Source organism: Dryobates pubescens, chromosome 5 (genome assembly GCF_014839835.1).
Source record: "Dryobates pubescens isolate bDryPub1 chromosome 5, bDryPub1.pri, whole genome shotgun sequence".
NCBI classification, from domain to species: Eukaryota; Metazoa; Chordata; class Aves; order Piciformes; family Picidae; genus Dryobates; species Dryobates pubescens.
The window spans coordinates 3,074,599-3,203,317 of NC_071616.1; the positions used below are offsets into that span (position 1 = coordinate 3,074,599).

Here is a 128,719-nt window from a genome sequence, read left to right on the forward strand (position 1 = left end):
AGAGTGGTTACATGGGGCCTGGGATACCACAGCTGTCTGTAAAAAGTCTCAAGTTAAGCAGTCTGTCTGTCACCACCTTTGCAGGTCTTGGGTGAGCCCTCATTCACCAACCCCCTACCCCACACCAATAGGCTCATCACAGCAGCCAAGGCTGTACCTTCCTATGTCACTTAGCCCTGTGCTTCTAACTGCATGGTGGAGAGATTCTTGGGCCCCTCAGTTTAGGAAAGGTGTTGAGTTGCTGGAAGGTATCCAGAGAAGGGCAACAAAGCTGGGGAGAGGTCTGGAGCACAGCCTCTGAGAAGAGGCTGAGGGAGCTGGGGTTGCTTAGCCTGAAGAAGAGGAGGCTCAGGGGAGACCTTGCTCTCTCCAACTCCCTGAAGGGAGCTTGTAGCCAGGTGGGGGTTGGTCTCTTCTCCCAGGCAAGCAGCACCAGAAGAAGAGGACACAGTCTCAAGCTGTGCCAGGAGAGGTTTAGGCTGGAGGTGAGGAGAAAGTTCTTCCCAGAAAGAAAGATTGGCCATTGGAATGTGCTTCCCAGGGAGGTGGTGGAGTCACCATCCCTGGAGGTGTTTAGGAAGAGCCTGGATGAGACACTTGGTGCCATGATTTAATTGGTTAGATGGTGTTGGGTGATAGGTTGGACTCGAAGATCTCAAAGGTCTTTTAAAACCTGGTTAATTCTATTCTATTCTATTCTATTCTATTCTATTCTATTCTATTCTATTCTATTCTATTCTATTCTATTCTATTCTATTCTATTCTATTCTATTCTATTCTACAGCTCCCCCACCACCCCTGCAACATCATCCAGGCTTCAGCTATACAACAGCTCAAGTGCACATGAAGGGCAGCCAGCAGGTAACACCTGCCTGTGCTCCCAGATTTGGTGGTCATGTTTTTCAGGAGAACTGTGTCACTGAGATGCTGGAAGGACACAAAGGAAGGAAAAGCTGAAACAGAGCTCCCATGAAATGTTCTGCAGAGCAGGAATGTCACTGGCACCACTTTGAGAGGGACTGTGGCTGCTCTGAGTCTACAAAGGGCAGAAGGTGGGACCAGAGTCTGTGAAGTGGTGCTTTATGATGCACTCTCACAAGCTGGGATGGGTCATGCCACCACAAGTATCCAGGAAGCCTGGAAATGGATGATCAGTGATGATGGAGGAACACTTTCTTTTCACACCTAATCCCCGACTGGTGTAAACGGTAGCAGGGGGGCAGTATCTGATCATTCAACTGCTTCGGGCTGGCTCTGAGACGCACAGAAACATTCCCTCTCTGGACTTTGCCAAGTGGCTTCAGGATGCATCTGCAGACCTCCCATGCCCCTTGCTGGAGAAACAATGCAACAACAGAGCTCTGAACAAACCCGGTGCAAAGAGCAAAGCAGAGAAACACAGATGAAAAGGAAAGCCAAATAAACCAGGGCTCTGTATCCCACCATGGGTAAAGGGGCCGCCCCAAAGATATTTCTAGTAGTAGAACCTAACGAAGACACTCACAGCAAATAAAATGTACATCAGGTCTGCTACATTTGGGTGTTCTGTAGTCTGCTGACATGGATGTGTTGTACTGTGAAGGCACTGGAAGTCCAGTGGAGGCTACAAAGGTGCTGAGGGGCCTGGAGCATCTCTGTGAGGAGGAAAGGCTGAGAGCCCTGGGGCTGTCAAGCCTGGCGAAGAGCAGCCCTAGAGGGGATCTGAGCAATGCTCAGCAAGAGCTAAAGGATGAGAGGCAAGAGGATGGGGCCAGATTCTTGTCAGTGGTGCCCAGTGACAGCACGAGGGGTAACAGGCACGTATTGGAACCCAGGAGGTCCCATCCAAACAGGAGACACTTCTTTGTAGTGAGGGTGCTGGAGCCCTGGAGCAGGCTGCCCAGAGGGGTTGTGGAGTCTCCTTCTCTGGAGAGAGTCCAAACCCACCTGGACACTGTGGTCCTGGGTGACTTGCTGTGGATGACTCTGCTTTAGATGATCTCCCCTTACCAATGCTGGGATTCTGTGAAATTAGCTCACAAACAACTATATGGTGAGACTGCTGTCTGGATGGCAGCTGCAGCTTGATGTTAGTTGAGGGATTGGCAGTGTGGAGTTTGAGAGGAGCTTCAGATGGTCCAGCATTGCCATGTGGTGTGACACTTGTATTTCCACACCCCACCCTCTCCTGTCAGTGGTTTTTGTCCACTCTCACAGGAGGAGCTCTTACAGGAGCTCTTGAAGGCACAGGAACTGGCAGTTCCCATGTGCCGAAAGATGAGCCGGCGGGGAAGGCGACCGGCCTGGATGGGCAAGCAGCTCCTGCAGGATTTAAGGGGAAAAAAGAGGCTGTATCACCTCTGGAAGGAGGGGAAGGCTTCTCCAGGTATGTTTAAGGAAATTGTTAGATTATGTAGGAATAAAATTAGAGAGGCAAAGGCCCAGCTGGAACTGAAGCTGAACACCTCTGTGAAAGATAATAAAAAGCATTGTTACAAATACATTAACACTAAAAAGAAGGGCAAGAAGAACCTGCTCTCCTTATTGGACCTGAAGGGGAACACTGTGACTGAAGACAAGGAAAAAGCTGAGGTCCTGAACACCTTCTTTGCCTCAATTTTTAACAGCAAGGCAGGAGTTCAGGACGAGTGGCCTTCAGAGCTGGGCGATGGGGTCAGGGAGCAGTGTGATGCCCCAGAAATCCATGAGGAATTAGTTGGGGACCTGCTGAGCCACTTGGACACTCACAAGTCCATGGGACCGGATGGGATCCATCCTAGGGTGCTGAGAGAGCTGGCAGATGAGCTGCCAAGCCGCTCTCCATCATTTTCCTCCAGTCCTGGCTCACTGGAGAGGTCCCAGGTGACTGAAACTGGCCAATGTGGTCCCCATCCACAAGCAGGGTCAGATGGAGGAACCCAGAAACTCCAGGCCTGGCAGCCTGAGCTCAGTGCCAGGGAAAGTGATGGAGCAGATTATCCTGGCAGCAATAACTGCACCTGAAGCATGGCCAAGGGCTCAGGTCCAGCCAACATGGATTTAGGAAGGGCAGATCCTGCCTCTCCAACCTGATCTTCTATGATCAGGTGACCCGCCTGGTGGATGTGGAGAGGCCTGTGGATGTGGTCTACCTGGACTTCAGCAAAGCCTTTGACACTGTCCCCCACAGCAAACTGCTGGCTAAGCTGTCAGCTTGTGGCTTGGACCGCAACACTCTTGTGGTGGTGAGAGAAGACCCAGCTCTCCCTCCCCTACAAAGAAAGAAACCACGGCTGACTCAGTCAGAGAAGCGAAGAGTAGAGCTGTATTCACAAGCAATATGGAATGCAGGTTGTATATACACAATATATAACAGTATTTACAATATATACAGAAATATACAGCAAAGAAAGTAATACAGAACAAAACCCTCCTCTGTGCAGAGAAGGGTTCTGCCCCTGTACCCCCATCTCTCGCCCTACCTCCCTTTTTTCCCAAAAAGGATTAGAAAAAAGATAATTATTAAGGAATAAATTCTGTTAGGCTCCAAGTGCATGCAAAGATTAGTTCTTATCTGGTATTCAAGGTCAACTCCAGCTAGTTGCTCATAAGCAGACAGGTGTCCAGTGGCATCCTGCAGGGATCAGTGCTGGTCTCCATCCTCTTTAATATCTTCATTGATGATCTGGATGAGGGGATTGAGTCAGTCATCAGCAAATTTGCAGATGACACCAAGTTGGGAGCAGATGTTGGTCAGTTAGAGAGATAGAAGGGCTCTGCAGAGGGACCTCAACCGACTGGACAGATGGGCGGAGTCCAATGGGATGGCATTCAACAAGTCCAAGTGCCAGGTGCTGCACTTCGGCCACAACAACCCCATGCAGAGCTACAGGCTGGGGTCAGAGTGGCTGAGAGCAGCCAGGTAGAGAGGTACTGTGACTGAGAGATGGAGACAAAGCTTGATGCAAGCAAAGTGTCTACTTTATTGCACAAAGTCATTTCTTTATATAGGCTAACACAATCAAAAGCAACTCATGATTGGTAATTAGATGTGTCCGTGCAACAGTTACAGATTCATGGTTGGCTGCTGTGAAAATGCCAGGGAACACACATCCCTGAGCAAGGCCCAGACAGGTGTTAGACAAAAGGCAAATGATCACGGTCTCTTATCTAAGTTCTGAGAGAAGACAAAAGACTCTCTAGCAATGTTTACCAGCTCTTATTCTCAGGTCGTTGTGTGGCTTCCTGAGTCACAATGGCCGTTGGTAACCAGATAAATGCTTGTTTTCTCTCTACATAGTTGCAGTTTTTTCCCAAGGTTTGTGGCCCATAAGAGCTAAAACATTTCCTTCTATCAGCTGAGCATTGCTTGAGATTCTACTCCCTAAATTCAGTGCGTCATTTCCCCCTTTCTGTTGCACGACAAGAACCTTCTTAAGAGAACGATCAAGAAAGCGTTGTAAGCATTGCAATATACAAGGTAATAGAAGTAATAAAAAGAGTAAAGCAACAAAAGCATAAATGATTGTTTTAAGAAAGCTACATTATCACATAAGAAAGAGATGATGGGACTGGCCACTTATCCAAAGGCTATCCCATAAGGCAAGTAGAAAAAGGATTATCAGGAGAGGCAGTAGCCAGACATAAAGCAAAACACAACAAACCTAATCTTCACTGTCTTTTACAACCTGCTGTAAAGGTATGTTACACCTTTACTTTTCTAAGATGGTCAAAAATCATAAATTGTTTGGTAGCAAGGTTTCTTTAATCTGCAAAGGTAGATCTGGCCAGGCTCTGGCTTCACAGAGAGAAAACTTGCAGGCAAACCGCAAGAGCAAAAGGGCTTCATTGCTTTGCCCAATATAAAATTACACATAAGAGTTTTTTTTGGGTTTTTTGTTGTTGTTGGGTTTTTTGTTTGTTTGTTTGTTGTGTTGTTTTGTGTTTTTTTCTCATCCTAGTAATACTAATTTCTTATTGGTACCATTAAAACTTCTTTTTTGCTATGGGGTATTCTGCCTTCTCCCCTTTTTGTTGTTTTCAACCTAAATGAAAATACATGTGTTATAATGAATTTTGATTTTTTCCTCTAGGTGTATAGAATAATAGCAAACTGTTGGGATAACATAGAAGTCCATAAAAGCATTTTCTCTAATCATACAATCATTACACAATTATGATATACAGCCCTAAGTTTTAAACAATCCTTTAAACTAACCCTTATTATCAATCTGCAATCTCCATGCCAGTTCTTGAATATGCTTATGCATTGAGACTAAATGACCTAACAGATTCATACAACACAATTAAAACCATCATATAGAACATAAACCCTTTTGCTAGTTATGGCCTTGATTTCAACATGTGTCACAGCATCGTGGCTGAACCATAGAGGGTTATGGCGCATGTGCAGGGTTGGAATCGTGCATTCTCACACCCGAATCACGAGGTGCCACCACTCGAGCTGGAAGAGATGGCCACCGCCAGAGAGGATGAGACCACCCTGGATCCATTTCCAGAGCTTTCTGAGATGCCAGCCAGTCCACCAATGGTAATGTTTCTCTACAGTATTTTAATAAAACCCCAGAAAATATTTCCTGACTTGGCTGTAACACTGCAATGTTTTTCTCACCATTAGGCTGTTAGGCCACTGTCGCCCTCCAGGGAGGAGAGGCCCAGACGAGCAGTTGTTTGCCCTCCACAACAGCCAAAGAGGTTAGTTCTGTTAAGGCTCTGGTTGATTCAAAAGAAATCAAGGATATTCCCTTTTTTATGATTGATATCTTCTTTTCTCAGGAGGAGAGCTGGCACCACCTATCGCACCACGCTGCATCCAGATGTTGAGGTGGTTGGGCGAAGGCGGCTTAGGGTGTTAGTTTATTCACTGTTCGGTGTCTCAATCTGTGCTGTTACCCTTATTTTTGTTACTGCCATTCTTTGTTATCTCAGTAAGTGTTGTAAGTAAGTTGTTTCCACAGTTCCTGTTAACTACTAGTTATTGTTAATTGTTGACGCACGTTATAATAAAGTTTATCTTTTTCTACAAAGTTTAACTCTATAACAAATAAAATCAAAAGGCAACAAAACTATATCATTCTAACCTAACATCCTTTGCACACATAAAAACAAGCAAGGTAAAATTAACAATATAGCAAAAGCAATCAATAAAATCAACAACCCAATATTGATAAGAGACTGCATCCACCCTGGTAACAACACATCCTGTCAAAGTCTTTAATTTACTTTGACTTTCCCTTTAACTATTTGACATTATTACTTAACTATGACAGACTGTTAACATATAAATCCATGTGACCATTTTCTCAAAACACAGAGTAAACAAGCAATCATAATACTCAGTCTTAACTCAGATGTTTTCTTGTACGTTCCTCTCCTTGCTGCCCCTGGTCTCAGATTATCACAACAGTCATTGTGATCAGTATTAGGTAGTTCTGGTGATTTCCAGCTTCATGGGAAATGCTGTTTTTTCATCTTCTTGATTCTTGTGCTGTTGTTGAGATGGTTGCAGTACTGCATTGCTGGTATCACTAAAACCCTAGTTATAAAATATGCCTCTTTTTTTCTTCTTTTTTTTTGGATATATATAATCCTTAAAGCTATTAGAAATACAAAGTAAGACCCAAAAACCCCCATTCTATAATATACATATAACAAATCCTTAACTTATGCTAATACCAAAAACCCTTAAAAACTTAAAGAACTATGTTAAAATTAATCCATCAAATCAATGTCTAAAAAGAAATAAGGAAGTTGTTACATTAACTAAAGAACACTTTCTAAAATTAAAACCTGTTTACTACAATCCTTAACTAACTATATTCCATGGAGCTCCTTTGAAATGCCTAGGCACACACAAAAAACAAAGACAAAGAAGGTTCAAACCAAAAGAAAGACTTAAAATTTGAACTCATTACTAAATACCTATACCTTACCAGAATTGCTAAATACTTATAATTACTAAATACTTACTATTCATTATGCTTACTGGTAAAACTTAACATCAAAATAACAAATCTATAAAACACATTACAATCAGTAATAATGAAATTAGTACTGTTGCTTTAAATCAGAACACAACTTTCATAAACGAGAGTCTTATCAGAAAGAGCGGGGTGGGGGGAAGGGGTGGCTGTCTTAGCAAAGCCACTGTAGGTACAGAGACAGGGGTAGAAGGGGGGGTTGCAGCCGAATTCACAGCCAAAGGTAGCTTTTCCATGAAGGCAGGGCTATATCAATAGGTAGTAACAGCAGTGATTTAAGCTTAATTGTTGTTTTGTCTCCTGCTGTCCTTTTTGTTCTTTCTGTGGCTGTTTAGGCAGAGCAAAAGTCACTGCCTTGTCACCTTGTCCGATCTCAATTTCCTTCCTTAACATAGTCTCAAAACTGAGTTGTGATCTTTTAACTTAGAATGTCCCTTCTGTCCACAATCAAAACATGTTGGAGAACTTTCAGGAGAACTTTCAAGACTCAGCGGTTGGGGGGTCCAGTGGTGGTGGGGTAGAGGGCTGCTGTTGTTGTTAGGCCTAGCGTCTGCAGCTCCAAGGTTGCAGGAGGGCTTAGCAAAGTGCTGTTAATTAATGCTAAGTTGCCTTAGGATCTTCTGCTAGTTGTTCTAAAGAATCTTTACCTAATTTCCACACTGTAAAGGAAGACGTAGCAATTTCACTTACTTTCGTTGCCATCCCGAGCTCTGTACTGACTCCAAATTTTGCTTTCTCTTCTTGCGCTTTAAGCGTCTCTGATGTGATCCACCAAAAGGAAAGCAAGCGCTGAGCTTCAGTGTTCCCTGTCGTAGCAGCATCCCATAACTTCACCCCCACCTGATTCCAAATTTTACAGGTAAACATATTACATGGTGTAACTGTCGGGATTTTCGCTTGTACCCACTTCAGCAGCACCTTAAGATCATGGCCATGAATAACTTTGCCATGCTTTTTAAGGTGTTCCTGCGTTAGTTCATAAACATCTCTCTCTGAGGAAGATGCTTGATTCCCCATATTTCGTTTCCCACGGCTCACCTCTCGTCCAGCGGGAGGGATTGCTCTGGCCGGCCGGCTTTTCCTGCTTCCTTTCAGCAGCTCATTCAAAGTTCCGTGGGACGTCGCGGCAGGTCGCAGCTTAGCGATTCATCGCCTCCATCACGTCGGGGTCACCATTTTACCGCGATTGAGAGATGGAGACAAAGCTTGATGCAAGCAAAGTGTCTACTTTATTGTAGAAAGTCATTTCTTTATATAGGCTAACATAATCAAAAGCAACTCGTGATTGGTAATTAGATGTGTCCGTGCAACAGTTACAGATTCGTGATTGGCTGCCATGAAAATGCCAGGGAACGCACATCACCGGGCAAGGCCCAGACAGGTGTTAGACAAAAGGCAAACGATCACATGTTTCTTATCTAAGTCCTGAGAGAAGACAAAAGACTCTCTTGCAATGTTTACCAGCTCTTATTCTCAGGTCGTTGCGTGGCTTCCTGCGTCACAATGGCTGTTGGTAATCAGCTAAATGCTTGTTTTCTCTCTACATAGTTGCAGTTTTTTCCCAAGGTTTGTGGCCCATAAGAGCTAAAACATTTCCTTCTATCAGCTGAGCATTGCTTGAGATTCTACTCCCTAAATTCAGTGTGTCACTGAGGGACCTGGGGGTACTGATTGACAGCCACCTAAACATGAGCCAGCAGTGTGCCCAGGTGGCTAAGAGGGCCAATGGCATCCTGGCCTGTATTAGGAATAGTGTGGCCAGCAGGAGCAGGGAGGTCATTGTGCCCCTGGACTCTGCATTGGTTAGGCCACACCTTGAGTCCTGTGTCCAGTTCTGGGCCCCTCAGTTTAAGAAGGACATCGAGACACTTGGACGTGTCCAGAGAAGGGCAATGAGGCTGGGGAGGGGTCTGGAGTACAGCCCTGTGAGGAGAGGCTGAGGGAGCTGGGGTTGCTTAGCCTGGAGAAGAGGAGGCTCAGGGGTGACCTCATTGCTCTCTACAACTACCTGAAAGGTGGTTGTAGCCAGGAAGGGGTTGGTCTCTTCTCTCTGGCAACCAGCACCAGAACAAGGGGACACAGTCTCAAGCTGTGCCAGGGGAGATTTAGGCTCGAGATGAGGAGAAAGTTCTTCACAGAGAGAGTGATTCGTCATTGGAATGTGCTGCCCAGGGAGGTGGTGGAGTCCCCATCCCTGGAGGTGTTCAAGAGGGGATTGGATGTGGCACTTGGTGCCATGGTATAGTCGTGAGGTCTGTGGTGACAGGTTGGACTCGATGATCTTTGAGGTCTCTTCCAACCTTGGTGATACTGTGATACTCTCCTCCACTCTACATTGTTGTCTCTCTGGTACAGGCTGTTACAGTCCCAGAATATCTTCCCCACCATTCCATCTTGCTCGGGCTTCATTTCCATCCCTGGGGAAGTATCTTCCTCAGAAATGAGCTGGAATGGGGAAAACAGGGAAACACCCATATTTAGAGACATAACTTTGTCCACAATTCCTTTTACACCTGCTGGTTCACCACAGGGAGGAGAGACAACACTGTCCCTGGCAAGAGGGTCTCCCCTCAGCCACCTTTTCTCCAGGCTGAGCAACCCCAGGTCCCTCAGCTGCTCCTCTCCAGCCCTGTTGTCTGGACCCTTCACCAGCTTCATTGCCCTACTCTGAGCTTCTGGAGTAGGTCCAATGTCCTTCTTGGAGTGAGGGACACAAAACTGAACCCAGTATTTGAGGTGTGGCTTCACCAGTGCCCAGCACAGGGGGATGACCACTGCCCTGGTCCCACTGTCCACACTCTCAAGCACTGTCTTGTCTTTTGTTGAATCAAGATCAGGTCTTGTGGTTGCTAGGTCTGGGTACTGGTTTCCATTTTTTTTAGCAGAAGTAGAAGGTTTAGTTAGTCAGGGGGCGTTAGGTATTAGGTAATAGGTTGGACTTGATGATCTTTGAGGTCTTTTCCAACCTTGTGGATTCTATGATTCTAAGAGGAACACTCTCCTTCACCTGCTGTGCTCCAGATGAAGGAGAAGCAAGGAAAGCCTTGCAAGATCCTGCTCTACAGCCGCTGCTCTCCCTGCATCGTCTCGAGAAAGCTTGAAGAAAGCCCAGCTTCATTTAAAATATCTTCCCTTTGTAAATAATTTGGCAAACATGATGCTGTTTGTCATTTAATGTGTTTGTAATGGAGCATGAAGCGAGGGGACTCATCCTTCAGTGTTTCATCTCCTCCTGCATGCTCTATCCATTGGTAGCGACAGCAGCTGAGTGGCCCGGAGGGAACTGGTAATGAAATTTCTCTAGCAGCCCAAAACAAAATCGTTTCAAATTTAGGTCCTGCATAAACCAGTGGTGAATTTCCTGACATCCTTGGGTTGAGCTCTTCATTTCCCAAAGTTGAAAGCAGCAGCAGTCACCAGGCATTTCTGACAACTGTGAGAGAGAAAGATTTTCACTCTGAACAGAAACTTCTGCATTCTGAGAGAAACAAAAATGTGTCTAAGGGACAATGGTTTCAAAATAGAGAAGAGCAGATTTAGGTTGGATGTTAGGAACAAGTTCTGTACCAGAAGGCTGCTGGAACATTGGAACAGCTTGCCCAGGGAGGTGGTTGAGGCCCCATCCCTGGAGATATTCAAGGTGAGGCTCAACAAAGCTCTGGGCAACTCTGATCTGCAGCAGTGATTGAACTAGATGGGAAGTCCCTTCCAGCCCAAACCATTATTATTATTATTATTATTATTATTATTATTATTATTATTATTATTATTATTATTATCATCATCATCATCATCATCATCATCATCATCATCATTATTAACCCCCACCTGGCTACAACCTCCCTTCAGGGAGTTGGAGAGAGCAAGAAGCTCTCCCCTGAGCCTCTTCTTCTCCAGGTTAAGCAACCCCAGCTCCCTCAGCCTCTCCTCCCAGGGCTGTGCTCCAGACCCCTCCCCAGCTTTGTTGCCCTTCTCTGGACACCTTCCAGCAACTCAGCATCTTTCCTAAACTGAGGGGCCCAGAACTGGGCACAGGACTCAAGGTGTGGCCTAACCATAATCAACTGGACCATGGCACTAAGGTACCTCATTCAGTCCTTTCTTAAACCTCCAGGGATGGTGATGCCACCTCTTCCCTGGACAGCACATTCCAATGGCCAATCTCTGTTTCTGGGAAGAACATCTTTCTAGGATGACCAGGTGCTACACAAAGGCAGGCCATAAAACGTGTTTCTTGACCCAAACACACTGTCATTGGGGCGAGAAGCCACAATTACCTTTACAATCACAACCTTTAAAGTGGTAACAAAAAAGGCAGCTGCTCTTTAATTACTTTTTGCTCAGGCATCTTTAGCCATTTTTGCAAGCTCACACTGCCTGCTATCGTCCAGCTTCTGTGTCTCTAGAGTCCCAGAGGAATCAAGAGCACAGGATGCAGAGCAAGGGGGCAGAGTGTGATCTGTCAGGTGTAGCCTTGTGTTCCTCTGTCACACCCATGGTGGTGCCGGGTGCCGTGCCCTCTGGCAGGCTGCCCTGTCTTGCTGGGCACTATTGTGGTAGTTTTAGGCTGTGCCTAGGAAATTTTCCACAGATCTTGAACAGAAAGCAGTAGAATGTAAATAAATCACTATTGGATGTGGAAAGGAAAATAATGATAAGGTCTAAATAATCCCATTGGACAGATAACAGACATAAAAGGTCTCTTCTCCCAGGCAACCAGCATCAGAACAAGAGGACACAGTCTCAAACTGCACCAGGGGAGGTTTAAGCTGGATGTTTGGAAGAAAATCTTTCCAGCAAGAGAGATTTGCCATTGGAATGTGCTACCCAGGGAGGCAGTGGAGTCACCACCACTTGGAGGTGTTTGGGAAGAGCCTGGATGAGGCACTTGGTGCCATGGTTTAGTTGATGGTGTTGGATGATAGGTTGGACTTGATGATCTTCTCCAAGGTCTTTTCCAACTTGGTTAATTCTGTATTCAATTCTGCATTCTGTAACAATGTGAAACATTTCAGACTGAAAAAAACAAACCACAAAACAGGTGAGGAATTTTTTGCTGCAAACAAAATCTTTTTCGTCTCAGGGACTGCAAACCACTCAGAAGTATTTATTTGATGAGGGTGGTGAGACACTGGCACAGGTTGCCCAGGAAGGTGGTGGCAGCCTCACCCCTAGAGGTTTTTAAGGCCAGGCTGGATGTGGCTGTAAGCAATCTGCTGTAGTGTGAGGTGTCCCTGCCCACGGCAGGGGGTTGGAACTGGATGATCCTTGAGGTCCCTTCCAAGCCTAAAAATTCTATGATTCTATGTGGGTGAATTTGGTTACTCCAAATAAAAATCAGAGCTAAATTTGCTGTAGGTTTCTCTAATTTGGAGGGGAGAATCCTGAGGTTTGTAGCTCATGCTCTCATGTAGTCACAGCACACCGGTGCAGCAGTCAATGGCAGAGGCTCCAGCTGTGAAAATCTGCTATGGTCATGCAGTTGAGTTATCTTATTTTGATGAAATATCCTGTTAGGGATAACAAGAGCTAGTAGAAAACTGCAACACAAGCTGCCTGTAACATACCATGTTAGTAATGTCTCTGAAAGATCAACACTCCTGGCTCCCTGCTTCCCCCGCCCCCAGTAAAATGAAACATTATTAGATGATATGTGCAGGAGGCATTCCATCTGGCTGTCTCAAAGCCAAGCTCTCAGAGCTGCCTGACAAGGGCCATCCTCTCACAATGAAGCAAGCAGCAAAAGAGGTACCCCCCCCAGTCCTCCCAAAGCAGCAACGAGTTGCTGCAACAACCTGGGAAGAAGAATGTGTAGAGGGATCAGCAAAGGTTGGTGCAGAGCAAAGGTACAAGACGGGCTGGAGCAAGGGCCACCTCTCTCAAGTCATCCCTGGAGGGGTTTAAAAGCCATGTACATGTCGTGCTGAGGGACATGGTTTAGTGGTGACCTGGCAGTGCTGGGTTAATGGTTGGACTCAATGCTCTTAAAGGTCTTTTCCAGCTACAGTGATTCTATCCTTCCATGAAATGGTGTTCCCTGCTCAGAAGCTCAACTCCCCTGCCCATGGCAGGGAGGTTGGAACTAGATGATCCTTGAGGTCCCTTCCAACCCTGACAATTCTATGATTCTACAAAGGTAACTACAAGGAGAAACAACTAGTAATAAACTGAGATCTATTTGTTAATTCACTGCCCTGCTTGGAGCTAGAACAGAACTAATTCTGTTCAGTGATTCTACTTTTCAGCTTAGTCTAGAAACAAATACTTTGAGTTGACCAGACTACAGCATAGATAACATCTCCCCAAGATGAAATATCAAGAATGTATCAAAGTATAAAAAGAAGCAGTGGCTACAAGGTGGATGCAGCCAAATTCCTACAGAGAATCCATAATGAGGAGGGTGAGGATGATGGGAAGGCTAAGCTCTTGATTTCTTCAAGCCAGAATTCAGTGTCTTTCTTAATTCAAAGACAGTTTTATAGTGAAACACAAGTTATTTGGATCAGGATGTGGTAGCTGCTTGTGATATACAGAAGTGCACATTCCTGGGGGCTGCCAAAACACGTGAGGGAAGCCGAGGAACAAACCACTGAGTTCTGAAGTGCCTGTGAGCAGAGACATTCCTCGCTTTGCAGTCTTTGGGCCAGCTACAGAGAGACCATTTCATATGGAAAAGCAGTTCTGATTATCCATTAAAACCACAGCAGTGCAAATTCCCAACCCCCAGTCTCTGGGAAAGGCACTACCTGTAGAGCCAAAGGCTCTTAGGGCTAGTCCTGGGCAGGTGAGCTTAAGCCCCGGGTTTCTGGCTCTGGTTTGAGTGCTCATTCCCACAGCCACAGGCACTAATCAGGGTAAAAGGCAATCCTCTGCATGCACCAACACTACAATAACTAAACAGCTTTCTTCTATTTTTTTTTTTCTGGTGGATTATTTTTAACCCAGTTCAGCTCTCTGACCCAGTTCATGGCCTGCAAAGAGCCTTGTCAGCATGGCTGGGGCTGGGCAGCCACTGCAGCAGCCATCTGCCCCAGAGCAGGGAATCCTAAAGCCAGCACTGCCTTGGAGATGCCCAAGGCTGATTCAGTGGCTCATTGTGGCCATGGAGAGACCTGGCTTTCCTCCTCTCACCTGACAGCATGGTCCTGACAGCGTGGTCCCACCACCTCTTTTTGATGCTGTTGGCAGCTCCCAGGCTAATTGTCTGCTGGGTTAGCCAGCCAGCTCAGAGCAGGCAGCAGTACCAGCCAAAGGACTCTGCCTGCAGCTCTACCTACTTCCTGCATCACAACATCTTTAGCATCAAACCATACCCTCAAATTTCCACACAGCTCTACAGCATTCCCAGGGAGGGCTCTCTGCCTCTGTACACTGATCTAAACCCCAGGCATCCCACCTTCCTCACCTCCTAATAGCCTGGGTACCTCCTCTCTTGTTAGCACCAGAGCAGCCATGGCCAGGGTTAGCTCTCAAGGGTGTCAAGTGACAGGACAAGGGAGAATGGTTTTAATCTGAGGGAGAGTTTAGATGGGATCTTAGGAAGAGGCTCTTCAGTACAAGGATGGTGAGACTCTGGAATAGGTTGTCCAGGGAGGTTGTGGATGCCTCCCACCCCCTGAGGTGTTCAAGGCCAGACAGGATGAGACCCTGAGTTACCAAATCTAGTTAAGAGGCATCCCTGCCCATGGCAGTGAGGTTGGAGTAGATGGTCTCTGAGGTCCCTTCCAACCTAAGACATTCTGTGATTGATTCTATGATTCAAGATGAGTCAACAGAGCTGCCAGGGCTTAGACAAGAGAAAAACAAAAAGGGAGAAGGCTGCACCTAGATGTTTCTTGCTTTCCAGCTGAACTCAGCAATGTTTACCTAGTGATTCATCAGGCTTAATCCAGTGACATCCACAAAGTTCATGAAGAGCAACACACTGCTAAAGCATTCGTGTTCTTCCACTGGCAATGGTGAAAGACTCGGACAGCAGGACGAGGCCAAACACACAGTGCTGCTGGATGAAGATCATTGCCACTTCCAGTGTACAGCAGAAATAACACAAACTGCAGCTCTGCACAGCTCTGTGCTCTTCAAAGAGCTCTTCCCCTGTGCCTCTTTCAGGGCCCATCCCACCCTCCTACAGTCATTTGTAACTACGGGGTTCTGGCCCAGTTTACTTCTCAGTCATGCAATTTCCTTTTTCTTTCTTCTGTGGGACACTTCCAAATTCTTCAAAGGGAAGAATCCGGATTCAGATTCTCCATACAAGAACCCATCACTGTGGAAATGTCCCTAATTTTGGCTTGGCTTCTCAGCAGTGTTCTTAACACTCAAAGCACATTAACAGACTTCACACTGAGAGCATCAGCATGATGGTCTTGCAGACCGGAGTCTTTTCTGGGTGCAGGAAAGGTGTTGTTTGGGCAATGGCTGTAGGATTTTCCTTTCTGCTTGCAGCTGAGTGACCTTTCCTGGAGGAAGAGGCAGTTGGGCCTCAAGCCACTCATTCCTTGAAGCCTGGGAAGCAGACACCAGCCTCTTGGTATTGAAGTGGTTATGTCAGACATTGACCATCTTAAACAAGAGTCTGCTCAGTAATTTGAGGGCTGCTGTGCATGCCGGCAAGCAGAAGGACCCAAACACTTCCTGTCCCTCCTTGAGCACCCTGTGAATACATAGAATAGAATACATAGAATAAACCAGGTTGGAAGAGACCTTCAAGATCATCGCGTCCAACCCATCAACCAATCCAGCACCACCCAATCAACTAACCCATGGCACCAAGCACCCCATCAAGTCTTCTCCTGAAAACCTCCAGTGATGGGGACTCCACCACCTCCCCAGGCAGCCCATTCCAATGGGCAATCACTCTTTCTGTATAGAACTTTTTCCTAACATCCAGCCTGAACCTCCCCTGGTGCAGCCTGAGACTGTGTCCTCTAAAGACAGACAGGCATACCCAGGGGAAGGCAGAACCCCCCACCTCCAGCGTCCCCCCCTCTCTTTGCAGCGTTGTGGCAGAAGCACCTGATAGTTTTAGGGAACGTCACTTCTACTGCTGGGGTCAGACATTGCAGCTGAGAGAGGTTCCAGTCAGCTCCCAGCATCCTGAGCTCTGAAGACTGTTTAAGTGTGGTTGCTGACAAGCCAGATTCTGTTTTATCCATTTTTCCTTGCATTATTTTTGGTAACATTGGCTCAGCATCAGTAGAAGAACTCTCTCTGGGCGACTATCCAGGATTTCATGGAAGAAGTGATTTGACAGTGGAAAGTCAACACTTAATTACATCATTCCTAACTGGTAATAAATTAGCTTAATTTAATCAAATCAGAGTAGATACTGAGAAATAAAAACTAAATCTTAAAATACCTTCCCCCCAGCCTTCCCTTCTTCAGGGGCTCGACCTCGCTCCTGATTCTCTTTATCCTCCCTCCAAAGCAGGGCAGGGGGGTGGAAAATGGGGGCTGTGGTCCTCAGTTTGTCACAGATTGTCTCAGCCACTCCCTCCTCAGTGGGAGGACTCTTCACAGTTATCCCCTGCTGCAGCGTGAGGTCCCTCCCAAGGAGATAACCATGCATGAACTTCCCCAATGTGAGTCCCTCCCATGGGCTGCAACTCTTCATGAACGGCTCTTGATGAACTGTGGGTCCTTCACAACAGCTTCCCCAAAGTAAGCGTCCCACAGGGTCATAGTCTCCTTTGGGAGACCTTGTGCTCTAGGCTGCAGGTGGAGATCTGCTCCATCATGGACCTCCATGGGCTTCAGGGGGACAGCCCCCTTCACCAGGGGCTTCACCAGGGGCTTCACCAGGGGCTGCACGGGAATCTCTGCTCTGCTGCCTATTCTTCACTGGCCTGTTTCTCTCACATGTTCTCACTCTTCTCTCCCACTGCAGTTGCTGTTGCTCAGGTTTTTTCCCCTTCTGAAATCTGCTATCCCAGAGGCAATACCACTGGGCTCAGCTTTGGTCAGTGGTGGAGCCAGGTGGCATTGGCTCTATCAGACATGGTGGAAGCTTCTAGCAGGTCTTCACAGAAGCCACCTCTGTAGCCCCCCTGCTACCAAGACCTTGGCAGGCAAACCCAATGCATTGGACTGAAGCAGTAGAATTTAAGATCCTCAGGGCAACTAAAAGGAGGCATTTGACACTTATGACCCTGGACTTTAGGTATGAAGACTTTGATCACTTCAGGGATCTGCTGGCCAAAGTATTGTGGGACAAAGCCCTACAGGGAAGAGTGGCCCAGGACAGCTGCTCAGTGTTCAAGGATCACCTTCTCCATTCCCAGGAGCAAAGTATACCCACAAGGAGGGAAGGAGGAAAGAATGCTAGGAGACCTGCCTGGATGAGCAAGGAGCTCCTGGACACACTGGCACACAAAAAGAAACTCTACAAGGAGTGGAAGAAAGGACAGCTGGAATGGGGGCATATAAGGAAGCTGCCCAAGCAGCAAGAGACCTGGTTAGAAAAGCTAAAGCTCAGTTAGAATCAAATCTAGCCAGGGAGAGCAAGGGGAACAGTAAACATTTCTATAGGTATATTAATGGAAAAAAGAAGCCTGGGGAAGGTGTGGCCCCCCTCAAAAGGAGGTGAGCTGGTGATGAGTGACATGGAGAAGGCTGAGGCTCTCAATGACTTCTTTACCTCAATCTTCACTGGCAAGGGCTCCAGCCACACTCCCAGAATAATGAAGATAATGGCAGGGACTGGAAGAAGGAATTGTCCATGGTGAGTGAAGATCAGGTTCATGACCATCTGGAGAACCTGAAAGTGTTCAAGTCCATGGGACCTGATGGGATAAACCCAGAGGTGCTGAGGGAACTGGGTAGGAGGTTGCTAGGCTGCTCTCCATCATGTTCCAGAAGTCATGGCAGTCCAGGGAGGTCCCCACTGACTGGAAAAGGGGAAACATAACTCCCATTTTCAAGAAGGGAAAGAGGGATGACCCAGGGAACTATAGACCAGTCTCACCTCTGTGCCTCGTAGGACCATGGAGCAGATACTCCTGGAGGCACTGCCGAGGCAGAAGAATAACAAAGAGGTGATTTGCCCTTCACCAAGGGCAAATCCTGCCTGACAAACCTGGTGGCCTTCTGTGACAAGGTCACAACATCAATTGATGAAGGCTGAGCAATTGACATAATTTACCTGGACCTGAGCAAAGCCTTTGACACTGTCCTGCACCACATCCTGTTCTCCAGGCTGGTGCAGGATGGGCTCCATGGATGGACTGTTCAGTGGATACAGAACTGGCTTGATGGCGGCTGCACCCAAAGGGTGGCTGTCAATGGTCCATGTCCAAGTGGAGGCCAGTGACAAGTGGAGTCTGTCAGGGATCAGCACTGGGACCAGGCTTGTTTAACATCTTTGTTGATGCCATGGACAGTGGCACTGAGTGCACCCTCAGCAGGTTTGCTGACAACACCAAGCTGTGTGGTGCAGCTGACAGGCAGGAGGGCAGGAATCCATCCAGAGGGACTTGTACAGGCTGCAGAGCTGGGCTCATGACAACCTCATGAGATTCAACAAGACCAACTGCAAGGTCCTGCAGCTGGGCTGGGGCAATCCCAAGCAATTAGGCTGAGCAGAGACTGGCTGGAGAGCAGCCCTGAAGAAAAGGCCTTGGGGGTGCTGGAGCCAACAGGAGCCAGCAGCCAAGAAAGCCAATCACATCCTGGGCTGCATCAAGAGAAGCATAGCCAGCAGGTCAAGGGAGGTGATTCTCCCCCTCTGCTCTGGTGAGACCCCACCTGGAGTACTGCATCCAGTTCTGTAGCCCCAATTACAGGAAGTATCTGGACATGATAGAACATGTCCAGAGAAGGGCCACAAGGATGATCATCTCTCCTGTGAGGACAGACTGAGGGAGCTAGGGCTATTCAGACTGAAGAAAATGTTCCGAGGAGACCTAATTGTGGCCTTGAAGTATCTGAAGAGGGCTACAGGAAAGCTGGGGAGGGACTTTTGAGAGTGTCAGGGAGTGACAGGACTGGGGGGAATGGAGCAAAACTAGAAACGGGCAGATTCAGATTGGATGTTAGGAAGAAGTTCTTCCCCACAGGGGTGATGAGACACTGGCACAGGTTGCCCAGGGAGGTGGTAGAAGCCTCATCCCTGGAGGTTTTTAAGGTCAGGCTGGATGTACCTGTGAGCAACCTGCTGTAGTGTGAGGTGTCCTTGCCCATGGCAGGGGGGGTGGATCTAGATGATCCTTGAGGTCCCTTCCAACCCTGGCAATTCTGTGATTCTATGTTAAATGTCTAGAGGCAAGAGACACATATTAAGCCAAGGCAACTCCCTCCCAATAAATTAGCACGCCCATGTTTGGAAGGAGGCATAATAGTTGTTATTTATAGCCTACTTACATATTTAATTTTCTTCATAAATAAAAGCTTTATGCCTCCCTTTGAGCCTGCTCTCACAGCCTCAGACTACAACAGCTACACCAAACCTATTACTCCAAACAAGCACAGCATTCAGTGTGTGTTTCTATGACCTCCCCCCATCTTTACTGCTGCTTTTTATAATTGTTCTTTTTTCCCCTCTCAACTCATTCATCAGTCATATTTACAAGCCCATTGTCGTAGCTGCTGCCAGTGCAGTGTTATCACACATTTTAGCACACACAGAGAAACTGCAAACTCGGGCAGCCCTGGGAAGATCTCTAATATTTCTGAGGAGTCCGAAGGTGCTGACAGCTTATGGTATGCCTTTCCCAGGCAAGTGCCTCAAAGCACATCTATCTGCCATTGCTGGGAGGGGTAAAATTACACAGCACGCTTACCCTCCGAGCAGGAATGCTCTCCTCTGAGGTTAGAAAAGGGGAAGAAAAAGCATACCACAGCTGAAGAGCTGACAAGTGATACTCATCCCGACTTCCGAACAATCATCTCTGCCACACCGCTTGCCTTTGCAAAGAGAGTGTGTTTTGAACCCAAGCTGATTACCTTCCTTCTTGTTGTGCCAGACCAATTATCTTTTATTGATTTCATACATCAAGACCTGATCCTGAGGTCCTGTCACCCCCTGAACTCTCTAAGACAACTTCAGAATCTGCTCCAGTGCAGCAGGAGCAAGCTTGTTTCGCTTGGGCTGCATCCTTTTTACTTGTGATGCATCAAGACCTGATCAAGACTGTGATGAATGGAATGATAATTTGTGTCAATTAGATGATTTTGATTAAAGCAAAAGCAGGAGCATGAATGGTGAAACAAGGGATCAGACACTGGGAACTGATGTATGTAACTAGAGTAAGATTCTTTTTAGATTTTATTATAATCAGTTGCTTATGATTAATTTGATTTGCTTTAATATAGAGTAAGATTTTAGGTTTTATTATAACCTGTTATTAATTTGATTTGGTTTAATATATGTATACTAAGGCCCTAATGAAATGTTAGGAACTAACAGTAACAGTTGAAATATTATGAAACAGTAAGTTGTTCAAGGATGAGAAAGGAAGAGAGATTGCTACAGAAGATGTGAACACAAGGGAAAACTGTGAGAATCACAAGAGCCTATGTGCAACTCATCCCTGGGAAGGACGTTGATTGTAACAACAGAGCTAAAAAGACACAATCACAAGGACTCAGCACACAACCCACCAGCTGTGCTGACCAGAAGATTACATCACTGAATGACCACCAGAAGGATGATCTAATTTAAATAAACCCACCTTTATATGCATATGTATTAGGAGTAGAATATTTAAAGGGGAGTTAGAGTGTGATTAGTGTGTGTTATTGCACCCAGCGCTGTTTTGCAGGTCTCTTATTGCCTCAAAATTGCTGTTTTCAAATTAAAACTGTATTCAATTGACTTTAATTGGCTCTGTCATTAATAACAAAGACCAAAACTAAAAATGGGTAGATTCAGATTGGATGTTAGGAAGTTCTTCCCCATGAGGGTGGTGAGACACTGGCACAGGTTGCCCAGGGAGGTGGTGGAAGCCTCATCCCTGGAGGTTTTGAAGGCCAGGCTGGATGTGGCTCTGAGCAACCTACTGCAGTGTGAGGTGTCCCTGCCCATGGCAGGGGGGTTGGATCTAGATGATCCTTGAGGTCCCTTCCAACCCTAAGAATTCACTGATTCTATGATCCTGAGGTCCTGGAACCCCTCAAACTCCCCACGGCAGCCACGGAAGCAGCTCGAGGATGGTAGGAGCAGGCCTCTGTGTTTTGCTTGGGCTACATCCTTTTTCTCTCTCCTCGATGTTTTTCTCCCCTCCACACCGTTTTTACAGCAGGCACCTCGGGGCAGAGGATGTTAGGAAAGCATGTTATTGCTCAGGGCTGCAGAAAAGGGGAAGTCATTCCAAGCATCCAAGCACACGTTTCGTCATCACAACCCTGCTCCCATACAACCCCATTGTCACCCGGAGGCACTGGAAAATTATGGCTACTTTATCCATCCCTCTCTCTTTGCCCCCCAACCCCGCCGTGCCTCTCTTGGCAGAGCAGCTTAGCAGTTTGCATTGTTCCAAACTTACTGCTTGCAGATGGTTTCATTTAGGATTTGTTTTATTGGTGAGACACGCTTCCTCTCTTCATTAAATCATGCCCACTTTTTGTCAGCCGTCGTCTTGCCCCTAAATCCCGTGCAGAGCTGGAGGGTACGGGTTCGCCGTCGCTGCTATTGGGTGGGTTGGGTGTGTTTTTTGCGGGGGGTGGGGGGGAGGGGTGCAACTGGAAATGACACCGAGCCGGGGAAACACACTGTCTCTACAGTCGCTGTTTTTGCTGGCAGAAGGGCATGAGGCTCCCAGCACAGCCGCGCACCGCCGGGCTGCCAGAGACGCTGGCCCCGGGGCCGCTCGCCCCCTTCCGCAGGCCACCGGAGGAGCACCTGGGGCACGTCCTCCGGAGGCTGTGGGCACGTCCCGCCGCCGTCCCCCGGGGGCTCATTGCGGCTCGGCGGGGCGGTGGCAGGTGGCGGTGGCCGGGGGGCCCCCTGGGCCACCGCTCGTCCCTGACATCCCCCACCTCGATCGCCGCCGGCTCCGGAGCAGGAGGTGGGAAGCGGGGGCGGTTTGGGTTGGTTTGGCTTTTCCTGGATGTTTTCTCCCTCCCGGCTTTGTGCGGCTTTTCGGGTGTGTTTTGCATTGTTCGGTGTTTTTTCCCCTTCCCGGGTGTTCGGAGAGAAGGCAGCAGCAGCACGGCTCCCCGGAGTGCGCTGCCGAGCCGGGCCGGGCCGGGCGGGCCGACGGCGCCTCCCCCCCGGTTCGGGGGGTCCCCGGGCTCGGCCCCCGAACGCCCCTCTCTTCCGTTCTCCATGTCATTTCCTGTGCTAATAAGATGGTGGTCACGGCCGGGAGGGAGGGAGCCGCCGCCGCCTCCTCCACCGCCGAGCCCGGCCCGGCCCCGGGACCCGTCCTCGCCTGGGACTAGCCAGCGGGGCCGGCGGGGAGGGAGGGCGCAGCCAACCGGGCTCCCCCCCCAGACACAGCCTCCCTTCCCCCGGTCTCCCTGGGCCCCTCGACGCCGAGGCGGGCCCCCCGCGCCCGCAGCGCCGAGGTGAGTCAGCCCCGCTGCTAGCCAAGGTGGCCACGAAAATGGCTGCGGAGGGGAGGGAGGAGGAGAGGGGGGAAGGTAAACCCAGCTCAGGTCCGGTGCGCGGCTGAGGGGGTGCCCGCAGCGGGCAGAGCGGTAGCGGTGACCCACGGACACAGGTAGCGGAGCACCCCCTTGCTTTCTCCCTTACCCCACCCTGGGCTTTCCCCTACGGGCGCTGGGCCCGACCCGTTCCCCTCCGTTCCCGCCCTTCCCCTTCAGCGTCGTCCCCCCCCACCTCCCCCCGCGCGTCTCCCTCCCCCAGCGGCCGTTAGCGGGGCCGGTGAGTGACGCGGCCGGCGGCCAATGGGCGCCCGGCGAGGGCCACATCGGAACGCGGGGGCGGGACCGCGAGGGGCTGTCAGGGGGCGGCGGGGACACGGCGGCGGCGGGTCGCGAAGCGACGAGCGGGGGAGTGGGTAACCCGGTGACAGCGCCGCGGGCTTCCCGCGGCGGAGCGGGTGGCGGCGAAGCCCCGGGAGCGGCGGGAACCCCGCGGGAGCTGCACCCCGCTCCCCTTTGCTGTAGGGAAAAGATTCCAGTGTCCTGTGTGAGATCCATAAGAACTACAGGTGTGCGGCCGTAACGGAGCCGAAAGGCGCTCCGGCCCTGCGCTACGACTTGGTGCCAGGCTGAGCGCCGTAGGACTCGTGGATCTACCGAGAGTTCAAGTGTGGGGCTGTTCGGTGGGTTTGTGTCGGGGGAGGAGAGGTTGATCAGCTGGAGGCTTTGAAGTGCCCACAGGAGATGGAATGGTTTGGTTGGAAGGGACCTTAGAGACATCTAGTTCCAGCCCCGCTGTCATGGGCACGGTCACCTCGCAGACAACTAGACCTTGTCCAACCCGGCCTTGAACACCATCGGGGACGGGGCATCGCAGCCTCGCTGGGCAAGCTGTTCCCGTGGCTTGCCTGCCCTGACTCTTGGCAAAGACATGAGCTGACCGATCCTGCTGCAGTATGGAGCAGCAGGACGTGAAGGTGCTTATGTTCCATCCTGTCCTGCAGCTCTGCTGGGCTGGGACGTAGGGCCAGTGGCTGCCAGCGCTGCACTAGCTTTGGTGTGGACCTTGCTGCTCTTCTAAGCATCTCTCTGGAGCATGCATGAAGCACAGTGCTGCCTGGGCCAGTTTAGGGGAGACTGACTCACCATGAGCTTCACTGGTCGCTGGTAGCAATGGGTTTTTGGACAATTTAAGAAGGAGGGCTTTTTCAAGGTAATACCTAATTTCAAATAATAAGGACAAAAGAAAGGGCTTTAAAACCTGAAACCCAGGTTTTGATGTACTAAGTTAAGGTCAGTTTCATTGGGACAAGGTGGGGGCATGTTGTTTGCTCCTATTCCATGCTGGAAAGAGATGGGCATGCCTGAAGTGGGTTGGAGGGGGTGAGGTTGTGGCCACAATGCTGCAAGAGGAGCCCAGAGCAGGAGGGCTCCTGCACTGTAGCAGGCTGGTGGTGTGATTATGCTGCAGTGAGTGGAAGTTGCAGCCCCAAGTCAGGAATCAAAGTACGTGTATTGAGAAGAAAAATGACAAGTCTGGGCAAGAGAGGTCTTTTTGTACACTTGATCCTCTGGGGCTGTTGTTGGTTTGTTTGTTTTTTCAAATATCCTTTTTTCCTTTCATAACTCCTGGCTCCTGATGTTTGATTCACAACCAAGTATGTGGAGGGGTTGAGTTTTTGTTGTTTGTTTTTTTTAACCTCCCTGTCTATTTATGGCAGAGAAATAGGTGTGTTCTACCTATCTCCTCATTCTTTAAGTTGCCCCTAGCAGGATCTCTGCCTTGCTGGTCTGGCTTGCAAGTTCTGCTAACCATCGCCAGAGCTCTTAAAATAAACCTGATAGGCGTGACATTTTGCAGGAGGATGTTTAGAATTGTTATTGCCAATCTGGTGGTGGTGGCCTGCGTGTGAGAATGCACATGGAGAACCTCGGCGCGCTCCCAAAGACAAAATGCTTGGGGTTTCTTTGTTTTGTTTGTTTGACAGTCAAATAATAACCCTGTAAGTTAACTGGAGGATGTCCAGACAGAATAAATGAACTGCTAAAACTTGATCTGAAGCTACAAGGCTGGGTAGCCGTAAGAGCTCTTGTTTCTCGGTGGTGTGAGCTCAAGCGGGACCTTTGGATGCCCACCTTCCGTTGGGAACATGTGTACCCCGGACCCATGAACAACCAGCTCTCTTAAGAAAGCCCAACTGAGCAAACATTGCTTTTCCTTCCTTTCCAGTGGTCCTTCTAAAGCTGCACAGTGAAATGCTCCTTTTCAGGAATCCCTTCTAGTTAAACTTGTCTGTGCAAGTGGATTCTGGTAGCAAGTCCAGCTGCCTGGGGGAAAAGCAAAGAGGACATGGTGAGAGACAGGCTTGTGTCACCCTGCCTGCCACCCTCAGAAAGAAGGGGGCGGGGACAGTGCTTCAGAAAGGGAGGAAGTATGCAGGTAAAAGAGAGCAAGCAGTGGAAAACACAGAGCAGTCCTCTGCCTTCTTCAGAAGGCAGGAGCGGATGGGGTAGATCAAGAAGAAACTTGAGGAGGAGGGCAACACAAGCATCAAATAGAATCACGGAATGGTTTGGGTTGGAAGGGACCTCCAAAGAGCATCTAGTCCAACTCCCCTGCGGTAAGCAGGGACATCCTCCACTAGATCAGGTTGTTCAGAGCCTGGTTAAGCCTGACTTTGAGTATCTCCAGGGATGTGGCCTCAGCTACCAACCTGTTCCTGTGTTCCACCACTTTTATGGTGCAGAACTTGTTCCTAACAGCCAATCTAAATCTCCCAATTTCAAACCATTGGCCCTTGTCTTGTCACTTCAGGCCTTTGGAAACAGTTCTTCGGCAGCCTTCTTGTAGGCACCCTTCAGGTACTGGAAGGCCAGTACTGCGTCTCCCCAGAGCCTTCTCCAGGCTTAACACCCCCAGCTTCCTCAGCCTGTCCTCATAGCAGAGGTGCTCCAGCCCCCTGATCATCTTTGTGGCCTCCTCTGGACCTGCTCCATCAGGTCCATGGCCTTTCTGTGCTGAGGGCTCCAGAGCTGGACACAGTACTCCAGGTGAGGTCTCACCAGAGCAGAGCAGAGGGCAGAATCACCTCTCTTGACTTGCTACCCATGCTTCTCGTGATGCAGCCCAGGATGGCATTGGCTTCCTGGGCTGCAAGTGCCCATTGTTGGCTCATGTTCAGCTTCTCACCTGCCAGCACCCCAAGTCCTTTTCTGCCAGGCTGCACTCAATCTCATCATCCCCCAGCCTGGATTGATGTTGAGGTTTGCCCTGACCTAGGTGCAGGATCTTGCACTTTGCCTTATTGAACCTCATGAGATGCTCTTCAGCCCACCTCTCCAGCCTGTCCAGGTTCCTCTGGATGGCATCCCTTCCTTCAGACTTACCAACAGCTTTAAAATGCCCTCCTTGTGATTACCACACAGTACTTTATTTATGGAAAAGACCAGGATGGTTGAGAGCAAGGAGGGAGAAAAGCAGAGGTGAAGGGGGTCAATTTTGAGCAGGCATGAATCATGTTTACAGTGTGGGTTTCTGGAGGTCTAGATGCTGTCCTCAGTGAAGGTGGTACCAGCACTAGCACTTGTCCTCCCTCTATCCCAAACTCAAGACACAGTTGCAAGACCCTGGGTTTCTGCTGACAGACAGGCAAGGGATTAAGCACTGACACCTCTTGTGCTTCCTGGTCACTGGTCTGTTTGTCCGAGCAGGATGGCTCATGTCTTGAGAGCTGATCTTCAGACTCCTCTCCTTTCTGGGAGGCAGCACTCTTGCATTTCAGCCTGGGAGCTGTTTCTCCACAGTCAGAAGGTAAAAACATTATAGATATAATTTAAGGTTTAAGCTGCAGAAGCTGGCAGCCTCCAGAGGGAGATCAGTGATGCATACTGCAGAAGACCATTTCAGTGCAGTCCCTTGGTCACAGACAGCCATCAATAAGGGGCCCATCAGAAGGGGATACTGTAGGCAAAGTCATCCAGTTTGAGCATGCTGGGATAAATGGCTTCGTTCCTGTGCTCCCTTTCTTCTCTCCTCCTTAGGCTTTGGCTTTTCAGCAGGGCTTGTTTAACTTGGACTGGAGGGTCTTGTCCCAGAGTGGGGACCCCAACAGCTTAACCAGGCTGCCTGTGCTGCTATCAGCTGGGGGCTGGCTTTTGCAGTAGAAGCTTGCCCGTGGGTGCTACTGCTGATGTCTGAGGTCAGAGTCATGAACACGTGTGGGGAGGTGATGTGGGGGGTTGTCTCATGCAGCAGCTCTAGAATTGCTTTGCTTATCTGCTCCTGAGAGCTACCTGGGCTCCTGCCTGGCACATTGGGGAGCCCACCCTCTTGAACATCGCCAAGCCAGGTCATCCTTTTGCACTGGGGAATGCTGTCTCAAGGCTCCTGGGTGTGGATCAGAGTGCTGTGGGCATGTAGCTCCTGTGGCCCCCATGAACACCCTTTCAGGGTGTTTCAGAGTGTTGGAGGCCAGTAATGGGAGCTGATGTAAGTCAGGGATATCAGCTGCTTCCAGGCCGATAACCAACCTGTCCAGTACTTTCCTTTCAGTACAGTGAAGCTTCTTTTTGCAAATGGATCATATAAACAATATTTGACTATGCTGAGTGGACACACAAAGTTTGGTTTGGATTATCTTCCCACTCCTATCACATTCCTCCTCACACTTTCCCCTTGGCTAAACCTTGACTTCCTATCTGTGTCTGTTGAGGGGATTTTGCTGTTGGGTCTTTTGTTCTGAGACTGCTTGAGTTTTTTATGTGGTCTGCTGCTTTCTTTGAATTAGGGGCCTTTTGGTCATAAAAGCTAATGAGGATTACAATAAATGTGCCCCAGTGTGCAGGATCTAGTCCTTTTATCCCTTCAGAGGAAATTAATGAAAACTCTTGGACTGGAGGAAGAATCAGCACCGATGACACAGGAACATACCTTTGTGAACAACAAAATAGGTTCTGCACTTGTCCTGGGTATATATCTAGGCATGTGGATTATCTTTATGGACCTCAAATGGGATCAGTAAGCTTTTGAGGGCCAGAAGCTTTTAAATCCCATTGTGACTGGGAGGAGAACTTTCTTAGGCATGATCTGTGTGTGCTTTGTTCCTTGAGAAGTTCTTCCCAAACCGGTGGATGGCTGCAGTGGTCCCACCAGCTGAACGCTGCATTGCTGCTGCTGTAAAGGATGGACCTCCAGAAAGGTGGATCCACTTACAGCGTCTCCTGGCCATGTTGAGAGCTAGCACCAAGCAAAGCAGATGCTAACACATGCTCTTTAGGTCTGATGGACCTGTCTGGTGTTTGGGGTTTTTAAAGCTAGGTGTCATTCTGTAGTCAGGTGTTGAAATGTTGCTTTTGGATTCTTTTGTGCGGTGTCTTGCGTATGTGAAGTCACTGTGACATGCTCCCCGTTCCTTTTGGACTGGAATGAGTCCTTGGGCTCTTTCCATGCCTCTGCTAATCAGCATTTTAAAATGTCCATGGTGTAGAGGACCAGATATTTCTGTGCAACCCAATACCTGTATGCAGGAGATGCACTTGAGGAGTGGGGGCTGAAGAAGTGCTTGGCCCAGGCTGGAAATTGTATATCCTCACGCAGCTAACTACAAAACAGAGTCTGCACACCCTCTCTCTGTATGGAAGGGAATGTGCAGCTCAGATGGTGGTGGTGGTGAATTCAGCACACGGATATCTGATTTCTTGGCAGGTCTGACACTGGGAGTATCTGAACCGCTGCCTGCCCCAAGGAAGAGGGGGTCGGTGTGACCCATGCTCAGCCAGTGCTCATCCAAGCCCTGTAATGTGAGCCCCTAACCTGCAGACAGATTTACCAGCCCTGAATAATGTCTCTTGTGCTGGGAGATCTTATCTCCCCAGTGGCCTGCAAGAGGGTAGGAACCAGGAGGAGTAAATATGGCTCTTGCTTTTGCTTCCTCTGCATTTTGTGGGACAGCTGATTTGTTCTTGCTCTGCCTGGTGTCTTTGTTACTGCTTTTGAAGGACTGAGCCAGACTGTGAGAGTTTTAGGAACGTGTGACAGTTTAATTTGCTCCTACATTCTTGTTTTCCCCTCCAAATACTCTTTCCCTTTTTTCTGGACAAGTAAAAAGAAAGGAGCTGCTTGCTGTGTCCTGAAGCCCCAGTAGAGTGAAACCACTGTAAGAAAGAGAGAGAGGAACCATCGTGTACCATCCTTCAACAAAAGAGGACTTCACAGAATGGTTTGGGTTGGAAGGGACCTCCAAAGGTCACCTAGCCCACCCGCCCTGCAGTAAGCAGGGACATCCTTCACTGGATCAGGTTGCCCAGAGCCTTGTCAAATCTGACCTTGAATATCTTCATCTTCATTTTGCATCCGTACCCAGAGGTCCCAGCTGAATGGGCACCCCCCCGGCATGGGAGACTGCCTGCCTAGAGGTATCAGTGCTGCAGAGACATAGCAAGTTGATGTCTGATTCCTGAGGCATTTGAGTTGGGTGGTGGGAAGGGGCATTGCTTAGTAAACAGGTGCCAAAAAGCAGGGGTTTCTCATCTCCCTTTGGGATAAAGAACTTGGGGTTGTGATTTGTAAGTGATACCATCTGCCCAATAAACTTTCTGTTCTGTGGCTGGGGTGGAATTGTGTCTTGTGGGGTTCGTGTGGCAGAACTGAAGGGCAGTCTTACCAAAACCCACCAGTGTGTCTCTAGGCAGACCAGCACTTGGTGTCACTGTCGTGTGTTGTAGGCTGGCTGTGGGGAAAGAGCGCTCTGGTAGAAGGCAGTGAGCTTTCTGCCCCAGTGGGCTGGCTTGAATTTTGTGCATAGCTTGGCCATGGCTTACAGATGTCTGTTCAAGCCTGTCCGTCCCATCAGTCTGTCCTGTCCTGGCCTCCCAACACCACTAAACAATCTCCAGTATGAAGAAAAAGACAGAGTGCTGCAGGTAATCTTTGAAAAGAAAAAAAAGAGTTAAGAAAAAACTGAGACTTGTAGGAAAGAAAGTGTTGAGTGAAAGGTTGTCTTGTTAGAAGATGGATGTGCTCTCCAGAGGGGCTAATTTAGACATGAAGGAAATATATGTGGAGCTGATTGCTGGCCGGGTGCCCATCACTGAAGGGCACCAGAGGCTGCAATGCCAGGCAGCCCTGGTAGTGCTGGCACTTCAGCCCATGACGGTTGGGTTGTATGAATTATCTCTCTGCCTCCCAGCTAATTTTATCCTGTTGATTTTTCATGAATCATTTCCCATCTCTGTGGGTTAGAAATTAAAGTGGAAGTTCACTAGCCAGAATAGCCACATCTGCTCTTTAGAAAGTAGTGTCTGGGGCTTGCTTCCTGCCCGCCCCCGCCCCTTCCCTTGCCTTTTCTAGCTCCCTGAACCTTGGTGTTGCTCGCCCAGGGAAGTTTTAAGGTTGGGCAACCTGCACAAGCTCAGGGATCCTCTGGACGTGCATGAGCTCATGGTGGGTGGCCAGATGACGTGGGTGCTGAGTGCTCTGTGGCACGGTCCCAAATGTGCGTGAGGCTGGTTGGGACCTGACCAGGGCATCTTGAATTTCCCAAGTGTGCCTCATAAAACATGAAAAGCACTCAAGTGTCTTTTCCCTCTCCCAGCACAGCAGAAGAGCAGGAGAGCTGTGGTGGCCTAGCCTGCTGCATGCCTACCAGGCTTCCTCACTTTGGCTTTTTTGTCTGTTTACAGAGGAGACTGGAAGGTCATTTGGGCAATAAATTCATATCTGCTTTCTGTAAGAGCATCTTGTCTGATGAGAAACTTCACTTTTTAAAGGCTCTTTCCCTTTGTTGAGCTGTGTGTGCTTGATGGCCATTAAGGCTGCCATCTGGGACAGCAGCAGGGAAAGGATAAGTTGATTATCCAAAAGTTGATCCCTCTAAATAGGGCTGCAGGGACTTGTGTAGGAGTTGTGTAGCATGGGAGCTGTGGGTTGGCAAAGCTTTGCTGGTGGCTGCACTTAGAAAGAAGCATGCTCCCTTGGAACAAGGTGAGCAGTAGATAAGCACGAGGAGATCTCCAGCTTGCTGATGTTCATTTTTAATCAGTCTTGGTGGATCACAGCACATCCAGGAGGCTGGAAGAGTGCTTGTATTGGGATGGCTCTGAAAATTGCCAAGGGCATGGCCCCAGAAGCATGGCACTAGTCCTGGGTAAAGATAAAATAACTCATGCTTGAAACTCTGGTGTTACGGAAGGTGTCTTGTACTTCTCAAAGAACAAAATCTGAGTGCTTTGAGAAGATCACCATTGGTTTGAAGGGAGATCTATGGATGAGATGTGCCTGGGTGTCTCAGGCAGTTAACACGGCACATGAGAACCCAATTAATGCCTAATGCCAAAGAGTATCAATAAAACAAGTGGCTTAGGAGGTGAAGGCAGGGACTGAGAGAGAGTCAGCATCCAGTAAATAAACCAAAGTGCCAGTATAAACAGCAAGGAGGGCGAAGGATACGCCAAGCTAAAGGACAGTATTAGCACACTAATAAATCAGCTGCTTGTGGATTAACCTGAAGGTGAGTGTAGAAAATGGCTTTTCAGCGGCAAAAGATCCGGGCTCCGGCATTGCCGCCGTTAGAGGAGGGGAACAAATAATCCTGCTATTTTAAGCTGGAGCTTGATCGTTTTACACAAGAGTCTCTGCAACATGATCTATGAAGACTGCATTTTCAAAGAGGGAGCCTCGCTCAGCCTTCCCTTCAATGAAGGGAGAAGCCGGTTCAGCTTTGCGCTGGCTCAGCGGGGCAGAGGGAAATGTGACTCACCGCTGGCGCGAGGCGCAGATGGGACGGATTTGGTGAATTGTGGCTCTTGCTAGGGGCAGGATGGACCACTGCAGTTCGTTGGGTGAGTGGAGCCATTGAAACAAAATCATTCTCCTGCAGGAGAGTGGAGAGTTACAGCTCTGGAAAGCCATGTCCTGAACATGATCTGCAAAGGGGGATGAGCAAGCGGCTCCAGGGAGATTTCTCTGCCAGGTCTGAGCTGGAAAAGGCTGCTGGGTTTGGACACACAAATGGGGAGGTAATGAATCAGGGTGAGGAGGTAGCTTTGTGTCTGTAACCCTTACGTTTACTTCAAGGCTCTGTCTTACATCAGCGTGGCTTTCTGCTGCCAGCTTCTTGAAGGAATGTAGAGAAAATGGGAAGAGTTATGCGGAAGGATGACAAAAAGTGCTGGAAAGCTGAGAAGATCCTTCGTGGGTACACAGGCAGGGCTGTGGCTTTATTCAGTGCTTGTCACTACTGCTATCCAGACACCTTTCAGCAGTGCCTCCAGGAGCAAGGCTTACATCTGCCTCTCAGTTGTACTCTTACTCTGTCCTTAGGGAGAAAAATGGTGGTGGAACAGCATTTTGTCTTAGTACTAGGGGTTTGTGTCTGTTTAACTTTATAAATGTAGGTATATATTTATGTTGAAGAAGCCAAAGGCAAAGTCCTGACCAAAGATGGTGAGGTTTGCTCCAGCCGTGAACCTGGAAAGCAATTCTTTCCATTTGCTCCAAGCGGTGCCCCAACATGCCAGGTATTTCAGCCTTTCCCACCAGGCTGCTGGGTCCTTTGAAAGAACTGGTGTCCAGAAGTAGAGGAGCTCGCATACAGCTCATCTGTGATGGGGAGTGACTGCTAAAATGAACTTCTGGTGAAGCGTTTGCTTCTCTTCTCCTCGCTAGACTCCGATGGAGATCTTACCCTGTTTGTAGGCATGGGGTATCCAGGGGATCAGTCAGGTTGATCCAGTACTCATTTCTACCCTTAAACTGTGCATCTGTGAAATGGCTGAGTACAGCACAACATTGAGAGTGCCAGTTTAAGGGACTTACTTTTAATGTATATTTTTAAATGCAAGTCACATTCTTCCCGCTGCAGTGAGGAGCTGCCTTGGCTCCACAGCATACCATGCCATTTCAAAGGCTTTTAGGCTCCATGGGAGCTGTACGTGGTCAGCACCCTGCTGTGCTGAGTCCCTTGGTATCAAGAAGTTGCACCACATAATACCTGGTTTGCAGGGGCTTGGGCTGAGCCATGGGTCTGAGATCAACAAAGGGCAAATGCTCCCAACTGACCATAATGCAGATCCTGTAAAGTCAACAGCATTTCCCACCCTCACTGGAAGCCACCATCAGATTCAGGGATTATTTCCAGACAGTCTTTTCCACCTTCTCCTTCGGAAACACATCCTGAAGTGCACCAGGTTGGAAGGAAGGGACTTCAAGGATCATCTGGTGCAGCACTACCTAGACCAGATGGGGCAGCACCCTGCCGAGCTGACTCTTCCAAGTGCCCAGTGTTGGGGACACGGGTGGTGATGACATGTTATGTCAGTGAACCATGCAGGAGTGACACTGTGAGGCATCTGACATCTGCTTGAAATGGAAAATGGGACACTCCCTATCCACAGCCTGTCTGCGGTTGAGATGACACTGAGAACTTGGTGTGGTGGCACCTCAGTGCTGTGTGGTCTTGAGCACCAGGGGGAACTCAAAGTGGCTTGGTTTAGGACCCTCCTGGCCCCCAAATGAGCTCCTCAGGACCCCTGAAGCTGCCCTCCCAGTGTCCCCCACTCCCTCCCAGTCTCCCCCAGTGCCTCCCAGACCCTCCCAATTGCTACAGGTCGCTCCTAGTCCACCTCAAGGGCCAGGGGGAATTCAAAGCAGCTTGGTTTAGGACCCTCCTGCCCCCCAAATGAGCTCTTCAGGACCCCTGATGCTGCCCTTCCAGTAACTCCCAGTTGCTCCCAGTGCCTCCCAGTCTCCCCCAGTCCCTTCCAGTGATTCCCAGTCCCCCGCAGTGCCTCCCAGTTGCCCCCAGTGCACCCTGTGGTTTACTCTCCCTGCTGTAAAACAGGTTTAAGTCCTATGGTTCTGAAGCTTGCTCCCTAAGCTGCAACCAAACTGGTGGTGCTTCCTTGTATCTTTCTTGTAGTCCTGACCTTCTTCAGTGTTGCCAGAATTCAGAACTCAAAGGAAGTGTTTCATACTTGTGATGAATTTAAGGCTGCTGGCTGTAGTGGAGTGATTGACAGTGATACAAAGCAGTCCCAGTGGCAGCCTATGCTGCTCCAATCCTGCATCATCCATGCCCTCTAATTTTCACTAACTGAGTTTGAGTTTGTGACTGCCCCAGCTTTTCTCGGGCTGCACTCAGCCATGCTCTGTGACTGCTGGGGAAGAGCCCTGGCCTTCAAGCTGCAAGGCAGGTCATCAGGTTTTGCCCTGCCACCTGCCTCCACTATGGCAGGAGACCTGCCTGGTTGAGTGAGGGACAGCTTCACCTATGGGAACATCATACCTCAGGTGGGGAAGCTTCAGCCAGTGCTGTGGCAAACACCAAGGTGAAAGCAGTCTTGAAAGCTGGTAGGATGCAGGGTTCGTGTCTGTCTGGGGGCTGTGGTCCTCCTCCAAGCAAACTGCTTCTCCCTCACATTTTGTGGGACCTCTTGGTATTTGTATTGACTGCACAGTGAGCTGCTACTTCAGCAAGTGGCTTGAAGTGGTTGGCATGGCCAGGGACCTTGGAAAGTGAATGCACCTCGAGGGAAACACTTAGCCTGGGTCTTGTGTGGCTGTTTGGGGTTCAGCTGGGAGCCTTGAATGCTGTGCTTTATTCCCCCTGCTCAGCTCCTCAGTAGCTGACTGTTCTGGGTGTCTATTTCTGGTAATAATATGCAACTGTAGAAGGCGGCATAGGAATTCAAGTCCATCTTTCACCATGGGCCTGCACTTCCACGAGCTAGGCAAGATCTTTCTTAAGAGGGGATGACCTCCCTAAGGCCAGCAGCAAGGAACTGAGGGAAGGAGCTGTGTGCTGAGGAGGGGATGGATTCCTGTATGGCTCTTTCACATGCAAGAATGTCCCCAGCTGGGAAACGTGCCAGCAAAATGTAAAATTAAAGCTCTGTTTTGGAGGCTGATGCAGGCAGATAAGAGTCTGTGGCTGTTAACTAGCAACTACAAGAGGGGCAGTGATAAAGGCAGCGTGCTTGGGGACAGGAATTTGCAGGTTTGTTCATGCTTAACCCTATTCAGATGTTGTTGCCTGCATTAGAGATTAACAACTCAGATATTCTGGTGTTTTCTACTTCCCTGACTGTGAGCAACAGGGAAAAGCCACTGGAGAGCTCAATATGTCCCATGCAGAAGTGTGCCAGGGCCTTGCCTTCTTTGTAAAGAGAACAAGAGAGGTTATGTGGCACTGCCCATGAGCCTGGGCAGGAGCAGTCACAATGGTGTCCTGGGCATGGTGCCTCTTACCATGACTCCCTTTGCTATCCAGAGAACTTAGTGTTATCTCCAAAGAGAAGCTGGATCTACACAGCATGTCTCTTGCCTAGGGATTGTCGTCTGTGACGTGCTGCTGGGACTGTGCTCAGCACCAGGGAGACTGCGTCTCGAGCACTGTGTCTGGGTTTGGGCCCTGCAGGATAAGAAGGGCGTTGAGGTGCTGGAGCAGGTACAGAGCAGGGCAACAAAGCTGGTGAGGGGTTTGGAGGGCATGTCATATGAGGAGAGGCTGAGGGAGCTGGGATTGTTTAACCTGAAGAAGAGGAGTCTGAGAGGAGACCTTACTGCAGCTACCTGAAAGGAGGATGCAATGAAGCTGGTTTTAGCCTCTTCTCCTAAGTAACTAATGACAGGATGAGGTCATGGCCTTAAGCTGCACCGGGGCAGAGTAAGATTGGATATTAGGAACAATTTCTTTACTGCAGGAGTGGTCAGGTATTGGAACAGGCTGCCCAGGAAAGTGGTGGAGTCACCATCCCTGGAGGCATTCAAGAAAAGTGTGGATGTGGCACTTCAGGACAGGGTTTAATGGTCATGGAGGTGTTGGGTAGGTGGTTGGACTTGATGATCTTACAAGTTCCTTCTAACCTGAATATTTCTGTGGCTTTGGTCTAGGCACAATGACTCTGGGAGGTCTAGCTGTCCTGATAGGCAGAGGGACACAACCATGGGAGGCCAAACACCTCCTCAAAAATGGAAGCCCTGAGCAGGGGCAGGGAGGGTGTTGCCTCCGTGCAAGGTGCTGCTTGGTCAGCGCAGGAGTGCTGCACAGGAATGTTGCTGATAAGTTGGAGGGAGTTCAGGGAGGAGAGGGCTGTATAATGTGCTGTACAGGAAAATGAGGAGCTCCACGTGTAAAATGAACACTAGGTTTCTTCTGGGGTTTGTTGTTGTTGGAGAGATGCTGTAGTTCAACAAGGAGCTCTCTTAAGGAAGCATTGTGGCCTGCCTTGTGCAGAAGGTTGCACTGCACTGTGGCAGGGTCTCTCTCCTGCTCTGTAAGGGAGGGATCTCCACAGGGGAAGAGCAGCAAAGGAAAAGCCATTGTCTCTTCAGAGACAGATGTCTGCACCTTTTCCTGCTGAAGCCTCGGGGGTTATGGGTGTTTTAACTCCAACTGCTCAGGCTGCCAGGCTTCCAGAACGGGTGGGTTTTCTGGCAGAAAGCAGCCCCACAGCCAACATCCACAACCAGCTCCAGGCCAGCATCCATCTCTTCTTGGGTTTTAACATTGCCCCCCTTTCCCAGCTGCTGCTTTTCCCCTCCTGAGCTGCTTTACTGCAGGCTTTTCAGGAGAGTCTTTTCCTTCTCCTCTGAGAAGAGCGAGTAGCTGCAGATGGTGGTGGTGGTGGGATAGGTCTGGAGATCTTCCCTCTCTGGGAATAAAGGCCAGGGGCTCAGCCCCTCCTTGCCCATGATACCACCTTCCTTCCTTCCTTCTGACTGTGGTATCTCTGAAAGAAAACATCTCTTGGTTTTAGGCATCTTGTAAAGGCCTAAAAGCACCCGTGTGTGCTTGCAGGTCTCTAGCTGAACGTATGCTGGGGCTTTGCTCTATGTGAATATTAACTCATGCTTCCTTGGTACAGGCTCAATAAAGGTCTTTCAGGCTACACACTGGCATGTGAGGAGCTGGGCTGGGAAAATTATTCATTTGTCCTCTTGGCACAAAGAGGAGCCGTGGTGGCTGGAAATAGCATTCCTTCCTGCTGTGAACACACACCAGGCTCCCATGGTGCTCAAACCCCTACAAGCGTGTCTGCAATTAGAAAATTCCTCTCTGCAGGGGTTTGTGACCTCAGAACACGAATTCTGGGGTGCCCAGAGTCATGATGGAGATGGACTCTTCCACCAGCATCCCAGACAGAAGAGATTTGATAACTACTGAGACACTGCGAGCATGCAGCTTAGCAGAGCATGCCAAGAGGCAGGGCACATGGGAAGGGGATCCCAGGAGGGGACTCTGAGGGGAGCAGCTCTGAGTCTCTCTGGTTCTGTATAGTGTCTGAGAACAGCCAGTTTGTGTGCCTTGGAGGAAGTCTGAAGGTGAATGCAGTGAGGAATAGAATAGACCAGGTTGGAAAAGACCTTTGAGATTGAGTCCAACCTATCACCCAACACCATCTGATCAACTAAACACCAAGCACCAACTAAGCACCAAGCACCCCACCCAGTCTCTTCTTAAACACCTCCAGGGATGGTGACTCCACCACGTCCCTGGGCAGCACATTCCAAAGGCCAATCTCTCTTTCTATGAAGAACTTCCTCCTAACATCCAGACTAAGAGACAAAGCTTTGCTTTATTCCTTGTCTCAAGATGGGATGCTCTGGAGCTTCATGGCCCTTCCAAAAATCCTATTTAAACCAATTCCAAATTATCATTACTTTCCTTATCACTATTTGCTCTTCAGCACAGCCCCATGTTGGGGGAGGAGAGAAGTGTTATCATTTTGAAGCTTGCCATCCTTAGAGATCATTAAGTGGTTCCTGGCTCTTGGTTAAACTGAGGGAGAAGCATTTGTACTACAGCAGCTTGCATGCCAGAAGGGTGGTGGCAGCTCAGCTCTGGTCATCACAAGGTGCAGGAAGATCGAGAGCATGACTTGAGCAGTTTTGGTGGAGTTTGGCAAGGTGCTGTAGGCACTTGCTTGTTTGTCAGAGGGGTCCAGAGCACACAGAAAGCTCCTTCTGCCAGGGGTGAAGTACACTGTGCTCTGTTCCACATGGATGCTAGCATATCTTATATCCCTGTATTCAGCACTGGTTAGGCCACACCTTGAGTCCTGTGTCCAGTTGTGGGCTCCTCAATTTAAGAAAGACATTGAGACTCTTGAATGTGTCCAGAGAAGGACAATGAGGCTGGGGAGGGGTCTGGAGCACAGCCCTGTGAGGAGAGGCTGAGGGAGCTGGGGTTGGTTAGCCTGGAGAAGAGGAGGCTCAGGGGAGACTTTCTTGCTGTCTACAACTACCTGAAGGGAGGTTGTCCCCAGGAGGGGTTTGGTCTCTTCTCCCAGGCAAGCAGCACCAGAACAAGAGGACACAGTCTCAAGCTGTGCCAGGGGAAGTTTAGGCTCAAGGTGGGGAGAAAGTTCTTCCCGGAGAGAGTTGTTAGCCATTGGAATGTGCTGCCCAGGGAGGTGGTGGAGTCACCATCACTGGAGGTGTTTAGGAAGAGGCTGGATGAGGCTCACATACACAGCAGACACATGTCCCTGGAGGTGTTCAAGAGGGGATTGGACATGGCACCATGGTTTAGTAGTCATGAGGTGTTGGGTGATGGGTTGGACTTGATCTTTGAGATTTTTTCTAACCTTATTGATGCTATGATTCTATGATCCCTGGTTCCCATCATGGCCTAGTGGTCCTCTTTCTTGTTGTTCTGTCCCCAAAGACCTGCTCAGAGGTGGCAGTGCTCAGTGTTTCCATAACGTCCCACCCATCAGTCTTGAATTCCATGTGTAATGTTTTAAATGGGTGTCTTGGAGCATGCTTCACATTCCCTGTGCCTCAGATTGCTCCATGGTGTCTCTTACTTTTCATCTGACCTGCAACTGAACTGCTCTTGCCTCCACAGCCCAGGAAGGGGTTTCCACCTACATGCACATGTAGGTCCCTCATGGCAGTGGCTCTTGGTGCCAGGAGTGCAGGCTGCATCCCAGCCTGTGGGTGGAAACTTGTGCTTTTCTGGCCACTCACTTCTCTCCTCCTTGCCTTCATTCTTTTTCAGAACATGAGTGAAAACTTGAAGGACTGTTTGATCCAGACCCAGACTTCCTTAGGGGAGATGGTGACGATAAAAACAGAGGCCTGCTCTCCGCACCGGGACCAGGAGTATGGACAGCCTTGGTAGGTGGCTGAGCTTTGCTCTGATGTACTCTGGCCCCCTTCTCTCTACCTGTCCTCTTAGCTTAAACTTGGTTTAGAGGGATATACTTCTCAAAGTTCCAAACTTAATAAAACCCTCCCTTGTGAGGTCTGCCTTGTGTGACAGTGGTGACTCCTGTGCTGGGCATGTGTCCGCTGTGTGAGTTCAGTTCAGGCCTTGTGGTGCTGGTGATGCCTTGCCTTTGAGCAGCACTTTTCCTGGGCTCTAGCAGTGCCGTGCTGCCTCTCTGCTGGTATAAGTCTCCTCTACAACACTCCTGCCTCATGTGCTGTTTGTGGAGTTGCTCTGGCTGAAGCCGCTACCTGCTGTAGGATTTAGACTCAGATACCAGCTTTTGACAGGCTGGGTGGCAAGTTGGATCATTTCTGTGCTGCAGGTGTGGGGACTAAGAGAGTTGGTCAGACACTGTTGCCTCTGGTTCTTTCTGTGTGGAGTCCCAATTTCATGGTTGTAGGTTAATGCTCTCTCTCTCTCTTGCTCCCTCTCCAGCTCTGGAAGGCCTGACATGCAGTCCATGGAGGTGGAGTCCAAGAAACTGAAAGGGAAACGGGATTTGATCATGACCAAGAGCTTTCAGCAAGTGGATTTCTGGTGTAAGTGTCCTGTGGGTGAGGGGAAAATCAACACTGCTGCTTGTGTAGACTTTGGTCTTTCCTAGTTGGTGACCTGCTGCTGTGGGATGGGAAGCAGGGAATCAAAAGGCCAGAGCCAAATTTGTCTTGTCCTGAAAGGACCAGCACATTTGATAGGGAAGCTGTTACACAGAAGCAGCTTGTCCATCATGGGGTGATATAGTGGTAGGGAGGTGGGTGGGAAGCATGCTGGAGACATGAAAGTGAGAACTGGGAAGCCCCAAGAGTCAACAAAACCCAAAGGCTCGCTGCAAAGGGAGTGTTGCACAGATGACAGCTCTTTGCCCTCCATGTTCTGGGAAAGGAAACTGGTGCCAGTTATGTTGGCATACCTACAGAATATCGCATTGTAGGCCTGAGCTCCTGACTGGGACTTGGCAGGTGCCCGGGTGGTGCCTCTCTCCCAAGCACAGAATGAATGTTGCATGATGAGCGTGATTGCTTTCAGGGAGGTTTGGTTTAGTTCCCTTCTGGTATGTGGGGAATCAAACCTTCCCACTTGAAGACATTGCTGCTGACCAGGGATGTGTGGGGAGACCCCAACCTCTGTCTCTGCAGACAGTGCTGGGCCTTTCCCTGTGTGTGTAGTTGTTGTTGGTGAATCTGTGAGGGGCACCAGGGCTCATGCAAGTGTTGGTCGGTTGTGGGTTGAGGCAGAGGCCTCATTGAGAGATGTGTGGTGGAGCAAGCGAGCAACTGGTGAAGCGTCTGCCTGCACAGGGGCTGGGCTTTGGGGAGGGGACTCAGGCAGGCCCTGGGAGGACAGGGAGCTGGGGCGTGCTGTCCTGGGAGCCTGTGCAGGCATCCATGCCACCTGCCCAGCCTCACCCCTGCTTCCCTTGCCCCACAGTCTGTGAGTCCTGCCAGGAGTACTTCGTGGATGAGTGCCCGAACCACGGCCCGCCAGTGTTCGTGTCGGACACCCCCGTGCCCGTGGGCATCCCTGATCGGGCAGCGCTGACCATCCCACCTGGCATGGAGGTGGTGAAGGAGCCCAGTGGGGAGAACGACGTGCGCTGCATGAACGAGGTGATCCCCAAAGGTCACATCTTCGGGCCCTACGAGGGGCAGATCTCTAGCCAGGACAAGTCTGCAGGATTCTTCTCGTGGCTGGTGAGTGGTGTGGCTCCCCAGCAAAGTGACAGCCCAGCTGTGCAGCTCAGAGATGGGGGGACTCTACAGAGTTTGGAGGGCACCTCCAGAGATTGTTTGGTCCAACCCCCCTGCCAGAGCAGGATCACATAGGGTAGGCCACACAGGAACACATCCAGGCTGGCTTTAAAGTCTTCAGAGGAGACTCCACAACCTCTCTGGACAGCCTGTTCCAGGGCTCCATCACCCTCACCGTAAAGAAGTTAATCTTCATGTTGTATCACAGTATCACTAAGGTTGGAAGAGACCTCGAGGATCATCGAGTCCAACCTGTCACCACAGACCTCATGACTAGACCATGGCACCAAGTGCCACATCCAGTCCCCTCTTGAACACCTCCAGGGATGGGGACTCCACCACCTCCCTGGGCAGCACATCCCAATGACGAACGACTCGCTCGGTGAAGAACTTTCTCCTCACCTTGAGTCTAAAACTCCCCTGGCGCAGCTGGAGACTGTGTCCCCTTGTTCTGGTGCTGGCTGCCTGGGAGAAGAGACCAACCCCTTCCTGGCTATAACCACCTTTCAGGTAGTTGTAGAGGGCAATGAGGTCTCCCCTGAGCCTCCTCTTCTCCAGGCTAAACAACCCCAGCTCCTTCAGCTCTCCTCACAGGGCTGTGCTCAAGGCCTCTCCCCAGCCTCGTTGCCCTTCTCTGGACACCTTCAAGTGTCTCGATGTCCTTCTTCAACTGAGGGGCCCAGAACTGGACACAGTACTCAAGGTGTGGCCTAACCAATGCAGAGTCCAGGGGCACAATGACTTCCCTGTTCCTGCTGGCCACACTATTCCTAATGCAGGCCAGGATGCCATTGGCCTTCTTGGCCACCTGGGCACACTGCTGGCTCATGTTTAGGTGGGTGTCAATCAGCACCCCCAGGTCCCTCTCTGTTTGGCAGCTCTCAGCCACTCTGACCCCAGCCTGTAGCTCTGCATGGGGTTGCTGTGGCCAAAGTGCAGCCCCTGGCACTTGGACTTGTTGAATGCCATCCCATTGGACTCTGCCCATCTGTCCGGTCAGTCAAGGTCCCTCTGCAGAGCCTTTCTACCCTTTAACTGACCAACATCTGCTCCTAACTTGGTGTCATCTGCAAATTTGCTGATGACTGACTCAATCCCCTCATCCAGATGATCAATGAAGATGTTAAAGAGGATGGGGCCCAGCACTGATCCCTGGGAGACGCCACTGGTGACTGGCTCTCAGCTGGCTATGGCACCATTCACCACCACTCTCTGGGCTCAGCCTCCAGCCAGTTCCTAACCCAGCTCAGAGTGTTGTGGTCCAAGCCACGAGCTGACAGCTTAGCCAGCAGTTTGCTGTGGGGGACAGTGTCAAAGGCCTTGCTGAAGTCCAGGTAGGCCACATCCACAGGCCTCCCAACATCCACCAGACGGGTCACCTGATCATAGAAGGAGATCAGGTTGGAGAGGCAGGACCTGCCCCTCCTATATCCATGCTGGCTGGACCTGATCCCTTGGCCATGCTTCAGGTGCAGTTATTGCTGCCAGGATAATCTGCTCCATCACTTTCCCTGGCACTGAGGTCAGGCTGCCAGGCCTGGAGTTTCCAGGTTCCTCCATCTGTCCCTTCTTGTGGATGGGGACCACCTTGGCCAGTTTCAGTCATCTGGGACCTCACTGGTGAGCCAGGACTGGAGGAAAATGATGGAGAGCGGCTTGGCAGCTCATCTGCCAGCTCTCTCAGCACCCTAGGATGGATCCCATCCGGTCCCATGGACTTGTGAGTGTCCAAGTGGCTCAGCAGGTCCCCAACTAATTCCTCATGGATTTCTGGGGCATTACACTGCTCCCTGACCCCATCACCCAGCTCTGAAGGCCACTTGTCCTGAACTCCTGCCTTGCTGTTAAACATTGAGGCATAGAAGGTGTTCAGGACCTCAGCTTTTTCCTTGTCTTCAGTCACAGTGTTCCCCTCCAGCTCCAATAAGGAGTGCAGGTTCTTCTTGCCCTTCTTTTTAGTGTTAATGTATTTGTAACAATGCTTTTTGTTGTCTTCCTTGAACATACCTGGAGAAGCCTTTCCCTCCTTCCAGAGGTGATACAGCCTCTTTTTTCCCCTTCAATCCTCCAGGAGCTGCTTGCTCATCCAGGCCGGTCGCCTTCCCCGCCGGCTCATCTTTCAGCACACGGGAACTGCCAGTTCCTGTGCCTTCAAGAGCTCCTGTTTGAAGCAGCTCCAACCCTCCTGGACCCCTGGGTTCTTGAGGGCTGCTACCCAGGGAACTTTACAAATAAGTTTCTTAAAGAGGCTGAAGTTTGCCCTCTGGCAGTCCAAGGTGAAGGTTCTGTTGGTGCTCCTCCCTATCTCCCTGCAGATTGAAAACTTCACTATCTCGTGGTCACTGCACCCTGGGCAGCCTCCCACGGTCACATCTCCCACCAGCCTTTCTCTATTGGAGAGCAGCAGGTCAAGCAGAGCCTGTCCCCTGGTAGGCTCACTTAACAGCTGTGTCAGGAAGCTGTCCTCCATGCACTCCAGGAATCTTATGGACTGCCTCCTCTGCTGAATTAAGTTCCCAGCAGATATCTGGCAGGTTGAAGTCCCCCACGAGGACAAGATCTGATGATCTTGAGACAGCCTCCAGTTGTTTGTAGAATAATTCATCAGCCTCCTCATCCTGGTTGGGTGGTCTATAACAGACTCCAACCAGGATGTCAGATTTGTTGGGCTGCCCTCTGATTTTAACCCACAGGCTCTCAATTCCCTCATCTTCCACCTCAAGTTCTGTGGCAGAGAGTGACTCCTTAATATACAGAGCCACCCCTCCACCTCTTCTCCCTCGCCTGTCTCTCCTAAAGAGCCTGTAACCCCCCAGTGCAGCACTCCAATCGTGCCTGTTGTCCCACCATGTCTCTGAGATGGTGACTATATCACAGTCACCCTGGTGGACCAGGACTTCCAGCTCCTCTTGCTTATTGCCCAGGCTGCGTGCATTGGTGTACCTGCACTGCAGCTGGGCTCCCGACCTCTCAACTGACACTACCTTGTGCCCTACTCTTTCCTCTGCAGAGGGACCGATTTCCTCACCCACGCCCTTCAGACCTAGTTTAAAGCCCTCCTAATGAGCCCTGCCAACTCTAGTGCTAGGACTCTCTTACCCCAGCAGGTCGGGTGCAGTAAAAGTTGCCCCATGATCGAAGAAACCAAAGTTCCGCTGCTGGCACCATCCCCTGAGCCAATTGTTGATGGTGTTGTGGTGGAATCCAGCTTATATCCATTATTCCTTGTCCTGTTACTGGGTGCCACTGAAAAGAGCCTGTTCCCTTCCTCTTGGCATCCACCCCTCAGATATTTACAGACATTGAAAAGATCCCCTCTCAGTCTCTTCTCCAGACTGAACAGTGCCAGTTCTCTCAGTCTTTCTTTATAGGAGAGATGTTTAAGTCCCTTAATCATCCTTGTATGTCCACAGGCCTATGGAGTCAGACCTTGGCCATCTTCCCCTTTCTCTGAAGATCTGATAACCCAGCAGGCAAACACTGGCCTCGTGTAATTATTAGCAGCTGAAGAGTATAGATTCATGAAAGGAGTCCATGTGCCATGGCACAGTTCACAGCCATGGGAAGCAGAGCTTGCTTCTCCTTTCCCCCTTGCTGTATTCTTCCATCCCCACTCAACCACTAGGGCTCCTGCAGTAGATTTCTCCGCTTTGGTTTTCATTTTGAGGATAGAAGAAGGATAGAGCTCGCTCATGGACCTGCAGCATTCTTTCCCAGCCTGCTTGGGCAGAGCAGGTGGCCCAAGAGGCCAGGAAAGAGGAGGTCCAATCCTCAGGAAGTGATCTACATGCAGAGTCCAGCGCCAAAACCTGTGTCTTTTTCCCCTGGTACTACAGACCATGGCTGGCCCATGAGACAGAGATGTCACTAGGTTAATGGACAGTAGGTACCAAGAGAAATGAGATGTGGGACTTGCATTGTAGGTGGGGGAACAAAAACAGAGAGCAGCTACTGCTGCGAAATACTGCTAAGGGTTTCCTGTCTGTAAAACAAATGTGTGTCTGAGCCCTCTCCTGAAGGAGAAGTCAATCTTCTATACCTCAGGACTGGGGAGAGTCATGTCAGCTGCACCTATAGTTTCTATATCTGTGGGAAGGTGCCTCCAAGTCAGTTCAGAGCAGCTTCCACACACATCCAGGACAGCAGCCTGTGGCGCTGTGGGGAGCTGAGGTTCATGGCATAGAGTGTCATGTCCTAACTGCATAGAACTGATAAGATTGGAAAAGACCTGAAAGATCATCAAGTCCAACCTATCACCCAACCCCTCATGACTACTAAACCATGGCACCAAGTGCCACATCCAATCCTCTCTTGAACACCTCCAGGGATGGTGACTCCACCACCTCCCTGGGCAGCACATTCCAATGGCTAACAACTCTCTGTGAAGAACTTTCTCCTCACCTCCAGCCTAAACCTCCCCTGGCACAGCTTGAGACTGTGTCCTCTTGTTTTGGTGCTGATTGCCTGGGAGAAGAGACCAACCCCGTCCTGGCTACAACATCCCTTCAGGTTGTTGTAGACAGCAAGAAGGTCTCCCCTGAGCCTCCTCTTCTCCAGGCTAAACAATCCAAGCTCCCTCAGCCTCTAAGGCTGGAACTGAAGCAGTGATTGGAGAGGCACAGAGCTTGTCCTGACATGCTGCATCTGCTCTCTTGCTCCGCAGATCGTTGATAAGAACAACCGCTACAAATCCATTGATGGGACAGATGAAACCAAAGCAAACTGGATGAGGTGAGTCCAGCTCTCTTTGGCTTTCCATTTTGGGGCTCTTCCACAGAGAGGCCATCAGATGCTCCTTGTTGATTTGTGTGGCAGGAAACTGAACCAAAACACCACAACCCCTTCTGTGAAGGGAGCGCTTGTGCTCTTTCGGCATCTGTCACGATGGGAATCCTGTGGAGTCAGATCCAGTGAAAGGGCCTTAAGAGGCTGCGTGTGGAGGGTGGCTGTTGTCTGGAATGAGGACAAATGATAAAGATGATCCTATTTATCCACTCTTAGAAATGCTGGCAGGCCTCACTCTGGTTTTATTTTGGTTTTTACGTTGTGTTTCAATATTTGCCAAATGCTTTGCGTTGTCCTCAAGGTAAAGTTTGATTCTGTTTGGGGGTTCTTGTCCCTTCCCATTTGACAGACACTGAAGGAGTGCTTGGTTTGTTTTCTTTCTGGGCGTGCCTTGAAACAACTGTCTGTGGTGGCTGTCAATGGTAGAGTCAGCTTTGCTGTGTGAGGAGAAACCAGTTCCTGCTGCTCCAAAGGAGAGCAGAAATGGTGCCTGTGCTTGTGCTCCCCCTGCTGGCACCGGCACCCCGAGCAGGGGGGAAACCCAAACTCCAGTCAGGAATGGGGCTGGTACCGGTTTGTTAGCTGCACCAGTAAGGGGATGTGTTCAACCGTGCTGCAGTGCTGCTCCTCTTGGCATATGCCTGCAAAATAGGTCACTCCTGAGGTCTCCCAAGGTGGAGCCAAAGCACCCAAGTGCCTCGTGGGAGTGATGAGTCACCAGATCCCTGTGTGAAGCCACACGCTGCTGCCTTCTGAGGCCCTGGCTCACGGGCCTGCTGTCAGGGGTGGGTTTTGGACACGGTTGCTGTCAAGAAGGCTTTATCATACAAGAGTAAAGCAGCATGGGAATTAACTGGTCTGTTGGCCTGGGTGTCTGGAGTTCTCAGTTCCACTCTCTGTGGGGAGAGTGTGAGGTGCAGCCAGATGCAGGCTGACCTAGCTGATCCAATCTGGTTGCATCACTTTTGCTCTATTTGACTCTCAACTTGGAGAGCAGCTGTTCTGACATTTATGTTTGTAAAGTTCAGCAAAGGATCTAATTTTTCTGTAAGAACCCCAGCTGATAAAGCTCCTCAATGCTGCATGAGAGTACGTGTTAGGCCTGGGCTGAGGCTGGAAACACTCCAAACAAAGGCAGTGCACAGATAGGTAGGAGGACATAGATATTGAAATAAAGAATGCCAAGTTCAAAAATCAGAGTGAGATTCTGTGCTTAGATCTGGCTCTTTTTTGTGATCTGGGTGACAGTGAAGCTAAGGGAAAACAGAGTCTTGGAAAGCAAAAACCCCATGATGAACTTTTCTTCCTGCTGCCACGGACATAATCTTGATGTCTGGATTTAAATGGGCACTGCTCATAGTGTCAGCACCAAAGAATTTCTATTTGCCATGGTTAAGACTCCAGCTGAGTGTGGCCTGTGCTGTTCTGTAGAGCCCTGAAAGGTGAGAAGGTTACGGTGGTGTGGAAAGGGGTTGCTTGCAGCTCTCCTGGGGACCGGTGTGTCAAAGGTCCTGTTAGGATTACATCACTGTTGCTGAGCTTTCTGGTTTCACTCTGGAGAACTGCTTTGCATAGCAGTGTTACACAGAGTCTGACTGACAGTTCAGGTGGAGGTGGTGGTCTTCAAAAAGCCTTGGCTGGGTCTGATAGCTGCTTTCAGACAGAGGTGAAGTTCATCCCCTGCACTGGGACCTGTCCTGTCAGGGAGCCGTACTCGAGGAGGCTGTAGCCAGCACGCTCTTTGTCTTTCAGATGGTGCTCTTTGCCATCACTCACAGATGGAGTGCTTTGCAAAGCAGATCAACTCACTCTCTGGCTAGGTGGGTGTGGGGTGGGGAGGCCAGCTTGGGCTGCCTCCTCTCTCCTTGTGGATCTGGCTGTTGTATTTTGTTGCCCCACTGCCACGTCTGAGTCCGTTGTCCTGCTCCCACTGAGGACAGTGTGTGCCGTGCAGCGCTTGCTGGTTTCACTCAGGGCACTGAGTGAGGAAGTAAGTAGCACCAGATGGCATGGCCATGGTGACATCCTCTTGCCCTTTCCCTCTTCAGACAGTCAAGACAGCTCCTGATGCTGGAAGCATGTTCTCCTAAGCTGCCTCTGGCACCCTTCATCTCTGCCCAGCGTAAAGCTCTGCTGTTTCCAGTACTTCATGAAACTCCATGGCTTTGACCTGCAGGGATCTCTGCAAACTTCTTCCTCTGTTGTTGCTTTCCTGGGGGCTCTTAACACAGATCATGGCAAACCTTGAGTGAAATTGGTGCTTTCTTGGGCACAAACCATAAATTGCTGCTGGTGGAAGCACTTGGGGATTTTGAGGGATAGTGCAGAACCAACCCTTGTTCCTGGTGACTTCTGAGGAAATTCTGTTCCTCAGTTTTGGGGGACCCCTGAAAAATAAGTGGGTCTGACCAGAAATGAAAGCAATTCAGAAAGTCCAGGAAGCATCCCTCTGTGTATGCATCACGTGGCCCAGACTGAGATGCAGGATGGAAAGTACCAGCAAACTGAACTGAATTGGAATGCCTTCAGTGTGAGGTCTCCAGGCTAGTGTGGGCATTTCTAGTCTGTGTCCCTTCTTACACCTGTGCCTGGGTTCTCAGATCTGGCACACATCAAACTCATCTTTCCCCTCAGTCTGTGGGAAAAGGCTGGTGCAAGACTTCCTCACTCCCTTCTCCTTTGCTACCTTCTCTGCCCCCTCTCCTCACCAAAGACAGTTACAAAGAGGTCACAGGGAGCAAAGCTGTTCTGTAAGTCTTCCTTACAATGGAGATGTCTCAGATTTGATCTTCATACAACGTCAAAGCTCGGAAGGGAGCTCTGGTCAGGTGCTCCAATGGCTGACTCAAAGCAGGACCAACTTATATCAGTCAATCTTTTAAGAACTGAGCAGCCACTTTGACTTTAGAGGACCTTTTAACAATAAAAATGCTTTGAAAAAGGGTTACTCTGCTTGCCCATGTGAAGGGGAGGAGGGGGAGGAAAAGCCACCAGCCTGTGGTGCACAACTCATGTTGGCAGACTCTCTAAACTGCCTCTGTTCCCTCACAGCAAGTGGAGCAAATGTTCTTACCCCTTACAGACTGTCATTTATGCAGAGCAAAGGGATCCCAAAGTCCTGCAGGACTGTCATCCCTGTTAAAAAACAATACTTCAGAGCTCTGGAAAAATGTCTTGGAGGCTGAGAAGAGAGCAGTTGGTTCATATCTTTGCGGGGGGGTCCTTAAGTGCCACTGCTCACGTGCTTGATGGCGTCACATGTGTTTTTCAAGCTGTACTGCCTTGTGCTTCAAGACTGACCTGGGCTGAGGTGTGAATTCACAAACCTACAGCTGGAGCTCCTCTGGAAGTTGCTCAAACCCACATGGCATCCCCAGAGAGGTACTTTAAATATCAGTGACTGCTCCCAGGGGCATCCTGCATGCTGGAGGAAATGCATGAGGGGAAAAAAGATCCCTCTGGCAGTTACAGTGGCTGTGTTTTTATGAGGAGGAGGAGGGGGTTAATGTGCCTGCTGGGAAGCCAGCAGTAATTGAATTTGTGATTAAAAATGGCCAGAACTCATTACTCCTTGTGTAGCAAGTTTGCTGGTGGAATGCTTAAGTTACCTTAGCTAGTTTAGATCCAAGTCATGCTGGAGCAAACGAGTGGTAACACTGAAATCTGAACGTCCAGGTCTACCACAGATTGTCCTAAGCTCTTGTGGATCCCAGATATGCTGTCTGGGAAGGCTCTAGTTGCCCATCAGTGCAGCCTGGCTGGTGGCAGAAGCCATGGGTTTGGCAGAGAGGCAGCTCTGAGCTGCTCTGAGGGACTTGTCCTCTGCCAGCTCACCCTAGCCCAGAGCCACCTTCCAGAATCCTGTTAGTCCTTGTCGGCCGAGCAGCCTCACGGTGGAGGTTTGTTTCCACCATTGGGAGGCACTGCTGATACTGTTGTGGGTACCTGCAGAAGAGTGCACGTGAAGCCCGGGTTTGCTGAATGGGCTCAAGGTTCCACCTAGCCTTTGCCCTCCTCCCAGTGTGCAGCTGGGAGAACTCCTGTTTTCCTTTGCAGTTTGGGTTGTTCTTTTTCCCGTTGAGGTCAGGGTAACAAGTGCTCTGCTGGCTCTCTATTAATTCATTGCCATCTTCCCCACATGTTCGTTCTGTCCCTCTGTAAATGAAGCTCCACCACATGGTATGTCAAGGATGCATTTATCAGTGTCCAAGTGAAATGCATCTGTGCACTTAGCTTCCAGCTATCCCTCTATGTGGCCTGGGTTTGAGAAGCATTTCCTATTGGTTTCCCAGCTTTAACCAAGGTTAGCAGTCTCTAACACTGATGGAGGGCACCAATGTCTGAGGCTCATTGAACAGTAGTGACACAGCAGTAAGGAGAAACTCAGACCACATCTTTGACAAGGAACACCCTGCCTTTCTGTAGGCTTTTCTTGGTCTGCAGCAGTCCACCAGCACTTTTCACATGAGGGCATCCCAAGCCACCTCTTCTGCTTGGTCACAGCAATGCTGGAAGGAACTCTGGAAGGTGCCAGCAGAGCCATCACAGGCATGGGGCATGTGGGAAACACGCTGAAGCCTTTGCCTATGCCAGCGTTTCAGAAAGCACTTTGAGACAGGGCATTCAGCCAAGGATTTAGGTTTAAATGTAGGTGTAGCTATCCCAGCCAGGATTTATTCCCCTGACATTGCAGACATGCCAACAGTACGTTCCAATAAAATGAAACCAAAGGTGCTGTCTGCCATTAATAGCATCTTTGCTTTCATTTCATTTGGGACCATAAGCAGGAAGAAAACCAACACAGAGGGAAGCCAATAGGTTTTCCCTGCCATGGTGTCACACCAGACTTCCAGTTGTTCAGTGTCCTAGCCTTAAGATGTCTTCTCCTGTGTTACATCTTCATAGCCTTTTTAAACAGGAACTTGTAGGCTCGGAAGTGGCAGCTTTGGGGGGGGGGGGGGGGCAGTTGATAGTAACACTGAAGTCTTCTCCTTCAGACGAGCGTTGTGTTCTCCATGCTGTTGGAGATTTCTGTCTGAGAACTTCCTTTTAAATTACAAAGATCTATGTGGTATGAGCACCAAAACAGCTGACCCTTTCCAAAGAAGTTTCCAGCATCCCTGGGGTTAGCTGTCTGAGGAGGTGTTAGAGGAGCCTTTTGGTAAGATGTGGCACTGGAGTATCACAGTATCACACAGTATCACAGTAACTAAGGTTGGAAGAGACCCCAAGGATCATCAAGTCCAACCTGTTCCAACAGACCTCACAACTAGATCATGGCACTAAGTGCCACGTCCAATCTCCCCTTGAACACCTCCAGGGACGGCGACTCCACCACCTCCCTGGGCAACGGTTACTCCTCCCTGGAGTAACCGTTCTGTAGCATTCTCTGCTACAGTGCACATCAAGGCATACAAAGTTCTCCCAGCAGTTTTGCTCTTCCTTGGCCTCTGGGCCTATGCCCAGATTATTGCCCTGTCTCCATTGCCACCTTGTTCATGTACATGTTGACAGTCTGATTTCTCTGCTACCTTCGGGGGTCCCCCATCCCCAATAAAAAAGCCACAGTTGGGGCTAATGGTTTGTTTCTTTCTAAAGTTTCCTTCAGCTGTGGCTGGAAAAAATAACACAGAGTTTGGACAAAGCTACTCATTCTCAGAGTGGCTTCCTCTTCTTCTCAATGGGCTGAAGCCACAACTTGTTTGTTTGAGGCACCAGGAGCAGGGTGCAGGCTCCTGTCAGCAGAACTGACAGCAAAGCCAAGTCAGGAAAAAGAAGTGGGTGGCCTCATTCCTTTTGAGATCAATGGGCAACCATTGCTGGGTGAGACAAGGGCTTGCTGTGAAGCAGAAGAATGGTGGATGTGCAGCACCCCTGGTGCTGAGGTTGCCTTTTCCTTGGGAAAAGTGAGTTGCAGAAACTCACAGCTTCATAGATTCATAGAATGGTTTGGGTTGGAAGGGACTTTGAAGACCATCTAGTTCCATCCCCCCTGGCATTGTCAGGGACACTTTCCACTAGCCTAGGTTGCTCAAGGCATCATCCATCCTGGCCTTGAACACCTTCAGGGAGGGTTCATTCACAAGCTCCCTGGGCAACCTGTTCCAGTGTCTCCCCACCTTAACTTCTTCCTAACCTCTAGTCTCAATCTCCCTTATTCCAGCTTCAGTCCATTCCCTCTTTCTCTATTACTACAAGGCCTTGTAATAAATCCCTCCCCAGCTTTACTGTACCCCCCTTCAGGTGCTGGAAGACCCATATAAGGTCTTCCCAGAGCTTTCTCTTCTTCAGGCAGAGCAGCCCCAACCTTGCCTGTGAATCTAGTTGTGATCTCCCTGCCCTGAAAAGAATGCAAACTGATGTCGCCTCTGCACAACATCCTGCAAGTTTTGATGGCGAGGGTGGTGGGAAAGTCTCTTGTGTGCTGTGCCAGGCAGAGGATAAGAGGTGCTTCAGGCCTCTCCATTTCCTCAAGAACCTAATTTTGAGTGATGTCACCTTAGAAGCCAATTCATCAAGGTGTTTGCGAGCTCTCAGGCATCTTCCTGCACACACACTGCCGGGAGCACTGTGAGGCTGCACCACAATTGTCCTACCTGAGGCAGGGTGGCAGAGTGCTAACGTGTCACTTGAACTGGAAAAGCTGAGGAGGTTCCTTCACACTTAGTGTCACTTGGTGTTTCGTCTCCTGGAGCTTGAACATTTCCTCTTAAAAAACAAAGCAGCTCCCTTTCCCCGGTGTGATTGAGGGAAAACTGAGAGGTGGTTGTGTGTGGGGAGGGCTGGATCCCACCCAGCTCCCCTGCCCCAGTGCCACACTGGGCGAGGGCTTGGCTGCAGGGGGCTGCTTTGCACTGATTTCCTTGACCCGATTGTGCTTTGTGGGATGTTCACCCCAAGGAACATGGCAGATCGAAAGAGGAAGCCCAAGTTTTCCAAGGAGGAACTGGACATTCTGGTCACTGAGGTGACCCGAAACGAAGCCATGCTGTTTGGGAGGGACACCATGCGTCTGTCCCACGCTGACAGGGACAAGATCTGGGAAGGCATAGCCAGGCAGATCACATCAGTCAGCCAGGTGCCCAGGTCTGTAAAAGAGATTAAGCACAGATGGGACGACATGAAGAGAAGGACCAAGGACAAACTGGCTTTCATGCAGAGGTCCCTCTGCAGCCCCGGCAGCATGGGGCGGCCCTCGGCCATCGTCCTGACCGCCCACGAGAGAGCCATCGAGTCGACGCTGCATTCGTCACGCCAGGCGCACGGCTTCCGGAGAGCGGATCTGGACGTGGTTGACAGCCCTTCCATCAGCTGTAAGTATCACTGCCTTAACACCTCTTTGTCTTATGCTTGCCTGTCTCAGTTTGACACCAGAAGAGCGTGGTGTGTGTTTTGGGAGAGGCTGGGGTGCCCGTCAAGCCTGGTCCGACTGCCGTGTTTGGTTCTGAGACAGCCTGCTCTGGTCACGGGGTGTTGAGATGGGTTGAGGGAAAGTTGTTTCCATCTTCTTTACCTCTTTAATCCTTTTCCATGCTGTCTTCTAAGGGTAGACATTGCTCTTAATGGGTTCTAAGTCTGAACTAATCCTGCAGGTGAGGGAACATCTGCAGCTGAAGTGCAACTGCCTCCAATCTGTGGGAAAAAAGTGCTTGTAAAGGAGTAGGGGCTAGTTCTTCATCTTGCATGTACCACGACAGAACAACAGTACTGTCAAGCTGAGAAGAATCATTTGCCACTCACTAATAGGTCACTTGCAGGGTCAGCATCTTCCAGGAGGCCTGTCCTGGGGACTCTGATCATTGGTGGTTTGTGGCATGGGCACTGTTAAGTATTTCTCTTCACACCCAACAGTGGTTGTGCTCAGAGGCCAGGACACCGACGGTTTCCCACTGGTGGTCTGAAGGCTCAGCACAAGTGCTGTGAGCAAGGGGGATAATGACTCCCTCTTCCACTGTTTTAGAGAAAGTGATGGCCCTGCTCTCTGAGTTCATCTTCTTGCACCACAAGTGTCAGGCACCTTCCAGTGCTAAACCACAAGCTGCTTGTTGCAGGTCCCTTCCCCAGCTGTGTACATAGGGTTCACTCGTGCAGAAGCTCAGCTTCTTGGTCTGTGAGCTTTTAGGGGTACAACAGGGAGAAAGTAGGGATGACTTCTTGGGAAGAAGCCAACTCACGCTTTATGGGTGTTGGTTGGCCTCTTCCAATGGCCTGGAAGATATTGCTTCATATACAAGACCTAATGTCTTACCACATTAGGCCTTCTATCTGAAGTAGTAGTGGGAAAGCAGGGACAAAAACCATCAAGAACTGTGGTGCTTGGTCCTCCTTTGCCTCCATCTTGGAGACTAGCTGGGCTGTGTCAGAGGTAAAATGAGTACAGCTTGTGCAAGGAGATAGTGGGCATGGGAACAGGGGAAGCATCATCTCTTCTTGCGGCCGGTGTGCCTGCGAACTGGCACATCAGGAGGTATTTATCAGACTCGTGAGAACCTTCTTGTGGTGGTTTGCTTTGGTTGTCCATCAAGTCTGCTTGCCCAGTTAATGCAGGGCCCTGTTGCTGCTACTCCTGACTGCATGGTTATCTCAGTGATGCCAAGCTACACAGTGGCTTTGCAGCAGAGACGTGGTGAGCAGCCAAGACTACATCTGTGCTTGTGTCGGTGTGGAGGCTGTCAGAAATGACACGGGAGCAGGGTTGGACACGAGGGCTGTTGCGAGTCCCTCTAAGATGTTGGCATGTTCTAGCTGCTTATGGTTTGGGGGGAGCCGCTGTTGCTGTCTGAATTGGCTTTATATTCTAGTAATGAAGGGGGCTGTGTGCAGGACCCCGTGGCAGAAGGATTCCTCCTTGGCTGGCTGGGTTTGCCTACTCTTCAGGCCTCTTAGGGCTGAGCTTGTCCCCTAGCCGCTGCCGCTGCAGCACATGCATGTTGAGTTCTGCATCAAGAGCTGCAGGCTTGTCTCCACCGGCAGAGTGAGGAGGGGGGGAGGGGCCAATGCTTTTTCCGTGTGCTTTGAGATCCCATGAAACAGAAGTCAGGTGTAAGGGATTTCACATTAATAAGTTCTGCTTCCTCTTCTGTTTAAGCTGACGAAGACGAGCAGAAGCCAGGCACTTCTCAGGAGCACCGCTTCTCCTCGCTGCAGAGGGCCGCTGCAGGACTCAGCCAGCTCTCTGGGCCCTCCTTCCTCCATGCCTCCTCCTCATCAGAACGCTCGGAAGCTACTGGCCAAAGGCAGGACCTGCACCGTCCATGCCCCCACACCGCCTCCTGCCCCAGGCCCCCGCGCACCCGCGCCAGGAGCCCATCCCTCTCCAGCCTGGACCGGCAGCTCCTCCGATCCCACATGCAGCAAACGGAGCTGCTCAGGCAGTTCTGCCAGCAGCTGGTGGCCGTTCACAGAGACATGGCAGGCAGCATGCACCTCATTGGGCAGAGGATGGCTGACCTCAGCAGCCAGGTTGGCCAGATGTGCCAGACTCTGTTGGAAATCCGGGACGGGCTCCAGGCTTTCCATAGGACACAAGATCCTAAGGTCTTGCAGGGATCCATTCTGCAAGCAGCTGGCTCAAAGCAGCCCCCGGAGCCCAGTGCAGAGTGTAACCCAGCCCCCACCAAAAAGACTCCCCCTGCACGGATTACCAGGTCACGGAAGAGAAAGCACCATTTGTAGTCTGCTTCACACAGGGTAAAGAAGGGTGCCCCTTCCTCAGCTGCTGCATGCTCCACAGCCCTCTCCATCTCTACCAGTATGCTGTGGGGAAGGTCAGCAGCCCCCAACCCACCCACCCTGCTGCTAGCTGACAGAACAGTGTGAGTTCTGGCAGCTGAATAGTCAGGCTGGCCCCTGCCATGGCAGAGAGGGATCTTCAGTCTTACAGATATTGGGGTGTAGGACATCTTCCTGTTCATAGAGATTAGGAGTTTCCACTGCCTTCCCCGTGCTTGGAGCACTCTGTAAGCTAAGAGATGCAGTGCAAATTGATCTCTTGTGCCTGTGAAGTGTTGGTTACTGAGACTGTGCTCTCCAGAGCTCCCTTTGCCATCAGCCCACAGATGGACCCTGCTCCTGCCCTCTCCTCATCTTCCTGCACATGACAGTATGCACTGTGCAGAGATGCAATACCCTTATGGCTCTGCAGAATCCTGCAGCTCATTATTTTGACCTTGCATTCAGCACTAATGAGCAATCCAGTGCTTACTGGGACCTGGGCACAAGTCTGGGGAGAGGGGTAGGAAAGGAGAGCTTGTGCAGAGCAGGAAGGAAGGCACAATGCTGAGGACAGGAGGACATGCCTGAGCACTGTGTGGTTTCAGACTACTGAGGAGGGCTGCTATGGCATATGCCCCCTGCACTGACAGCCAAGAGTTCAATCTTGGCCTGCTCCAGTCTGAAACCCCCCATCTGTCCTTCACAACTGCAGTTAAAAGGCAGTGATTTCGTACCGTGGCAACATCTCAGAGAACTGTACCATGTTACTCCCTTCCATGTCCTAAGACTCAGTTTTGAGCTACCTCACCCTCCTCTAAATGGGAGAGACTACACAGGAATCAGGAAAGTTCTGACCTCGGGAGCAGTTTGGGTTTGTATCCCTGTAACCGTGCCAGCTTCCCTACAGTTCCATTGCACCTGGTGTCATTTAGGGTGGGGTCTGTGCTGTGTTCTCCTGCTGTGAAGATCTGACAGTCTAAACTCACAGCTGTGTAGACTGGAATCATAGAATGGTTTGGGTTGGAAGAGACCTTAAAGACCATCTAGTTCCACACACCTCATCCCCCCGGCATTGGCACGGACACCTTCCACTAGTCCAGGTTGCTCAAGGCCTCATCCAGCCTGGCCTTGAACACTTCTAGGGATGGGGCATCCACAGCCTCCCAGGGCAACCTGTTCCAGAGTCTCCCCATCCTCACTGTAAAGAATTTCTTCCTAATCTCCAGTCTCAATCTCCACTCTTCCAGCTCAGAGCCATTGCTCCTCATCCTGTCACTCTCAGCCCTTGTCAAAAGGCCCTCCCTACCTCTCCTGGAGCCCCTTCAGTTACTGGAGGGCTGCACAAAGTTTTCCCTGGAGCCTTCTCTTCTCCAGGCTGAAGAGCCTCAACTCCTGCACCATGTCCTCAGAGAGGAGGTGCTCCAACTCTCTGATCATCTCTGTGGCCCTCCTCTGAACCTGCTCCAACAGTCTGACACAATGGTGTCCAGTCTTGGCCACGCTGGTGTTGTGCTGCTTGCTTTCCTTATAGTGACACAGAGAACCATGTGACAGCTTTTAACTTGCTTTAGCCCTGCATCAGGTGTCCATTTGCATCCCCTAGTCTGAAACTAGGTTTTAATGTTGTCACCTCAGGCAGTGGTCACACGTGAAGTCTCCTCGAGCTGCACATGGGTATCTACCATGCTCCTCCCATCCTAGGAAAATCTGGGCCACTACCATGCGAGCCAAAGGGCTAAGGTGTTACCAAAATGATGCTGCTGCTCTCCAGGCTGTCCTGTTGTATGTGGAGGTGAGCTGCAGCAAGCTGTTCAAGCTGACCTGAATGTGCACCATCCTGCCATGTCTGGGCTACAGCCTTGGCCTAAAGGTTGCCTTGAATCTAGGCAGTGCAGTATAGCAGAAGGATGGTTTGATTTGTGATGGTCTAGAAGAGTCTTCTTTCAGCTGCCTGGCCTGGCCTTTGGAAGGACACTGCAGTGGCTTCTCCTCTGGAGAGCTTGCTGTACCTCTGCTGCTTCAGGCATTCCTGTCCTGCTTTTGCCTTCTTTCTTTTTAATCATTCTCTAATTCAAAGCCAAGTGATGTATTTTAAGTTGTGCAGTCAAGGCCTGTGCTCCAGGAAGGCCTGGGAAAAAAACCTTTTTAAAGGCCTGACCCAGGCAGGGGAGATTCCTTCTAGTGCTGGGGCCAGGCCAGGGCAGGACTCGCTCACCTTCCCCTAGGGACACCATTTTATCTCTGCTGTAAGGTTTACATCCTGCAGAAGTCCTGGTCTCCCTCCAGTTGAAGGGGAGACTGGGAGCTCTGGCAGGAGTGGGGCTGATTTCTGAATCTCAAGAGAACCAAGAGAGTGAGCAGTTTGAGGCTGTCTGAGTCAGTATGGTGCTGCTGCTACAGATCAAAGCTACTGGTTTATATTTTTATAACGTGTGGTCCCTGCTGACATTCTCCTGCGGATGTACTGATCAAATGAGCTCTGATGTTGTCCAGGGGGATCCCTTCCAGGAGCCCCCAGGTCTGCAGAGGGGGAAGGTGCTGGGTGCTGGTGGGGGTTGGCATAGTCCCTACCATCAGTGTGCCCACACAGACGTGTTCAGGACACAGTCCTGGTGCAGGGTGCACGGCCTTCGCTACAAACCCCCAAAGGCTGCTCAGGAGCAAGGTCCTTGTATTATAAACTGCCTGATGTCTGCCCCCAGTTTCCTCTGTGGACTGTTCCAGATGGGCCCAGACCTGGGGACATAACCTCCTGCCCTGTGTAGACCCCTCGGTGGAATGGCTTTTCTGTTCTGGCTCGCAGAGGACACTTCCTCCCATACCTCCTCTTGAAGTAAGTGCCTGTGTCCAAGCCAGCTGCTGTGCTCAGCCCCAGCATCTCCATGTCCTGTACGTGCTGACAGAACCCCGGGCTCAGAGCATTTTTGTTAAGAATGCAATAAACATCCCAGAGTTTTACCACCGCTGCTGTCGAGTCCTTTGTTCCTCTCGTGTCATTGTCCCAAACCGCTGGCAAACCTCCGGCACGTGTGGGGTCTGCAGAAGGCACTCGGTGTTGGACAGCTCAGCAGGCTTTGTGGGTACTGCACCCCATGGCCTCTGCCTGGGCTGGTGGAACCTCTCTTGTGTGGGATCTCCTGCTCAGTGATGGTTTGGGAAAGGCCTTTTCCCTGCTCCCACACTCTGGGGCCAGCCATTAGGGTGAGATGCAGAGGGGAGGGACAGGGCAAATCCTGGAGGGTGGTGGCTGGAAACCTGAGTCTCCTCCAGCTGTGGGGCTTTCCTTCCCTCACCGTCTCTCCTGGGTCCTCCATTCCCCTCCAGGGGAGCAATGGTCCCAGGTGTCAGAAAATGCTGTGGTGTTTTACTGGGCATGCTGACTGGGCCAGCCCAAAATTTGGCAGTTTGGTGTTATTAGTGGGCTGTGGCTTAAAAAAAGAGGGGCTGGGGTGTTTTTGCTGCTAGCTAGAAGGGCTATGGGAAAGATGGTCCTGCCAGAGCCCTCCAACAGCTGTTGAGTTGCCCCAAATGGGTTATAAATGGTCTCCATTGGTGCAGTGACTGGTCCTGAATAATCCTGGGCACAATCTGTGGTCAATCCCAAGCCTAGCTCGTTGCCTGGACTGAGCAGGACATGACATGACCTATGTGGAGCTGGTGGCCATGCCTGTCTGCAGGAAAAGGAAGAGCTCCAGGTGGCTGGGTCTGCCCCAGCCCTGCTCTTCCTCTGGGGCCATTCCTATCTGCACACAGTCCTTGTGTCAACCTAGCTGTGCCCATCCCAGGCATCCAAACCCAGGTCAGCTGAAGTGCTTGGCAGCAGGAGGGGAACTGGCCATTTCCCAGCCTTCACAGGAAGAGCTGCTGGTGAGAGCTTCAGCCAGGGCAAGAGGTGTCAGTAAAGGCAGGCTGGTACAGTCTCCTCCTCCCAGCAGGCAGCTTGGGCTCCAAGCAGGTTGCTGGTTTGTGGAGTGGCTTCCTCTGTCCTGGGGAAATTGCTGCTCTACCCCCTGCTGTGCAGTTGCATGAGGTGTCTTAAACCTTGGGTTTCATGCAGCCCTTCATAACCTGTGTCGTTGGTGTCCTGGGGCTGCTTTTGCCAGGGCTGGGCAGCACTGGTTGGAGAGCATTTCTGCAGATGATCTCATCTCCATTTACCTCACCTCAGGGAAGCACCACAGATGTATAACCTTCCTCTTGGAGCACAAACCAGTTAGGAGCTGCCAGCAGCTGTGATGAAATCTGTTTGTGGCTGGATTATCCCACAGCTGCCTGTTGAAGGACTTTTTTCATACTTCCTGGTGAAAGCAGCAGCACTGAATGCTGACTTGGAGAGATTTAGAGGCAGGAGGAGAGCAGACAAGAAAAACATTGCTCCTGCCTGGTAAAATACTTGCTAAGAAAAGGGAATGTGTTTTAGGGAATGTCCTCAATCTGGCTGTTAACTGCAGTTTGTTGGGTATTGCAGTAGCTCAGACAAAATCCAGGGCATAACCCATTGACAGACTTGCTAAGGCCTTGGGTCAAAAGTGGTGAACTTGGGCTGAACTTAACACCTTAGTTCTGTGAAGGGAGGGCTCAGGGCTGGTGCATCCCATGCGCAACCAGGCAACCACACTGGTCAGCAGAAGCTGCATCCTCCAGATAAGCAGAAGTGGAGATGAGGAAAGGGTCCAATGAGGAAGAAGAGCCCAGACCCAAACATTGTCAGGGGATAACTGCCCAGAGATTTGTGTTTGGGGTCCCTCTCTGGAGGGATCCCAGCTCCAGCTGTTTCTCCACCAAACCATCTGAATAAATTATTTTTACAAGATGTGATGGCTGAGATTCTCCTATGGGAAACCCAGGGTGAAGAAACTTCTCTGGGACTGGGAATGCACTGCCCCATGGGTTCCTCAGTGCTCCTGGCTCTGAAGATGGGAGTCCTGGCTGTGGTGTGGGGAGCTGTGAGCTGCAGGGAGCTGTGCTCTTCCACAGGAGCAGCCTGATCTTGTCCTTGCTCTGGCTGATGGTTGGGCAGTGGTGCTCAGAGCAGCTGTAAGAATGTCCAAAGCTTGTACGAGGCAGCATCCTGGCATTCCACCTGGACTGGGAGAGCTTCCCCTGGGATCTCCTGTGCTGTAGACATCAGACTGACCACAGCACAGTGCTGTACCTCAGGGGGTGTATCTTATCTCTCCAGGGTCTCTGAAGGTCTTTGTTGGAGTGATGGCTGACCCCAGAAGTCACAGCCCTGCAGAAGCTCCTCAGGCTCCTTTCCTTCCCAAATACACAGTGGTGGTTTAAAAGGTCCTTTGTTTTGCAGCCAGGAGTAAAAAGAAGGGCTAACAAAGGCCAGCGTTTGGCTGATTGTGGCAGTGCCAGAGCCTGCTCCTTAAACAGTTACTGAAGATGTTGGAGCATCCTGGTAGCACAGGAGGCACAAACACAGCTGGTGGCAAGCACAGGCACAGTTGCTTGGCAGTGGGAACAGACCTGCTGGAGCCTCAGGCAGTCTGAGCTGCTGCAGGCTGGTTAGGTGTGCTCTGTTTCACCAGAGTGGTGACCTTTGGCATGTGGCTCGGTGTGACCACTGCAGGTGGTTGCTGTCCTTACCTGTGTGAGCACGTGGCTGGAGCAGGGAAGAGTGTTCAGGGGAAACTGATGGGTTTCTTAAGCCAGAGAAATAGCTGCGAGCTGGAAGGGAACAGCTGGGCAAGGCCTGTTAGCAGCAGAAGCCAGATGAGCTATTTGCTGCTCACCTTTGTTAATTTCACTGCAACAGGGAGTGAGGAATGAGAGAGGTGAGTGGTGCAGGAGAAGGAAAAGCTCTTAGCTGTGCACCTTCCAGATCTGCCCTGAGTGTGTCTGTATGGTGACAGGGTCTCCTCCTGGTCCCAGGTGCTAGAAGCTCATGTTGGGCAGCATCTGGAACTGGTGTCACCGAGCCTCTTTCATGTCCTCTAGCAAGAGCACGAGGCATGTGAGAGCAAACAGCTCTAGATCTGTAAGACAGGTAAGACCAAGTTAGACAGAGGGGCAGTTGCTTGAAGTGGGTGTGAACACATTTCTGCTGAGCAGAAATTCAGTCAGTTTATGGCAGGGAAATGAATCCCATGCCCAGAAAGTGATTTCTCTGCCAGCACTGCCAGGAGATCCCCCACCATGTGGTGCTGGGCTTTCCTGAGGCTTGCAGTTTGTGTTTTCCTGTGACACCCTCCTGAATGCCCAAGTGCAAAACCTCCCAGTACTGGTATGTCTCTGGTTTCCTTTTGGATGACAGCAGATACCCCCTGCACATGGTTCTGTCCTCAGCATCTCCCTTCTGCTTGTCCAAGAGGAGACAAGCAAAGAGAGCTGGCATCTGCTAAAAAGGGAAACAGTATTTTGGGGAAGAGACAGGCAGAGGGACTGTGCCATGTTCTGGAGAGCAAGAGAGGAGGCCCTGGGATGTAAAGTAAAGGAGTCCAGAAATCCTTATTTCCATCATTAGGCAAAGATATTTCTGCCTGTGAGAGCCTATGTCACTCTTACTGACATAGATCATAGATCATAGATCATAGACTCATAGAATGGTCTGGATTGGAAGGGACCTCCAAAGGTCATCCAGTCCAACCCCCTCTGCAGTCAGCAGGGACATCCTCAACTAGATCAGGTTGCCCAGAGCTCTGTCAAGCCTCGCCTTGAATATCTCCAGGGGTGGGGCCTCAGCCACCTCCCTGGGCAACTTCCTCCAGGTTGGATGGACATTGTTGTCATCCCTTCCCCAACTGAAATGGACCCACTGGCTTGGTGTTCCCTGGGTGCCCATGCTCATTGTCCTGTGTCTCTGGCAGTTTGCACACCATTGCTTCCAGCCCTGTGCTTTCCAGCCTGGCTGTGTCCATGGCTCTTTCTGAATGCCACTCTGCCTTCGTCATGGTTGTCGTTCTGGTGCAAGGGTGGGGCAAAGGAGCGGAGCCGGTGCTTCACACCTGCCTTTTCACCTCACCCTCAGGTACGTGATCATCTCCCGGGAGGAGAGGGAGCAGAACCTGATGGCCTTCCAGCACAGCGAGAGGATTTACTTCCGCGCCTGCCGTGACATCCACCCCGGGGAGAAGCTGCGGGTCTGGTACAGCGAGGATTACATGAAGCGCTTGCACAGCATGTCCCAGGAGACCATCAACAGAAACCTCACCAGCGGTGAGTCCCCTCCATCTCCACCCTGTCCCACTCCATCCCCTTGGTCTGCCTCCTTCGATGGACTGAATGTGGTGGGTGAAGTAGGTGCTGCAGGAGCTGTGTGAGGAGAGCTTCTGCCTTTCTAGAAGCAGAACTCCTCTGGAGGAGAGCTCTGCCTGGCGTGGCGTGGCGTGGCGTGGCCTGGCGTGGCCAGATGGGTGGAGCAGAAGAGTAAGGTGACTGCTCTCGTGGAGGTCACAGGAGAAAGATTGGTGCTGTGCCCTGTCATGTGTTGTGTTGTGTCGTGTGTGTGCTGTGAGGGCCAAGGCATCACCAGGGGACCACAGTGCTGCTCCATCCCAAGGCTCTCTGGCCTGCAGCTTGCCGAGCTGGTGGCCCCACAGGCAGGCATTAGGTTCTTCCGACTGTGCTGCTTTGCCTGGCTCCTGTGAGCAGCCCGTTTGAGGGAGCCGCTGCTGGTTCTGTGTGTATATGAAAGAGCTTTCCTTGAGGGGGTGTTTGTCCATTTTTCCTCGCTTAATTTATCTCCTCTTTCTTCAGAAAGATAATTTGGGATCAGCGCGACATCAGCTAGAGGCTCCTTAATCTCACAACCTTAGGGTGCGTGTACAACTTACAGGCGGCTGTGTGCTTGTCAGGCTGATTTCCCCCATGGATAAAAAAGTTTATCTTTAAAGAGTAGCTGTGCTGGAACAAAGCCTTTGCATCAGGGTAGTGTCAGCAAGGTAGAGGAAGGCAGAAGTCCTTGCTGCACTGGTTCCTCTGTATGCTGTTGAGAGCTGAAGGGTGTTTCTCTCCAGGCTTGGCCATGCACTGGCAGCGCCTGGGAGGGGCAGCCACACTACCCTTTAACTTCCTTGTGAAGGTTGCCCTCTACATTATCACACAGCTGTCGTTGCTGCCTTGACTTGGTAAAAGGTGTCTCCTCTTTAGTCATGGGGTGGACAAGATGACCTGACAAAGCTGGTTGTCCTCATCCCCCTGAAGCTGCTGTGCACTCTCAGTGTCACATCTTGAGGGCCGTACTTGGGCGATTCCCACCTCTGAGTTCAGAGGGGTACCAGCATGCTTTCCTCTGCTAATGAGCATTGCTCACTGATGCCTTTACTGATTCTGCCACATCCCAGGCACACATTAATTGTCCAGGTGGTTTAGTCCTTTCTGAAAGTAGAGCAAGAGCTGCTCTGTAAGGGCACCAAGACCACAAGTGACTGCCCTGCCAAGCAGACGTGCCTTTACTCAGCCTGTGTCATCGTTTGTGTCAGTCAAATGGTAGCTCACAACCTGCTCTGAGCTATGGGCCCAGTAAAGATCTGCCTCTGAACTCCTCAGGACCTGCCATAGCCTACCACACACTCAGGCAGAAACCCACGTGGCTGTGGAGGCCACCCTAGGACCCCTCAGATCACCCCACAGTGATCTGGGCTCAGCCTGCGCTCACAGAAGCAGTGCAGAGGCATTGTTAAAACAAAGCATCATTTGGGCTCTGCTAGACCTGGCTGGGTGGGCACTGGGAAGTGCTCAGGGAGCAGCACCACAATCTCTTGGGTCACTATTTGAAAGGTTTCTGATTCCCTGCAGATGGTGAAGTGATGTACATTATTAACCCCAGAGGAAAATAACGTGGTGCCAAGGACTTGTTTCTACCTGTAGTTTCTGACCCGCCATCATCAGTGGAGCTGAGACCAGTAATAAATAGGAGGGATCACCCCTCGTGGTTTCATGGCTTTTCCATAGGGCTGAACCCCTTGGGTGGTCAAGGAAAAAAAAAAGGAAAAAGAAAAAGAAAAAGAAAGAATCATAGAACCATAGAATTGTTTTGACTTTTAAGATCATCAAGTCCAACCTTCAACTTAAGACCGCCATGGCCATTAAACCGTGTCCCAGAGTGCCATGTCCACACATTTCTTGAACACTTCCAGGGATGGTTACTCCACCACCTCCCTGGGCAGCCTGTTCCCCAGTGCCTGAAGAAGAATCTATTTTCTAAACCCCTACCTCTGCCAGCAGTCATCGTAGGGGAGATACTAGGGCAAAGGCTCAAAGCTTTGCCTGCAGAGGTTCTCATCAGTGTGTTGAAAACGAGCTCAGTGGTGACAGACTCAGTCCAGAAGTGATTGTGCTTGCCAGCCAGCATCCCAACCCCCTGTAAACCCCATGCCTTTCAGACCAGCCTTTGGTTCGGTGCCTTGCTCTAACTGTTGTGAGCCTTGTGTTTTCTCTGAGTTCTTAGCCTTGCTCTCCTTAGCGAGGGAAGGGTGGCTTTGTGATTATGAAAGTATGAATGCACTTTTAAAAGCAAACCAAACCAAATAGAAATCCAAACCAAACCATACCCAAACCAAACCCAAACCAAACCAACCCAAACCAACCCAAACCTCAGCCTAAAGCAACGTCATGTTTGGAAAGCCATCAATGCTTGAAGTTATTTACAAGATAGAAGAAATGATGGAAATTGAGGCAAACCTATCGTCTTTTGAATTTCCAGGTAAGGAAATCTGGCTATTCCCTTTCTTTTAAGCAATTAATGATTTGTGTGAGGTTGCTTCTGTTATTGTTTGTTGGTTGTTTTCGGTTGTTTTGTTGGGTTTTTTTAAGTAACAAAATGGCCACTCTTAGACTCCACTGGGACAAGCTACATGTCCCATCCTTGGAGGGCATCCACCCCTTTGTAGCTCAGCTGGCAATGAGTACCTTGGGGTTTCAGAGTGCCAGGTTATTTTTCCTCCTTTACCTTTGCCTTTCTGGAGCAGCCTCCAAGCTGAACAAGAGTCACAGGCAGGGGGCTGTCAGACGTGGCGCGGTGGTGTGCACGGGCACTGGCGTTGTCACGGAATGGTCCGAATCTCTCTGCACTGCTCTTCGTGGGATACCTTTTACCAAGTCAACACAGGCACAGGTCTTCCAGCCAGCCCAAACGGCGCCTGGGCTCTGGGCATTAGCTTCCACCGCGGTCAGGCCTTCGCCTCCTAGCCTCCTTCTAGTGCAGGTTGGTCATGCCTCTAGGTTAAAACAAGCTGCCTGTAGCTTCTCTTCTCTCTAAAGTGCTGTGGGTCCTCCTCGGCTGTGGCTGCCCAGGACTGTCTCTGGTTTTGCAGGCAGGCCCATTAGCAGGGCTCTCCTCTCACCCGCCTTGCTGTCCACTTGAGTTGTGTCACTTGCCTGGCAGGTGACATGACGTCCAGACCCACAGGGTTCAAAAATGCCCTTTTGTTCTTTTTTTTGTTTGAGTTTTTAGATTTGAGGGATGTTGCTGGGTTCCCCGTGATAATCCCCACCCCTCGTTTTCCTTTCTAGGAGACAGGAAGTGGCAGAGGGAGAAGCTGGACAAGCATGTAGAAAATCAAGAGGATGGGAGGGGGTCGCTCCAGCTCACCACCTTAAAACAAGGGAAGAGCCCTTACAAGCGCAGCTGTGATGAGGGGGAGTCCCACCCCCAAACGAAGAAAAAAAAGATTGACCTCATCTTCAAGGACGTCCTGGAGGCCTCTTTAGAGTCTGCCAAGTTTGAAGAGAACCAGTTGGCAACGAGCACACCACTTTCCATCCGAAGAGCATCCAAGTACCAGGCCGAAGACATCTTCGAGAAGTGTGGCAGTGCCATGCAGCACGGCTCCCTAAACTTCGGCAGAAACCGAAGTGAGGGAGAGTGGAAGGTCCCCCACGGTTCCTCTTTCAGCTCAGCCAAAGAGATGGGCAGCCTTGAAGACGAGGAAGAGGAGCCCCTGTCACTCGCAGCAGACAGCCCAACCGAGCTGTCACTGGCCTCTGCACAAGGCAACTCCCATGAAATCCCCACCACCTCCTTCTGCCCCAACTGCATCCGTCTGAAGAAGAAGATCCGGGAGCTGCAGGCCGAGTTAGACATGCTGAGATCTGGGAAGTTACCCGAGCCACCAGTCCTACCGTCCCAGGTACCTGAGCTCCAAGAATTCTCAGACCCCACAGGTAAGCCCTGCCGAGTGGCAGCCTTCTCCAAACCCTGCCTAAGGAGCATAGTGTGCTGTGTACCTGTCTAAGGCCTTTTTGCTCTGAGCGTTCAGGTGAACATGTGGCTCTGCGGAAGGTTCGTTGTCAGGTTTTGTGAGCAGGTGGGCCAGGAGCTGGCACTGCTGTGGGCACAGTGGACAAACCAAACAAAGCTGTCTGGGAAAGACTCTGTATGCCAACTCGCTCTCGTTGTTGCCGTTGTAACCGCTCGTGCGCTGCCAATAAAAGAGACATTCCATTGCAGACAGTTTCTTTGCTGTATTTTTGACACATTCTCTTCCAGCGGAAGCCCCTTCACAGTGCATCCCACGCTGCCAGGCTGGTCTGAATGACTCTGTGGTGGCACTGAAACATGTGCTCTTTGTCTGTGAAACCACCTCCCGCTGGGTCCCACCTTGGGAAGCCCTCTCTGTTTTTCTTCACTGCCTTAACACAACTGTGCGTCCCTCACTGAAGACGCGTTTCATTTCCTCCAGCAGCGTGCTGTTGAGCAGCCCAGAGCCCTCGCCAAAGGCAGTGCTTGAGTCACACCATGTGTTGTGCACATGGTCAGGGTGTAGTGTCCTTTCTTGTGGTCTGTTGTGGCAGCTTGGAGACAAAGTACATAAGCAGAAACGTTGATTTACTTCCCCTTCCTAGCCCTGATTCAAATTCTACCTGTAGTGCAGTGTGGGCAGGAGAGGGCAGGTTGTGGCCAGCTCCTGCCACTGGTGCAATGCTTCTTCTCTAGCTCAGCAAGTATGCAAATGCCATATTTTTTTTTCCCTTTTCTTTTCTTGCAGCTTCAGAAAGCATCATCTCTGTTCCCACCATCATGGAGGATGATGACCAGGAGGTGGATTCTGCTGATGAATCGGTTTCCAACGACATGATCGCTGCTACAGATGAGCCTTCCAAGATGTCTTCTGCCACAGGCCGGAGGATACGGCGGTTCAAGCAGGAGTGGTTGAAGAAGTTTTGGTTCCTGCGGTACTCCCCAACTCTGAACGAAATGTGGTGCCACGTCTGTCGGCAGTACACGGTGCAATCCTCTCGGACTTCAGCCTTCATCATTGGCTCCAAGCAGTTCAAGATCCACACGATAAAGCTTCACAGCCAGAGCAACCTCCACAAGAAGTGCCTGCAGCTTTACAAGCTCAGGATGCACCCGGAGAAGACAGAAGAGATGTGCCGGAACATGACTCTGCTCTTCAACACGGCCTACCACTTGGCCCTGGAGGGCAGGCCCTACTATGACTTCCGGCCCCTGGCAGAACTGCTGAGGAAGTGCGAACTCAAGGTGGTGGATCAGTACATGAACGAGGGAGACTGCCAGATCCTAATCCACCACATCGCCCGGGCCCTGCGGGAGGACCTGGTCGAACGCATCCGCCAGTCCCCCTTCCTCAGCATCATCCTGGACGGGCAAAGCGATGACGTGCTGGCCGACACGGTTGCAGTTTACGTGCAGTACACGAGCAGCGACGGGCCTCCAGCAACTGAGTTCCTGTCTCTGCAGGAGCTGGGATTCTCTACCACAGACAGTTACCTCCAGGCCTTAGACAGGGCTTTCTCCAGCCTGGGAATACGATTGCAGGATGAGAAGCCGACTATTGGCTTGGGAGTTGATGGTGCTAACATCACTGCCAGCCTGAGAGCCAACTTGTTCATGACAATCAGAAAGACCTTGCCCTGGCTTCTCTGCTTGCCCTTCATGGTGCACAGGCCCCACCTGGAAATTCTGGACGCCATCAGCGGGAAGGAGCTGCCGTGCTTGGAGGAGCTGGAAAACAACTTGAAGCAGCTGCTCAGTTTCTATCGTTACTCGCCCCGACTAATGTGTGAGCTAAGGGTCACTGCTGCCACCTTGTGCGAGGAGACCGAGTTCTTGGGGGACATTCGAGCAGTGAAGTGGATCATTGGGGAGCAGAATGTGCTCAATGCTCTAATCAAGGACTACCTTGAGGTCGTGGCCCATCTCAAAGATGTCAGTGGCCAGACCCAAAGGGCAGATGCTTCTGCCATTGCCTTGGCTCTCCTGCAGTTCCTGATGGACTACCAGTCGATTAAACTCATCTACTTCCTGCTGGACGTGATTGCTGTGCTGTCACGCCTCGCCTACATCTTCCAAGGGGAGTACCTGCTCGTGTCACAGGTGGACGACAAAATCGAGGAGGCCATCCAGGAGATCAGCCGGTTGGCAGACTCGCCTGGGGAGTACCTGCAGGAGTTCGAAGAGAACTTCCGTGAAAGCTTTAACGGCATCGCTGTGAAAAACCTGCGGGTGGCCGAAGCCAAATTCCAGTCGATCAGAGAGAAGATCTGCCAGAAGACCCAGGTGATCCTCGCCCAAAGGTTTGACTCCCGGAGTCGGACATTTGTCAAGGCCTGTCAGGTATTTGACCTCGCGGCATGGCCCAGAAGCACCGACGAGCTCATGAGTTACGGGAAGGAGGATATGGTACAGATCTTTGAACACCTGGAGACGGTCCCGTCCTTCTCCAGGGATGTTTGCAGAGAGGGGATGGACACCCGAGGGAGCCTGTTGATGGAGTGGCGAGAACTGAAGGTGGACTATTATACCAAAAACGGTTTTAAAGACTTGCTCAGCCACATCTGTAAATACAAACAGAGATTCCCCCTCCTCAACAAAATAGTTCAGCTCCTCAAGGTCCTTCCCACCTCCTCGGCCTGCTGCGAGAAGGGCCGCAACGCCCTGCAGCGGGTGCGCAAGAACAACCGCTCGCGCCTCACGCTGGAGCAGCTCAGTGACCTGCTGACCATTGCCGTCAACGGGCCACCCATCGCCAGCTTCGACTGCAAAAGGGCCCTGGATAGCTGGTTCGAGGAGAAGTCAGGCAACAGCTACGCGCTGTCGGCCGAAATGCTCAGCAGGATGTCCTCCCTTGACCAGAAGCCGATGTTGCAGAGCATGGACCACAGCTCTGAGTTCTACCCTGATATATAGAAAAGGAATGCCTCAGATCTCAAAGCTGTTGAATATTTTTGGGGTTTTTTTTTGTTGGGTGTTTTTTTGTTGGGGGGGGGAGGGGGTTTTGTTTTCTTTTTTTTTTTTCTAATCTATACCCTAAACTTTGTTATATTATATGAAATATATATATATATATTATATATATTAAGGAGAAACCCACACTGAAAATGTTAAAGAGTTAAGACGACATGCATCTGATAGAATCTAAGCAGAATTCTAAAGATTTGAGACAACATGTAGACATTTCCTGGTGTCTCCAACCATGGCAGCTGCAATGTAGGTGGCAACATTTCACATTTTTAGAAGCATGTGCTGGGGCCATACTCTACATGTCCAAACCTGATGATCTATAAGCTATATGACGGGTCTTTGTCAGCCTCACCCCCACCCCCCCCACCCCCATCGGTTTCCTTCGGATGCGCGTTGTCGGGCCGTCGGGTTGGGGTTGTTATGTCGTTCTGTTTCGGGGGCGGGTGGATCACTCAGTTTCCACCCCTCCCCTCGGTTTTAGAGTCTGCCTCTCTTCTCGTTGTTCAGTCTGGTTTTTGAGCCATTTGAGCCATTTGTTGACCACTGTCAGATTCTAGGTTCCTGACAGAGCACCCCGTGCGTCCGCGTGGCCCCTGGCGCCTTGCTTCGCCCGGTTCCCTCCGCCTGAGCGGGAGCTCTCGTCGCTCACCGAGGTTTACAGGCAGAAGGGAGAGGCCAGGGGCGTCGCTTTGGTTTTTCCTTCTGGTTTTAGCAACGATTGCCTCCACTAAACTGTGATGCCCCTTTCTGGGTACTCCCTACCTTTGGGCTGTAGAGTGATACTTGGCTTCCAGCTCCCTGTATGATACCGTGTAGTAGCAGTCTATCATGCCTGTGTCGTACCACGACGTCACGCGCGGACTATAAAATAGCTAAATATCAGAAGGCGGGGAGGGGAAATTTTTTGCATTTATATTTTTATATTGTAGGAGATTAAAAAGAAATTAAAATATATATATATATATATACACACACACACAAACACACACATATATATATATATACAACTATCCATTCAAACCCAGGGCTGCTGTGGAAGCTAGACAGCCAATGAGTCAAGAGCCATCTCTGGGCAGAGATTCAAAGGCTTAACAGAAAAAAAAGAAAAAAAAACAAAAAAAAACCAAGTATATTCTAATTTACATTATTTATACTATGTCTTTATAATCCTGGATTGTGGTGGGGTTTCTGTTTTGTTTCATTTTGTTTTTGTTTGGAATGACTGAAAGGAAAAAGCCTGCCCCAGCGTGGCGGCAGGAGCTATCAATGCAAGCTGTATCTCAGCTTCTATTCGTGTGACAATGTCGGACGAAGGTTCACGTCTTCTCTTGTGAGCAAGGTAACATGTTCCACAGCACAGCAGCCTGGTGACAGCAGGAAGAAGGGATGCTCTTGCTTCTTCCTGCTGAATGCTTCTTCTTTTCTTGGAGGGATGAGGAATCCAGCCAAAATGTGAATGGAGAGACAGGGGGGGGTGGGGTGGTGCAGAACTTGCACCTTCCATCACAAAGAGATTGTTTTTGTGGGTTTGGCATTTCTTCTTGGTTTTCTTCTTGTATGGTGAACAAGCTCCAGGCATTCACACAGTGTCACTTCAGGTTAGAAAAGCAAAAAAGCAAAAACAACCAACCACAGAAAAAGAAACTACTAAAAAAAAAAAAAAAAAAAGAAAAAGAAGAAAAAAAATAATTAAAAAAAAATGCAAAATAAAAAGGTGCAAAAACTCCACAGATGCTAGTGCCTTGCCCTGCTGATGTGGCATGGACAGCACCAACCTGACCAGACCATCCTGGGAGTCAGAACCTGTTGCTCAGAAGGTGTCTGAGGTGACACGTTCTCACTTCCCAGAAGGATGAGCTTTGTGCCAAGCTGTGTTGTTAGGAAACATGATGGTGGTATCAGCAACACTGAACCTTTTCCTTTCTCCTCTTACCCCCCTGCCCTTGGTCTTGGTGCTAAGATATCTCTAGAACCGTTGCTGCTAGTTGATAGCTTTTCATTTATATAAATATATATATATATATTATATTATTTTATTTTTTAAACTTTTTTTTGTTTGTTTTCAATGAAGATGTAGCATGTTTGGAACCGATCTCTCTCCGAGTCACTTTCACTGCCAGGGTTCACACACTGTCTTCCCCGGGGAAATACGCACTTGGACCTGGGTCTCACTCACCCCCTGCCACAACCTCTTTTCCCCCAGCAGATCCATGCAGCCCACACCACTCAGAGGCCAATGGCCAAGGCTTCCCTACCCCAGGGGGTGGCTGAAGCAGCACTGGGCAGAGTTCTGGGAGTGTTTCCCTCTGTCTCTGTGGAGCTGAGCCTGCCCAAAGCCCTGGTGGCGGCCAGTCCTTGGGTGCCGGCTCTGCCCCTTAGCTGTGCCACGGGGCTCTGCAGCACAGTGGGGAGCAGAGCGGATGGACCCTGCGAATGTACCGGTGAGGGCTGGGCAGGCAGTGTGACCCCATAGCACTTACTCCTTCTCCCCTCTGCCTTACCTCAGATGGCTTTTGTGGCCCACGGGCTGGTTTGGGCAAGGGGAAGGTTGGCACTGGAACCACCGGGCCACCAGCACCGGGCACTTTCTTTGTGGTCCTCAGCAAGTCTGTGCAAGCTAGGTCAGGACACTGCAGGGGCACCCATATGCAACAGCTACCATGCAAAACAATTGCTTCATTTGCATTTTTCCCTGTCTTTCCCAATAGACCAAATTGAACTGGTCATCTAAGAAGTAACTGGAATCCCTCTGCTGGTGATGGAGACTCTGGCAGTTGTTTGCCTGGCCATAAAAGAGGGATCTCTCCCCACGAGGTGCCTGCAGCCCTCTGTGCCTGGTGAGTTGGCTCTGCTCAGGGTACTGCCACAGCTTGCAGGGCTGCTTCCTGCTTGAGGGGGAGGGGGTGACACTCTCCTTCTCCAGCTGGAATATGAGATGGAAAAGGTCAAAAAGAGAGAAGAGTTGCTGCTCCATTCATCTCTGACCTGGAGATGGGCAAGGAGAATGAAGGTGTTGGAAGCAAGCAGTGAGTTGATGCACCAGAGGGGTCTGGGCAGGTTGATGCTTGACAAGCGTGAATGCAGCAGCAGGAGCAGGTGTAGCAAAGACGTATGATGCTGTAGCTGTTGGAAAGGCTGTAGGGACAGTTTCCCTCCTCCCTTTTTATTTTCATTTTCCCTTTTCTTTGCTCAACTCCGTAACTCTTTGTGGGGCAGGGGGAAATCGCCTCCCTTTCTGCTTGCAGCAGTGAAAGCTCCTCAGCACATCGCCTATCCAAGTGGTCTCCAGACCCTTCTGCTGCCAGGAGCACTCCCTGGGGTTTGTACTGAGCCCCCTGAGATGCCCATTCACAGCTGCTGCTCTGAGCCTCTGTCCTTTGGCCACAGGGGAGAAAATGGTGCCTTGCATTGTTGGCAAGGTAAGAGCTGCCAATGTCTCATTCAGAAGTGACTCCTCTGGTTTGTTACTCCTTGGATCCATCTGCATGTTCCGCTCTCACCAGTGACATCTCTCACTGGCTGCTGTTCTGATCCCGGTGTCAGAGTGGAAGCTGCAGCAAGCATCAGGGTTTCCCCAGGCAGGCAGCTGGCAGAGGGAAGGAGCTTGTCTCCTTTGGAAATGGCTCTGCGTGCAGCTCTGAGCAGTGCCAGTGGGAAGTGTCATTCCCTGCCTTGGGACACTCCCTGCCTAGTGGATCCCCACTATGGGAGAGGTCACAGACCCCTTGCATCGCTGATGGGGGGCTTGGCGAAGCAGCCAGCCCAGCCCAGCTCCCCCAGCACAAACAATTCCCCATTGCCCCCACATCACAAGAGAAAGGTGGCCTTTGTCCTGGGCAGGGCAGGTGCTTTGAAGCCTCTGGTTTTACCTACCAATCTCAGACCTGTATCTGTCACTCCCATGCATGCTCTGGGGATAGAATCGTGACTGCTGGCAGGAAAAGGGGAGGAATGTGCCAAGTGCCCCTGGCTTCCTGCTTGCCAGCTGCAGGGCCCAGGAGCATCAGCAGGTGTGGGGAGGGCTCAGTGTGCCACAGAGAGAGGCCTCACTTCCTCAGAGGTTGCCCTGTACGAGGTTTAATCAGCACCATCCCTGCTGCATTGAGGAGGTTGTCTTGAACATGCCCTTGACAGCATCTGGAGCTGCTTCAGCTGCAAAGAGCAGGGGTTCTTCTCAAAGGATCCCTTTCTTCTCTCCTGCCCTCTCAGCTGGGGTGTCTGATTGTGAATAACACACACCTCTCCAGAGCCTTGGGTTTGAGCTCCTGGTTGCTCGGGCTCCTTGCCTCTTTTACCCTGCTGCCAGAAATCTGTGCAGAACACACAGACGTGTCCTGCTGCAGGGCTCGCCAGTGGCTGCAGGGCTCCAAGCCTTCCAGCCACCAGACTGAACTCAGCAGGGATAGTCCTCACAAGAGACCAAAGCTCTTCCCATACCAACGAAAGCTCAGGGGAACCAAAGTGGGTTGCTAAGGGATGCGGTAGGCAGGGTCCCCATGTGTTGCCTGCCTTGGGTTTCAGGCTGGCTGTGGTGAGGTTGCTGGTGCTGGCTGTGCTTTTGCTGGCAGGGCCCCTCAGCTGTGATTCAGGCTCAGTCCATCTCTTCCTCATAGCACAACTCAAGCAGGTGGCCCGTGGGGTCCCCTCTCTTCCTTATCTCAAGAGGATCGGTGTTGGTTGGCGCAGTGGGTAGGACAGCCAGGGCAGCCAGCTTGCCCCGGGCTGCCCCGGTCTCCGCTTGTGGCTCTCCCCCTGGCAGCCCTGCCAGCAGAGCTGCTGCAAGCAGAGCAATGGTACGTCACTCCCCCCACCCTCGTGCCCAGCGCAGTAATGCCTATGCAATTCCTGTCTCCCCTGGGGACACATCTGGTGTGTGTGCATGTCAGCTCGTGTATGTATACAGGACGTATGCATCTGGTCTCTATAGTGTATATACGCACACCCCAGTACATAGACACACAGTACAAACGAGTAAAATCACATGCTTATTATATATCTATAAATAAAATCCTATATATTTATATATTTCTATGTTTTCAATAGATATAAAGATATAATATAGAGATAGACTCACTCACCCACCCTTGTGCAAGGCTGGCCCTGTCTCCTGGCACAAGCCCCACCCCACCACACTGAAGACTTTGGGCTTTGGGATAGTTGTAGCCATAAACCGAGGCCTCCACCTGCATGGAGAGCAGCACCCTGCAGCGAGGGGCTGCGCTCTGTCTAGGGCAGGGGGTTCCCCTCACAGGGGAATGTCTTGGTGGGGGAAGCGCCTTTGTCTTCTCCCGAGCGAGCCTCTGGCCGAGGTCTGGCTTGCTCACACACGGGCAGACACATATCTCACCCTCACATGCACTTTTCTCTTCGCACGGACACGGTCGGCAGCTGCAGGTCTAAGCTTCCTGCTGTCCCACCCAGCCTGCTGGGCAGCACCCAGCCAGGGTTTGCTCGTGGGCTTCGGCCAGAGCAGGGAGAAGGGCAGCAGGAGAGCAAAGGCGTCACTGAGCGCAGGGAGGGCAGAGCTGGCAGGGACGGATGTTGAGCTGGAGCAGCGTGAAGGGAAGGGACTGAGGATGGGAGCTGTGTACTGGCCCTTCTGGGGAGGCACTTGCAGCTCTGCTGGGTCAGGCTGGAGGCTGCTCCGCTCCCTCAGGCCTCAGCTGCTTGGCTGCCTGGCCGCAGCCCCGGTGGTTTTCCTTCAGGCAAGAGAAGGATTGCACAGGTGTGGTTGGTGGCACGTGTGTCTTCGGGGCTCTGCACACGGTGTGCTGAATTTGCCAGGCCGACTCTTTCATCCTGCCCTGCCCGTGCACAGGGACACCTCTTCCCACAAGCCAGGCGCTTCTGTGCTGCGATTAGGGGTGGATCCAGGCAAGGATCAGCTTTCCCTGCGTGTCTGCCAGTGCCTGCAGGATGGAGAGCTGCCCATCCCTCCATCCCTCCCTTCACACAGCCGCTCCTAGTACACTGCCCCTGCCCTCGGCTGAGTGCCCTCTGGCGGCAGGCGGTGGTCACTGGGCTGCTTCCCCACCAGGGCCGGAGGGGAGGCACGCAGGTCTCCGCAGCTCCACAGCATGCCTGGCCTCCACTGTACTCCTCGCCGTTTCATTGCTGGTTTCAGTCAGGGTGAGCTGCAGTTCAGACAGCCGAATGACTCCTTACACTGGTTTTGCATGAGCTGACGCTGTGCAAGCTCCCCCACAAGCCCCCTCAAGCCCCCTCACGCCCCTCAGCAGCCGCTCCCGGCCTCTCCTCCACACAACTGGTAATCCACCTCAGCCGCCACCCACTCGCCGGCCCGCAGCCGCCGGCCCCCGTTCCTCACTCACAAACCTCAGAGAGGGTTCCCTCGCTGCCAGCCCCCTCGCTCAGATGCCACTGGCCCCGGCGCATGTCAAGGGGCTCCCATGCACTGCACCTCCGCTCGAATAAGCTGCCCGGGCCGCGGGGGGCACCGCCTCTCCTATGCTGTAGTCCGGAAGGTGGCAGGAGTCCCGCAGGGCTTCCTGCCGCTCACGGCATCCGCCCAGGCTCACCTGACTGTTAGCAGAAATACATTTCTACTTCCACAACCCGCAAGGTTTGCTTGGTTTTTTTGTTGTCGTTGTTCTTTTTTTTGTCTCGGACCTCTCCATACCCACACCCAAGCACAGCCCTGCTGAACTGTTCCATGCCATCTCCCACCCACCCACATGAAATGAGAGAAGAATATCTAGAAGTCTATTCCTACATACGTATTAATATGTTAATATCACTCTTTTGGAGAACATTAAAATGTTATTACTTTGCAGACTATGCTTTATAGTACCTGTGTGAAAGGACCTAGGACACTGGATACGAATAGAGCTATGTTGATATATCATGGTATGTACACGAGAACCTTCCTTTTGTCATATTATCCTTGTAATGTAAAATGATTGTTAATAAAAAACAAACAAACAAAAAAAAATCATTTAAATTTAGCCACTTTGGTCATCAGTTCTTTACGCTGTTCTGGGAAGGGAAGGTCACTTTTCCCAGAGGAAGGGCATCTAGTTGGAGCAACCTTCTTGGAAGGCCAACCCTGTCCTGGGATGCAGCAAAAGCAGTGTGACCAGCAGGATGAGGGAGGGGATTCTCCCCCTCTGCCCTGCTCTGGTGAGACTGCACCTGGAGCACTGTGTCCAGTTCTGGTGCCCCCCAGCATAGGAGGGACATGGAGCTAGCTGCTGGAGAGGGTCCAGAGGAGAGCCACGAAGATGATCAGAAGGCTGGAGACCCTCCATTGTGGGAACAAGCAGAGAGAGCTGGAGCTGTTCAGCCTGGAAGAGAAAAGGCTTCCAGTACCTGAAGGGAGCCTTCAAGAAAACCAGGAACTTTTGACAAGGGCTTGTAGTGATAGGACAAGGGGCAGTGACTTTGAGCTGGAACAGGGGAGACTGGGACTGGAGAGTAGGAAAAAATTCTTCGCAGTGAGGGTGGTGAGACACAGGATCAGGTTTCACGGGGAGGTTGTGGATGCCACCTTCTCCAGAGGGGTTCCAAGGCCAAGCTGGGTGAGGCCTTGAGCACCTTGATCCAGTGGAAGGTGTTCCTGCCCATGGCAGGGTTTTGGCCAGCCCTACTACAGGTGCCAGCCACAGCTAGAGAGAAGCAGGCAGGAAAAGCCCCTTCCAGCTCACACCATTGCTCACTGAGCTGTGAGTGTGGGTGTGTGCCGGTGGGGGAAGCAGAAAGGGCAGGAGGAAGCGGTGCAGCTGACTGTGCCACTGTGCGCTGTGAGGGGTGATGCTGCTCCTGGTGATGAGCTTCATTATGAGCAGGTGAAAGCTCTCACAAACAGGACTGGCTCTTTAATTTAGAGGAATCTCTGTTTTCCAGCTGATCCTGGGATTGGTGGATACCTAAGGATGGATACCAGAGGACATCCAATGCCTCACGAGGTGCACAAGCAATTCAGCCCTCGAGCAGAGGTTTAATGCAGTGGGTCTGTGTGTCATGAAAAGGTGCTTGCTCCCTCTGTGAAGCTCCACTGCCACATGGATGCATAAGGTCCTGGCCTGTAGCCTGCTGCCTAGCTGCGTCCCACTGGTCTCTCTGCCAGGTGCCAGTGCTGTGAATCTCAGTGGTCCTCCCAGAAGAAACTGGGGTGGAAACTCTGGTCTTGAGGGAGGTTTGGGCTTAGAGGGCTCTGGGCCAGGGGGAGCACGCATGTGGATGAGCCAGGCCCCAAAGGTGATGGGCTGGGCAATAGCTTTGGTTTCAGAGTGAATGCTCCCAAGTTTAACCAGGGACAGTAGCCACAGGGGCTGCCAGCGAGAGGCAGTTTCCAGACTCAGAAGAGAAAGTAGCCCTAGATGAGTGATCCAACCGAACAAGTGGCTTTCAGTGGCTTCCACTTCGCCACTTTCTGTCCACTTTAACTGCAGTGGTTTAAAATCCCTTACTTTTGAGCAGAAAAATCCTGGTGGTGTCAGGGCTCAGCTCTGAGTTTGCTGAGCACCCGGCAGCCAGCGGTGGAAGCCTCATCTCAGGGGCTTTTGCCTCTGCTGGTCACTTAGCACAGAAGGCAGGATGGTGCTCTGCTCTCAGCAGCTCAGCTGTGTGGCAGAGCTGTGTGAAACATGTCGCTGGTTTTGGTGTCTGGCAAGTGATTCTGTGCAGCAGACCATCAGCAGTGATCAACTTCTTTGCTGACAACTTCAAGGGCTTGAAAGCAAGAGCCCTGCAGATAAAGTGCAGGATCTGAGCTGGTGTCAGGAAGGGAAGCTTACAGCAATTTATCTGATCTGAATGTGCCCTTCATTTTTTAGGACCACTGGTTCCCATGTCACTATGAGAAAAAGGAAATGGAAACATTCCTCTGTGACGGTTGCCATAGCATTAAAGCCTGGCATGCTCCTCCCCAGCTCTGCTGGTGTCCTGGACATGCTCCACAGAGGTAGCTGGTCAGCAGCTGGCACTGGATTTAGAAAAAAAGGAAAAAAAAAAGAAAAAAAACAACCTAATGTGCTCTTTTGTTCCTGGGAGCAGGAGGACTGTGGTGCCTGCCATGTGGAGGGCTTGGGGGCTCTCTTCTACGTCTGTCTCTCCTGAGCTGGAAGGAGAACATCGGCAGCTGAGCACATTGGTGGGTTTCAATGTGTTGTCCTCCCCAGTGTGTTTAACCAGAGAGCCAGGGCACTGTCAGGACTGGCTCTGCTGTAGCATGGAGCGGAGGGCAGGGGGGGCCCAAGGCTGCTTCTTGCAGGGCTGCTGCCACAGGAAGGGAGCCACAGCTCATTTACCAGGGGCTCTAAAAATATCTGGAGGATAATCAAAGGCTCCCTCAGCACAGCACATCCACTAATGAGTCTTCTTGGTAGGCTCTGAAGCTGCCTGTTTGAAGTTGTTTTGATCCAAGGGGGAAAAAACACAAGCATGCTGCCTGCACTGCTTTCAGACACCCTGCTGCTGGGGAGGCTGGTGGTACCTCCAGAGGGACACAGGGTGGGAGAACAGCGTGGGAATGGGACAAGGAGCCATGCAAGGTGGTGAACAGGGTCGACAGAGCCAAACTCTGGACTGCTGCAGCACCTCGTGGTGCCAGGAGAACCCTTCTGGAAAACTGGGTGTGTTTCAGGTCTGAGTTGTCTTCTGAGGGGAATCTTAGAGCCCCTTCCTCACCAGGCTTGTTCCACGTAACCACTAAGTATTGAGGGAAGAGGAGAAACCACTGCAAACCTGCCCTGGTAATGGCTGCAAAACAGCTGCTGGATTAGGTGCCACCCTCCTGGCTGACAGAGGATTACAGGCCAGTCCCATTTTAATTTTTAAATACCCTGGGGGCAGGGAAAAAGCCTCTAATAAATCTGAAGTGACAGTGAACAGCAGATTAAGAGAGGCACAGTACTGCAAGCAGCTCTTGCTGCTTTTCAATGCACTGGCCTGGGGATTACTGAGGAACCTCACGCTAATCCCCTTGGCAGCAAGGATTGTCCCTGGCAAGCACACCACCCGGGTTCAAGGCCCTGTGCAGCAGAAATCCACCTACCTTCCCTCTGCCTCCACGGCAGGTGCTCCAGGAGCATCCTGCCTCACTGGCAGCCTGGTGGCAGCCCTCTCAGTGAAGCCAGCAGCAGCCCAGGAGCCCAGCAGGCTCACTTTGTTGTTTCTCCTTGCGCTTTAATGCTGACTGTGACGGGTGGGAGACTGCCCCCAAACTGTCACTGAGGAAATACTTCCCAAAGCTGCCCCCCAAATCTGTTTTCTCTCACTTTCATGTGCAGCCCTTGATCTCTGTGTCTTGTCAGGAAGCAGCTAATTCCAGTGATGGTATTGGGTCAGCTAAGTAGGGTGTTTCTCCTTACAGACACATGGTTTGCAGTACCTCAGAAGCACTGAAGTGGGTAAAAAGACTGCATCCAAATTCATAGAAACATAGAATGTTAGAGATTGGAAGGGACCTCTTGAGATCATCCAGTCCAACCCCCCTGCCAGAGCAGGATCACCCAGGGGAGTCCACACAGGAATGCATCCAGGTGGGTTTAGAAAGTCTCCAGGAGACTCCACAACCTCTCTGGGCAGCCTGCCCCAGGGCTCTGTCACCCTCACTGGAAAGAAGTTTCTCCTCATGTTGAGGTGAAATCTTCTCTGTTCAAGCTTGCACCTGTTGTTCCTTGTCTGATTACTGCACACCACCAAGAAGAGCTTGGCTCCCTCCACTTGACACAAACCCCTCAGTTATTGATAGACACTGATCAGATCCCCTCTCAGCCTTCCCTTCTCCAGACTAAACAGCCCTCTTCATAGAGGAGATGCTCAAGTCCCCTATCATCCTTGTGACTCTCTGTTGGATTCTCTCCAGCAGGTCTCTGTCTCTCTTGAACTGGGGAGCCCAAAGCTGGACACAGTATTGCAGGTGTTGTCTCAGCAGGGCAGAGCAGAGGGGGAGAAGAATCTCCCTAGACCTGCTGGACACACCCCAGGGTATTCACCTCTTAGTTTTGTTTGGGAGATTGAGCCAGCATCTGGGAGGCACCCAATCCCCAGATCCTCTTCCCTGAGCTCCTCACAGCTGCAGGAAAGCCTGAACAGATTTCTTTAGCTGTCACCCTGTTGAGAAAGCCAACAGATTTCCTGTGCTTGGCCAGGGCAGGAACCTACTGCTGCCTGCTCCCGTTCCCATCTCTTGATGCTGTCCTTTAGAGGACCTTCTGGTGACTCAGCCCAGTGCTCTGTACCCACGATGTGAGTTGCAGGCAGAAGGGACCCCAGAATAAGCAAAGTAGCCACACCATAGATAGAGCCTGGAATCATTTACTGGTGGTGATTTATGTGTTGTGCTGTAACAGCAGACACAGCGGCCGAGCCCCATGCTCTGTTCTTGTGCTTTGGACTGTGCTAACAATATCAAGTCTTGACAAACACTGCTTGGCTCTGTACAACAACACATGGGACAGCAAAGGACCAAGGAAGCAGAGAAGCCTTCTCATGCTGGAAGGCCACAAAGCAGCATTTCACTTTGTCACTATTCTCACGCAGTTTGGTTACAACAAACAGAGGAAATTATCTCAAGTGTGGATATTGACTCCCCATGCTCATCTTTCAGCAAATGAACCCACACAGTGAGACTCAGGTACATTCTGAACACAGGGAAAACAAACAAACAGGGAAAAAAAGGTGCCAAAGCTCTGCCCTTCAATTCGATCCAGCTCCAGACTGACCTAAAGAGAGCAAGGAGCGTGGTCCAAGTCACCTCGGCTCCCAGCTCTTAATAAAAGTCATTGTGCTTAGTTCATCTTAGATATGAGGAACAGCTGGGCAAACCTTGGGCTGTATTTCTGGAACCCAGATTACAACCCTCTCTATTTTGGATTGACAGAATTGGGTACCTTTAGGCTCTACTGCCAGATAACAGGATGACAGCTGGTAGCCAAATGCAAAGTACTTTCATTCGAGGTGTTGAAAGCACATCAACGCCTGGGAGAACAGTTGAGCCTGAACCACTTTTTCTGTTGAAGGGAATTTTCCATTGATGTCTGCTCTGTTACTTCTTTGCAAAGCAAAGCTGGTTCATCTTGCCATGCAAGGGACACAGACTGAGGGGGACAAGGAGTGAGGGGAAAACTGCATGGAAAAAGAGTCACCCTTACAGGAGACCAGCAGTAACCACTCCCCCTTACAACTGGGGAAGGAGGCTGAGGATAGTAATGAGTCAAAACCATTCCAGAGATGATGTTTTAGCAAACCATCCCAGAGATGTTTTAGTGCCTGTCAAAGATCTGTGCTTTATAACCTTTTCTACTGCAGCACAAACTGCATAAAGTCAAACTAGACCATTCCTCTGGGAAGATCTAGCTCTAAGGGCAGGCTGAGGCAAAGCAACACATGGCTGCAATCTATATTTTAGCTCCTCAACATAGTCAGAAGTTATTTCCTCTGGACTCTCAGTCCCTTCTTCAGGGGAGACCACAGTAGCCACCTCTCCCAGGTGACACTGGGTGCAGTACAGGAGTTGTGCTTCTGAGTCTGTTGTGCTGCTTGGTTTCAGTCACTGGATGAGAGACTGCGAATCTCTGTCCTTGACTTGGTGGCTCTCTGGCCCTTTGCTAAAAGGATTATTAATTCTGACCAGGTAAACTGTTCCCCCCTCCTTTTTTCCCCTTCCTCCCTACAATCTTGTGACAGTTCTAGGCTACGCCTTTAAGAAAGGGACAGTTACTGGAACACTCTAGTTGAATGTTTTGGTGTGAAAAGGAAAACAAAAGAGAGTTCTTACCGACTTTCATTGGTAGATCAGTGGGAATGCAACTTTAAATTTCAGTTTTAGTTCCGTTTTGTGTCTCAGTCTGTTTTTTTCAGCCTGCCTGGGCAGCTGCTGTCTTTCTGTGCTTGGCTGACCTTGGACTAATGAGATAAGAAACTAATTCTTTTTCTTCCCTTAGCATACGCTTTGAGCTAACAGAATTTCCCCCTTAATAATTACTTTTCTCTCTCTAATCCTTTTTGGGGAAAAAAGGAGGAAGGGGGGAAAAGGGGTTTTGGGGAGGTACCCTCCCCTGTTGAGGGGGAGAGGCTGGTTTTCTGTGTCAAGTTCTTTGCTGTGTATCTTTGGATATACTGTAAATACTGTATATTGTGAATATATTCATCGCATTTCATCCAGCTTGTAAAATATAGCCCTTCCATTTTTGCTTCTCCAACTGAGTTAGCCGTGGTTTCTGGGGGTGGGGGGGGAGAACTGAACTTCTTTCACCACCACAAGTCTCTTTGCTTCCAGATTCTTCATGGATAACAGTAAGAAAAACACTCGGTACAAACACTGAATAGCCACTGGGGAAGCTAATGGCTATTTTTGATCACAAAGGCAGCTTAAGAACTTTAATTGCCATAATTGGGCTTTTGTTACTTCTCTTTTGAGGCAGTTTAGAAGCATCATCCTTTAATTGAAGACATGTTTGTGGCACTCCTGTGTTTACAGCTGAAAACCACGGGGCTGGCCAGCTCTGTTTTCTCTCCATACTGCACTCAAGGCATGCTCCTACGGCTCACATTGCTGAGGTTGTTTTCTGTGATGGCACTGAGCATTTCCAAGTACTTTGTGCTCATATCATTGCTGTTGTCATCTACCACAGCATTTCCCCACTGTCTGTCTGCTTGGGCCAGCCTAGCACCTTGGGGTGCTGGGACTCAAGTGTGCACAAGCATTGCTAAACAGGCAATCCCAAGGGATGAGGACAGGGCCTGGGCAGGCTCTGGAATGCAAGGGACCAACAGCTTCTGTCAGCACAGACCCTCCAGTCCCATGCATCCACAGCATTCCTCCTGTGCAGGACAGCCAGTTCCCTCATCATCACAGAATCACAGAATAGTCTGGGTTCCAAGGGACCTCCAAAGGTCAACTAGTCCAACCTCTTCTGCAGTAAGCAGGGGCATCCTCAACTAGATCAGGCTGCCCAGAGCCCTGCTGAGCCTCACCTTGAGTATCTCCAGCGATTGGGCCCCAACCATCTCCCTGGACAGCCTGCCTGCAGCCCCAGCAAATGGCCACTGCCTCCCTGACTGCACACCTGCAGTCTTTTGTCCAGTGTATGCTGGAAGCAGGAAGCATTCTCTGCAGGCTGGGATGCCAGACAACAAGAACGTTGCAGCCAGGAGCGATGCAGCCCTTTGCACTCCTCTGCTCACCCCAATTTTAAATCCCATGGCAGCACGGGAGGGACCATCACTGCCACTTGCCTCCTAAGACAGAGCTGGGGCTGAGCAGTGTGCACTCACCTGTTCTGTATAGAATCTCAGAATTGTCAGAGTTGGAAGGGACCTCAAAGATCATCCAGTTCCAATCCCCCTGCCCTGGGCAGGGACACCTCACACTAGAGTGGGTTGCTCACAGCCACATCCAGACTGGCCTGAAAAACCTCCAGGGATGAGGCTTCCACCACCTCCCTGGGCAACCTGTGCCAGTGTCTCACCACCCTCATAGGGAAGAACTTCTTCCTAACATCCAATCTGAATCTACCCACCTCTAGTTTTGCTCCATCCCCCCCAGTCCTATCACTCCCTGACACCCTCGAAAGTCCCTCCCCAGCTTTCTTGTAGCCCCCTTCAGATCCTGGAAGGTCACAAGAAGGTCTCCTGGGAGCCTTCTCCTTTCCAGACTGAACAGCCCCAACTCTCTCAGTCTGTCCTCATAGGAGAGCAGCTCCAGCCCTCTGCTCATCCTTGTGTCCCTTCTCTGGACATGTTCCAGCACCTCCAGATCCTTCCTGTAATAGAGGCTCCAGAACTGGACACAGTACTCCAGGTGTGGTCTCACCAGAGTGGAGTAGAGGGGGAGAATCACCTCCCCCACCCTGCTGGCTATGCTTCTCTTGATGCAGCCCAGGATGTGGTTGGCTCTCTGGGCTGCAAGTGCTCACCGCTGCCTCATGTTGAGCTTCTCTTCTACCAGCACCCCCAAGTCCTTTTCTTCAGGGCTGCTCTCAGTCACTGCCCAGCCTATGCAGTAAAAGGGGACATTATTTAGTCACAGCAAGATCAGACTGCAAGGAGCTAGTCCTTTGGAAGCTACAGGATTGCTGTCTAATGAGAGGGCCTGCCAGCATCACCAGGGGCAGAGGCAGATAAAGCTCTTAGCACTCAGTCACCAAGACATTATAAAAGGCTCATTAAAATAAGCAGGGAAGCAGTACTAGAGAAATCCCTTGGCAGCAAAGCAAATATTTGGTCCTCCAGGCTCTTCAGTGCCAGCCAAATAGCATCATACCATGAAGTGATCCTTCTTATCATGGCCCTAAAGGAAGAACCAACAGTGCTGCCAGGAGCCTGTATGTAGAGCAGGCCAATGAATTTTGCACCTAAATGGGAATGATGATTCCAGAGCTATGGGTATGTCTACAGGCAAACCATGAACACAGCAACTGTTAAGAATCCACTGTGCCCTAACCCCCTGTGTCTGGTTTATTCAAAAGCTTTTTGTTACTAAACAAAAACCCACAGAGCAAAACAAGAAGTGCATTTTGGTTTTGTTTCAATCCCCTCCAGCCAGTGGAGTGAGATGAACCCAGCTCTGGGTGTAAGACTCACTGGCATACTTAGCTTTTCTGGCTGGTTGGCCAAAGATGGTTTTGTCCCTCTCATTGCAATGATCCCATAACTCCTGGCTACCCACCTAGGGAGGGAAGACCAGGTTGAAGGCAACAGTGGTTGCAGTGCACAGCACCCTTGTGGGTCTCTTCATCGCTTCACAGCCTCACTCTGAAGGTGGAAAGGATCTCTGGAGATCAGCTTGACCCCTGCTCAAAGCTGGGCATACTAGAGCAGGTTGTTCAGCACTCCAGCCCCTTACATTTTTGAGTGTCTCCAATGGGGACTCCCAAAAACCTCTCTTGGCAACTTGTTCCAGCATCTGAAAGTCCTCACAGTAATAAAGCGGTTTGGGTGAAGACTGAGAGGGGATCTCATCAACATCTATCTATAAATATCTGAGGGGTGGGTGTCAAGAAGGGGGCAGGCTCTTTTCAGTGGTGCTCAGTGATAGGACAAGGAACAACAGGCACAAGCTAGAACACAGGAGGTTCCACCTCAACATGAGGGTGACAGAGCACTGGAACAGTGCTGGAGATACTCAAAACATGCCTGGGTGTGTTCCTGTGTGATCTGCCCTAGATGATCCTGCTCTGGCAGGGGGGTTGGACTGGATGAGCTCTGGAGGTCCCTCCCTACCCCTAACATTCTGTGATTCTGTGAATTTTACAGGAAAGATTTGTGTCTTTGCCTCTTACCCTGTCACTGGACATCACTGAAGAGGGTCTGGCTCCATCTCCTTTTCTCCTCCTCCAGATCAGGTATTTATACATATTGATGTATACCTTTATACATGTCACTTTCCCAACCCTTCTCTTGACCAGACTGAACAGTCCCAGCTCTCCCAGCTTCTGCTCCTACAGAAGATGCTCCAGTCCCTTTATCATCCTCATGGCCTTTTGCTGCACTCTCTCCAGCAAGTCCATGTCTTTCTACCACTGGGGTGCCCAGAATTTGGCACAGCACTCCAGATGTGCTCTCACCAATGCAGAGCAGAGGAAGGGTTACTCCCCTTGACCTGCTTTTCCTAGTGCAGCCCAAGACACTGCTGACCCACTTTGCTGCATAAGCACATTGCTGGCTCATGTTCAGTGTGGTGTCCACCAGGACTACCAGGTCCTTTTGTGGGAAACTGATTTCCAGCTGGGTGGCACCCAGCATGTCCTAATGTGTGGATTTATTCTCTCCCAGGTACAAGGCTTGTCTCCATGCTGAACTTCAGAAGGTTCCTCTCAGCCCATTTCTCCAGGCCTTCCACATCTCTCTGAATGGCAACAAGACTGCCCTGAAGAAGAGGAGACTAAGGGGTGACCTCACTAGTGTTATAAAGATGTGCAGCTAGGCTCTGCTCAGTGATGCCCAGTGACAGCACAATGAGCACTGGTGGAAGCTGAGGCATAGGAAGTTCATGGAAACAGAAGGAAGAGTTATTTCCCTGTGACAGAACACCGGAACAGGCTGCCCGGGGGGGTTGTGGAGTCTTCCTCTCTGGAGACCTAGCTGGATGTGTTCCTGTGTGATCTGGTATAGGTGATCCTGCTTTGGCAGGGGGGTTGGACTGGATAATCTCTTGAGGTCCCTTCCAGCCCCTAACATTCTGTGATTCTGTGATCAACAACTACTCCTGGTTTTGTATTCTCTGCAGGCTTGCTGAGGGCCTGTTTCTGCCCCATCATCCAAGTGATTTGTGAAGGTGTCCAGCAGTAGCACTCTTACTACCAGCCCCAGTCACCACTCATGACTGGCTTCCAGCTGAACTCATGCCAGTCTCCTGTTCCAGCTGAAGCCATGTCCTTCTCCTGTTCGTAGCTCTCTGTGCCTGGTGCTTCAGCCAGTTTTCAGTTCACTGGTTCTGGTGGTTTCCCTTTGCCAACAGGATGCCAGCTTCCTACTGTTTGACTAAGCCATCAAAATGAGATGGACCCTTGATGAAGCCTAGCTTACTATTGTGAATTCAGCAGAGGATCAAGCTGCCCCTGCAAACAGGAAGTTTTCTGAGCTTTTCAGTGCTACAAACTCTACAGTTCTGTTGTCAAAGTCCCAGATGTCTGATCCCCATGGAAGTCCCCTACAGCTGTGCCTCCTACTTGACATAAAGCAGCAGGACACACTGTGTGCTTACGGGGTCAGGGCATCATCACTGCCAATGCCAGACTTTCAGCCCGTCTAGGCACACACACAAAAAAGGACAGTAAAGAGCAACATTTAAGCCACATCAAGTCTGGAAAGCACGCACAGAAAAACAAGCCCTGGAGAGTCTGTCTGGTCAGGGAATTCTTTCTGTCTGGAAGCAATGAAACACATGGCAGTTCTCAAGGGTGAGAAGTCATAGTCAACTGTCAAACCAAAACCATCAATCAGCTGCTAAGGTATGAAATTATTCCACTTCTTTTGCCTACCCTGAGATGTTGCTTAGAATGTAGAGTATTTGGAACTCAGAAAAACAACCCAACACAAACAGAGAAGGCAGTTGGAAGCAGAAAGATCTGGTCCAGGTTTTTGGAAGTAGCGTCAACAATAACCTTCTGTCCACGCCTAGAGCCTTCCTAGGTGACACTGTAGAAAGTCAGACGACAAAGGCATTCTGCTAAAGGATCCTGAAACATTCTTGTTTTCAGCAGTTCTCATGAATGCTAAATAAAAGGAAACAAAGGTAAAGGAAGGAACTTGACTTCTTGTTTGGCAGTGTTTGCTTCAAAGGCTACCACAGAGGATGCCAACATTGACTGTCCCACACTCTCCTCGCCCTCTGTCCTCTCCCTCAGTTCTGTATCTTTGTCTGGCTATCCCTCTACTACTGCGTGTTGGCTTCTCTCTGTCATGCTGATCCTGTGGGTCTGCAGCTGGCTCCTCTCTGTTGTGCTGATTCCTTGAGTCTGCAGTTACTTGGCTTTGTGATCTTCATGTCTCGCAGTCTAAAGTGCTGAGAAAAACATTAACTGGCAGAACATCTGCCACATGTTTGTAGTTATAGAGCAAGCTCTTATCAAAGGATGTGGGTGACAGTGCCAGGTGCCAAGAATGGCTTGGGTTTCCATGGGCCCTTTGCTCCCCTCTACGTCTCACAGAAATGACAGTGGGCAGGCAAATCACACAAATTCAAATCATCCAGAGAGACCCCTCCTTTGAGAGAACCACTTGATTAGGTGAGAGGTTGTCCTTTAGAAGTGTTTTGCAGACAGTTTCCTGGGCTAGGCTGAGGCATGAACATCAGAGAAGGTGGTGTAAGAGGAACGCTGTGCTGAGCAGCTTTGTGGAGGGGAAGGGAGCAGGCGAAATGCAGCTTATTCCCCCAAGCTCTGAGGCCTGGTGGAAGTCTGGTTGGCAGTAATCATGGTGAGCCTACATGTGGAGCTGGTGCCACATGGCTATCTGTCTCCTGGGGTTCCTCAGCATTTCTTCCCAGTGGCTCCTCTCCGTGCCTGTGACATGTAAGCCCAGGCTGCACTTGCCAAGCACGTGGCTCTGCCCAGCACGATCCTGGCTCAGCATTTCCAGCTCCACGCTGGAGGCAGGCAGGAGCTCGTGAGGCACCTCAAACATGATCATCTCATTCCATACGGGGTTGATCTTGTGCTTGGCACGTTTGGTCTGCTTCTTCTTCAGTTTCAAGGACTGATGCCTCAGTGTCACCTTGACAGAAACATCTGTGCAGAAAGTGGAGAGGAGCACCACATTAATAAGCATGCAACAAAATGAAGGCAGGAGAATGTTAACTGGTGACATCAGGCGTTCATCTTGGGCGCTTGGCTTGTTCCGTTTTTAGACATTATTCAAATCTCCTTGGCTTTCTAGGCCAAATATCTTTTTTTACCTCTGCCACACACCATCCTTCCCACTTCCTTCCCAGAGTTGCATAATTACAGACACAACAGCCTCTGTTTTCCTGCTGTTCTACTCACCATTGCCAAGTAGATCTTTCAGCTGCTTGGAATGGAGATTTTTAGCCTTAATAATCACCACCAGCAGACGATTAGCTGCTGGCAGGTAGCTGATAGACAGCAGAACCTCCCCGTGACCTGTAGAAGGCTCCTGGAAATGGAAAGGGAAGGTTAAGGTTAATTTTTTATACAACATTAGGCATGCTAAATAACACAAGGGTAGAGGGTTGTGGACCAACCAAGTTGTCTCCCTCTCTTTGTGTAGATCTTTCCAGTTACACTGGAGGAGAATAAACATGGCAAAGATGTCTGAGCGAGCTTCTCTACTCCTAAGGCCCTGATCATGTGAGTTAGTGCTTTGTCACTAGGCACTCACTGCTTACCAGCACCTACTTTTAGTGGGATGTTTAGTCAGAAGAAGAGCATTTGGGGCTGAACTATGTGTAAGTCATCAGATACTCCTTTCTGAGAGATTATGTAGCTGCCCTTTACTTATGTCCCCTGCTACCAGTCTGTGTGTCCCCTAGGGGTCTGGAGCACAGCCCTGTGAGGAAAGGCTGAGGGAGCTGGGGTTGCTTAGCCTGGAGAAGAGGAGGCTCAGGGGAGACCTCATTGCTCTCTGCAACTACCTGAAGGGAGGTTGTAGCCAGGTGGAGGTTGGTCTCTCCTCCCGGGCGGCCAGCAGCAGAACAAGAGGACACAGTCTCAAGCTGCCAGGGGAGGTTTAGGCTGCATGTTAGGAAGAAGTTCTTCCCAGAAAGAGAGATTGGCCATTGGGATGTGCTGCCCAGGGAGGTGGTAGAGTCCCCATCCCTGGAGGTGTTCAAGAGGGGATTGGACATGGCACTTGGTGTTGGGTGATAGGTTGTACTCAATGATCTTGAAGGTCTTTTCCAACCTGGTTAATTCTATTCTATTCTACCTCCACTACCCCTCTTCATCATTCACTCTTGAGCTGCTCTGTCTGTCAGGAGGCTCTGAGCAGGGGTCTACCCTGGTCCACACTTCCTAGCAGTGTAGGCCTCCCTGGGAAAGACCAAGCTATACAGGGGGCTGTGCTGTGCAGCCAGACCCTGGAGCTGGAGCTGAACCTTCTCTGACACTCTTACTTGGCATGGGAGAAAACCCAGCCAGCCTGAACTCCTTTCTGAGCTCCCACAGTGGTCCACTCTTTCTCCCCACCAGCCTGGCTTCCCTCAGGCTTGTGAGCAGCAATGCCCCCTGCCCCTGTGGGATGCCCTCCAGGGCACACACCCTGAGCCATCAGAAGATTACCCCAGGGGGCCACACTTTTTTTTTTTCCCTTTTCTTTTATTCCTTTCTTCAGATTAGTGACTGGCCTCTTAGCCTCCTGGCCTTTCTCCCCTTCCTTCCTGCTCCCCCAGGAGAAGCAGCCCTAGAGGGTGAAGCAGAGAGATGTCACCACCTCACCCATCCCCACACTGTGCCCACCATTCTCCCCAGTGCTGTTTTCTCCCAGAGGGCTGGTGGGGAAGGAAAAAGCCCATGCCAAGGTTTGCAGAGCTGCCAGCCTGTGGCAAGGGGAAAAAGGGGAGCAGTTATTCTCTCAGAGAGTAAGAGCTTGTGACAGAAATCTGGTTTACTGTGAGGTTAATGACCCAGAAGAGTCCCAGAAAGCCAATGCCAATTCAGCAGACTCCCTTTGGACTCCTTAGCATGATTTACAGGCTGTAGGACAGACAAGGCCTCTCCAGGCCATTCCTGTGCTCTGCACTCTCGCTTCTAAGCGAGCCATAAATATTTCAAACCCGGTTTTCACTCTTGCTGCTCTCAACAGGCAAGGACAGGCCTCTGTGTGCTGCACGTGAGCTGCCAGCCTGTCCAGAAAGCAGAGCTGTCATCGCTGTCTGCTGGGAATGACTGATTTGTGGGGCACAAATCAGGTGGGAGGCCACTAGCAAGGAAGCCTGAAATTCAGTCCCAAATCAGCCCCAATAAATCTTCTCTTTTTTCTCATGCACTCAGGTATCAACAAAGGGCTTGTATGCATTTCACTGATCTAAATCCTGTCCTAAAGCTAAGTGGATCTTAACCCATCTCTCCCCCACCACACAGAGAACCAGAGGCAGGCTCAGATGGCTGCCTGTCTGCTACAGAAGAATAGCTGTTTGCACACGGAGGGACAACTAGGAATCACAACACTGCCTGGGCAAGTCACAAGCTGCCTGTGTTGGTTTATCCCCCGTGCGTTTTGCGAGGCCCCACTCTATAGCTCTTGTCTAGGATTTGGCTCCTGTAGCTGCAGGCACAGAGAGATGTAGTGAAGACTTGTGGGGGTAGGAGATTGGCAGGGCTCTGTGGATGTGCACAGACACACCAACAGGCATATGTCACACCTTGTGCTCAAGGCTGTCTAGCTCCTAATATTCTAATCAATTTCTTGGCCAACCTGTACCCACATGAAACCCAACGCTCCCCCACCGGCTGGTCTCCACTGGAGTTTTGCAAGATGAGACCAAGACAGAGATGCTTTTTCCTTACCCCTCCCTTGGGCTTCGGGGTCTTTTTCCTTCCCTTTGCTATTAAAACCATAAGCTGCACTTTGCAAATTCATGCAGCCACCGGAGTTTCAGTTTCCTTTCTGTGCAGTAAGGATGAAAAGCATCCGGGGGGGCCACCAGTGGATTACGTGCATGGGCCAGGGTGAAATCCCTAAAGGGAAGGGGGTAAGGCTATTATCACTGCCATCAGCACTGGAAGGGAAGGAAGACAAGACAAAGGTATCAGTCTGCCCTATCTACGCTTTGCATTGCTCACGGCAGCCCATGAATTCCTGAATGCTAATTACACTGCCTGGTTAGCTCTTAGCTCCCTTCCCAGACCCTTCCCTTTTGTGGGGGAGTATTGCTGGGAAGGCAGGAATGAAATCTCCGGGGCTCGTGGCTTTTGAAGGAAACGTCAGGCTTTAAACAGAGCCCAGCAACTCTGATCCTGTCTGGATGCTGTCAAAAATAGCTGCTCCTGTTTGATCAGCTCTCCTTGCTCCCTCACGCTCCGGCTGCTGATGAATGATTCAGGATCTGTACAGGAGCTCTCTGAGCACTGGTTGGCTCTGAGGGCTCCCAGATGATGCAAATTCATCTTTCCCTGCACATCCTCAGCTCAAACTGGGGCACTCTTCAACAGCACTGTTGGTGTTAGCCCTGTGCTGCCGGCCTGGAGGAGAAATGCTTCCTGCTCTTCCTGTACACCAAGGCAGAGCACAAGTGTGCCAGGTGTACTGGAGCGACAGCAGGCCAGCTGCCAGCAGGCTGCTCCTGGGGTATGGCTTCCAGAGCAGATGCTACTCTAGATTAAGAGGGGTGGAGGAATTTAAATCATTATATTGGAGTGATTCTCCTGGACATCTCTTCTTACAGCAGCAGACCAGGAACTCATTTCAGTTTATGGCTCTTAGGCAAATATTTAGCTTTGTGCTTGAAGTTCATTAAACTCACTCAGACCATCTGGCCTGGTGAGGACACAGCTTGAGTACTGTGTTCAGTCCTGGGTGCCACAGTATGAGAAAGGCATTGAGGTCCTGGAGGGCGTCCAGAGAAGAGCGACAAGACTGGTGGAGGGTTTGGAGGATATGTCATAGGAGGAGCAGCTGAGGGAGCTGGGGTTGTTTAGTCTACAGAAGAGATGGCTGAGGGGAGACCTCTTTGCTCTCTACAACTCCCTGAAAAGAGGTTGCAGAGAGGTGGAGGTTGGTCTTTTCTCCCAAGTAACTAGCAATAGGATGAGAGGAAATGGGCTTAAGCTGTGCCAGGGGAGGTTTAGATTGGACATTAGGAAAAATCTGTTTCCTGCAAGAGTGGTCAGGCACTGGAACAGGCTGCCCAGGGGGGCCATAGAGTCACCATCCCTGGAGGTGTTCAAGAAGCTGTAGATGTGGCACTTCAGGATATAGTTTAGTAGTCATGTTAGCTGGGTTACAGTTGGATTCAATGATCTTAAAGGTCTTTTCCAGCCTCACTGATTCTCTGATTCTCTGATCTATTTGTTTCTGCTGCCTCTCCCACTCTGCCAGAGGCATTTTAGTAGCCAGCCCTGCTAGCATGCCAGTGGTGACAAGACAAATCAGCATTGCTGGAAACCACAAGTGCTAACTCTGTACCCTGTGGCCTGCTCAGTAGCAAGCCCTCACCTCAATGGTGACAAGCAGTGATTTATTTCAGCTTGCTCAGCAGCACTGCTGGTGGTGCTTGCATTCTTCACCCCACACCAGCCTACAACAGGTACCTGTTTGTAGCAACAACAAAAACACCTTTCAACAGAGCAGGTTTCCCTGAGCTCAGCTGTTGCTCTCCCAAACACTAAGAGAGCCCTCCTGCAGTGGTAGGACAAGGACACTGTGTAGCAGGAGGAAAATGTCACAGCAAGGGCTCACAGCTGCCCCGTGCAAGAAGTTAATCACCGAATCATAGAATGGCAGGGGCTGGAAGGGACCTCCACAGATCTCTAAGTCCCTCATGTTGAGGTGAAATTCCCTGTGTTCCAGTTTGCCCCTAGTGCAATGAAGTTAGTGCACATGGAGCAACCCCTGTACCTGCTTCAAGCGCTGTGGGGATCCTTCCCTCCACCTTTCTGGCCTGCGCAGATAGGAAGGTGTGAATAAGGAAGGAAAGGGAGGGTTTGATGTTTAAGAAAACCAACACATTGCACTGAGTGACAGATTGACATCTCCCAGAAGGAACAGCACTGCTGGATTGATCCCAGTAAGGTTAATTGGTCTCAGACCAATGTTTCATTCCCAACATTTCTTCATCCCTAGCTGAAGGCTTCCTGGAGTGCTACAATATGCCCTACCTACACCCAGCTCTGCAGTCATGGAATCCTACAATGGTTTGGGTAGTAAGGGACCTTTAAAGCTCTTTTAAGTCCAACCCCTCTGCAGTCAGCAGGGACATCTGCAACTAGAGCAGGTTGCTCAGAGCCCCAAACAACCTGACCTGGAACGGTTCCTGGAATAGAACCATAGAATCAAGAAGGTTGGAAAAGACCTCAGAGATCATCAAGTCCAACCTCTCACCCAACTCCTCATGACTACTAAACCATGGCTCCAAGTGCCATGTCCAATCCCCTCTTGAACACCTCCAGGGATGGTGACTCCACCACCTCCCTGGGCAGCACATTCCAATGGCTAACAACTCTCTCTGTGAAGAACTTTCTCTTCACTTCAAGCCTAAATCTCCCCTGGTGCAGCTTGAGACTGTGTCCTCTTGTTCTGGTGCTGGTTGCCTGGGAGAAGAGACCAACTCCCACCTGGCTACAACCTCCCTTCAGGTAGTTGTAGAGAGCAAGAAGGTCTCCCCTGAGCCTCCTCTTCTCCAGGCTAAGCAACCCCAGCTCCCTCAGCCTCTCCTCACAGGGCTGTGCTCCAGACCCCTCCCCAGCCTCGTTGCCCTTCTCTGGACACCTTCAATTGTCTCAATGTCCTTCTTAAATTGAGGAGCCCAGAACTGGACACAGGACTCAAGGTGTGGCCTAACCAGTGCTGAGCACAGGGCACACACTTCCCTGCTCCTGCTGGCCACACTATTCTTGATGCAGGCCATGGGGCATCCACCATCTCCCTGGGCAACCTGGGCCAGGGTCTCACCACCCTCAGTGTAAAAAAAAAAATCTTCCTTGCATCTAGTCTAAATTTCCCTCCTTTAGTTTAAAACCAACACTGCTTGTCCCATCACAACAGGCCCTACTAAAAAGATTGTCCCCATCCTACCCTGGAGGCATTCTCTGGTATTTCAGCTCCTTCCACCACCATCCCACATCACTAATTCACAGAATCTCATGTACCCTTTTCTAGATATGGCTTGGAATTAGAGACAGCAGTCAGATTGTGCTGTAGCTGAGGGAGGAGGAGAGGGAGCTTTGACATAGCTCAGCTGCCAGGAGCTGTGGATGGAAGGGCTGAGCTGATGGACCTCAGATTGCCTCATGAAATGGTTAGCTACAGAGCAGAACAGAGCAGTCACACACTGTCCCTCCAGACCTGTCCCCCTCCACCCCAACATGCAGCCATCTTTTCCCAGCTATTAATCATTGGAGTCTCTGGAGTATGCCACAGCCTGAGTCCCTACCTTCTCTGGGATCTTTAGCCTTTCCCACTGGGCTGTCCCAAAGGACTCCTTCATGTTTGCAAGGCTCAGTTTGAGTTCCCCCACAATGCTGTGCCTGGAGAACTTGTCGCAGTTTCTCAGGGTGAGAGTCAGTGTCCCCTCTGGCAGATCATCCTCTGTTAATGGGAATCTCAGGACCTCCTCCCAAAGGGTGTGCAGCACTTTCTTCTTCAGCTCTGTCTGGGCCTCAGCAATGCCGGATTTGCTCACCAGCGTGCCCAGGATATAGCAATGGCAGCCAGCCTCTTGGTCCCCGCTCATTCCACCATGCATTGCTGGAAAAGAAAGATTGATTGCAAGGATCTCTCACAAAAGACAGCCCTGAAAAATCTGTGGCTGAATTATTTATCCATGGGAGCCACCCAACAGAACAGCTGCATAGATGCTCACCCCTGCTCCTGCTCACATAGGGCAGCTGTGAGCCCTTGCTGTGGCATTTTCCTCCTGCTACACAACGTCCTTGTCCTTATGCCACTGCAGGAGGGCTCCCTTAGTGTTTAGGAGAGCAGCAGCTGAGCTCAGGGAAACCTGCTCTGTTGAAAGATGTAGAGCAGCAATAAGATGAGACACAGCATGCCACAGGGATGGACAGCTCTCACTGACTTTTGCCTTGGCACACAAAGAAAGCCTCTTGTGAAGGCTTTAAAAGCCACAGTCACAGGAATCAGAGATGGGAGAGACCTCCCTCCTGGCACATATCCACCCTTGTCCAACCTCTGGTAAATGACTCCTTCAGAAGCCATCCCATGGCCCAAGAGAACTGTGTCAAGAGACATTCATCTCCAATTTGTATCCCTTTTATGCAGTGCAAAGCCTAGAGTGAGGGCATTTCAAACCCTCTTCAGCTGCATCAGCAGAACTGGGCTGCCCTCTCCACAGCAAGAGGAGCCTGCCTTACTCTGAGGGGTCAAGAAGCAGCATGGCTTTGTGGGCAAACCTTTCTGCAGCCAGCCCAAAGACTGCAGCTCCTGAACTGCCAGGATCTATGGTTCCCAGAGGTCTTTTGGTTTCTCAGGGGACTGAAACTGGAGAGCAAAGACAGATCCTGCCCAGGTGGCCACAGGGCAGCCAGGGAGGAGCACACACAGAGGAGAGCCAAGGTGGCAGCCAGCAGGCATAGGTGTCCACCCTGAACAGGAGCAGTGGGCTTGCTGCTGGCAGGCAGCACGAAGCAGCAGCTGCCACTTAGCACCCTTCCAGTTCTCACTTCAGAGGGTGTGATTTGATTTGTTTTCCACAGAGAGCTGCACTCTTGCATGAATTATTCACTCAGATGATTTAACTTTCCCAGGGGAACCAATGATGCTGCAGCCCTGAGCAGAGAAGCTGTTACAGTTGTCAGTTCCCACTTTGGAGAGTGACACAGAGCCCAGCCAGGCACAGCCTGAGGGACCCTCCTCAAGAGCCCAGCAAGGCCAGACTGGTATCTCCAGCTCAGCCTTTGACTTGACTGGAGAAGAGGCAGTAGGGAGCAGGGTCAAGCAAAAGAATGAAAATTACAGAGAGGAAGAAGATAGTAACCCCCTGTCCCCAAAGGGAAGAAATAAAAAGAAGAGGTTGCTTTGTACCATGCCTGGGACTGGAAGAGCCCACCCTGATTCCTGACTTCTGCTTTTGAGCTTTGCAAAGAGCTGTCCTCAAGCCATGCCCTTCATCTCACTTGGAGCAGGGACACTGTGTGGACACAGTGTTTGTATTCCGGAGGCCAGTGAAACATCCAGTGGTCCCAGGGACACACACTGATTTTCAGGTAGGAGGGGAGCTCTATAAAATCAGCAGGTGTCTTGTACCCCCAAGATGGAGACTTACCAGTAGAAGGAAGATCTCTGTCCCTTACCTTCCAGTAGGGCCACACAGAGCTCAGCTTTCTGTTGATCATAGGCAAGGGAGTAGTGCAGCTCGGGGGCCTGGTTGCAGCTGGCTGCCCTCTCTGGGTTCAAGTGCTCTGTAACACACACGTCCTTTACCACACCTGCAACTGAAACAAACCCTTTAGCCAGAGGGTCTCCACCTTCCAAGGAGTGCATATCCACCCTGTTGTGACCCAGCTTTTCTAAATGGCTTACTGTGTCATTTATGCTCCAATCTGCTTCCACCACCTCTTTTGTTTCTTTTTTTTTTTTGGATGCTTTCTCACCTTTCCAGCTCTTTCTGCAGCACTTGGAAAAGCCTTCTGCTCTCTACCACCTTGTGCTCTTCACACACTTGCTCATTCAGCTTGTGACTAGGCCAAGGTGTCTAAACTGTGCTTGTTATATTTGGAGGCCCCAACGTTGGATGTGTTCAAAGCTAGGCTGGATGGGGCCTTGAGCAACTTGGTCTAGTGGAAGGTGTCCCTGCCCATGGCAAGGGGTTGGAACTGGGTGATTTTTAAGGTCCATTCCAAGCCAATCCACTGGCACTATTGTTTTAAATTGCTTTTAACTTGCACTGGTGAATTACATCTTGTGTTCTTTGGAACTGTTTTTGAGGGGCCATGCAACTCTGCCTTAGTTCAAACCTCTCTAAATATTTTGCTGTCATGCAGAAGACATCTGTTTCCATAGTGCTTGACCAGGCTGCAGGTAATGAGCCTGGGAAGCTGTGAGGCAGCTTCTCCACAGGGGATTTTGAAATTGAGTACATATTTCACACTGAAATAAAGCAAGCTGCAAGACTAAAAGGGAAGCCACAGCTTTTTGTCATCATCTGCAAGGTTAATTCTGATCCCCACAGGAAACAAGATTGGAGCCAGTCCTCCTCAGCCACACTCCAGAGAGGTTCAGTGTGGCACTCAAAGGAGAACACAACAGTTCTGCAACACCTGTGCTATGAAATGAGGCACAGCAGGAAGCAAACTTGCTTGTGCATTAGCAGAGCAGAGACTTTTACACCAACACATTTCTGTAAGGCTTTGCCCTACATGCAGCCATCAGCCTTCAGGCTCCCCATCCTCCATGTGGTTCAGATGTTCTCTTTCTCCAATGCAGCTGCTTCTCCTGGTGCTTTGTTTTCTGTGCTCACAAGTCTCGAGGTGGGGGGGTGAATGTAGCTATCATCCTCCCAGAAGGAAAAAAATACAATCTCAAGCCATTTAAAAACAAAAAAAACCCCCCCAAACCCCAACAAAACCAAAAAGAGTTTCCTTAAAAGGAATCATGACAGATGACACTGTGTTTCTGGCAGATCTTCAGGAAGGATTTATTAGTGTGGTAACCATACAAGTCAATTATTCTGAAGGTAAAAGTCGGTATGGGAGCAACCAAGAGGTGCTGCCAGATGTATATTATTAACACTGCATTTTCTCTCAGGCTCCAGGCTTTGGCATGTTACCCTTTGGGCTGGCTGCAAAACAAGAATTCTGCTTGGCAAAACTGTCAGCCTTTGCTCTTGCTGCACGTTACAAGCTAAGACCTTCTCACCAAACCAGCAGGGGGGAAAAAAAAAGGCAGCAGAGCAAATAAAGCAAAGCAGAATCTCAAAACCCTGCTGCCAGTGTCCCCAACAAGAACAGTGGCTGGACAGCCAGCATTTGTCCTGGAGGAGACACTCTGCTGGCTTTTGGCAGGTACCTATATTCTGGTACCTGCTCTCAATAAAACCACACTTAAATGCATGTCTTCCCACAAAATGTCTGCTTCCAGTGAGCCAGATTCTTCAACATAAAAGATGCTTTAGGAACAAACAGATTTACAACCACACACAATGCTACAGCCTTGTTATCTGAACATCCTGATGAGCTCCACGCCCACTTTGTGTACCAAACACAGGCTTTGAAGACAGGACTCACAATGGCAAGAGAGCAAAACCCATAGCTCCAGAACTTCCTTTTCACATTTATTTCTCTAACCACAACCACGTTATGCTCAGAGGTGTTACAGATCCACGCCCAGAAAAGCAGTCGTTAGTCTGCAGACCAAATTGCTCCTACCGTTTTGAGGGAGTACAAAGAGCTCCTCGTTAACCTGTATCTTCATCCTGCTCTCATCCAGACCAGTGTGCTTCCCAGCAGCTGTTTCCTCTGTGGTCTTCAGGGAGTACTGTGTGTAGTTAACAATTTCAGGCGAAGTTACTACTGGTTTGGGACCATAAATGTTGGGAAACTTCAGGAGTGCTCGAGGCTGGACTGGCTCTGCAGTTTTCTTAACGTTGAACTGAAAATGAAAAGCTTGCTTATTACTGTGCACTAATTAGCCTAATTCTCAGCGTTAAGTGAGCTGAGGCAAAGGGAGAAAAGACAGCGCCTCTGGTCATTCTCACATCATTGTTTCTTGGCTTGTAGAAACCACTGCCTGTATGCAGAGATTTCCTTGACAAAGCTGATATCCTCCTACCCAGTGTTCAGGTTTACTTCTCTACAGATGTTTGGCTTCCACAAGAAAAGGACGGGCTCTTACTGATTGATTATTCCTCTGTTTCTGTACCAGATAACCCTCCTTTCACAGGTCTGTGCTTTCACTTAACACAGGAAGTTAATTTTCCTCTGACTGTAATATGGTATTGTTTACCCTCATGTTTAAGTCCAACCCAAAATCAAGAGGCTGCAGGCACCCACAGACTTCAGAACATTACATGAGTATGTAGTAAGCATTAGAAAGGCAAAGGCATGAATCATACAGACCCCTGGAGCAAGTACAACCATGGTGTAGTAAGACAAGAGAACCGGTTGAACAAATGATCTCTGCAATGGTACACCAAGAGTACTTGATTCAGTGGTCATCTCGGCCTCCTGGCCTACAAGAGGAACGGAGAGAGACTGTTTATAAAAGCCTGCAGGGACAGGATGAGGGACAATGGCTTCAAACTAGACCAGAGCAGATTTAGATTGGATGTCAGGAACAAGTTCTGCACCCATTAGGGTAGTGGAACACTGGAACAGGTTGCCCACGGAGGTGGTTGGGGCCCCATCCCTGGAGATATTCAAGGTGAGGCTTGACAGGGCTCTGGGCAACCTGATCTAGTTGAGGATGTCCCTGCTGACTGCGGAGGGGATTGGAGTAGTTGTCCTTTGGAGGTCGCTTCCAACCCAGACCATTCTGTGATTCTGTGTACGACTATCCCCTGGCTCTGTGTCCCAGAACTCCACCTGACCCTCGGATACACATTTCCCTCAGATGCACATTTTAATTTTGGATTGGTAGCTGAATTTGTTCTCAGCATTTCAGTTCCCTGCTGAATTGTGAACATGGAATGAACAGAAGAACCTTGAAAGATGGTTCAGTGCTCAGGCAGCCCAAGCAGAGGTACTACAAAGGCACAACTGTTCTCCCAAAATGATGGCAAGTATTTTAGTGGAATATAACAGCCCTCTCTTCCTTATGTCCCAGGAAAGAATCCTGCCTGCTCACAACTGAAATTGTTCTTGATTCATTTATATTTGGATTCATTGATGGGAAAGAACAGAAGCTGACTAGCAAATGACCCTGTCCTTTGAAAGAGACGTTATTAATGTTTCCAAAACATGGAAGAAAAAAAGCAGAGGTAAAACTACCACTTTGGTTGATTATTGAGCAGTGGGATTCTCTCCAACCCTGATGCCTGCCAACCTATTCTGTGGTAAGTTTAGAGAGAGGGTGAGCCAGGAAATGTTCATAATTGTAATTAAAGTTTTTCATTAGTCTCACTGTTTCTTATTAATAATGAGTACAGATGATGCCCTGAAGCACTTGGCTGTGCCGGGACTTTGTGGTCCCAGTTCACAGGCCCTGAGGGAGCATGCCTATTCCTCAAGAAGCAGAGCTGAAGAAAAGAGAGCAGACCTGGACCTTAGCCTTAGCTCTTCACTCAGGCTCAGCTAATGGAGATCCTAGTGCTATGGTTGCATGCACTTGGCAATGGTGAAGAGCTAATTAGGTCAGCAGCTCCATCTTCTCAAGGCTGCTGGAGCATCAGTGTTTAGGAAGTGTACTATGTGACACAGCATTTTCTCAAGAGCTCTGAAAGAGAAGTGGGTTGAAAAGGAAAGTTGTCACTGTGTGTAGTCCCCACCTAGCACTCAGCTGAATTTAAATCTTATGTAAGCCATATGGTGCAGGTCTGTGAGATCCTGCATTCAGAGATGAGAGCCTCACCAGTCCTACAGTAGAGAAGCAATAAAAAATTACTCATCCAAACCTTAAATGCACTTTTCCACTCCTCTAAAATCAAAGCAGACCAAGCAAAACATATTAGGAACCACTAGACAACAGCTTGAGAAACCAGGTCACCTTCTGCGTGCCTGTGCCCACCGTGGTGGGTCCTCTGCTGTCCTTTCTCTCCTGCAGTCCTGCGTAAGGCTGGTGCCCCACCAGCCACTGAGCACCGCAGCAGAGCAGCATGCCTGCTAGCACATGAAGCACTTGGTGATCCTTTGGGATGAAAACCACCATGCCTATGTGAGGTGTTGTCAGTACAATCTTTCCTTCCACTTGCTAAATGCCAGACATTCAGGCAGGGAATTCATCAGCACACAGCAACAAAGAGCTCCACCAGGTCTAAATATTCCTCCTGTCTGTCTGCTCTGCAGAATTAGAGATGAGGGACATATGCAAGCTCAGTGGGACTAGCCCACCCCCTCTTCCAATTGCATCTGCCTCTGTTTATTATTTTTGCTGCCAGCTCTGTTCCCAAGTGATGTCTGCTGATCTAGTTACACAGCAGTGCCCTGATGGAAGTTCCCTTTGCAACACCTCAGCAATTCCTTCAATAAAGAGGTGAGCAAGAACAACTCAGTTCTGCACAAAATGTGTGAAAGACAAGAAACTGAAAATCAGAAAGAGGCTGCAACAGACCCTTCTGGGTCCCTGCCCCGTGTTACTCAAACAATGCACCAGGTTGTGAGATGTGTTTAGGAATCTTTCCATTGTGTGAAAAATGTGTGTGGAAACTGACACCTCCCTGAGCCTCTGCAAACAGCCAGCAGCATTTCATTGTTCTGTAGGTGTATCTGTGTTCCATCTCTTCCTCCTTGCATATGCAGGGCATAGCCGTGGGGAGCCTCTGCCTGTAGCAAACACAAGCATCACTGTCACAACTGACATGCTGAGTGAATAAAAGGCAGTATCCCTTCATCTCTCTTTTGTCACTTGGGTTTATCAGAGCCAGTGGCCCTGACAGGCTTCAATAATTAAGCATGTCAAGTACTGAGCAGGACAACCAGTGTGTGAAGTCCTGACAGGACAATTTATAAACACAGACGCAGATGATCAAACCCCACATGCTCAGAACTATACAAGAAGGTTGTGGACTGGCTGGGAAGGGTCCAGAGAAGGGCCACAGCATGCTCAGAGGACTGGCAGACCTGCCATATGAAGGAGGGCTGAAAGAACTGGTTTGTTCAGCCCTGAGAAGAGAAGGCTTAGGGAAGACCTCCTAACTGTGAACAAATACATAAAGAGCAGCTATCCTGAGGAGGGAGACTCCCTTCTTACAAGGAGTCACATGGTGAAGACAAGGGGTAATAGGGACAAGTTGCTACTGGAGAGATTCAGATTGGATGCCAGAAAAAAATGTTTGCACCATTCAGACTATTAAACATTGGAATAAGCTCCCAAGGGAGGTGGTAGCATCCCCTGCATTAGACAGTGTCAAAGCCTAGCTCGACAGGGTGCAGGGCCACCTCATTTCAACTATATTCTTACCCTGCAAACTTGGACTCGATGATCCTTGTGGTCCCTTCCAACCTGGTGTTCTATGAATCTATGAAACTCAATTTGAGATTCATTCCTTCAAGGTCTAGAGCCTGATCCTGAGTCAGTGGCAGCACAGGGGAACACATGTTCCTGGCAAGAGCACTGTTGGAAGGAATGGTTAAACATATGGAATTCGCAAACTAAGAACATTTTGCACTTTCTGTGACAGAATGTTCATTCGCCTGCTAGAATGTCATAGATTCATAGATTCAGTAATGGTTTGGGTTGGAAGGGACACTGAAGATCATCTAGTTACAGCTCCCCTGTCATGGGCAGGGCCACACTCCACTGGACCAGGTTGCTCAAGGCCTCATCCAACCTGGCCTTGAACACCTCCAGGGAGGGGGCAACCACAATCTCTCTCTGGGCAACCTGTTCCTGTGTCTCAGATTTGGACAGATTTCTTAAAAAAAAAACAACAACCAACCAAATGCAGGAAGAAAATTAGGGAGGCAAAAGCGCATTTGGAGCTTAGACTGGCCTCTGCTGTGAAGGACAACAAAAAGTCCTTCTATAAATATATTAATAGCAAGAGGAAGGGTAAGGACAAACTCCGCTCCGTGGTTGACATGGAGGGAAATGTTGTATCACAGGATGAGGAAAAGGCAGAGGTACTTAACACCTTCTTTGCCTCAATTTTTACTAGCAGGACAGAACATCTACCAGACAGCTGGCCTGCAGAGCTGGCAGAAGGAGCCAGGGAGCAGCATACTTTCCCTATGTTCCATGAGCAAGTGATTGGAGCTCTCCTCAGCAGCTTGGATCCCCACAAGTCCATGGGACCAGATGGGATCCATCCTAGGGTGCTGAGAGAGCTGGCAGATGAGCTGGCCAAGCCACTATCCATCATTTTTCAGCAGTCATGGCTCACTGGAGAGGTCCCAGATGACTGGAAGCTGGCCAACGTGGTGCCCATCCACAAGCAGGGCTGGTTGGATGAGCCAGGGAATTCCAGGCCTGTCAGCCTGACCTCGGTGCCAGGCAAGATTATGGAACAGGTCATCTTGAGTGCAATCACACAGCACTTACAGGATGGCCAAGGGATCAGGCCCAGCCAGCATGGATTTGGGAAGGGCAGGTCCTGCCTGACCAACCTGACCTCCTTCTATGATCAGGTGACTGCCTGGTGGATGTGGGGAAGCCTGTGGATGTAGTCTACCTGGACCTCAGCAAGGCCTTTGACACCGTCCCCCACAGCAAACTGCTGGCCAAGCTGTCAGCCCATGGCTTGGATGGGAGCACACTGCGATGGGTTAGGAACTGGCTGGAGGGCCGAGCCCAGAGAGTGGTGGTGAATGGTGCCACATCCAGCTGGCAGCCAGTCACCAGTGGTGTGCCCCAGGGATCAGTACTGGGCCCCATGCTCTTTAAAATCTTTATTGATAATCTGGACGAGGACATTGAGTCCATCATCAGTAAATTTGCTGGCGACACCAAGCTGGGGGCAGGAGTTGATCTGCTGGAGGGTAGAGAGGCTCTGCAGAGGGACCTCGGCAGGCTGGACAGATGGGCAGAGGCCAAGGGCAGGAGATTGAACACATCCAAGTGCCAGGTTCTGCACATTGGCCACAACAACCCCATGCAGAGCTACAGGCTGGGGTCAGAGTGGCTGAGAGCAGTCAGGCGGAAAGGGACCTGGGGGTACTGGTTCGATGGTAGGCTGAACTTGAGCCTGCAGTGTGCCCAGGCAGGCAAGAGGGCAATGGCATCCTGGCCTGCATCAGGAACAGTGTGGCCAGCAGGAGCAGGGAGGTCATTCTGCCCCTGTACACTGCACTGGTTAGGCCACACCTTGAGTCCAGTTCTGGGCCCCTCAGTTTAGGAAGGAGGTTGACTTGCTGGAACAAGTCCAGAGAAGAGCAACAGAGTTGGTGAAGGGTTTGGAACACAAGCCCTACGAGGAGAGGCTGAGGGAGCTGGGGTTGCTTAGCCTGGAGAGGAGGAGACTCAGGGGTGACCTCATTGCTCTCTACAACTACCTGAAGGGAGGTTGTAGACAGACGGATGTTGGTCTCTTCTCCCAGGCAGCCAGTACCAGAACAAGAGGACACAGTCTCAGGCTGCACCAGGGGAGGTTTAGGTTGGATGTGAGGAAGAAGTTCTATACAGAGAGAGTGATTGCCCATTGGAATGGGCTGCCTGGGGAGGTGGTGGAGTTGCTGTCATTGGAGGTTTTCAGGAGGAGACTTGATGGGGTGCTTGGTGCCATGGGTTAGTTGTTTAGGTGGTGTTGGATTGGTTGATGGGTTGGACACGATGGTCTTGAAGGTCTCCTCCAACCTGGTTTATTCTATGTATTCTATGTATTCTATGTATTCTAAATCAGTAACTTCCGAAGTAATACTGCTCATTACAAAGCCTGCAATGCTAAAAGAGAATGTAATCACTCAGCTAACAGTGATACACTAAAGGCAGGTTGAATAATTTGATGCCTGTAGGTCAAGTTGTGGTAAAATCTGATAGACTAGACTAGAATAGAATAGAATAGAATAGAATACATAGAATACATAGAATAAACCAGGTTGGAAGAGACCTTCAAGATCATCGCGTCCAACCCATCACCAATCCAACACCGCCCAAGCAACTAACCCACAGCACCAAGCACCCTGTCAAGTCTTCTCCTAAAAACCTCCAGTGATGGCGACTCCACCACCTCCCCAGGCAGCCCATTCCAATGGGCAATCACTCTTTCTGTATAGAACTTTTTTCTAACATCCAGCCTGAACCTCCCCTGGCGCAGCCTGAGTATAGAATAGAATAGATCAGGTTGGAAGAGAACTTCAAGATCATTGTGTCCAACCTATCACCCAACACCACCTAATCAAGTAAATCATGGCACCAAGCACCCCATCCAGGCTCTTCCTAAACACCTTCAGTGATGGTGACTCCACCACCTCCCCGAGCAGCACATTCCAATAGGCAATCACTCTCTCTATGAAGAATTTCTTCCTAACCTCCAGCCTAAACCTCCCCTGGCACAGCTTGAGACTGTGTCCTCTTGTTCTGGTGTTGCTTGCCTGGGAGAAGAGACCAACCCCCACCTGGTTACAACCTCCCTTCAGGTAGTTGTAGACAGCAAGAAAGTCTCCCCTGAGCCTCCTCTTCTCTAGGCTAAGCAACCCCAGCTTCCTCAGCCTCTTCTCACAGGGCTGTGCTCCAAACCCCTCACCAACTTTGTTGCCCTTCTCTGGACACCTTCCAGCAACTCAACATCTTTCCTAAACTGAGGGGCTCAGAACTGGACACAGGACTCAAGGTGTGGCCTAACCAGTGCTGAGTGCAGAATGACCTCCCTGCTCCTGCTGGCCACACTGTTCCTGATGCAGGCCAGGAAGCCATTGGCCCTCCTGGCTGCCTGGGCACTCTGCAGGCTCATGTTCAGCCTACCATCAACCAGTACCCCCAGGTCCCCCTCTGCCTGGCTGCCTCTCCAGCCACTCTGACCCCAGCCTGTAGCTCTGCATGGGGTTGCTGTGGCCAATGTGCAGCACCTGGCACTTGGATGTGTTCAATCTCCTGCCCTTGGCCTCTGCCCATCTGTCCAGCCTGTCGAGGTCCCTCTGCAGAGCCTCTCTACCCTCCAGCAGATCAACTCCTGCCCCCAGCTTGGTGTCATCAGCAAATTTACTGATGATGGACTCAATGCCCTCATCCAGACCACCAATGAAGATATTAAAGAGCATGGGGCCCAGTACTGATCCTTGGGGCACACCACTGGTGCCTGGATGAAAGTAGTAGTATTGTGAGTACTGGGTACTGGAGGCTTAAGTGGACCTTACCATCACCTAGTGCTTACTTCAAGCATGAAACCAGGATGACAACCTTAAAGGACAAGCTGCAGGACATATGAACACTTGCCCAAGATGTTTTCCAAAAGGCTGTATAAAAGTGTCCAGTCCTAGGACGGAGTTAAAGTCATGAGAGGTTTCTGAGCTAGAAGGTGGTAACACCAAAAAGTCATTTGTGGAAAGAGACTGATGGTAAAGATATCTGTGGGTAATGTTATTGCAGAGAACAGTGAGAAAAATGCTATGCAAAGGGATGTGTCTGTCAGAGTTACACTTTTCTCATTCCTTTGAAATGTAAACTTGGAAATTCTCAGTGTTACAGCACACCCTCAAATGCAGAAGTTCTCCAATCTCCTGTACAGGTTAGCAAAGGCAAGACAGGAGCCTGGAAAGGACATGACATGGCTACCAAACAAAAGAACAGGTGAAATTCATCCTAGGGAAATGCAAACAGGTACTGGGAGCTGTTCACCATGCTCATGGATGAACACTCAGAATTAGCAGCAATCTCTCGAGGAGCCCTGAGCTAAGTGCAGATGTTCATCCATGGGCAGTGGAGCTATCCTCCCACCCCTCAACAACCAGAAGCTCTGGCAAGGCAGTTCTGTGTATCTGCAGCAGGTCTTATAATAGAACTAGTGGATTTGGTCATCCTTCCTCAGACCAAACTGCAATGGGAGCATGAGGATGCCAGGGCTTGTTTCTGTGAAGAGCCTAAGCGTGGCAACCAGAGAGAGACTGAATATGTAATCACAAACACTACAGAGAAGTTCAATTAGGACTCCTGCTGCACTCTTCAGGAACACAAAAATAAGAGCCAGCTCAGATAAGTGAAATGCAAGCAAAGGCTGTTGGAGAGTGGATCACTGGCCCTTGGAACTGGATGCTGTGGAAGTACATCTGGCTGAACGGCTGCAGTGAAGTGAAAGAAATGCAGGCACAAATATGAACAGCCAACAGGTGATACCTGCCCAGTGCTACAGCTCATGCTGCAGGCCATGGGCAACCAAGAAAATCTAACATTTCCCTTTGAAGGAGAGCTCCTTGTTAGTGGGGATATTAGAAGGGTCCCGTATTTTCCCTTGCTCTCCCTTGCGCTGAGCTCAGGAGTAACTCAGGGGGTTTGGATTCTAACATGAAAGAAGGACCATCAGCAACCCCGGGATGCCTGACATTAACCATACTCCACATTGCTCTTATAGTAAGTGAAACAGCAACTCACAGTGTGGTGAGATTGTCCAGGCATCACAATCTAGATTCTCACTTGCCTTTGATTATCATTTCAATGTCTTGTTTTAACTTCACACATAATTAATCCCCTCACTTAGAGAGGCTGAGGGAGGAGGAGATATGGTTTTCACCAGAAACCAGCTGTTTGACAGGGAACTAACCTGCAGGAGCCATAAGACAGCATGCTTAGAATTAGAGAAATAGCTGCTACAGGAGACCCCAGCAGGAGTCATCTCCTCTCTATAATCCTGCATGCCACCTGGTGAAGTCCAATCTTTTCTCCTCAGGAAACCATTTCCCTTGTGATTCAGCTTGACAGCTAAGCAGCGTTTCCTTTCCAGTCCTCCTCCCTTATTTTTGCCATTAGCAGCTTTCTATTTGTCAGTGTGGCAGCTGTTTCCTGCTCTGGTAATTCTGTGGGTCACCCTGATTTTCCCTCTTACTCTTCCTCCTCCTCCCACTAACATGTTGTTACATCCTGAGCACAGTAAGCAGATAAACAGGCAGAAAATATCACAGGCTGAGCAGCCTGACAGAAGTTACTTTCCCACCCTCTGAATTTAAACTAAAAACACTCAGTAAATTAGAGAGACTGTGTCTTACTTGCTGGACTGGCTGAAGCACACTGGGCTTAGTGTTTTCTGTGTCGTCCTCTTGGTCCTTTTCTGAGAGTCCTTTCTCAGGTTGCTTGCATTTGCAGAAGCAGGTGAGCCCGCAGAGGGCAAGGATGCTGGTTGCAGTCCCTAAGGTAGCCCCCAGGGCTATCACAGGGGCTGATAAAACCATGGTCCTGTGGTACAAGGAAGCAGAAAGCACAGAAACCCTGGGAATCCTTCTCCTCCCTGGGAGAGCAGCTCTCACACATCCACTACGATTTCTAGCCTGGCTTCATTCTCCTTGGAAGTCTGAAAACAATTCTCTTGTGCAGCAGAGTGACCAATCTAGAGACAGAGATAAATCATCCCACCTTTGCTAGGCAACAAGGATACCTTCCTACCCTGATGGTGGAGTTTCTGCTCCAGGTCAGGTGGAAGAAACAGTGCCCGTGGCGCCTGCAGTCTTCATATGGCTGCAAACAGGCAGTTTTCATTGAAGCCTATTCTCCAGCTCCACTGGGAAAAGTCTGATGTGTGATAGAGAGGAAAGACGTCAGCAGAAGGGGCTGGGCCTTGCTGGCTAACTCACAGAAAAGTGCATCCAAATGTTGGATCAGCTCTAGCAATAGTTCTGAGGGCTAGCTGGCTGATTTGCTCAAGAAGTTGAATTTTTCTGTCTTAAGGTAAAGACAGTGCTGGCCAGAAGGTGCTGGCCTGTGCAGCCCTGTTAAGGTAGCACTGCAAAACAGCACTGCAGTCAGAATAAAGCCTGTGTGTAAGCCAGGCAAAAATTCCTCGTGCTCCAGAGGCTGGTAAACAAAACAGAGACCAGAACTGAGGACCTCACCAGCTGGCCTTCAAAAGCACAGGGTCTGAACCTTCTGGGGCTGCTTTCTGTGCTGCAGAGCAGTGCTTGTCTTTCCAAAGGCAGCAGGAAGTCCTACCAAACAGGAGGCAGTGGCACCTATCCTCAGGAGAGGATGAGAAAGCAAACCATGTATGCTATGGATTAGTCACACTGCTCACCACCCTGGCATCAGGTGGTGGGCTGTGCAAGAACCTGCATGAATGGACCTGAAGGGCTACACCTTCATCTCAGCTTCCTCTTGAGCTGAGGGAATGATTAACTTTCTCTGACTCATTTGTTTTTGCCTAATTTCTCAGGCTGTCCAGCTTGGGGAAGAGGAGATTAAATGACACCTTTTGATGTGTTTCTTGTGACCATGCAACTGTGCTCCAGGTCGGTTCCCAAGGAGGACCTCATGGCCAGCAAATGATTACAAGTTTGGGTCACTATATATGTGGGCCAGAGTGGAACTAGTGAGCAAGAAGCAAAATATTCCTTGTAAGGGTCTGGAAAAAAATGCAATTTTACTGGGAGAGCCATTGTCTTTCTGTTTGGGAATAGAGATTATGCCTGTGGATCAGGAACAAAATGAGCTCTGGGCACAGAAGTATGGAGAAATTCAGGGGGGTTTAGTTTCTGCAGCTCAGGTTTTGCCATGGAATTTTTCCTGACTTTTTATTTTTTGGTACATTTCCCATCTTACTCATGAGGACTCACTCAGCTTTGTACCAATATAGATGACATATTCACCTCCTTCATGTATCCAGCTCCTGCTTTAATTGTTGCAGATTCCTCTTTAGCACAGCAGCATCCTTAGGGATGCAGTGCACGTTCCATCATCTTGCCTTCTCTTCACCCTACCAGACTTGTCAGACACATGCCTCCCCCACACTTACAACCCTCTTGACCTTACCTATCAAGAAGAGAATCACAACGGACTACTTAGGCAGAAGCAATCCCCCAGCACACTGCTGAGCCTCTGGAAATTGGCCTTTGCAGCTCAGCCCACAGAAGGAAAACCTTTAGCTTTGTCTTCTGTCTATTTGAGAACAGCCACACCAGGCTGAAACACTGGCACATCTCTCACTGTGGTCAGTAGAAAGAAGAGCATCCCACAGAGGGGATTGAGAACTCTGGGTAAATGCTCCATTTGCTTCCTGCTCTTCCTGTCTCAGGAGCTTCTGAAACCTTGAGTAGCATCCTTGCACCTACCGCTCCTGATCTCAACTTTCTCTGCTATGTGGGCCATGGCAACCATTTACTGATTTACCCAACAAATACTTTATCCAGCCCTTAGTTCAACAAGTAGCATCATCAGCACAGGGCCTTCAAATCTTATCTTGAATTTCAAGACTGTACTGTATCATGATGGACTTCCATCAGCACTCAAGACAAGGAGGAGAGAGTCTGGAAGAGGACTAAAAGGATGGACACACTGTTCAGATGCTGTCAGTTTCCTCCACAGGATGAACTCTTCCTCAAGGTGCTAATGAAATCTACTAGCTAGATCAGAGGCCCCTGGGATTTGGGAAACAGATGAAGAGGAAGAAGGAGGGATTTGACAAGGGACTTGACAAGGTCACATTGAAATCTCTCTGCAAGACACTAACTTAATATTATACCTCTCCAAGTTGTTTCCTAGCTGCTCATATATGAAGTTTTGCTTGCCAGAAAGTGAAAGGTAAGATGTTTGGAATCACCATCAGATACCATGTTATAATAGCACCAGCCACAGAGCAGCCTTGTGCTGCTCTTGCTAGGAAGCACACCAGCTCTTGCAAATCACCGAACACTAGCAGGATGTGAGCTTCCACCAGTGAGAGGCCACAGACTGGAAATGTCTGGGAGCACCAATGCCTGTAACTGGTACACATGCAGTGTATTAGAAGGGATGTGGATATTAGGTCGAGAGAGGTTCTCCTCCCTCTCTCCTCTATGCTGGTGAGGCCACATCTGAAATACTGTGTCCAGTCGTGGGCCCTTCGGTTCAAGAAGGACCTCAGGGAACTGCTTGAAAGAGTCCAGTGCAGGGCCACAAAGATGCTGAAGGGAGTGGAACACCTCCTTGCTGAGGAAAGGCTAGGGCTCTTTAGCTTGGAGGGGTGCCCTCATTGCTGCTGATAAAAATGTGCAGGGCAGTGTCAGGACAGAGCCAGGCTCTGCTCAGTGATGTCAAATCATAGGACAAGGGGCACTGGGTGCAAGCTGGAGCAGAGGAGGTGCCGCAGGAACAGAAGGGAAAACTTTCTCACTGCGTGGGTGACAGAGCCCTGGAGCAGGCTGTCCAGAGAGTATGTGGAGTCTCCTCCAGTGACTTTCAAGACCCATCTGGATGCATTCCTGTGTGAGCTGTAGGTGATCCTGCCCTGGCAGGGGGGTTGGACTGGATGAGCTTTTGATCAGCCCCTATCGTTCTGTGAGTCTATGATTTAACTGCAGCTTTGGTGCACACAGTCACTGAGCCTATCTATTGTGATCCCTTATTTTTAACCACCCTGGTCTAAAACTCTTGGACCATGAATGTATTTCAAAGCCAGCTTTATCCTTGCTTGCATTAGTACCCAGTAATAAAATAGTTTCCTTTTTCTCCAAAGTAGCAGCAAGCTCAAATGGGGCCAGGTTAGTGACCTTTCCCAGTGGTCAGTCACACTGATTGCATCCAGAACCACACAGCTTTTGTACCTGTCACCTCTGCCACTGCAAAGAGACTTGCCAAGGCAGACAGATGAATGCCTGGTTCTGCAAGCTAAACTCTGTGGGCAGGTTCAGGCCTGACAACATATTTTACAGTCACTCCATGTATTTTCTCCAGATTCTGATACATGGTGCACATAAATATGGCAAAAGCCTTTACATGGTTTTCAACTCCTGGTACTTCAGATGTCAATATTCTGACAAAATATAAGGCACTGAACAATCTTTGGTGCTTATGGATTCTTTGTTCCTGATTTGAGCTTTGCTACTGCTATTTTGGGCCTTTCTGTCTGTTGGCTATATGAAAGAGGCTTTCTGTGAATGAAGAATTGTTAGTAGAGATCAGATGGAGAATTACAAGGGCTTTTGTATTGCCTGGTGGGAGCTGATGCCTCACCAGAAAAAATGAAGCCTTTTAATGCAATTGCCAGCCATTTGAAGAAGCAGGACAGGGATTTGCCACTTTTATTCCAGCATTAGACAACACAAATTAAAGCTCTGGAATCCCTCACTAGCACAAGGAAAAGCCAACAAATGTCTGAATGAAAGATGGTAGCAGACTACACTCTCTGACTCAGCCCACTCTGTCAGGGGCTGGTGTTTGTCAGAGATACTCTGATTCTTACCGAGACGTTTCACCAGGCGTGAGCTAACAGACAAGAACGGCAGAAGAGGTTTTTTCCCTGCAGGGAAATCCTTGTGCCAGCCAGGTTTAACCGGAAGCTGTAGGCTGATATTTTCACTCGTATAGACTTGTGATGAGATTCTGAGATGGTCTGCTACAGAACTGGGACAGGCTTTGAACAGGATGATAGTTTAAAATAGCTTGCTGCATCACAGCAAGGTGTTTACACCACCCAGCTTCGGGCACCGCAGTAGCGAGCTAATGACAGAAGAGCACACGTGGCTCTTCACATCCTGCATTGCTTTTCAAGCACAAAATGAAGCATGGTGAAAACAAAAGTGAAGGCGAAAGTGCTTGTGCTTACAATGCCTACCTCCACCTCCTTATGCTTTTGTATGCTGTTGCCTCAGGTTGTACATGCTTTAAGGAAGGGATTTTTGCCTCCCTCCAAGGGGTGGAGTATTCCTGCACCAGATGGTGAAGTATTACAGTTGCCTCTAGATATTTATATGCCAAAAAAAAAAAAGAGGAATATTTGTGAGAGGAATGTGGGCTTGGCCTCTCCATCACTGTCACTGAAACTGATATAAATCAAATACATGAAGTAATTAAGAAAAGAACAAAGAATCATTTTCTGAAAGGGAGATATATGATGATAAACCTCATGGAAATGAGCTTCAAGCTGTGGTGTTTCAGCTGGTGTTACTGGATATAGAGCTCCTGAAAGCTCCAGACTGGCAGAAAGAACCTGCCAGCTGCCTCTGCAGCCTTTTGCCACTCTGCTGTCTGCAGGAGGAGGATTTAGCACACATGCAAGAGGGTACAGTTATTTACTTGTGTGCAGGACTCCTGGTAGATGGTTCTGGACTAGGGCACTACACATGCTGGGACCAAGATCTGTGGGATCCAGGAGATCTGGCTGTGTACCTGTTTCAGGGAGCTGCCACGTACCCTCTGTGGCCAGCACCCACTGTAAACCTGGCTGTGGTATGGTTCTTGCATCCCTTGTGGCAACACAGGAGATAATGGCCAGAAGCTGATGCCAGAGAACCTCAGAACAGCAACATGTTGCACATTTCCAACACCACGCATAATTCTGGTGGGACCATTTTCCAAGGGATTGTGTAGAGTTCATCATCATGGGGAGCCTTGAAATCATAGAATCACAGATTGGAAGAGACCTCTAAAGGTGATCTACTAGTCCAACTCCCCTGTAGTGAGCAGGGACATCCTCCACTAGATCAGGTTGTCCAGAACTCTGTTGAATATCTCCAGGGATGGGCCCTCAACCACCTCTCTGGGCAACCTGGTCCAGCACTCAGCCACCCTTATGGTAAAGCACTTGTCACTGCAGGTCTTTGTAAACAAGCCACTCTCCAGACTAATCAAGGCTTGTGTTGTGCAGCTTATGTTGATGGCATCTATTCTCATTCAGTCACATGTTAAACTAGTGTTTAATCCCCATTACACCACCAGTGTGGTACCCTCTGTTGTTTCATGTTTACACAGGGCCCGATTGGGATGTTCCAAGAGTCTATTTCAAAATTCACAACTCCCCTGAGAGCACCGAAGGGCCACCTGCCAAGAGAAGGGCAGCTGTGTTCAGGAGTTAGCAGGTCACACCACAATGGCTGTGCTTTAGTGTGAGGTCTAAGCACCTTGGTGATGGACATTCAGGAAGTAAAATGCCAGTTCCAGCTCAGGACAGAGCTGGGCGAAAGACTGAACATGAGCCTGCAGTGTGCCCAGGCAGCCAAGAGGGCCAATGGCATCCTGGCCTGCATCAGGAACAGTGTGGCCAGCAGGAGCAGGGAGGTCACTCTGCCCCTGTACACTGCACTGGTTAGGCTGCACCTCGAGTACTGTGTCCAGTTCTGGGCCCCTCAGTTTAGGAAGGAGGTTGACTTGCTGGAACGAGTCCAGAGAAGAGCAACAAAGTTGGTGAGGGGTTTGGAACATAAGCCCTACGAGGAGAGGCTGAGGGAGCTGGGGTTGCTTAGCCTGGAGAAGAGGAGACTCAGGGGTGACCTTATTACTCTCTACAACTACCTGAAGGGAGGTTGTAGACAGACGGATGTTGGTCTCTTCTCCCAGGCAAGCAGTACCAGAACAAGAGGACACAGTCTCAGGCTGCGCCAGGGGAGATACAGGCTGGATGTTAGAAAAAAGTTCTATACAGAAAGAGTGATTGCACATTGAAATGGGCTGCCTGGGGAGGTGGTGGAGTCACCATCACTGGAGGTTTTTAGAAGAAGACTTGACGGGGTGCTTGGTGCCGTGGGTTAGTTGTTTGGGCGGAGTTGGATTGGTTGATGGGTTGGACGCGATGATCTTGAAGGTCTCTTCCAACCTGGTTTATTCTATGTATTCTATGTAAATCACTGCATATGCCACTGAAAGGAAAGCCATAGGCAGTAAAGTGGCAAGCACAAGGTGAAGCACGTTCCCAATTAGCAAGTGAAGCTAAGCAAATGAGCAAGTCTTTTCCTAATTGGAGAACAGTGTTTTGCTGAGAGCAGATGAACAGCTCAGATATTCTGCTTTTCTATCAAACTCTGCTACCTCATTATAGCAAACACTGGAAAATAGGGTGGATTTTGCACCTGACTATCTCCATTCCACCTGAGAACTGGTTCTTGCTGAGCAAGCAAGCAGATCTTGTTTTTGCACGGGCAAGTGTACATTCATCTCTTTTCTGCTAGACTCTTCATATAATCATTGCTGATTTGAGAAGCCTCAAACACCAAATCATACACTGTGTATTTGCAATAAAATGCTGCCTCCCAGAGGTGACCATGTCCTTCCCAAAGAGCTGGTTAACCTCCCAGAGTTGCTGGTTTCTATTTGTTTTTGCAAAGAGAAGCTTGGAGATCAGATATTTGCAGCAAAATTCTCACTCTGGCTGCAAAGCCAGGAAATTCAAGAGTTATGGTTCTATGGTTCCAGCTTTAGTTCTACCCACTTCCATGTCAGCCTTATCTTTAAATCTCCAAGTCCAGGATGACACACTATTTTATTTCCAAACGAACTCTGAATAGTTTGCTGATAAAATGGACTCTTTTGTGGAATGAATCAGGATTATATACTGAAACCAGCAGGCTTTTATGTGTGTCCCCCTCCAACAAAGGAGTAGATAAAGAAAAATAAGAGTACAGGTTGCTGGCTGAACTTATGCTTAAGGAGCTGAGAGGATACACAATAATTACATGTTTCTTTCTCATTTTCTGTACACTCAGCCTGGTACCTTGTGGTCTGATTTGCACAGGAGCTGAGTGCCTGCACTGTGTGATGTAAGCATTCTGAAAATATAAGCTACATCAGGTCTGTGGGAGGTAGCACTGTGGCAGAAAGCCCAAGGAGGCAAGCAGGAATTTGCAGCAGGACTTGGAAGCTGTGTCTTCTACCCTGCTGCATCACTCATCCCACTGCCTCTCAGACCACAGGTACCACTCTCACTGCAGGAGAAACTTTCAGAGAAAGGAAGGGAAGACACATAAACCAGGCTGTTGTGGTTTTCACTGAAGTACAAGCAGAAAATTAGCAGCAGAACGGCCAAAGCAGCATCTGCTTTTGCATGAGCTGATTCTGGGAGCAGACAGCCTTTCCCTCAAACGTTTTGTGCAGTTCTTGCCTCTCCAGTGTAAAAAAGGATGTCACTAAACTGGGAAAAAGTTCATAGATGGATTAGAAAGGGTGACTGAAGGAGTGGAGCAGCCTCTGCATAAAGAACAAACAAGCAAGCGACAGTTCCTCAGTCTGCAAAAGAGATACTGCAAGGGAAGGACTCTGAAATCCTGAGCATGCTGGGGAAAGTGACTAGGGATCAATTCCCCAGTTCCAGCCTAAGAACTGCAAGGAAGGTTCAAGGTGCAAATTAAGGGGCAGGCTAGCGTGACGTGTAGAGCTGCGGGTGTTTATTACAGACCACCTGATCTGATCAGGACAGGGAAGTTGATGAGGCCTTCTACAGGCAGCTGGCAGCAGCCTCACAACCACTAGGCGGTTTCAAGCAATTGCTAGGGGAAATCTCATGGGACAGGCTGCTAGAAGGCAAAGGGGCCCATGAAGGTTGGCTAATATTCAAGGACCCCTTCTTCCAAGTTCAAGATCAGAGCATCCCAACAAGCAGAAAATCGAGAAAGGGAACCAGGAGACCTGCATGGTTAAGTAGGAAATTGATGAGCAAACTCAAGTGGAAGAAGAGAATCTACAGATCATGGAAGGAGGGGTTGGCCACTTGGGAGGAGTATAAGACTGTTGTCAGAGGATGTAGGGAGGCAGCTGGGAAAGCTAAGGCCTCGTTGGAACTCAACTTTGCAAGGGAGGTCATGGACAACAGAAAGGGCTTCTTCAAATACATTGCAGGAAAAGCTAACACCAGAGGCAATGTAGGGCCCACTGCTGAATGAGGTGGGTGCCTTGATGACAGAGGACTCAAGGCAGAGTTACTAAACATTCTTCATCTCCATCTATACTGCTGCAGACTGTCCTGAGGAGCCCCAGACCCTGAGGCACCAGAGGAAGGCATGACAAAGGAGAAGTTTTCCTTGGTTGATGAGGACTGGGTTAAGGAACAGTTAAGCAACGTGGACATCCATAAGCCCATGGGTCCTGATGGCTTGAACCCATGGGTGCTGAGGGAGCTGGCAGAGGTCTTTGCCAGACCACTCTCCACTATCTTTTGGTAAGTTGTGGGGAGCAGGAGAGGTCCCTGAGGACTGGAGGAATGCAAATGTCACTGCAATATTCAAAAAGGGTAAGAAGGAGGACCCAGGTAACCGCAGACCAGTCAGCCTCACTTCCATCCCTGGAAGGGTAATGGAGCAACTTACCTTTGGCACTATCCTTAGGCGCATCAAGGACAAGAGGGTCATTAGGAGCAGTCAGTATGGCTTTAACAGGGGATATCGTGATAGCCTTTTATGAGGACATAACCAGGTGGATAGAGGATGGTAGAGCAAGGGATGTGGTTTATCTTGATTTCAGTAAAGCATTTGACACCATCTCCCACAGCATCCTTGCAGCTTAAACTGAGGCAGTGTGGTCTGGATGATCAGGGAGTGAGGTGGATGGGAACTGGATGATGGAAAGAAGTCAGAGAGTTGTGGTCAATGGGATGGAGTCTAGTTGGAGGCCTGTATCTATTGGAGTCCCTTACGGGCCAGTACTGGGACCAGTGCTACTCAGTATACTCATCAATGACCTGAGTGAGGGCACAGAGTGCACTGTCAGCAAGTTTGCGATGACACCAAACTGGGTGGAGTGGCTGACAGTGGAAGGTTGTGCTGTCATTCAGCCAGACTTAGACAGGCTGGAGAGCTGGGCAGGGAGAAACTGAATGAAATTCAACAAGGGCAAGGACAGAGTCTTGCACCTGGGAAAGAACAATCCCATGGAGCAGGACAAGTTGGGGACTGACCTGCTGGAGAGCACCCCCTCTACTCTGCCCTGGTGAGGCTGCATCTGGAGTATTGTGTCCAGTTCTGGGACCCTCAGTTCAGGGGAGATGTCAGAGAACTGCTTGAAAGAGTCCAGAACAGAGCCACAAAAATTATTAGGGAAGTGGAACATCTTCCTTGCAAGGAGAGACTGAGGGAGCTGGGGCTCTTTAGCTTGGAGAGGAGGAGACTAAGGGGAGACATCATTCACACTGATAAAGATGTAAAGAGTGAGTGCCAAGAGGATGGAGCCAGGCTCTGCTCAGTGATGCCCAATGCCAGCACAAGGGGCACTGGGAGGAAGCTGAGGCATAGGAAGTTCCATGGAAACAAGAGGGAGAATGATTTCCCTGTGAGGGTGACAGAACACTGAAACGGGCTGCCCAGCAGGGTTGTGGAGTCTCCCTCTCTGGAGATATTCAAGACCTGCCTGGGTGCATTCCTGTGTGCTATGGTATAGGTGATCCTGCTCTGGCAGGGGGATTGGACTGGATGATCTTTTGAGGTCCCTGACATCCTGTGATTCTGTGAAGTTCAAAACAAACGACGGGGAAGTATCCTATACATCCTGTTCTAGTGTGCTTTTCTAGGAAGGCACTGTTGGCCCCTGTCAGAGCGAGGACTCAGTCTGAGGGGGCTGTGGTCTAATCCTGGATGGCTCTTGCAGTAGGCATCACATCCTGTATGAATTTTGTTTCCCACATCTTTTAGGTAAAAGCCTAAAAGCTGCTTCTTTGGAAACGTTATTTTGAGTCGTTGACTCATATCAAGCAGCAGTTCAGCAGCAGCTTTTGTCAAAGGGTGTAATGGGTTGGGGCAGACCCCCTCCCCAGCACAGGCAGAAATAACGACTCGGACAAATGGATCGCAAAAAGTGATGGGAAGTTTAAATAGAAAACAGTGAGTGTGCACAGAAAGCCAGAAGCACAGTGACAAGAGAAACCCCAGAACAGACCCAGAAACATCCCATCCCCACCTGAGGGTACACCCAAACTCCCCAGGGCTCTTCCCCCCCCCCCCCCCCCCCCCCCCCAGCCTTGGGCCTGGGCAGGCCCAAGGGAGGCGGCTCACGCCATTTTACCTAGGCACCGGCGGGGGACAAAAGGGGAAGTAAAGACCCCGCATGGACGTTTTAAAGGGGAGCAGAGGATTGTGGGTGAAATAACCTGGTTTGCTGTGACCACCCAGTGGGCTGGATCCTTTTGGGACTTCCCAGGTGTGGTCTGTGCAGTGGCATCCGGGCCAGCACCCAGCCTAAACCACCACAAAGAAGCACAAGCAGGAAATCACAGCAAACAAGTCTGAGAGCTGATCTGCTCTGCCTAGACCCTCACTGTGTTTATTGGGGTCTTTTGCCAGGTGTCACACTCCAGCCAGCTGGGGCGATGATTCTGTTGGTGTTCTCAGGAACAGAATTAAGACTCAAAACAGAGTCAAGCACTGAAGAACTCTATTTGCCTGCCAACAAATACACAAACATGAAGGAGAGGGAGAGAGAGGGGGTAAAAAAAAAAGGGAAGAAAAAAAAGTTCAGGTGCAATAGCTACCACCACCACAGACCTTCAGCATTCCAAAGGCCAATTCCTCTTCCAGCACAGCGGGGGAATGTTCCCTCCAAAGCTGACAGCCTCTCTCCTTTTATCTGGCTGCCTTGTTGTATACTCATGTCATCACTTAGCATGCTACGAGAACAGTTTTGCTTAGCCACATCTACCATCCAGTGAGCCATTCCCTGGCTCATCCAGCTGGCCCTTCTTGTGGATGGGCACCACGTTGGCCAGCTTCCAGTCTTCTGGGACCTCTGCAGTGAGCCAGGACTGATGAAAAATGATGGAGAGTGGCTTGGCCAGCTCATCTGCCAGCTCTCTCAGCACCCTAGGATGGATCCCATCTGGCCCCATGGTCTTGTGGGGATCCAAGCAGCTGAGGAGATCTCTAACTACCCCATCCTGAAACAGAGGGAAACTATGCTGCTCCCTGGCTCCTTCTGCCAGCTCTGCAGGCCAGCTGTCTGGAAGACATTCTGTCCTGCTAGTAAAAATTGAGGCAAAGAAGGTGTTAAGTACCTCTGCCTTTTCCTCATCCTTTGTTACAACATTCCCCTCCATGTCCACCAAGGAGTGGAGGTTGTCCCTGCCCTCCTCTTGCTATTAATATATTTATAGAAGGACTTTTCGTTGTCCTTCACAGCAGAGGCCAGTCTAAGCTCCAAATGTGCTTTTGCCTCCCTAATTTTCTTCCTACAAGACCTAGCAACATCCTTAAACATTCCATGGGTTGCCTCCCCTTTCTTTCAAAGATGGTACACCCTCTTTTTTGCCCTTAGTTCTTTTAGAAGTTCATTACCCTTCCAGGCTGGCCGTCTGCCCCGGCAGCTCATCTTCTGGCACATTGGCACAGCCTGTTCCTGCGCCTTCAAGAGTTCTTCCTTGAAGCAGGTCCAGCTCTCCTGGACCCCTTTGTTTTTAAGGGATGTTTCCCAAGGAACCCTCTGAGTTAGTTCCTTGAGTAACCTGAAGTCTGCCCTCCGGAAGTCCAGAGTGGAGGTCTTCTTGCTGCCCCTCTTAGCTTGACTGAGCACTGAAAATTCAATTATCTCGTGGTCACTGGCCCCTAAACACCCTCCAACCACCACATCACCCACCAGCCCTTCCCTGTTGGTGAAGAGGTGGTCAAGCATAGCCTTGCCCCTGGTAGGCTCACGCAGCACCTGGGATAAGAAGCTGTCCTCCATGCACTCTAAGAACCTCCCAGACTGTCTCCTCTCTGCTGTGTTGAGATCCTAGCAGATATCAGGCAGGTTGAAGTCACCCATGAGAACAAGGTCAGGCAATCTTGAGACAGCCTGAAGCTGCCTATAGAATCACTCATCAACATCTTCCTCCTGGTTGGGTGGTCTATAACAGACTCCAACCACGATGTCTGCCCTGCTGGTCTTCCCTCTAATTCTCACCCACAAGCACTCAACCCAATCGTCCCTGATCTCCAGCTCAATGGCATCTAGCTCAATGTACATCAGGGCCGCCCCTCCACCCCTTCTTCCTTGCCTGTCTCTCCTGAAGAGCCTGTAGCCATCAATTGCAGCACTCCAGTGAGTTGTCCCACCACGTCTCTGTGATGGCAACTACATCATAACTTTCCTGCTGCAACAAGGCTTCCAGCTCCTCTTGTTTGTTACCCATACTTCATGTATTAGTGTACATGCACTGCAGCTGGACTGCTGGTTTCACCCCTGACTCCAGCTTACCACCCTCAGACTCCTTCCCCCTTCAAATCTAGTTTAAAGCCCTATTAACAGGACAAAAGGCCTATAAGAACACTGGCTAGGCCTAGTGCAGCATATAATTCTTGCATATATTTGTCCTCAGTGAGGTCTGTCTGGTGATCTGAAAGACAAAACAGACACTTGTGTAGCTCTCGGCAGAACTGACACTAAAATGATGAGAGAGTTAATCTTGTGCTTCTTTCATAGAATGCCAAGGTTGGAAGAGACCTTTGAGATCAAGTCCAAATGCTTGCCTAGAGCTCAGAATCCCACCACTACTGCTAAGCCACTGCCACTAAAGCCTATTTATTAAGGGGTTCAGCGAGCACGAGAGGAATGGTGCCAATGGTTGGTGGTTCTACCAATACCATCTGTTCAGGGGGAAAAGCTGTTTCTTCAGGAGAGGTCAAAAACAGAGGCTTTGGGGTTAAAGTCAGGGGTTTAGGACAAAAGATATTTAGCTGGGGACCTCCATCTATCCCACTGCAATCACTGACCCAGGTAACTGCATCCCAGAGGTGTTCTGTCCATGAGGTTTCAGAAATCATTTTAAGAGGCAATTGGTTCATTCTGCTATCCTATTAGCTTGGGGATAACATGGGGTGTGGAATACCCACTTAATTCCTTTGCCATTTCCTGCACTTTGGCAGTGGTGAAATACCTTCCATTACCTGACTGAATGGAATCAGGTTTTGGGAGAGAGCTAAACCAGATTGTCAGGGTCTGCACTTTGTTTTCCCCAGGTGCTCGTGGAAGTGCTTTGGCTTGGACTGGTCCCAGGATCACTTCCACGCCCCCAATACATACTTTTTCCCTTCCCATTTCCGAAAAGGCCCAGGGTAATCAACCTGCCAGGCTTCCCAGAGGGCTCCCTTATCTCTTAATTGAAGGGAAGATTCCCCCATGCTCTGCCGCTCCAGTTGACGCCTGCATTGTTCACGAGCTGAAATACAAGTCTTACAAGTTTCCCGGGTAACAGGCCAGCCTCTGGCCTGTGCCTCCTTGTATAAATCATTAGACCCTGTACAGCCATATTTAACATGCAGCCATTTCAAGAGCCTATCCCTAGCTAGCTCATCCCCCCTGTTGTTCCATTCACCCACCGGAGTGCCCCCTTCCTGGTGGGGAGGGTACCCATGCCACTGCAAAATCTCCACCTTTGGCAATAAAGGAAAAGAAGAAAAAAGAAAGAAAACAGAAGTTCAGGTGCAATAGCTACCACCATCACAGACCTTCAGCATTCCAAAGGCCAATTCCTCTTCCAGCACAGCAGGGGAATGTTCCCTCCAAAGCTGACAGTCTCTCTCCTTTTATCTGGCTGCCCTGTTGTATACTCATGTCACCACTTAGCATTATAAGAATAGTTTTGCTTAGCCACACCTACCATCCGGTGGTGATGTGCATGATCAGTACCATCACTGGGCGTCTTCAAGGGTCTTCAAGCCCCTCTGTCTCCCAGGGGCTAGATCTGGTTTCTCATAATTGGCTCCATGTTCAGGAAACAGGAGGCGCCCAGTACTGAGGTTGGAGAACAGGAAAACTCCTGCCTCACAGCTGCATGGTGGTGGTGGTGGTGTCAGGTGGTGGTGGTGTCAGTTGGTGGTCCATGCATCAACACAAGACAAGAATCAGGAACCAGTCCACTCTCTAACACAGATATCCCCATCAGCAGCATCTACAAGTCCTTCAGCAGTGGTAAGTCTTAGTGCCAAATATAGAATCACCAAATAGTTTAGGCCAGAAAAGGCCTTTAAGACCAAGTCTAACCAGCACTGCCAATTCCATTGCTAAACCATGTCCCTCAGAATGACATCTACACACCCTTTCAATACTTCCAGGAATGGGGACTCCACACACTGTCTTGGGCAGCCTGCTCCAGGTCTTGACTATTCTTGTAGTGAAGAAATTATTCCTCACATCCAAACTAAGCTTCCCCTGGTACAACTTGAGACTGTTTCCTCTCATCCTGTTACTTTTTATTAGGCAGATGAGACCAACCCCCACCTGGCTCCAACCTCCTTTCAGAGTTCTAGACAACAAGAAGGTCTCCCCTCAACCTCCTTTTCCCCAAGCTTAACAATCCTAGTTCCCTCAGTGCCCTATGAAGTTCTTCATAGGACTTGTCCTCCAGACCCTTCACCAGCTTTGCTGCCCTTGTCTGGACATGTTCTAGCACCACAATGTCCTTCTGTAGTGAGGGTCCCAAAACCGAACCCAGGGATTTTTGTACTGTTTACCAAATCAAGAACAGCACAGGAACAATTTTCCCTAAGACAATATTGCTCAAACCTGTTCCTTGACATAGAGACAGAGGAAAGAACAGAGGAAATCATTATAGATAAGAGAGACTTGCAGTTTCTAGTTCTGAAGTTGAGAAATGTCAGGATACACATTTCAGACCTTACAAACACCCTCTACAAAACCAGCATTTTCAGCAAACAGCCTCCAGCTACCAGGACAAATGTCTTCCATCAAGTTTGTTGACAAACAGTTCAGCGCAAAGAGTGCCATAGGTTCATGCTTATGATATCCTTACTGCTCCACTGCTGTGACCTCTGTGCCTTCCTCTGAAATAGCTGAGAACAGGATAGGTTTTGCTGTCTGCAGAAATCTGTGCTATTCTTAGCTTTTCAGGTCAAGATCACAGTGAGATCTGAACTCATCCTGATCAAGTTTGACACGTAATTGCTATCCAGAATCAATGGTGTCCAGCATGGAATAGAGCAACAGGTCTGTCACAGTTTCCACTCCAGCAAGCACCATTACTGACAGCTTTACAGTCAGGCCTAATCATAATCATCTTGAAATAGCCACCACCTTCAGGATTTTGGCACTTCCATGGGGGAGAGCACAGGGGCCTTGCCAAGGTACAACAGGAGGAAGCCTGATGCACTTATGGTGAAGAGTGAAACTCTTAATGCAAGTTCCCTTACTTGACTCAGGCGTTTCACTCTCCACAAGGGCCTTGCCAAGGTAAAACGTGATGAAATCTGGCACAGTTACAGCAAAGAGTGAAACTCTTAGGGAAAATTCCCTTACCTGAACCAGCTGTTTCACTCTGGTTTCCACAGTCCCTAGTCCATTGCTGTGCTTACATGGCCAGCTCAATCTGTCCTTTTTTCCTGGACACATCTGTGACTTTTGAAGCCAGTTATATCCTCCCTCTACTTTCATAAACCCTTCCCTCCTCTTTATCCTTTTACTTCTTCTGTATGTTCAGTTTGGAGGTCTTCTCTTGCTCTCAGAATATGAGAATCAATTATCTATTGAGAACAGAGAGCTCTACGCTTTATTTCTGCCATTCCCACTGTCCTATTTCACAGCTTACAGAGCCCATAGCAATATCTTCCTGATCCTCAAATGTGAAATCTGAAGTTGACACTCAAGTCTTCTCTCAAGAGACTTCATATGAGCTTAAGCATAACACAGTCATATTAAACCTCATGATTTCCCCATCCAAGTTGCCTTCACCCTTCAACATCTTCTGCCACACCACTAGTAACATGTCAAATGCCCTCATCACTTATGCCCATAAATCTCAGGTGTCCCCATCTCAGCAGCAGGCTGCATCTTCTTGTTCAGTGCCAGGCTCTTCTTGCTGTCCATACAACTTAACTCCTCAGAGGTACCAAATCCACTAAAAATGTTTCCTGGGATTATCAGATGAAAATACACAGTTAAGATTAGCTATAATTGAAGAGAGAACTACTTTTTTGTTGTTCCAGCAAAGTTTAAGCTTTGCATTTCACCTAAATTGTGGCAAAATACATTAATCTATGTCAAAATTTCTGTCCAAAGTTGAGTCATGCTTGGTAGCAGACAGTTGGAAGGAAAGGTTGGCTCCTGTCTCTGGAACAGGAACAGTTGTGTAATCTTCAAGGGTTGGGTGGCAAAGTGTGTAGGGAGAGACAGTTGCCTACGGCTTCTTTTCCTAGTCTGGCTAGTTCTGCACAGATCAGGACACAGCAAAGACACAATTCAAAGGCTACTTCTTTACTTAAAACAATGTAACTGGCCTAAACAGCCTGAAAATCTTGGAAGGGTTGTTCCAGTCACAGTAGAATATACAGTGCCTTCTGGAAGCTCCTCAGCCCCCTTCCTCTCATGTCACAGGCAGAGAAAAGAGAAGGCAAAAAGACATCAGTCTCTGCACAGTGTGGTGCCACCCCCCCACCCCTAATGGTATGCTCTACAGTCTGCTAGGTGAGAAGGAGCTCACATGGACTTCCTTCACCTAAAGGTACAAAGCTTATAGCTTGATCTTCTAAACCAGATCTCTGGCACCTCATGCGAAAGGAAAAAACCCTCTTGCCTCTGTTTCCACAGAACAGAGTCACTTCAAAACATGGCAATCATCTTTGTCTCTTGGCAAAATCAGACATTCAGCTTCTAGAATGATTACAGTGCTAAATGCTGCTACAGCTACCAGGCAGCAAATTCTGCCATGCTGCACTACCAGTGCAGGGCAGCTTGTTGCCACTGCCTCTGGTGGCACCGTTGTTGGGTAGGGCAGACCTCATTTAGGAGAAGGCCTCCTTCCCCATACCTGACAAGGTAAGGAAAGGTGAGGGGCAAGGAAGGAAGGCAGATGAGAAGCAGCTACTCCCAAACTGAAGGTAGAGATGGCAGTGTCTTATTTTCTCCACAGGTTTTTCCTTTCCACACCTGACCAGGTGAGCACATTCAGACGTAAGTGGAGGGCTGCAGACCTAGACAGTTGTATACTACAGTGGTCACCCTCCACAATTTTACTTAAGATAGGAGCACACAACCACCATACAGGCTCCAAATGTACTCAGACCTTCATTCCCTGCTTCAGTTCCCAATACCAGGAAGAAGAGCTGCAAGTCCTTGGTGGCTTCAATGGCACAGGGCAGGAGAAGCCCTGAAGAGAAGTGAAGCAGCCCCTTGACCACCAGCAACTACTTGGGCTGGGACAGGAGAGTTGCCTGGGGGGAAATGACCCATTCTGATGTGATCCCAGAGGAAATGACCTGCAAGTGTGACAGTGCCTGTCTATCACTGGAGAAACACCATGGCTTCCCTTTCCTGGGCTTGGTTTGTAACCCCCAGCAAACAGCTGATAGGAAAGATGTGTGTGTAAGCAGCAGAGTGAGGAATTTAAGTGAAAACACTGCTTAATGAAAGGCTATTCCAGATCACCCTAGGACAGCAGTTAAACCATCTGCTACAGCAATGATACACTGGAGTGTGCAAAAGCTATCATTGTCTCATAACAGCTCCTAATTTGGGCCAACTGCCTTCCCTGCCAGCAAAGAACATCCCCATTAGTTTCCATCTGGGAGGGCTTTAGTCAAGTACATCCATCAGCAGAGATGCATGTAGGCCTGCTCCTGCGAAGACCTGCAGGTCATCACCACCGCTGTCCAGTTAGTTGCACGATCAGGCAAAAGGTGAGAGAGTTTTCCTGGTTAATCAGGCAAAAAGGTTGACTTGATCATTTGATACTTTTTTTTTTTTTTCTGTTTGCACTTTACTGTTGTTTTTTAAGCTATGTAACCCCCCCCCCCCCTTAGTGTTTGTTTCTTTGCCTAATCTCCAGATACCAGAACAGCAGAGGTCTGAGGGTAGAGCCATAATTCATCTAATGACAGGCCACAAAGACTGTCTCTATGGCCCTCATAAATTCTTGGAGAGATGAACTCTGCATTCTCTTCTCCTTTTGATGATGGTCCAAAATGAGTAACACATGGGCCTCTCTCTCTTCTAGATCAGCAAAGATTATCAGAATAAAGTGATAAATACTCCACCCTTCTCTTCTCTCCAGAAACCAACAGTTTTGAATATTCCACATGACCAACTTCTTCAATTTTCTACACAAAGAATTTACTTATTTAAAGGAGTAATACAAATATCCTCCCATTTATGACATTCCTTATCAGAGATAGAAGGCAGATACGTGCAGAAAGGATGGGAGCAGACCTCTAAGCAGAAGCTTTCTCAGAGTGCCTCAACCCTGAGTTGTTGCTCAACTCACACTGTATCATCTGCACATCCATAACAGAACCATCCCTGCAAGAAACCAGAACTGCAGCTCAAATCTCCCAGTACAAATAGATGTTTTTCCTGCATTCAAGCCTGTGAACTGAGGGCCAAAGTTGAGTCTACTGACAACTGAAACTACAGCAAAGCCCAACCTGAAGCGAAAAGGCTAGACATGAAAGCCCTCAGATTAAAGTTAGACCATGCACACTTCTAAATGACATAAATCTAAACCAAATGACCTGTGCAAACATAGCTAGGCTTTCCTCTCCTGCAGCAGGCCTCAAGACAGCCTCTCTAATATATTTCCACTGCAAGTTCTCTATAGAGAGCTATGTCTTCATCAAGCAACAGAGAGAACATTAAGTGCTTGACTAATGGTAATGGTGGGTAATGTGGCCATGTCCCATTAACATGTTCAGAATCTGATGGCAGAGTTACTGCAGATGAGTGGAAAGAGAGACCCCTTGGAAGCTTTCTCTTTAATGTAATCACAGCTGCAGACCAAGGTTAATGCAGGCACAGCTCCCCTGGGAAGCATCAGGGATAGACTGGCCATGGTTCAGGTAGCAGTCATGCTCCATGCCCTATTAGGTCCCCTCTGCCTCAAGGGAATGGTGAAGGCACCAGACTGGCACCCACCTCCTCCAGGATCCTTCCTTCTATAATGTCTGGGTGAGCTGGAGCAAAGCAGTAGGGGCAAGGAGGGGGGGCAGTGCGCATGTGTGTACTCATTACTCATTCAACCCTTATTTCCTTTCCAGAAGGGAGTGCTGGAAGGGTGAATCCATGACAATTTATGGTGCATTTCTACATGCAGGTAGCAGGAGCCCTAGCATGGCACAAAGGAAGAGGGTCCTCAAGGAACAAGGCAGCCATCAGAAATTGTGAGAGGATGAAGAGGGCTTTTCCTGTGACAGATGACACTGGTAAATCTTGAGTTGTAGTTAGAGCTTTTAAAGTATGAGTTATTTCCCTGTAAAAGCTATACTGCTTGAGAGGTGCATGAGAGGTGTTCAGCCCAGGACAGTTCTGCACTGTGCAAACCACCCCAGGGCTTCTCTGCATCATGGTGCAGGGAAACCTTCGGCTTCCCACCAACCCAGTCCAGCTCTGCCAGTGCTCCTCACTTGCAAACCTGCTAGTCCGTGCACTTGCCTTTTGTCCCCAGTTCCACTGCAGAACCTTTGCCAGACCCTGTAGGTCCAGCTCAGGAAGCCTGGCCCCCAGCCCCCCAGCCTGGCTGTCTGAGACCCACTGGGTTTTGTTAATGTACTCAGACAACAAGCAAAACAAAGTTGTTGGCTGTCCTGTGACATGCAGAAACCCATGCTGCCATCTTTCCAATGTCAATTATTTAGTGACTGCTGTCTGCCTGGATAGCAGATCTCTTAGAACAAGGCAGGGGCTGCATGGGCCATGCTTTAACTTTTCCTAAAGTGCATTTCTCTGGATCCAGCTAAAGTCGGAAGTAGCAAAGGAAGGTGTGCAAGTTCACCTGCCCAGGAGGCTTGAGAGGAGCTACAACTTATCCTCCCAGTTGAGGAAGCAAAGCCATATGCTAACATGGTCAGCAGGTGTAATTCACAGGAGTCTCACACTGCCCACAGACCTGGCATTCATAATTACACAGTCAGACTGGAAGTGTCTCCTGGAGCTCCTCTTTGAAACACTCAAAACTGCAGAGGACAGTTGGGAAGCCAGAGAGTGAATAAAAAGCAAGAGGAAGGAGATGGGCAGCACAGCCAGCCTCTCTGATGAGGTACAAAGGGGAAACCAGTCAGTGGAGTGTGGCTAGCTGATGGTGATGATAAGAGTAAGGGAGCATATGTGCTGTAGGGTAAGAGACAATGGCTAGAATTACCAGTGGTCTCTTTATCAAGCAGATCTGTGTACCAGAAAGGCAGAGAT

General features: G+C 49.9%; 2 protein-coding genes across 7 annotated transcripts; one reads left to right on the forward strand and one right to left on the reverse strand.

Moving 5' to 3' along the window:
• The first annotated feature begins 21,624 nt into the window (after positions 1-21,624).
• Positions 21,625-69,099, forward strand: PRDM11 (PR/SET domain 11). Of its 5 annotated transcripts, none has more exons than XM_054161421.1 (8): positions 21,625-21,961; positions 38,504-38,622; positions 39,152-39,255; positions 40,145-40,407; positions 45,128-45,195; positions 61,940-62,127; positions 65,425-66,075; positions 66,900-69,099. In XM_054161421.1, exons 2-8 carry the CDS (start codon positions 38,507-38,509, stop codon positions 69,062-69,064), a joined length of 3,555 nt encoding a protein of 1,184 aa, XP_054017396.1. In that variant the 5' UTR covers positions 21,625-21,961; positions 38,504-38,506; the 3' UTR covers positions 69,065-69,099. The 5 variants fall into 5 exon arrangements, with proteins under 5 accessions (XP_054017396.1, XP_054017395.1, XP_054017398.1 ...); XM_054161420.1 differs by lacking the exon at positions 21,625-21,961 and adding an exon at positions 22,257-22,463; XM_054161423.1 differs by lacking the exons at positions 21,625-21,961; positions 65,425-66,075 and adding an exon at positions 22,257-22,463.
• A 13,842-nt stretch (positions 69,100-82,941) lies between these two features.
• Positions 82,942-108,462, reverse strand: SYT13 (synaptotagmin 13). Of its 2 annotated transcripts, none has more exons than XM_009906424.2 (6): positions 107,944-108,462; positions 98,584-98,806; positions 96,511-96,645; positions 94,635-94,948; positions 88,570-88,699; positions 82,942-88,314 (listed from the first exon to the last, which is right to left on the reverse strand). In XM_009906424.2, the coding sequence occupies exons 1-6, from the start codon at positions 108,124-108,126 to the stop codon at positions 88,010-88,012; spliced, it is 1,290 nt and encodes a 429-aa protein (XP_009904726.1). In that variant the 5' UTR covers positions 108,127-108,462; the 3' UTR covers positions 82,942-88,009. The 2 variants fall into 2 exon arrangements, with proteins under 2 accessions (XP_009904726.1, XP_054017400.1); XM_054161425.1 differs by having other exon boundaries at positions 96,511-96,651.
• Positions 108,463-128,719: the final 20,257 nt, after the last annotated feature.

Bases quoted from the DNA above. Each gene is read 5' to 3' on its own strand.
- SYT13 (XM_054161425.1), bottom strand. From the start codon at position 108,126: ATGGTTTTATCAGCCCCTGTGATAGCCCTGGGGGCTACCTTAGGGACT. The intron at 94,949-96,510 runs GTAAGGGACAGA...TTTCTTTTCCAG, and splicing joins CTGTGTGGCCCTACTGGAAG to CAATGCATGGTGGAATGAGC. The intron at 88,315-88,569 runs GTGAGTAGAACA...CTTTCTGCACAG, and splicing joins GAAAGATCTACTTGGCAATG to ATGTTTCTGTCAAGGTGACA.
- PRDM11 (XM_054161421.1), top strand. From the start codon at position 38,507: ATGAGTGAAAACTTGAAGGACTGTTTGATCCAGACCCAGACTTCCTTA. The intron at 39,256-40,144 runs GTAAGTGTCCTG...CTTGCCCCACAG, and splicing joins TCAGCAAGTGGATTTCTGGT to TCTGTGAGTCCTGCCAGGAG. The intron at 66,076-66,899 runs GTAAGCCCTGCC...CTTTTCTTGCAG, and splicing joins AGAATTCTCAGACCCCACAG to CTTCAGAAAGCATCATCTCT.